This window comes from Canis lupus, chromosome X (genome assembly GCF_011100685.1).
Source record: "Canis lupus familiaris isolate Mischka breed German Shepherd chromosome X, alternate assembly UU_Cfam_GSD_1.0, whole genome shotgun sequence".
Lineage (NCBI taxonomy): Eukaryota > Metazoa > Chordata > Mammalia > Carnivora > Canidae > Canis > Canis lupus.
Window position 1 is genome coordinate 117,355,784 of NC_049260.1, and position 144,179 is coordinate 117,499,962.

General features: G+C 39.1%; 2 protein-coding genes and 1 pseudogene across 16 annotated transcripts; all 3 read left to right on the forward strand.

Moving 5' to 3' along the window:
- Positions 1-3,266: 3,266 nt before the first annotated feature.
- FMR1 (FMRP translational regulator 1) lies at positions 3,267-41,175 on the forward strand. 15 transcript variants are annotated; one of them, XM_038588473.1, is made up of 17 exons: positions 3,267-3,399; positions 12,643-12,695; positions 15,941-16,034; positions 18,627-18,698; positions 19,013-19,161; positions 20,698-20,791; positions 20,875-20,991; positions 23,234-23,404; positions 23,494-23,572; positions 27,301-27,410; positions 28,162-28,296; positions 28,811-28,873; positions 31,208-31,294; positions 33,794-33,989; positions 35,540-35,722; positions 36,194-36,276; positions 38,765-41,175. In XM_038588473.1, the coding sequence occupies exons 1-17, from the start codon at positions 3,349-3,351 to the stop codon at positions 38,924-38,926; spliced, it is 1,899 nt and encodes a 632-aa protein (XP_038444401.1). In that variant the 5' UTR covers positions 3,267-3,348; the 3' UTR covers positions 38,927-41,175. The 15 variants fall into 15 exon arrangements, with proteins under 15 accessions (XP_038444401.1, XP_038444403.1, XP_038444402.1 ...); XM_038588475.1 differs by having other exon boundaries at positions 38,816-41,175; XM_038588474.1 differs by having other exon boundaries at positions 35,576-35,722.
- Positions 41,176-62,701: 21,526 nt separating this feature from the next.
- On the forward strand, positions 62,702-97,001 carry FMR1NB (FMR1 neighbor). Its single transcript, XM_038586628.1, has 6 exons — positions 62,702-63,097; positions 75,352-75,471; positions 79,857-79,997; positions 82,060-82,156; positions 95,243-95,391; positions 96,838-97,001. The coding sequence occupies exons 1-6, from the start codon at positions 62,782-62,784 to the stop codon at positions 96,852-96,854; spliced, it is 840 nt and encodes a 279-aa protein (XP_038442556.1). The 5' UTR covers positions 62,702-62,781; the 3' UTR covers positions 96,855-97,001.
- A 15,701-nt stretch (positions 97,002-112,702) lies between these two features.
- LOC119868652 lies at positions 112,703-112,825 on the forward strand (annotated as a pseudogene).
- Positions 112,826-144,179: the final 31,354 nt, after the last annotated feature.

A 144,179-nucleotide genomic window follows, 5' to 3' on the forward strand; every position in this document is an offset into this window, starting at 1 on the left:
AACGACTCCGTTTTAGGCCTGGGGAACTAACTTAAAGAGTTGCCAGTTACTAAGAGAGAGAACATATGGGAGGAGCAGGCTCACAAAGGGGACTGAGCTTGCATCTGGCTTCAGCTAAGCTTGTGTTGAAAGGGGGCTTTGCAAGAGCTAGAGATCAGAACAAGACTAAGAGCAGATACAGGAAGTGAAGCTAGGCAGGTATTCATTCATCAAACATTTCCTAAAATCAACCACCTTGTGCCAAGGATACAAAGAAAAATAAGACATCTTTCCTGCCTGGAAGCAACTCACAGTCCAATGAGGGAAACAGAAATATAAATAAGTGATTGTAGTACATTAAGCATCATAGGAGAGGTATCCAACATTTACTGACTCCCTGCCATATGCCAAGCAGTGTGGTGACGAAGCAGGACGTGTGTACAAAGTTCTATGAGATCACACACAAAAAAATTCGTAAAGACATTCACAAGGGTTGTCACCACAGTGTGACATCAGGGAGTTGGCAGTAGCCTAGAAGCCCATCACTAGGAAAATGTATCATCAGTAAAGTCTATGGAATACTCAGCAGCAGTGAGAAGCCAAAAACTAGGTGTACACACAGCAACGTGGATATAACTCAAGAACACAGTATTGAGTGAAAACAGTGAGAAACACATTTCCAGTCCAATATCATCTCTTTAAATGTAAAGGCATACACAAAACACTGCAAGTCTTAAATTATCAAGGATCTAGATCAACACATCGCAGTTGGTATCTAGAAGAAGGATGAGAGTAGTATTAAGATAATGAAAAATAATAACAACATAAAATAATAAAAATAAGAAGGGTTGGCAGTGACTGATGATGCTAATGTGCTAAGAATCGAGGAGCAAAGTTATTTTTTTTTGGTTGTTTTTGAGGAGCAAAGTTAACTCAACTCTCTGCACCTGAGGAAAAATAACTAGCTAATGGGAATCCATCCGAGGGGCACCTGAGTGGCTCAGTCAGCATCCAACTCCTGATTTTGGTTCAGGTCATGATCTCAGGGTCCTGGGATCGAGCCCCCAGTCAGGCTCTGCACTCAGTGTGCAGTCGGCTTGGGAGTCTCTCTCTCCCTCTCCCTCTGCCCCTGCCCTGGTCTCTCTCTCTCAAATAAATCTTTTATTCATTCATTCATGAGAGACACACGGGGGGGGGGGGGGGGCGGGGAGACAGAGACACAGGCAGGCTCCATGCAGGAAGCCTGATGTACTGGATTCTGGTCTCTAAGATCAGGCCCTGGGCTGAAGGTGGTGCTAAACTGCTGAGCCACCTAGGCTCCCCTAAAATAAATCTTTTAAAAACGGAATCCATCTGATAACCCTAAGGAGAAGGGTAATCCTGGGGATAATCCCTGTGTGTAGAGACATGGAGGCATGAAGTGACTCATAGATTCACGGAACAGCACCAGGTTTAGCAGGGCTTGTAGAAGTTTTGAAGAGCTGATAATGTCTGAAAGCCCTGGATGAACTGAACAACACCCTACACGTGGATGGTATAACCATTCGAGTCAATCTGTCCCCTTTAACTACATTGGGGTTAAAGAGCAGGCTCCGCTCCCATCCAGCCCGTGGTGAGATTCTCTTTCAGTCACCCTGCAGTCTTCACAGCTTGTGACTACCTCAGAAACCCTATTCCAATGGTTCATTTTTGTGTACTGTGGCCTCAAGGAATGTGGCCTTTGATCCACTGCTTTAAAACTGGAGCCCCACCCGTACTGCTCTGGCTAGGCTAGGCGTAGGGTGGGAAGGAAAGTGGAGGCCCAGGCATACCTCTAATTCTGGGGCACCTGCCTGGGGCGGTTCACCCAACCTCCACCAATTCTCTCTGGTCACATTCCAGCTGGAGTCACTTCCCAGTTCTGACCACCCCTGTCCCACCCCAGACTGGGTCCTGGCCACTATCATAGGTGTATCTAATTCTTCACAGCCCTTATCGCAGTTGCAACTCCACATTTACTTTTCTGATAATTTATGTCCATCTATGCCTCTACGTTCCTAGGTGAAATGCTGGCAACTTTTCTCTTTTTATTTCTCGCTAGCACTTAGCACAGTGCCTGGCATATAGCAGAGGCTCAATAAACGCCTCCTGTATCCTACGGAGTACAGGCCTTCCAAAGGAAACCTAGGTCAACGTGGATGCAAGCTCGGTGCAGAAACAGGAATAAGAAAGAGCTGAGGTTTGTTGTACTGTGGGGGGGTAAAGAGGGAGCGCTGCACCGAAAACAGGCGCACTGGCCCCTGCAGAGAGGTCACCTGACTGCTGTACACATGCGCACACTCCACCCTCCTATTCAGGGTGGGCATACAGTAGGGGCCAAACAGTAGGAAAATAAATTGTAAAGAAATTTAACGAGTGTTTTAAGACATTTTTTTTTTTTAAGTCAAGTATGGAACTGAGCCGAGGGAAGTACACGGGTCAGTGCTGGGTCTGAGGGCGGCCTGACATTTCCAGAGGTCCTGACGCAGTCCGCTGCCCTCAGAGGGCACAGGATGTAGCCACAGGACAGCCCAAAAGCTCTTGCGGAGGGAGCGGCGTTACTCTCACCTGCTGCCTCTAAGGGTCACACAAGGCTGGGTCACCGTGGAGGCCACTGTTACTAGTTCAAAGTCGTCTTCAGTGTGATTCTTCACCTGTAGTCTTGTCCCCTCCTCCACCCCCAGCTCAATGAGCCTCTGCCCCACTTAAACGAACCCTCCAACCCAAGGCAGCCCAGACTCGGATACGTGCATACACGTGACGCTACGCGAGCACCGTTCCCACGCCTCTGCTTGACCTTCTACAGGCAAAGGCGCTCTGGCCCTCGCCGGGCGACGCCAAGCGACGCCAAGCGCCGCCGCCTCGGCCAGCGGCGCAACCTGTCACCGCCCTTCCCGCCTTCCCGCCCTCCACCGAGCCCGCGCACGCCGAGCCCGCGCGCCTTACGTTGGGCCCGGCCCCCAGCCGGTGCCTCAGCTGCACGCATGCGCGCGCTCCTGGGCCCGCGGGGAGAAAGAGGGCGGGACCGTGGGGCCAAGCCCGCGGGGGGAGGGGCGGTGTCGGTCACGTGACGCGGTTTCACTGTTTACACGCGGAGCGGTCGGAGCTTTCGGCCTCAGTCAGGCGCTCGGCACCGTTTCGGTTTCACTTCCGGTGAGGGGCCGCCTCGGAGCGGGCGGTGAGCCGACGGCGAGCGCGGGTGGCGGCGGTGACGGCGGCGCCGCTGCCGGGGGGCGTGCGAGAGCGCGGCGGCGGCGGCGGCGGCGGCGGCGGCGGCGGCGGCTGGGCCTCCTGCGCCCGCAGCCCACCTCTCGGGGGCGGGCTCCCGGCGCGAGCAGGGCTTTCGAGAAGATGGAGGAGCTGGTGGTGGAAGTGCGGGGCTCCAATGGCGCTTTCTACAAGGTACTTGGCTCCAGGGCAGGCCCCATCTTCGCCCTCCTTTCCCTCCCTTTTCTTCTCGGCCTCGGCGGGAGGCAGGCCTGGGGCCCTCTTCCCGAGCGCCGCTCCCGGGGGCCAGGGAGCACTCGTTGGGATGTTGTTTGGGAGAGAAGGACTGGACTTCGGGCCTGTAGGAAGCCCCTCGAGCCCCGCTGCCTCTCCTGCGAGAGGCCCCGGTGCCTGTGGGAATGAGAGCGGGCAAGGAGAGGAAGGTGTCCTCTCGGGAGCCGACGGAGAGCCGGGGATGGCCAAGGGCCGGCAGCAGGTACAGGATCCTGGCGGGAAGGGCCGGTATCCGCGCGAACTGCCGGCGACGGCTGATTTCCCTTTCCTAAATATCCTCTCCCAGTGGGATCCGGGCCTGACGTGTGGGTAGTTGCTGAGTAGCGGGGGGCGCTTCCGTCGAGCCGCCTCCTGCCTTGCAAAGAGGTTTTGAGATCTCCTTTGGCTTCTCTTTTCCGGTCCAGCATTGGGACTTCGGAGAGCTCCACTGTTCAGGGCAAGGGGTGTGGAGAAAGAGTAGTAAGAAGCTGTAGTCCGTACCGACTCACAATGGCAACTGATTTTTGGTGGCCTCTCTTTGTGGATTTCAGAAGAGATTGTAGATCCAAAAGTTTCAGGAAGACCCTGACATAACCGAGTAATGCATTAGAGAAGCTCGTAATCTTAAATATTCGCGTTCCCTCTCCCTTGTTATAAATGCGGCCAAATCCAGGAATTCAGATGCTTCAGCATCTAAAAGCATTATAGCAACTCTGCTGCTTAAGGAAAAAAATTTTTAACCCTCCAAAGGCCTTGAATGTATGCCACGAAACTTCAGGCAATTAACTGAGAGTGCATTATTACTAGAGAATTTTAAATCGTGAGTAGAGATAATTGTGTTGTGCTCCAAGTACTTGACTGTCTTCTCTGAATGTGTAATGTTGCAGTCGACGGTATTCAGGTTTTAAATAGACATGCATAGTATTACTGTGGATTTTTCTTTTTTTACGTTACACCACTGCAGATCAACTAATAGCTTAGATTTTCAAAAGGAGGTTTAGAAATATGTTGATGTATCGGTTGTGCATCTGTTGATACATACTTAGTCTAGATCTCATAATTTATAGACTCTTGTTTTCTCTTGAATGTTTCTCTGTAACTTCTGTAGGTAATATCCCACCTTAGTACAGTATTTTGGCAGTAAAAGGTACATATGGGAAGAAGCATGGAAATTAGCTATTGTTGTCCAACACAATTCTTAAATTTATTATGGCATGACTTACACGTTTCAAACCAGACCTGTTTGCAATGGGAAAATTAACAATTGACTTCATGTTTACCAGTTCTGTGGAGATATTTGGAGATCAGCATATTTCATAAGTGGGTAAACTATGTAAACTGTTCATACTTTGAGCCAAAAGATAAAACCTGTAGCTGTAAAAGGAAGAAACCCAGCGTTTATGTTAACATTCTCACCAATATAAAATTGTCTCAGTTGACTCCACAGTCAAAATTTTGGTTGTATTTATTTCAGTGGTCCATAGTGATTCCTGCTAGTTAGTGTGGAATCATCTGGTTCCTAGATTGGTAGTTTTGCTCACTAGATTTGTGGTACTAGCTATAATAAATATAAGTAGGGGTTAATGATTGAGCAGTATTCTAATAGGCCTGTACTATTTGGTAAGATTGGACACCACTGTTAACGTCTTCCAGTGAAGTTTGCCTGCTACAGGAGGGGCTACTAAGTAGCACATCGTGGTGTTGAAGGACATATTGTTCTCTTCCAGCAGCAACGAATGATTTGCTCTGGTGATTTTTCTTGCAAAGTGATTGGAATATAATAAGAATCCTATATCTTTCCTATTAATCCCCCATTTTAATTGTCTTTAACAAATTTGCTTAATTTGAAGATGAATAACAAAAATGGATAGTCCCTTAGTTCCTTGAGGAGAAATGTGAAACTTGGTCAAATATGTGTAGAGAAATTGCTATTACATTTACTTAAAGTTTATTTTTCAGAAAACTTCGAATGGTCTGTATTGGTAGAAAAAGGTTCAAGTTTTTATAGGACTCATTGTTCTGAGTTACAAAAGTAAAGCAAAAAGTTAACCGAGTTGCTTATCCAGTGGGATGGGCAAAAAATATGGGAAATGAAGACCAATAAAAAATGAACTACTGTGGAGAAATGTTAGATTCATGAAAAAATAGGGACCTGTTCATCAAATTGATAGAAAAGCCTTTAAAAAACTGAACAACTCAGATGACTTCAGTATTAGTGAATTCGACTTTGATTTGCCTAACAGAACCACCATATTGCAAGGAATGATTCCCCATCTTCTGAGCACATGGTCCAAGTTTACAGTATAAACTGGATAAAGTATACTTGGGCATATGTGGATTCTTTCTTTGCAAAATAACTAAAGCTCAGGATTCAGAATTAACAGAACCATAAAACCTAAACCCTAAGATTGGACAGCTCATTTTTATTTTTCCTTCTGTTTATTCTTAAACACTTGAAAGTTAGATTTAGTAGTTGTCAGAGCCACTACTTTTGTGCTTAGGTATTACTTTGACTTAGAAAGTTAGTCTGTACACCTTAACCTCTTCTGTTACTTAAGACATGAAGTCCCTTGGATAAACCTCACAAAATCTTTACGAAGTGTTTCCTAAATGCATAATGTTGAAATAAGGTCTTTATTCTAGGGACATCTACCTAAAATAGTATAGTGTTTTGCCTTTTTTTTTATGTTGGGGGTTTCTTTGGAGGGGGGACTTGACTTTTGGTGTACTGAGAATGAAAATGAATTTAACTCCATTTTATGTATAGAATGTATGTCATTCTGGTATGAATATACTAGTATATCCTGATTCTTAGGTTTTGGGTACCAGTATGAAAATTGCTGAAGATGCATAAATCATGTGTTGGAAACATAAGGTTTAACACCTTTTTGTTTTCTGAAAATATAGTGACTGGTATCTGATTTGTTATTGTAATATGGTGTGAGAAAGCTAAATTGTATTATTTTTAGATTTTCATCTAATATATCTTATGTTTTTAAGTTTGATACCAGGATAGCTTTAACATGGTGAGTAATATTATGGAACTAGCAGCTACCTATGACAAAATGTACAATCAGGAGGAAATATTTTTAAGACATTAGTGGCCTAGCATGTCACGTTAGTTACCTAGCCTGCTAGAAATCAGTGTTTTACCACAAATAAACTTGCGTAAGGCATTATTCGTGTTTTCTCTGAAGTCTCTAGATCTAACTTTGCATACAGATGTTATTATGTACTTCAAGGAAGTGAATTATTCAGGTCAACCACATTTTTTTTTCTTCCCCAAGTCTAACTTTTTAATGTTCCGTGTCTTTGTGGAAGCATTGTTTTTCCCCCATTGAACTGTGCATTTTCCAACTTCATGGTCACACATTCTGAAAAACCTCCAAATTATTAATTAAATGCAAAATTTAGTGATACAATAATTGAGTTTCTGATTCCTGTCCACTGTGGGAAGGTGCACCTGAGATGACTGCAGTCATGATCACAATAACTGAGAGCTTTCTAGGTGCCAGGCACTGTTCTAGACATCTCTAAATAATTTACTTAATCCTCTACCACAATCCCGAGGTCCTGTTGTTATTTCCACTTCATAGATGAAGATGGAAATGTACAGAGAGATTAGGTAAGTGGCTTACTACTAAGCAGCAGAGCTAGTAAGGGTCCTCTGATCTGGAATTTGAGATCAGATAGATTGACTTCCTGAAATGATGAAATTTAGCTTGAGAAAATGAACTGCATTTGATTTCCTGCCTATTTTCTTTTTTTTTCCTGCCTATTTTCTTATTTCATTATAATCCTTGATTATATTTTGTTGCTGTAACACCTCCTTAGCATTCTTTACAGTTGGAAGGTGATGCTGCCACTTTTTAGTATTGATGCAAAGATGTCATGACCTACTCAGCTTACCTATCTGCTTCCTCTTTTATTAACTCTCACAACTTGATGTATTATACTGTATTTCATCATATGAATGCCTACTAAGGAAAGAGAAAGTTGACAATCTCTGACCTTGCTATAAAATCTGCTTTTGTTATGTTGGAAGCACATGAGAACTGAAGTATTGAAAAGTTAGAATACACACACACAGGAAAGTTCATACTATTCTCTCTCTCTCTCCCTCCCTGTGTGTTGTCTTGGGGTCAGGATGAATCAGAAAGAATGCATTTTTCTCAGAATTTGTGTTAAGTGTCCAAGCAAAGTCAAGTATTCCTGGACCTGTGCTGTGTGGTTTGAAAGGTTGTTGATGCTGTTAATTGTGCTTTTCCCTCTCCATTGTTCATTCCTTTATGTTGTTAGTGCCTACAAACAAAGGTGACAAAGTGGTAACTAATTTTATATGTGAAGCCTTGGGTTTGAATTATATATCCCTATCCTCTGGTCCTATGCGTTTTCTTTAAGAGGGACATTTTGCATTGCTCTGCATTTTTTTCTAATGAGAGTTGTCATTACACTATAGGTGTTGTCTTTGGTGATAATGTAGTAGTTGTAGTCAGTGGTGGTCAGGGGCTTATATTGAAATTTTGTCTGTACAAGTGCTCTTGTGACCAGTGACTCATTCATGAGTTTACTAAGCTAAGGGGTATGAGATTGACCGTGAGGGTTAAGAGTTCACCCAAATAAGGATGGACTTTTTAGTTTCATCAATCCTCATAATGTAATGTTTGAATTGGATAACTCTAGTCATTGCACACTTTGGTAAGTATGATTTTGTGATTGCTTCTTTGATCTATTTGCCAATAAGTTGGGGATCACATAATGACTTTTTGATTTCTTTGTTTATTCTCCTCATGAGGAGCCTATATCTTTTTTTTTTTTTTTTTGAGGAGCCTATATCTTTCTGCACTTTAGCACCTTTCTCAAACCCCAAAGATTTTTGTTACGTTTTTGTCTTCTCTGAGTCTGTAAACAACCTTCTAGTATTTCTTTGAGGAAATAGCCTTTTCTTTTTGTATCCCAATTTTTAAGTCTTTTTTTGTGTGTGTGCTTTAAGATGTAGCTTTCTCAACTGCAATAGTATTTATGGTTCTGCATCTTTTATAAAATACGCCCCTCTCTGCTTTACCTCCCATTTATTTAGTGCCAACTATGTGATATGCGGGCATTGTAGTAGACAATAGACATGTTTGATTTCATTACAGCACCCTTAGAAAGCAAGTCCAGTTCCCCTGTATCCTTTTGTACTTGCATTTGAGGAATCTGAGGCAGGGAGACCACTTGGAGAGTCGAGTCTCACAGCTTATCTTGTAGAACCAAAATCTTGAACCCAGGTCTCATTACCAACTCCTATAAGATCCCTAGCTCTCATTCAGAAGGGTGCAGCTCCTTTTGTGCATTCTATTCAAACTCCTTCTGTTTGCCTTCTTTGGTAACCTCTCAGGAATCCCCTGAACCTGTCTTCTCCCCAAATGCCAACTTTGCTTGGGATCAGAACAAAATGTAGTTTTCCTGATGGTGGCAGGTGGGGTGATAGTGCTCTGGCGATACCCAGGGAACAAGGGGAAGAGTATTGGAGTAAGGGAGGGGTGGCTAAAAGAACAGCTGTTGGAGAAAGTGTGATGAGCAGCAGGAGGATGGGACCTTTGTTGGAAGTGGATGACAGTTTAGTAAAAAGGCGTTAGAAGTCTAAAGAGGTGTTTGTCCTTGGTGTGAGTGCAGGAGAGATGTGACCAATAGTTTGTTTTAGTCAGTGTATTACAGTAGCAAGGAGAAGGTATTACTTACCTTCTGTATTTACTTAATATGCAAAGTGACTAAAAATGACTGATTTTGGAACAATTGTGCAAACATCCACATATAGATAAGCCTCATTAACTTGAAGGCCATGGGCTGGTAGGCCGTATGATTATTCAAACTGTTTCTGACACTCTACATCCGGAATTGCTTTCCGAAGCCTTTGGTTGTTAATAGTCACAACAGTTGCAGACTTTCCTCCTTTGAGGGAATGTTTGATATTAGGAACTAGGCAAATGTGATGAATGAGTATGATTAAACTATGCAATAACTTTGTGACAGAAAAATGCAGCTATAAAGTAATAAGACTTTTAGAATGCTTTTAAGGTGGGTTTGAAATCAGTCCCCCATGTTTGGAAATTATTTAATATTATTATTATTTTTTAGAGAGGGAAACAGGGGGGGAGGGAAGGAGAATCCTAAGGAGGCTCTATGCCCAGTGCAGAGCCTAAGGTGGGGCTCGATCCCACAACCTGAGATGAACCGAGCTGAAACCAAGAGTTGGACACTTAACCGACTTGAGCCACCCAGGCGCCCCTGTAAATGTTTTAGATCAGTGCCATACAATGGAATTTTCTGCAGTATTGGAAATGGTCTCTACCTATGCTATTCACTACAGTAGGCACTCTAAGCCCTGTGTGGCAATTGAGCACTTGAAATGTGGCAAGTATAATCGGGAGACTGCTTTTTCATTTTATTTAATTGTAATTAATTTAAATTAATCACATACGGCCAATGGCTGCTATAGTGGAATAGTTAGAATAGTTTTAGACAAGGGCAGTGGTATCGGAAAGATGCCTGATTAAGTGAGAACAGTTCCTCACTTAGCTGTAACAAGGTTCCCTTAACTGACTAAAGGACTTAACATTTTCAGCATAATATACAATAAGGAACTTACGTTAATTACTGCCAAGACATGCAAACATAAAACTTCAGACAAGAATGAAAACAGAAGCAATGGCCCTTCATGGTACAGAAAGGATCACTCCTAATAGGAGTCTTGATTTTAGCCCATGGTGGACTCCCTTCCCCCAAAAGCAGATTGTTAATTCGGTATTAGCTATCAGGTAAAGAGAAGGGAGAAATGGGGCTTGGGGGGGGGTCTGTTATTCCTATTCTTCATAATTTGCGGAGCTTACTTTTTAAAACTAAGAATAACCAAGAACTAACCAGAGCTAGAACTATAAACAAACAAGTGATCCAATGAAAATGTCTTGGTAAACATCTTCAAAGACTTGAAGTTTGAGCAGAGTCTGCTTCTCTTTCTCCCTCTGCAGCTCTCCCTCTGCATGCGCTCTCTCTCTCTCTCTCTCTCTCTCTCATGGTCCCTCAAATAAATAGATTTATTTGAAAATTCAAAAATTTATTTGAAAGTCCCATCTTTTTGGCATCTAAGAAAAACAAAAATGTAACAAAGTGCCCTGGTGGGGACATGCTGATGTCATCTCAAATAATGCCTGAAAAACATGTCTGAGAATGAATTAAGGAAGGGAAAAAATGCCTTCCAGATAATGGAAAACCAGCCTCCTCATAGAATCTAAACACTGATTTTTAAGTTGTCATTATTGTATGTGCCACTAAGAGAGAACATTAAACTATGACCTATAGTAACTATTAAAAAAAAAAAAAAGACTTGAAGTTGATTTTTGTATGTGGTCTGACGTAAGGGTCAAAAATTTATTCTTTTGCACGTGGATATGCAGTTGTCCAGGCACCATTTGTTAAAAACACTGTTCTTTTTCCCCATCGAATTGTGTGGGCTTCCTTGCCCACAAAGGATTTATTTCTACCATACCCTAAGCTGTGTGTCCAGGTCAGAGCTTTTGTTCCTACCCCTCCCCCTTAGGCCTGGCCGACTTCTATCCTCCACTCCCTTTTGTGTGGCTAATTCTTTCTCAGCCTTCAAAGTTTCATAAGGAAACTCACCTTCTTCAGTTTGTCTTCCCTGATGAACATAACACCACGCACAGTATGTGTGTACGGGCACGTCTTCCTCAAAGGGTAGGATAGGAACCCCTTAGGCACTGATCCATTTGATCACTCACGGAGTTCTTAGTAGGCGCTCTGAAGCCCAACTAAATATTAAGACCTTAGAAAACTTACTCTTAATGGGGAAATAATAATAATATGGTGGGGTAAGTTTATGGTAGGGATAAGCATGGGATATGCTACAAGAATGCAAACGACGGAATTTAATCTAATCTGGGTTTTCCCCTAGGTGGTGACATCTGAACTGAAACCTAAAAGACTAATAGGATGTAGCTAGATGAAAAGAGGGGAAGGACAATGAGAAAGAAGGAACAGCATTTAGGGAGAGAGGCCCAGTAGTTTAGCACTTTGCTGGATCATAGCCTCCAGGGATGTGAAAGATGAAGCTTGGAGAGGTGAGGGGTGGGGCCAGGTCTTGAAGGGCCTTTTACAGCCAGAAAAGGAGTTTGGCCATAATCCCACAGGCAGAGAGAAACCAAGGAAGGAGAGAAACGTGTACAGAACATTTTTGAGTAAGAAGCTTAAATCTCTCAAGCCATTTTAAAATGAATTAAGAGATAAAGCCCCTTGGGTTTCTTTATGCTTTACCCTACTCCTCTAATTGTCAAAACAAAAGCAAAACCTCCTTTCCTACACCTATTAAAAACTTAATTTTATAGAATTACAGACAGCATGCTGCTTAAAGAATTCTTGATAATTAGTTAGCTATTACTTTAGTTATGTCATTTTATAGAATTACGGACGGCATGCTGATTAAAGAATTCTTGATAATTAGTTAGCTATTACTTTTGTTATGTCTTTCTGCAGATTACTAGCAATTGCGTCATCAGATTTAAAAGATTTAAACCTCTACTTTGTATTACTGTTTTTTCCTTCAAGTGCCTCTGAGATTGAGAATTTAATTAAACTCTGGTAATTGGACATTTTAGTGGTATTAGCAGCATATTGTTGTTAAGGAAAATTTAGTGTGCTTGTATATACCTAGATTTGAGGTTGTATTTAGTCATTTACTGTGGTATTCTCCTAAAATTTATTAAGGAGAAAAAGATAAGTTACAACAGACCTATACAGGCTGGCATGTGGCTTGTGGAAAAAATTTTTGTTTTCAATAATTCTAGCCTAAAGTGCACCTCCAGGTTTGTACTCACCACCTGCATTGTAATTTTCAATTATTTTGCTCTCTCGCTCTCTCATTAGATGCTGAAATCTGGAGCAGTTTTTTTCATGTTTTGTTTTAATTAATCCGTATTCCTAGGGCCTCACACATAGTAGGTGGCTAAATAAAGATGTGATCCACGAATGGGTCATCCTCACAAACAGACAAACTTTCATTTGAAGCTCCATTTTTTTTTCTTAAACAGAAAATATTTGATATCTCTATAAAATTAAATAAAAACGTGGTCTTAAGCTTAGAAGTTAATTTACCTGGTGTTTTTCTTACAGGCATTTGTAAAGGATGTTCATGAAGATTCAATAACAGTTGCATTTGAAAACAAGTAAGTGTCTTGCTATAATGTTAATGTTCAGGTTCTTAAATATTTTTATAGTAATTATTCTTTTTATTCCTCATTTAAAATATTTCAGGTCTAGTTTGAGTGTTTTTCAGGAGTGGATCTTCATGTTACTGACCAGGAAGTTCCTGAACAACTCCATGTTAAAACCAATGGAATGACTGTTCCGCCTAATGACCTTAGAGATCCCTTTCGTTTAACCTTGATGCCTACATTTCCGTCCCCTTGAATGTGAAAAAGAAACCGATACTTCTGTATTAATAACTGAGAGTTTGGATAGAAATCTTTGTTAAAAGATGAAAATGAATGAATTCATGAGTATTGGTAAAATTAATGCGGGTTTTATAATGTTAAATCTAAAATCGATGGTTTTAGTTGTCTAGTATATTTTATCAGGAATAATCATATTATTTTACATCTGTTTTCATGTATTTATAATCAGTAACAGCGGTAACCAATCTTTTCTGCTACAAGAGTAAATAGAAATACTTATAGGCCTACGAATGTTAGCCATATGAAGACGTATAGATGTTAGCATTTTATCAAGAGAGACAAATTTCTTGACTTAAATTTTTTGAAAAGTAATAAGGGCTATTTTCAGAGTAGCAATTCAAGATTCTAAAGTACATATAAACAGCTTAGCCAGAGTGTTGATGTGATCATGATCTTAGGATCATATTGAACTCTGAATAATGGTCAACAACTACAACATTTTGGATTTTGTGTACTAAGAGAATTGATAGTATCCCAAAAGCAGGTTGCAAATCTATAGAGAAAAGAGATTAGTAGTTGCTTGGGGGTGGGGGTGGGGAGAATCATAACTAAAGGGCATAGGATTTCCTTTGGAGGTGATGAAAATGTTCTTAAATGCGGCTGGTGATGGTTGTACAAATATGTTAATATACTTAAAACCACTGAATTGTACATGCACAAGTGGATGGATTATATGGTATGTGAGTGACATCAGTAAATTTGTTAAAATATCATATCTGACCCAGACATACTATAATTTGACTGTTAGATTCTTTTAGCTACCGAGAGGACAAAGTAGTAGTATTCTTGGATGCCTGTAACACATTTAGGGGACAGAGATAAAAGGATTTAGAATATCCAACCCTATTCTCAGCTCTAGTCTAGTCTCAGTCCAGAATATAAGTATGAATAATCGAATAACTTTTTCTGAATGCATAGAGCCAAAAGTTCCAGAATTTGCCTCTGCTGTTTCTAGTATCCTTGGATTTGTGTGGTTATACACTAGACTGTAATATCACACTTTTAACAGGACAATCTTTGATAACTTGAGAGTAATTTTTTTTTGTAATTATACTTTTATCTGCTTGCTCCCATTATTAGATAAACACTTTCCCATAAAAGAAGAGTTCTCTTTATTTTCCACTTTTAATTTCTCCTATAGTGTTTAAAGTGTTAAGCAAACACTCATTTCCTCCATGCATTTAAGAATGTGTCTGGTTAATATACTAACTCATCAGATCAGTTTCTCTTTTGTTTTCAGATTTCTACTATAAACCTAGAATAATTCTACATTCGGACCTTCTAATTCTCTTCTGTATTATAGCTGCATAAAAGTTTCTCTTCAAGATGTCATCCTGAGAATTTGAAACAAATAAGCTGTTTTCCTTGTGTACATGAAGTATGTTTGAAATTCAACACTGGGTTTGAGCACATCACTAGGGTATGATAGGTCTCTACCAAAGTAGTTTCTGCCCTTTCTTGGGCATTTTCTTTTTGTTTTTCTGTTAAAAAAAACTAATGTTTTATAGAACTTTGGACTGTATTTACCCTTTCTTTCCTTTCAGTCATAAATTCCTATTACTATAGTACCACTTTATTTTAGATGCTGTTTTTACCTTCCATATTTCACATTTTTGAATGAAGAATTTGAATTTTTCTGTGTACATTAAGACTTAAAATAAATCATCCTTTAGAAAATTATGTATTTTTTTGAATCACGTTTAGCAATGAATTTGTAACATGTTAAAAGTCATTTTCGGTAAATATAAAAAGGCTTTTCTGAAGTAAAGACAATGTTTTCTAAAGCTTCATAGTTTTCACATGTGTATAATTCAGAGAAAGGGTTCCATATAATACAGGCCTAATTGGATTTCCACAAATTCTGACTTAATTACCTACCCTTCTTATATATGGCTCTTCTTTAAAAAAAAAATTAGGGATACCTGGATGGCTCAGTTGTGTAAGCATCTGACTCTTGGTTTTGGTTCAGGTCATGATCTCAAAGTCCTGAGAGTGAGCCCCAAGTCGAGCTCTGTGCTCAGCACAGAGTCTGCTTGAAATTCTCTCCCTCTCCTCCTCCATACTTCTCCCTCCTCCACCCCCTACCCCTGCACACTTTCTCTCAAATAAATAAATAAAATCTTTTAAAAAAATTAGCACTTTTTTCAGTCCGATTTTACTAAAGAAAGCTCTTCAGAAAACAAGAAATGACTGCTGCAGCAGTTGAATCCTCCAATGTTTTTGCAGTTGGTCTTTTAATATTTAATATCATTTTGGATATAAAAGAATAATTTGGTGTTTTTCAAAATTGTTCCATATCATTTTAAATTTAAAAACATAGGCAACTTACCAAACTCCTATAGGCTGTCTCCATCGGGTTTCTGTGGTTTAGCAGACCCCACGAGGCCATGCTGATCAGCAGCCAGCTATCCATGGCAAGAATTGACCACCTCGTGGGATCTAAAATTTAAAGGGGGAAAAGTGAGTTGTGAATTGCTGATGTGCTGACTGCCCCATTTTGCTTGGGAATTAGAGGGCATTTAGGACCAGTTTCTGTGGTCCTTAGAATGTGCTTAAAATTCTTTTGCAAGTGGAAGTATGGTGATGATGTTACTAACACTTACTAACATTTAATTTAAGCATCAGACGAAATTGCTGTTGTGGCCTTGCATTTAGCACTCTTAGAGGTTGATATTACTGAAAGAAAGACTTGTTTGGAAAATTGTAATGTTGATCTGTTGTGTTTAGAGGACTATTCCAAACAGAACTACAAGGTTGCTATGCTGCATGCATACTTTGTTGAAATGTCTCTACATTGCCATTATGCCCGACTCAGCAGAACACTGACTGTTTTCAAAGCATTTGCCTCTTTAAACTAGAAAAACAGAGGGTCACACTTAACCAAGAGTTGATGGCAGTGTGGTCATTATTTCCATCAAACCAGAAAGAATGTTAATTATGTATTTGCTTATTTGCAGCTGGCAGCCAGAGAGGCAGATTCCATTCCATGATGTGAGATTCCCACCACCTGTAGGTTATAATAAAGATATAAACGAAAGTGATGAAGTTGAGGTAAGTTTCCCCTGCCCTCACGTTACTAAGCACTGGAGTGGGAGCATTGAATTTGCCTGTGTGTTTTACACCCCTCCTATTTAACACTGCTTAGACTACCTTGAAAATTATAGCTGTGATGGACATGTGCTTTTGACTGAGCCACCTTAATAATGATCTGAAAATACCCCGTGATGTTTATATGTGGCTTCTTAAGCAGCACTGAGGGCACATCATTGAAAGTCAGTACTGATTTCCTTTGCCTGCTAGGAAATTCCTTTTGCCTTTTCCTTGAATCTCTGAATCTTTATTTGAATAATGTATTGTTGGCTTACAACTTTGTCTCCATTTTAAGCAAAATGGATTAGGAAAATTAGTTTCATAAAGGAGAAGAAGTCATGCCTTATAATAGAGCAGCATTCTAGAATTTCTTTAAGTAGCAGTAAATCCTCCTGGTGTATTATGAAAAATTCATCTATGAGTTTTAGTATAAACACATATAGGGAAAACATCTTTTCACTGGACATGCTGTGAACCACCTGCGCATGTGCCATTGATGTCTTTGATCAAAATGTGCTATAGAGATATAACACATTAACAGAAACATTGTGTTTATAATTTCTCTAGCCACTGAAAATTGTTTGAGGACTTAAAGCACTCGGAGTCTGTTTTATATTGTAGTTGATCTGTGTAGTGTCCTCTCCTTCCTCCCTTTTCACACCATTTTAAGCTGCTTCTCTTCTTTTTTCCACAAGGCCTATTAATAGTTGCAAATTCATGAATATTTGTGGTATGAAGGAGGCAGCTAAGTAGACATTTATATACAGGTAAGGTAAAGTGTACTAGGTCCTTGAATTCTTATTTCCTGTGCAAGGGTACAGATGGTATAGTGAAACAGAAGAGTCCCCTGCCTTTGATGAGGTCACATTCTAGTCAGAGTAGCTAATATCATGGCAGATGGAAGGAAAAAAGTAAGAGGATGCAAGGTGATAATAGGGGCAGGAGTAGTATTCTAGGCAATACTCAGGGAAGGCCTCTTGATGTCCAGGCCTGTGTTCTTTTCTCTTTCTAAAGTAGAATAGAATAAAGTACTATTTAGTTACCAAAAATGTACTCAGTATCTATTAGATATAAGCGAGTGGGCTTGGTGTTGTGAGGGATCCTAGTAGGAAACACATTGTCTGTACTTGAGGACCTTCAGTTGTCTGCTTCCCTAGGAGACTACAGGCTTCCTGAAGGCAAGGACATTTGATCTATGTCAGAAATGCTCTGATAATGTTGGGATGGACAGCAGAGACTTTTTCCCAACTGAGTCACATGACAGGTGGAGACCAATGAAATACTTTGCTAGAGTGGCCTTACAGTATTACTTGACAATGACATAACAGATTGTTGCTCTAGCTAGAAAAGAGATGAAAGGGATTGATGGTGGCAAGAGGGAAAGGTAGGTTAAATTGTGTTAGTCACTGTATTTTATAACCATTAACTTAGACTATAAAAGGGACACAAGACACCGGGTCTTTTGGTCTGTCTGTATCAGGAATGCTCATGGTAGCGACTGATTGAGAGAACCCCCCCCCCCAATTTTGTCACATAAAGATGGGGGACCAGTGAGTTGCTGTTGCCAAGATGACCTCCCTGTATTACTTAACAATTAACTGGGTTATTTCTTTGGCTAGAGCAGAACTGAGACGAAGTGATGGGGGCAAGAGAGAAAGGGCAGGTTAAGCTGTATTTAGTCACTGTGTTGTGTGACTGTTAACTTCAATTGTAAAAGGAGTTTTACTCAAGAACTGCCTCATCACCTGTAGGCTCTGACCTCTCTCTCCTTTCCTCTCTTATCCTCCTTGTCTCCCTGCTTCTTTCTGCTTCTGAGTATTTGTTTCTATCTCCATGTATACTGTCCCATTAATTTTGATTTGCTAGTGTCTTTACAAAAGGTTCCATGCTGCACATCGTAAGTGAACTTTGACGTGATCACCAGAGAGATTGGTTAGAAGAACTGATCCAGTATGTGAGAGCAGGAAGGTGGTATCCACAGGATTGCCAGGATGGAGTTGTCCATTTTAGTGGAGAGAGGAAGCGGACAGGAGACCAGAGAGTGACCAGGGATCTGTTCATTTAGGCACCAGGAGACATGAATGCCAGGGTGGTATCCTTAGTGGACTGAGTAGTCAGAGGTCTCACCTATTTAGTGACCAGGCAGTAGGCCAGGGTCAATAACTTCCAATTAGTTATTTGCTTATTAGAGAAAAAGAAAAACAATTATATACATTTTTAGATATGTTTTCAAAGCTCACAAAGTATCCAAGCAAAGTATGCCCAGGTTTATGAACAATCTGCTTTTCTTGAGCATGCATATACAGAGGACTGATTATTACAGACCTGAAACAAAGAAATAGGAAAGTGCTTTGTACAGGGCTCTCCCAGGTAATCAAGCAGTTTCTGATTATGTTTCTCTGCCTAGCTATAGGGTTGCAGTCTACTTTAAGGTATATAACAAATGACTTTAAGAGATACCTGGCTCATTTTAAGAATTTTCTTCAATGTCTGATAATCTATAGATTTCTGAATGTTAATTATGAAATAATCTATGTTGTAATTTTTGTGTAGGTTTATTCCAGAGCAAATGAAAAAGAACCTTGCTGTTGGTGGTTAGCTAAAGTGAGGATGATAAAGGGTGAGGTAGGAAACTGCATATTTAAAATTTTTTATACTATTTGCGTTTTCTAAACCCAGGTATTAAAAAAAAAAAAAAAAAAAAAAAAAAAAACCCAGGTATTACATTTCAGTGTGGATGTCTGTTTTAAAGGAATATCTAACTTGTCATTTTATTAAAATGTTTTCTCTACATGTTCAGTATGTTTCATGTGTTTTACTTAATTGAGCAAATAGTGTTTTTTCTTCCCTTTGGAGAACTTAAAAATAACTGTATAGGTATAGCTTATTGTTCTTACTTTAAAAACTGACCAGGAATGACTTTCATCTATTTCTCTCAGTTTTATGTGATAGAATATGCAGCATGTGATGCTACATACAATGAAATTGTCACAATTGAACGTCTACGATCAGTTAATCCCAACAAACCTGCCACAAAAGATACTTTCCATAAAATCAAACTGGACGTGCCAGAAGACTTACGACAAATGTAAGTTGGTATGCAAGAAGTGCTGAGAACTTACAGGTGATATGCAATTAATTTAAAAGAATACGAATTTTATTTTATTTTATTTTATTTATTTATTTAATTTTTTTTAATAAATTTTTATTTATTTATGATAGTCACACAGAGAGAGAGAGAGAGGCAGAGACACAGGCAGAGGGAGAAGCAGGCTCCATGCACTGGGAGCCCGACGTGGGATTCGATCCCGGGTCTCCAGGATCGCGCCCTGGGCCAAAGGCAGGCGCCAAACCGCTGCGCCACCCAGGGATCCCAAAGAATACGAATTTTAAAATAATAGAAAACACTTTTTAAATTCGATGACCTTTGGCAAAAATGATTTGCAAAAGTAGTGAAAAAAATGCCTTTAGCTTTTCAGCTGTATAATCAAGCCAGTACTGCACTTGTCTAAACTTAGTTGGCTAGATACATAGCTAATATACATTTGTTTCCTAAAATTAACTTTATACATAGAATTTTGAAATTTTAAAACTGAGTAGCACAGATCTGTCATAAGTTACAAATCAAAATCTAGACAATGAAGACTTCCCCAGGTCTTTTTCCTTTAAGTTAGTATTTTCAGGTAAATATGTAACAGGAGTTAACGAAGCTTCCAGAGGTCATCTCCATCTTTTAATTCTTGGTCTGGAGTAATGGTTAAGACTTTTTAGATAAGAGATTCCTTTTTAAAGGTTTCATCAAGGGGGTATACTAGGGACACCTGGGTGGCTCAGCGGTTGAGCGTCTGCCTTTGGCTTAGGGCGTGATCCCAGAGTCCCGGGATTGAGTCCCACATCAGGCCCTCTGCATGGAGCCTGCTTCTCCCTCTGCCTGTGTCTCTGTCTCTCTCTCTCTGTGTCTCTCATGAATAAATAAAATCTTTTTAAAAAGGGGGGGTATACTGAGTTTGATTTGGATGTGTCATACTTCAGATAAAAATTAACCTGCAGTTCACAGTACATAGGAATCCTTTTTTGATTGGAGAGATTGCATATATGTATAAATTTTTGTGCTTTCTGACTCCTATACATTTCCTTCTCCCCCCTAAATTGGTCAGAAGTTTTTCTATAGAAAAGAAGCAGCAAAACAAAATTGAGTACCCTGTAGTTATCCCCAAAGGTTAAGAAAATTGCTAATCATATGTAACTGAAATAAGGAAACTTGCAGAGGAGAGTGACTCTCCTAAATAATGTCACCTTTGGTAATCTAGAACCACAAGCAATCCCTTAAGAGCATAACTGTTTTTTTCCTCTCTGTAATCTCAGATCCTTGAAAGGGCTGAGTATTACAGAGATGAATAGCAAAGGAACCTTTTTTGTAATCTCAAATACTTGAGTAGGCTAAAAGTATTTCAGAGATGCACAGCAAAGGAACTAAACTTTTTAATGGATATAACATTTTGCATGCATCATGTTTAGTATGAATTCACAGTTCTTTACTAAGTACAAATCTCTGCATATACTTAGGCCTGTAGTTGGTAATTATTCATCTTAACTTCACAGTGGATATTATTTTTATTTCTAGGTGTGCCAAAGAATCGGCACATAAGGACTTTAAAAAGGCAGTTGGTGCCTTTTCTGTAACTTATGATCCAGAGAATTATCAGCTTGTCATTTTGGTGAGTGTTTTTGACTTCTCTATTTTGAATACTCATTTGGAGTATTTGCTTTGATAATAATTGTGTTAAATTATGTCCTTTAGTCCATTAATGAAGTCACCTCGAAACGAGCACACATGCTAATTGACATGCACTTTCGGAGTCTGCGCACTAAGCTGTCTCTGATACTGAGAAACGAAGAAGCCAGTAAGCAGCTAGAGGTATGTGGCTTTCCCTAGTGCTGCTTGTGTAAGGCTATCTAGAAATGATAACTGTGGAGTTAAAAACTTGAATATGGGCAGGTTGTCCTTTATTTACTGTTTTTTTTTTAGCAATTCCCTATATTTTATATTTTGAAAAATTAAATTATACAAAGCCTAATCATACTAAACTTTTTTATGCCTAAGGTTTCAGAATTAAGCAGCAGTTGATGTATATTAAGGAACTTCTTGGTCAACTCACTTTTTCTAGAAGTTCATCAAAGCTGCTAATAAAATGAGGCAATGCTTCTTCCATATAACATGTTATCATTTAAGTACTAGAGAGTATTTAAATATCTAATCATATTCCTTTCATTATGTATGTTTATCTCTGTTTAAAAGGGTATAGAACTTCTTCATTCTAATTGGTTGTCACTCTTTAAAACTCCTGTCTTCAGATTCCTGCCAGAGGCTATTTCCCTAACTTACTATTTCGTCTCTTAAGGTGCATTTTATCTACTTTTATTAATCTTCCAATAATTTCCATCACCATACATTTATTTTCATTGATAACTATCTAGTACTTCCATCCATTACCATAGAAACTAAATGGATTTTAATGTCCCAACTCAAGTATATTACTGTCAGGTTCCAGAGTTCCTTGTCATTAATCATTTCATTAGAGGGAAAAGACTTACGCAGTTGAAATAATAAAGAAAAAAAGTTGCAAATTGCATATTAAGAGAAGGTAGTCAAGGCTATATTCTTGTAAAACTTGCCACCTTCCCACTTGATGTCTGATTGCTGAACTCTTAGCAGGAGAGGAGACTCTCATACCTCCTTTTGCTACTTTGTTTTCCTTACGGCCATGGAGGTCTGTTTAATTGGTTTTTACTCTCATTCTTTCTTGATGTCCCTATGTTCACACATTTGTGGTTTCTTTAGTAATTCTCTCATAACTTTTAGGCCAGAAAGAGCGCCCGGATAGCTCAGTCGGTAGAGCATCAAACTTTTAGGCCAGAACAGCCTCCTTATTTTCATTGTATTATGGAAAATATACTCATGCCTCTTCTTAAACATCTAATTCTTCTTAAATGATCTGTTATGATACCTTTGACTTACCATTTATCAGTGAAAAGAATAAACCAGGTGAATGAACCAGGATTCAAAAAACAAGACTTCTTGAAAAGTCCTAGGAACATTTGATACATTTTGTTACTCTGATACACAAAATGGATGATTAGACTTTTAAGAATTGTTTAGTTACACTCATACATTCAAATTAGCAGGTATGTTGAATACTGAGAAACTAGTGTGCATGCCTATCTTTCCTCACTACTAATATTAAAGAGATCCACATATTCAGATAAGAAATTTCCATTTTTCAACATGAGCCACTAATATGTTTGGTTTTCATTAATGGCATGCTAGAACTAAACATTAAATTTTGATGATGCTGTTTAAAGAGCGAGCAATTATCCACAAGTTTGAGGTGTCAAGTATAACATAGTTCAGTCATTACTGAATATTTGAAAGAATTCATCATACTTGTGGATCCAGACCACAAGGTCTTACAGACTCCCATATTAGGTTGCAGGTGTGTATGCAAGATAAGTTGTAAATCTTTGGCATTCTGTAATCATTTGATTTAATGACTGCACCAACAATTTTTTTGATTCTGTTCCTCAGGTTGGGGAGGTAGGGGAAGGAGAGTATTGTTTTAATGTCACCATTTCATCAGAGGGATATCTAGATCACAATATCTAATGATAAGTTACGTAAATGGTGCAGTTTCCAGGAAAAAAACTGAGAAAAATATGTATGTATATGTATCCTTTAAATAAAAACGAATATGATTTTCTGTAAAGATGGTATTTAAATTTTTATTTTACTTAAATAACATTGAGTCTGTCAGATCTGGTGAGCTGGTTTTTATTTGGGAACATTTGATCTGCTTAAGTATTACATTATTGATATCATTGGTTAACTAAGGCAGCCTTGCAAATAGGTTTTCGAAAGTTACCTTGGAAACTTGACAATAAGCCCTTTCCTATTAACAAAAATATATCAAATGGTATAGACCTTCAGGAACCTAAAAAGTACTTATGCCATGGAAGGTATTTTCTAAAACCTGTTAGTTTACAATTGAAACTAATTTATAGGCCCCCAATATATAGGGTCAAGATAATTTATATGGCTGACCTAAATACAGTTGTCTTAATAGGTGATAAAGCATATTAATCAGATGTGCATTTCTCTTTAGAGTTCAAGGCAACTTGCCTCAAGGTTTCATGAACAATTTATCGTACGAGAAGATCTGATGGGTCTAGCTATTGGTACTCATGGTGCTAATATTCAGCAAGCTAGAAAAGTACCTGGGGTCACTGCCATTGATCTAGATGAAGATACCTGCACATTTCATATTTATGGAGAGGTAAATATTTTACAATACAGCTTTTTTTCTAAAATAACAATATTTCACATGGCTCATCTTTTGTCCTATTTTTTCCCCTTTTTTGTTAGGATCAGGATGCAGTGAAAAAGGCTAGAAGCTTTCTTGAATTTGCTGAAGATGTCATTCAAGTTCCAAGGAACTTAGTTGGTGAGTCAGAAATTACTGTTGACATACACTACAAAACACCATTTAGAAACAATTTAGTTAATACTGATAGCATTCCATGTTCATATACTTGGGGGAGTGTCATTTAATTGAAGCTTAAGCTTTGAAATATGGTCTGTTGTTACAGTGTACAGAAAATATATGATAAATACAATACTCAAAAATTAGAAAGTATATAAGATACTGCTGTGCTAGTTCAAACCTATTAGTGCCTGGAAGGATAGATTTTGTACAGCCTCTTGAGCGTGTATTTTCTATATCTTAAAATTAAACATTTTTTTCAAAGGGTGCGTGGGTGGCTCAGTCAGTTAAGCGTCCAACTCTTGATTTTGGGCTCAGGTCATGATCTCGGGGTCCTGAGATCGAGGCCCTGCGTTGGGCTCTGTGCTCAGCAGGGGGTCTGCTTCTCTCCTCTTTCTGCCCCTCCCCTAACTCGCATTCTTGTGCTCACTTTCTCTCTCTGAAATACATAAATCTTTAGGAGCCCTGTGGCGGGGGGGTAGTTGGTTAAGGATCCAACTCTTGGTTTCAGCTCAGGTGGTGATCTCAGGTTTGTGGGATTGAGCCCTGCATCGGACCCTGTGCTCTGTGTAGAGTGCTTGGGACTTTCTCCCTCTTTCAAATAAATACATCTTTTAAATAATCAATCTTAAACGTTTTTTTCAAAATGAATTGATATTTGAGGGCTTTATAATTTGGAGGATATTGGTATTTATTTGATCTAAGGGGTCTATAAAATCATAGCATTTTGAGTTAAAGGTCTGAATGTCAGTTACTTAAATTTAGTAAGTTACAAACCTAAAAGTAACTGTCTCTGGGGCTTTTTGCAACATCAGTAGTAATTCTTCATTTTGACTTTGAATATTGTTTTATTACTATCACCATCACAAGTACCAGCAAATACCAGAAACTCTCTACCAATACTTTCAGGTGCTGCAGACACCGTTAGCAGAACATATCAAAACAAGTTGCAGTTTTTATCAAGAATATTACCTATGTCTTTAATTTATACATAAGATTGTGACATACTGCCTATACATTTTTTTATTTTCTGAACTTGATATCACACAACTGATTATAAAAAGTAGCACACACCCTTTGGAAGATTTGAAGAATGAGAAAATATGGCCTTCCTGTGCATTTTTGTTCCCATAGTTTCTGTCCTGCTTAACCTGCTTTTATTTTTTATCAGCATAGAATTAATCAGCATCTTCCTCTGCCATTAAAAACACTTGGAATAATATTTTTCTCTTGAAGAAAATTAGTTCAAGGATAAAGACTAGTGAAATGAATGCAGGATTATTCATTCAGCTGTGTTTTACAGACAGCTAAAGAATGCAATGTTATTGAGATAACTTGGACACAGTTGTGTGTATAGCACTGTTCTGATTACTTCAGAGTAAGCAGGGTTTTAAATGATAATTATTTTCTTTTTTATTTATAGTTTGTCAAGCAATTGCATACATTTTATAGTTAGAAAAGTTATTTTAAATTTAGAAATTCTTATAAAATATAGTCAGAAGACAGGTTTTTTTTTTTTTCAGTAATTACCAAACAGAAACTTAGGTGTCAGATTCACTAAAGTTCATTTGGGAGAAGGCATGATGCCTCTAGGGGAACGTTCTTGGGTGTTGGAGTTGAAGTTGAATTTAGATTTCGGTCTCTAATTCACTTTTTGGTAGCTATTTGACCTTGTAATTGATTCTGCCCCCTTGAATCTTATTTTTCTTACCTCTAAAAAAATGTGAATAATAGTGTCCACCTTACAGAGTTGCTGTGATAACTAAACAGATTGTAGATAGAAAGGTATAGATAGATAGATGTACATTGCCTAAGCTCTGGATGTAGTAGGGGACCCTGTTAATGTTACTTCTCTTTTCTCCTCCTGATTCAGAACAATTCCAGTTTAGTAGAGCAGAATTGTAGTAAGCTGTCAGTTGAAACTTGAAAATAATCGTGTGGAGTAGAATTACATCATCTGCTATTAAAAATAGGTTCTACCTGTGGTCATACCTGAAGAGAAGAGGGTCCCAGCAGTGATCTTTCACCAGAAAGCCTGCTGAAGTACAATCAGCCTGGGTTTTGTTTTGTTTCTAGTGAGTAAAATAAAACAGTTCTGTTTTAGAGATTGTCTACTATGACACTGGCAGTGTTGAGTTTTTTGAGAAAGCATTTTTATATAATAGATTTGGCAAGGCAAATCTTTAGGGAGAGGTCTAATTAGTATTACATGAGTTTTCTTTGAGTCCCACAATATGATTTGTGTTCTCTTTTATTTTCACAAACTCTCTAGTACTGACACAGATTTGTCATTCTTTTCTAAAAATTTGCTTGTTTTTCATCCACTTTGACAGTGAATTGGTTTAATTATTCAGTTAACTATAGTTAACATGTTATACCTAGGATAGTTGAGATATTAGCAACATGTGCCAAGTTCATTTTTCTTTTTCCTAACTCATTTAGACCTTTATTAAAATCACATTTATTCAAAAAATGTAAGTATCATAGATTAAAAACAAACTGTGGGACAACTCCATGTAACTTCTCTCTTCCCCCACCTCTTTTCCTTTGAAGACAAGAGGAGCAGAAACAATTGACAAAAGGACCTCCCTATATTGGGAGTCCTGATTTAGTATCAGTTCTGTTCCCTGACCGCCAACCAGTCAAAGGAGATTATAGGGGTGAGGCTGCCAGACATGGCAAGAGTGCCGAGGTTATGCTGATTAGAAGAATCACAAGATCTTGTCATGAGGCTTTCCCTGAGTTCTTCTGTAGGATAGACTTGAAGCAAATTTTGGCTTCCAATTTTTTCCCTATCCTTGCCTTAGACGAGATGGTGGAACAAGCACATGATGAGTTTGGCTGGTATAGGGTGCTTTAGGTACCTTGAGAGGGCTCCTGGAAGCCAATGTGATTCACATGTAGATTTCTAGAACCAATAGTTCTTTTTTTGTTTGTAGAGTCTTGGTTTACACTAATGCATGATGATGGCTATGAAAGTGGTCATTTCCCAGTTAAGGATATGATTCAATTTTATAAAATGAGGGAAACAATGCCTGTTGATTAGCAGTATTCAAAGTCTTTGGAGTTAGAACAGATGGTATTGAATAATACTTAATCTTGAACTGGTTATAAGTTTTTTCATTGTGGTTTTGAGTTCTCTTAAAGTGTGATTTCTTAATCTTTTATTCTGTGACTGTGACTAGAGATTAAGAAGTCATACTTGACCTTTTAATATACTGATACAAGCTAAGAGTGATACACAGGAGTAGTATTATATTTAACACATTGGCCTGAAAAATGTGCCTTTCTTTTAGTGTATGTTTAGCTGCTTAATTCCTTTTCAACTTAGAGTATCTTTTATAAATGTGACATATAAGATTCTAAAAATATTTACCATAGGCAAAGAAGCAGATTTAAATCAGATACAGACAGAACTAAAATTGTTGAATGAATAAACGAATGAATATATTTTCTGTTATCTGTCATTTCCCCTCATTCCTTTTACAGAACTTTGCAGAGTGATACAAACCACACAGTGACAACCTAGTAAAACAGAAAGCCAGGTTAACTCTGTCTTTATGAAAAGAGTTTCTGTTTGGGTTTTGAAATCTTACAGTTTTATGTGATAGTTTACAGTGGGGTGTGCTTACTGGTTTGAGATAACATGTTTTTAAAACCAAACATGAATTATTCATTTCTTAACTTAGGCAAGGTAATAGGAAAGAATGGAAAACTGATTCAGGAAATTGTGGACAAGTCAGGAGTTGTGAGGGTGAGAATTGAAGCTGAAAATGAGAAAAGTGTTCCACAAGAAGAGGTATGTTATAGTCATGTGTTTCTGATTTGTCTGATAAAAGTTTCATATTGTTTTATTCAACATGTTAATTTAGAGCCCTCTACTGTGCACATGCTGGGAATGTGAAAATTCTGACCATTAGTCATGCCAAACGTTGTTATAGCTGGAAAGTGACTTGGGACTAGTCACTTGAACACCTTTAAATCTTCTTTCTCAATCTTTAAAATGGATGTACATAAATTAAAAAAAAAGTATAAGGCATTTTTCAAATATTGTTTAATATTGCTGACAGATCAAGTTGGGACACTAGTTAGGTTTTCTGCCTTTTGTTCTCTGTCCTTTTCAGTTTGTGTGTGTATGTGTGTTTATTTTGTGGTTGCTTTCAATTTTTATCTGGGCATAATGTCTCTTCCCAGTCTTTAAATTGTATAATCTCCACTTTTATCTTCATGAATATATGCTTTTTGGTAGCAGCTTGTAAAGTATTTGTGTGGGTTGGGGGAGGTAAGGGTGTGCTCTTCTATACAGCAATACCGTTTAAAAATAAAATCCCCCTAAATTGCCATGTTTTTCACATATTGACTAGTCTTTTGTGCAAGGTTCTTTTAGCTTTTGGGGGTTTTACTGCATAATATTTGCATTCTGTAATTCCATGTGCCAAAAATGTTTATAGTAATTTATATTCTTAAAATATGATCATTGATACAAAAATGGAGCTAAATAAAGTCTTTTAAATTGGTCCTTTTTTCTCTGTTTTGTGTTTTTTACCAAGGAAATTATGCCACCAAATTCCCTACCTTCCAGTAACTCAAGGGTTGGACCTACTCCCTCAGAAGAAAAAAAACATATAGATATAAAGGAAAACAGCACTCATTTTTCTCAACCTAACAGTACAAAAGTCCAGAGGGTAAGAAATATTTGTCACTCTGAATTATACTATAAGTAATTTCTTTGACCCAGATGTCACAGTTGGTGTTTTGGGTGTTTTCTCTGATTAGGCTTATAGGCTACTCATTTTTTTGGTGTTTTTTTTTTTTGAAATCTAATTGCCAGCTTATGAAAGATTACAAACCAAAGTGATACCTACTTCTCAGTTTACTCACAGTGACAAATATGATGCTATAAACCTAAAATATGGGGTTACAATTAATGATCACATTTTTTCTTTTGAGGGTGGTCTTTCATTTTTACATGCTGTATCTTTTAAATTTTGCAGGTTGTGGTAGCTCAAAATGTACCTTCTGTTAGATACATTAGTTACTACTTAGAGCCATATTTTAGAAAGTGGTTTTCAATATTTGAACTAACCTAACTGTTTAGAAATGGGTTTAGAAGTCCTACAGTGAAAGTCCTGCGTTCAGGCTTCTGTGTATCATTTGTTATAGTTAATGACATCACTTGCATTCCTTATACTGCTTTAGGTGTTAGTGGTTTCATCAATTGTAGCAGGGGAATCCCAGAAACCTGAACTCAAGGCTTGGCAGGTAGGAAAACATTCCTTGAAAAATAATTTTAATTTTATATTTTAATGTTTATTCCCCTTGTTAAGAAAGACCATCAGGGTTGGGGGATGGTGGAAGAGTGTTTTGGGGTATGTTCATCCATTGCCCTGGGGAAAAAGCTCAAGTTCCTTCCTGTTGGCTTATCAGGCCTTTCTTTGATGTTCACCTGTCCTATGTCATCTCTTATCACTCCGCCCTCCTTTACCCTCCAGAGCAGCTTGAACCATACTGAAGTCCTTAGAGTTCTCTGAACACTATTATCTCTGTGTACATATGTTTCCTCCATCGGAGTGCCTTTTACCCTCCAACTTGCCATCTTGCTTGGACCTTGCTCCTTGTGCAGCTTTCTTTGTGTACTTGCCACAGGTCCCCTCCCCCTGGCTGGTTCGAGGGCCTTGTCCCCTTCTGTGTTCCAGTGTGCTCATCCCTCTTGGTAGCACTTACTACATACACTTTCACTTGTTAATCTCTTTGGCCACATCATTAGTTATTTGGGGGCAGGACCCACTCTGTGGCCCATGAGAACTATTTATGGGAAAAAATGTTATGGTTCACCAGAGATGAAAAGCAAAACCTACCATTTTATAAAGAGAAATACAACCACAAGTGGATTGGATATTCCTCTCTGCCGGGCAGCTCAGTTCTTATCCTAGTCAAGGAATCCCTTTGTCCTGGTGTCCATATTGAAGGCCCCCCTTTGTGCTCTTGGCCCTTTTTCATTTTACTATTCTGGTCCCCTAGTGCTCAAATTAGAATAGCACTTGGGTACCACAACAGTTTGGATGTGGGGAAAGAGAATATGTTTTAAAATTATTTGCTCCAGAGTGATCAGACTAAATCTGGGACTTAGGGCTTTAAAGTTTATTTTAGACATACATGATCTAGAGGGAAGAGTGTAGCATTTCATCATATGACATTTTGGAAAGTAATAAGGTTTAACTGCTTTGTAACAACATTAGTTGGGGGAAAAATAGTTAAAAAGTGTTTTTGAGAAACGGAGGTCTGATTCATAAGCCTGATTATTTCCACAGTACATATATTATTCGATGCAAAAAAAAATCTGTATGAAGCCCATGGGTTTTCAGTGGTACCTAACTCTTCAGGTGATCATTGCGCTAGGAAGCAGTGCCTTGCCTACCAGATACAGGTCATTTGACAAACATTATTTCTTCATTGTTCAGTTTTGTTCCCCATCAACAGCCATGTTCATGTGGAAAGGTGGGGGGAACCTGTTCAGCCCCATAATGCATTTAAGATGCTGTTTCCTGAATGCAGGCAAGCAAAAGCAGCCCAACAGTAGCCACACCTATCAAATGATTGCTCTTTCTAATTTAAAGGGGTGATACTTTCTAAAGACACAGCTTCTTGGTTTTTCTTTTTTTTTTTTTTTTTTTCTTCTTGGTTTTTCACACTTAAAAACTTTGCCTAGAAAATTTTATCCTCATCAAAGCTGTATGGTTTTCTATAGTCACATGTGAATATAAGTAACCATGTACATTTCTTCGGTCGCAAAATATTGACGTCTTCTCCACTTCAGATGTCATCATTGCTAGCTATCTGCACGATACCTAGGCTTCCCTAGAACTTCTGACAAGAAATTTTTTTTTCTCCTTTGTATTCATGGGCTAGAAGTATAAATTTTTCAGTATATTCCTTTCTGAAAATCTACATTAAAGTAGTGTCATGGGGAAAAGATCAAACTTCCCTTATGATTCAGCCTTCTATAATTTTTAGAGTACATTACTGAAATTTATTGAAATGCTAAATTTTGTGCTCATGGACCTGCCTCTTTACCCCATTCCCCCGCACAGATTAATTAGTGCATTTTAATTTATCCTAATTCTTTTTGTGTTTTGTTTTTACTCTCTTGACTTGGTTAGCAAAATGGATTTAGTTTTTATTTCTGTGCCCTAGTATTTAACTTTGAATTTCTCTTTAAAGAATTTGATCTAGATTCAGCCTGTAGTGTATGAATTAAAGTACTTTAAAGTATTTGTTTTGTTTATGCATCTCATGTCAGAGCTTGTATAATTTTGAATTACATAATTTGTGATTTTGCCAACATTTAATAGTAGCATTTAAAACATAACAATATGGTACACTCATGGGGTTGCTGTATTGATCTGTCGTTATTCACAGTAGATGTGTAAAATCTGCCAACTACTTTTGTTTCCATGTATTGAGTTATATTTTCAACAAACCTTTGTATACCTTCTGTTTGTCAGGCCCTGTGTTAGGGATTTAGTCACTATTTGCATTTTTGTCAAATAATCCATTATTGATGTTATAGGATCGTTGTTGCCATTTATTTTTCAGGGTATGGTACCATTTGTTTTTGTGGGAACAAAGGACAGCATTGCTAATGCCACTGTTCTTCTGGATTATCACCTGAACTATTTAAAGGTGAGAACAAGAAGAACTTTAACTTCTAATCCTTTTGTACTAAAATATAAAAACTCCACAGTCAGGCAGTCTTTCAGCAGTGAAGGTTCATTCTAGCCTGTACGTTACAATGAATGACCTGTAAAAGGTAATAGAGAAAATACTTTGTTTTGCTTATTATATTCCTTCTGAAAACACAAGTCCATTTTCTATCATTACAAATTAAAGGACCAATATCCCAGTTCTTAGTAAATTCCCCTATTTCCCATTATTCTATTGTTAAACCCTTACACTCAATTTAGGCACTCCTGTACATAGCCTTTTCATTCAGTTGATCCTTTCTAGCCTTTGTGAGTTTTTTCCAGGCCAAATTTTGTGTCTGTTAACACTTGCCTTTGTTTGTCCCTTTTATGTCATATATCAAGGAAATCTCAGTGTTTCATGAAGTCGTCTGTTTAAATGTTTACCCTTTGTATTTTTCTCTATACTCTGTTATACAAAATATAAACAACTTATGTCTTTTAGATGCTCGTTTTAGTTAGTGTTTGTACAGTTAGGCCTTCTCTAGATTGCAAACTGGAAATCAGGAACTAGGAAGCTACAAGATATAGTGGAAGGAGCACTGGATTGGCAGTCCAGTGACTTGCTTCTAGTCTGTCTTCTATCATGGACTAGTTTATGTGACTTTAGGCAAGTCACTTCTGCCTATATTGGATGCTTTTCTAAGATTTCCTGTGGCCAAAATGTTCTATAATTCAATGAAATGAGATCTTACCCATGTCACTTTTATAATTTCTTCTTTTTATATCTGTATGCATCAAAATTACAAGTGATTGGTACTAAATAGTATTTAAAAATAATCCAGCTTTCTATTTTATGTATGATCTTATCTTAATAAGAATATTTTTGCTGATTTCTTGAAAGAAATAAACAATTTTGATTTGGATGCAAATAAGGGGAACAAAAGTGCAATAGTTAGGCTTCACTCATCTTATGGTGGTCACGTAATAATTGAAAATGGGAAGGTTTCATCCAGCAAGGTTTGCATGGGTAGGATACCCCATTGGTTTGCTTTTTATTTTTGTTTTAAGGTGTGTTTTATTTGTAATCTGTTGTATGTGGTTTTTTTTATATTCTTAGCTTAAATAATTATGATGACCTGGAGAGTTAGGGTTGCATTATAATCAATCCCTTGTTCTTTTGACTAATGTTCTTTTTAAGATCCCTTTATTTATTCTTCACAATTGAATCTTTTTTGGTTATCAGCAGTTGTCCTGTTGCTATTCTTTCCATCACTAGATCTTCCCTTGATTGGGCCTGGCATCTCTCACCAAAAGGTGACTGCTTTGCCCCATTGGGATAACCTGGACTACCATTCTGTTTTGCAAGATACACCCATTCCATGAGCTATAACTATACTCTAGGAGTAAGCTACTCACTCAGTCTCTCCTTTGCTCAAGTCCTTTGTAAAACAGAAAATTTGGTTCAGAGCACAGATTAAACCTATCTGCCCTTTCTTTGCCAGAAGCATCCACAACCAGGATTTTAAGAACTTAGCTTAACAGGGGCTTATCCAGTGACTGTCCATGTAGGCAGTCCCTATGATGGCCACTGCTTTCCTCAGACACCCAGTACTATTAAGAGTTATGGATCCAGTTCCCTATAGCCAGTAAAGGAGATGTTTTTTGGGTAGATTGCAAGGACAAGGGTTAGAATTGAAGCTTCATCTGAATTTGACAGAACCCAGCATATCAGAAGCACTGTGTGTAAGGGTCTGTCAGTGGAGCCCAGGTGTATATTTTGATCAACATTAATACTGTTTTGTTGTACTTGTTCTAGCACAGTTGTAGTCTTTAAGAGCTTTCAAGGCTTGATGTTAAGTCTAACTTTTTTGGTCAGCTCTTAAATAGTCATATCCCCCTCCCCTACCATATAAGGAATAGGAGCATTTTCAGTTTGCTGAAAATAATTTTTCCTTAACTGTGTGATCATATCCAAAGACCTACCATAATATATGTTCCTTGAAAGCGGAAGATGGCCCAAACGCAGTGCTTCATAAATTAAGATAAGAACTGGCAAATATATTTCAGTTAAGATTATTTACAGTGTGTGATTTTTAAGGTTAGCTGGTTAAACCTTAAATGTCATTTACCTGTATTTTAGAGTTGCTTTATTCAACATCCTATCATCAAGAAGTCCCCAAACTAGCATATCTGTGCCTTAACAGATTCTATTGGATAATAGTACCAAATCAACTTTAAATTCTATACAGTAGAATTCTAATGCTGAGTATTTTTGTTATATCTCTAATTATGGACATCGATAATCTGTTATCTATAGTAATTTTTCTTTTTAAGGAGACCATTCAATTTCCTGATAATTCTGTGTAACAGTGTTTACTATAAATTTAGAACTGAAATTGAAATATTTCCAGTATATTTTTATCTGATGAAAAGGAGAAAGGTATTATTAAGTAAAATGTCAAATTATTTTTACTGTTATCTTGTATATTTTAAATAGGAAGTAGACCAGTTGCGTTTGGAGAGATTACAAATTGATGAGCAGTTGCGACAGATTGGAGCTAGTTCTAGACCACCACCAAATCGTACAGATAAGGAAAAAGGCTATGTGACTGATGATGGTCAAGGAATGGGTCGAGGTAGTAGACCTTACAGAAATAGGGGGCACGGCAGACGCGGTCCTGGATATACTTCAGGTACAAACTAAGCATTTTACTCAGTAACTTTATCTGTTCCTAGACTTAATAGCTGCTAATCTCTAATATTCATTAGAACCCCATTATAACGGTTTCTCACTACATGGTTTCCGATTCACAGTGGGTCAAATTGTGTTGCAAGAGACATATAGAGTTAAAACATGATAATAACACACAGAGTTTACAGGGCAGGTGTGAGTTCTGTCCACGTTCTGACTGGGGATAAATCTGCTTAAGCCCTTGTGTGTTGATGACTTTCTTAAGGCCTTTCCTGATTTTATTACTGTATAGCCAAAATTTTTTTCATTTGTGTACTGTGGCTCATTTTTTTGTCAGGCATGTGCTGGTCATACTTGCTGGATGGACTGTGTAAATCAGGGCTCTGCATCCTATGGCTCATAAGGTGATTTTGAGTGTCATGGCCAAAGTCAGCCCCAGGCACAGTCAAGAAGTAGGCAAAGCTTCTCTTTGCCTTCCCAGCTTTTCTGTCAGTGCTTCTTTCTTCTCTCCCAGTACCTTCCATTGAACACTGTCCCCACCTGCCAGTTCCTACTGTCTTTCTTGCTCAACTGTGTATCTACTATGTAACTTGCTAATGATGGTATAAGGTATAATCCATCTCACAAATATTTGCATTTCAAAAAGGAACTCTTTAAGATGGAAAAGCCTTCAAGATCCACAGGAAAGAAGCTATAATGGTGAAGCTATAATTGGTCATTAGCTCCAACAGAGGAAGAGAGAGAGGTAGTAGAGTTGATATTCTGGAGTGGGGGAGAGAGACACCTACTCCTAAGGCCAACCTTGAACCTAACCCCTAACCCCTCTCCCAACAGTCTGTTCTTTTTGCTGTTGAAGTCCCACCTCACCATAGAGCTCTATTCCCCCACTCCCATCCCCCTATATCATTAACCCACCCCCCTATGCATAATGAGTTTATCTTAATAATTCCTTTATTAATGATAAATTATTTCAGTGGGAGTGGGAGGGAAGGTTGTGGACCAAGCATCAGGCAAGCCTATCCCCTTTCAGCTAAATTCAATCCCTCATCCCACGAAAGACCCTTCGCTGACACAGTTGCCATGGTGGCCTTTGCCACCCTCTCAGAGGTGACCAAAATGTATGCATTCCCCTCTGTCCCTGGGCCAAACCTTGTTAAAAGGAACTCTCTTTATAGAGGTTTTGTTTATCAAGGTATTGCATTTAACTGTTGTAGACAACTTTTCCTCCAGAGAGCGCAGATGTTTAAAGGAGCACAGCTGTTTAATGATGTGGCATACTCAGGTTTGAACTTAGATGGCTAATAAAATACCTTTTATTTTTTTTTAACGAGAACCAAAAACATTTAAAATCAAAATTACCTCAAATATTGTGAAACCCTTCATTTTGAATTTAAGATAATTTGTTTTACAAAATGGAAGGTGATAATACTCTTTGGGCTTGTAAAATTGGGAAGAATATTGGATTGCCCCTGAAACGTCTCTGGAAGCTTCTGTTAACCTAACTTTTTTTTTTAAGTCGGACAACGGTATATAACTTTTAACTCTTGATAGGAACTAATTCTGAAGCATCAAATGCTTCTGAAACAGAATCTGACCACAGAGACGAACTCAGTGATTGGTCATTAGCTCCAACAGAGGAAGAGAGGGAGAACTTTCTGCGCAGAGGAGACGGACGGCGACGTGGTGGTGGAGGAAGAGGACAGGGAGGAAGAGGACGTGGAGGCGGCTTCAAAGGTACAGAGGTGTTCTTTTCTAATAATAAAAGGTGAATTTTAACAACTGTCTGAAGTCCTGTGAAAGATCGTGGTGATTCAAGGACGTATTACTAAAACCCTCTTTTCCTGTTATATACTGGTCACCAGAGGAAAGGCTCAGCAGTAATCAACAGAACATTAGCCTTTCCATGGTATGTGTAGAATACACAAATAAACACTGATGACTAGTTCAGCTTCTTTGGGGATTCTATGCATAACCTGTGATCATTAGCTCAGGCTGACTGTAACATAATTGATGCAGAATTGTAATGCCTATTTTCTCCTGCTTGGTACCATGCTAGATTTCTGAGCATTATGTACCTGGAATCACTAGATTGTTGATTATATTTTAGATTCTGTGCTCTAAATAAGTTGAGAATGTGGGAATAAAGAACTTCCAGTAAGCACGTCAGAATCAGTAACTGTTGAATGTCTTAAAAATGACCTATAGGAAATGACGATCACTCCCGAACAGATAATCGCCCGCGTAATCCAAGAGAGGCTAAAGGAAGAACAGCTGATGGATCCCTCCAGGTAAACCTGTGTGCCACTTTTCATCTAAATTATTTGAATTACTGTAGTTTGAGACTTACAAGTTTATTTTAATTTTTAAACATATTCAAAAGTTGTAAAATTGGTATATGTGAAAGATTTTCAACATTACATTGTGGGCAATCCTAGTTTTTCATGACAAGTATACAAAGATTTCCCTAGAGAATATGCGGTCTTAAGCATTTGTGAAGACTTTGACAGCTCATCAGGACTTAGTTCCAAGTTGGTGGTTCTCCCCGAATTCCCTGAAGAAAAGGGACATCCTGGAATATACTGAGAGAGAGAGACCTCAGTAAACCCTGTTGATCCCTCTTCCCCTTAGTTGCAGAGATAGGGTGATCTCTTTGAGTGGAAAGTAAGGAAAAGAAGGTGTCTATCTCATAGGTAATATGAGAGGGCTGATGATGCTCTCAGCTAGTACATGCTGAATCAGCCAGCTGTTTGTTTATAACCAGTCTCTATTCTGGGAATCCCATTTCAGTTGGTTATGACCTATGCTGACCCCATTGTTAAATAATTTTAAAATTACCCCTGGGGGATGTCGGACACCGTTGCTAAGTGGTTTGTGTGTGTTGTGTTATCTCATTTAATCTTTCAGCAGCCCCTGAGGTAAGTAGTTTTATTTTTCTATTCTTTAGGTGAGTAAACTGAAGCTTTTAGAAAGATTCAGTCCTTTGTCTGTGGTCACATAGTGAGCATACATATAGTAGAGTGATATTTGAGCCCTGGTGTCTGATTCCCAGAACCCATAGTCTCCTCTGCTCCTTTAACTCTCAGTTCTTAGTCTAAGTAGTTAGGGTTCCTTACTGACTACAGATTGGTTTGGGACCAACACCAACATTAGTGGGATGCTTTTTAAGAGCAGAAACTTCATGACAGAATATTCCTTAGGAGTCATAGCAATTGTAAGTAAGTGTTAACTATTGGCAAGTTCCCAAGGAATAGAAAAGACCTTAGATTGAGATAAAGAGATGATGAAATGATGTACATATGTGTGCTTTACAAAGATGTAAGGCATTTATCTGTTGGCCTTGTAATTCCCCACTTAAAGTGTGTCCCATGAATTTGGCAATCTGGTCATATTGGTTAAAAGGATGCGTGTTCATAATTATATTTATAATTAAAACAGGACATCAAATAAAAAGGTTGTATTTTCTGTGTAGGAGAATAGATCCAAGTTAGAGCACTAAATCCTTGACAGCCAAACATTTAAAACATACACTGACCTCTCTCTCTCTCTCTCTCTCTCTCTCTCTCTCTCTTTGTGTCTCTCATGAATAAATAAATAAAATCTTTTAAAAAAAAACATACACTGAGGGATGCCTGGGTGGCTCAGTGGTTGAGCCTCTGCCTTTGGCTCAGGGCGTGATCCTGGGATCTAGTCCCACATTGGGTTCCCTGCAGGGAGCCTCCTTCTCCCTCTGCCTATGCCTCTGCCTCTGCGTCTCGTGTATAAGTAAATAAAAATCCTTAAAATAAATAAACACACTGAGACACCCAACATGTGAACACACTTTGAAATTACAGCAAACCATTTTGAGATATATGTAGCATTTGTACTGGAAGCAGATCAATATTTGTAGTTGTTTTAAGCCCACTGGTCAATATTATCTTCCTTTTATACAGCATCTGGAATTGTTAGCAGTGTTTTAAGTGTTCCATGTTGGCACTTATAAGTGTTCCATGTTGGCACTTATATTCCAAGATTTATAGGATACTTTTATTTTCTGAATTGCATTCATCTTTACACATGTCTTGGGATTCTACTCCTTCCACATATTAGTATTGTCAAATTTCCCTATACCATCATATTCTTCAGACAGAGCTCAAGTTGTATTATCATCTGACTTCCCTTGCCCAAAATACAAGCTATAAGAAAGCAATGCTCAAATTTTTCTCGTGTAAGACAGTGGGAGCCTCAGTATAGAGAAAGTTAATCATACCTATGGTAGACAATTCAGGTGTTAACTAAAGGCTAGTTACATAACAAGTTAGTTGACTTCTTATTCTGGTAAAGGTGGAATAGGAAGGCAATGATTTGGGCCCTGCCCCCTTGGGTTTCATAGTCTTTAAAGAATAATCCATTCTTTTGAACTCTGGTATTACATAGGTATATATTATCTCATAATTAGTAATAGTAATTCATTAACTATTTCTCATTATTTTATTCTGCTTAGAAGAAGACACGGTAGGATTGTGAGTTTTTAATCTAACTTTGGACGCAATGAGATGACCAGTGTGTTCCGGTTAAAGAAGAGAAGAGTGTTTTAAAATCATAAACTAAATAAAAAATCCTACCTGACCTTAATTTCTTGTACCTGACCTTAATTTCTTATACTACTTCTATCCTCACTCCCATTTCCCCTTTTAACATGTGGAACTTACACTTCAGGCTTAAATTTCTTATCAGGCCAATTACAGATTACAATAGGATATGGTCTGTGTATATAACAACTATAACTTGTTTTAGATCAGAGTTGACTGCAATAATGAAAGGAGTGTCCACACTAAAACATTACAGAATACCTCCAGTGAAGGTAATCGGCTGCGCACGGGTAAAGATCGTAACCAGAAGAAGGAGAAGCCAGACAACGTGGATGGTCAGCAACCACTTGTGAACGGAGTACCCTAAACTGCATAATTCTGAAGTTATATTTCCTAAACCATTTCCATAACTCTTATTCCATATTAGAAAACTTTGTTAGGCCAAAGACAAATAGTAGGCAAGATGGCACAGGGCATGAAATGAACACAAATTCTGTTTAGGAAATTTATTTTTTTGGTATTGGCCATAAGCAACAATTTTCAAATTTGCACAAAAAGACGTTGAAATTTTGAAACATTGCTTTTAAGTAATACTTTAGCATTTCAGGGCAGGATTTTAGTTTGGTTTATTTTTTAAAGTACTGAGCAGTGATTTTTTGTTGTTGTTGTTGATTTGGACCATTTTCCTGCATCGGGTGATAACTCGCCGGTACATTTCAGTTTTTCTGAATAAATAGCATTTTTGGTAATCATATTACACTTCCGTTTTCAATCTCCTATAGAAGTCCATGAAAATACTATGTCATTTCATGTCCTGTGTCAGTTTATGTTTGGTCCACTTTTCCAGTATTTTAGTGGACCCTGAGATGTGTGTGATGTGACGTTTGTCATTTTCATTAGCAAAAAAAAAAAAAGTTGTATGATCTGTGCCTTTTTTATATCTTGGCAGGTAGGAATATTATATTTGGATGCAGAGTTCAGGGAAGATAAGTTGGAAACACTAAATGTTAAAGATGTAGCAAACCCTGTCAAACATTAGTACTTTATAGAAGAATGCATGCTTTCCATATTTTTTTCCTTACAGAAACATCAGGTTAGGCAGTATAAAGAATAGAACTTGTTTTTGTTTTCGTTTTGTTGCACTGAAGTTTGACAAATAGTGTTATTGAGAGGGATGTGTAATTTTTTTGTATAGACAGGAGAAGAAATAACTATCTTTTCATTTGAGAGAGGCTAAAATGTTTTCAGCTAGGAACAAATCTTCCTGGTCGAAAGTTAGTAGGATATGCCTGCTCTTTGGCCTGATGACCAATTTTAACTTAGAGCCTTTTTTATTTTGTCCTCCCCAAGTTTTGTGAAGTTTTTCATATTTTAATTTCAAGGTTATTTGGGGGAGATAGGAAGGTCATTTTCATGTGTGCATAATAATCCTGTGAAGTACAGGTACTTTGTCTAAGAAACATTGGAAGCAGGTTAAATGTTTTGTAAGCTTTGAAATGTTAGGTCTAATGTATAAGTGGGATTGGAAAGCAGACTAGAATTGGTTAACAAATACTTCTTTCCTTTAGTTTTTTTTTTTCTTTTGTTTTTTGATGTGTTGGGTTTTGGTTCTGTTTTTGAGTCTTTTTTATGAATGAAATTTACTGAGGAAAAATATGTGAAGGACCTTCACTCTTAAGATGTTATATTTTTCTTAAAAAATAACTCCAAGTAGGGGTACCACTGAATCTGTACAGAGCCGTGCAAACCGAAGTTCTGCCTCTGATGTATTTTGTGAGTTTGTTTCTTTGAATTTTCATTTTACAGTTACTTTTCCTTGCATACAAATAAGCATATAAAAATGGCAACAAACTGCACATGATTTCAAGAATATTAAAAAGTCTTTTAAAAGTATTGCCAAACATTAATGTTGATTTTTAGTTATTTATTCTGGGAATGTATAGTATTTGAAAACAGAAATTGGTACCTTGCACACATCATCTGTAAGCTGTTTGGTTTAAAATACTGTAGATAATTAACCAAGGTAGAATGACCTTGTAATGTAACTGCTCTTGGGCAATATTCTCTGTACATATTAGCGACAACAGATTGGATTTTATGTTGACATTTGTTTGGTTATAGTGCAATATATTTTGTATGCAAGCAGTTTCAATAAAGTTTGATCTTCCTCTGCTAAATTGATGTTGATGCAATCCTTACAAATGATTGCTTTTAAAATTTTAAGATAGGCAAAGAAATCTATAGGAAGTGTTCTGTTACAAAATGTAACTGTTACCACTGGAAGTTTCACATGTCATAGGAAGTTAGCTGTTATCTACCAACTTTCAAGAACTTGATCTTGTTTAATAAGGTGGAAAAAAATCAACAAAATGGTACAAAAGCACATTGTGCCATTACAATATGCACTAAGTCTCTTTTTTTACAAAGGCTGAATTCAGCAAGGCGCTAACTTGCTTAAATGTGAATTACTAACTTCTAAAACTGTAATTTGATTCACATGTTTTCAAATGGAGTTGGAGTTGATTCGTATTACAATATTTGTGTGCTAAACGTGTATGTTTTTCAGTTCTAAGTCATGATGTTTTTAAAATCTTATTAAAGTTTCAAAAATCTGAAGATTGTTTATCTAGATGTAAATTTTTATTAAAAAGTTGCACTTATGAAAAAGCAAAAAATTAGTCTGAAAGATGTTTGCTCCTGGTCTTAAATTTCTAAATATAGCAAATAGTAGCAGTATCTGGGGGGAGGGGGAATTATGTATCATGCAAAGCATATATGCCTTGCAAATAATGTTTTATGTGCCCTTAAAGGGCAAAAACATAACTATTGGAAAGTGATTCTCCATATTCCCAGTTATAAGATTTCAACACACTAATTACATAGGGTGCCACCATCCGTATTAAACACATACTCCTGTCTGTGTACACATAAATATACCCTGCCATTTGGAAAATACTAAATGTGTCTATGTAGTTTAAAAAAGAAAACAAAACTTTTGATATCGGTTTCTCCATAATAAAATAAATGATGGGTTTGTAGGTAGAAGGTGCCTGAAATGGCTGTTGTGGTCACTTCAAGAAACTTGGGCATACCCTAGAAGAAAGGGTAGAAATGGAGATGTGATCAAGACAAAGTTCTCCTCTGTGTTAGAATCCAAAATAACTTCCTGATGCAGGACAGTCTCTTCTACATTGATGGACTGCCTCTCCCTTCCCCCGACGCCTCCCTTGGAAAAATCCATCTTCATTTTCTGCCTTTCTGGTTTTTCATTCTCCTGCTGGTTCTCTGCTATCTCTTCTGCCTGGTTCTGGGCTCTTCCAGGGCCAAAAGAACTGAGCACAGTCCATTAAATATGGTAGGTAAAACCAATCTATGAAGAATTTGTGCCTGGTTTCACAGTGGGCTCCAATGCTGCATGTGAATAGCCTGTTGACATCAGCCTTGAGACTCCACTTGGCTTACTCAGGCATTTCTCCCATCTGATCGCGATCTTAGAGCTCCTGCCTTTTAGAATCAATATACTGATTTGATCCCTGTTGAGTCCATTTGTCTCGTGGCCAAAAGTAGCATCTTTCCCTCATGACCTTCTGATGCCTCTGTAACCAGTTATTCTGAAACAGCCTTTAGCAGATGAAAATCTTGATTGCTTAGAAGGCTTAACAGGTACTAATATTTAAATCTTCAGCATCTTTATCACTGTATGTTTATTTAAGGCTGTTTAAAAATTTTATTTGGGGGCTATTTAGAAGTCGTCTTTACAGCGCTCCTGGGTGGTACAGTGGGTTAAGTGACTGACTCTTGGTTTCAGCTTGGGTTGTGAGATCGAGCCACATGTCAGGCTCAGCACTCAGCAGCGTGGAGTCCTGTTTTCCGCTCCCTCTGCACCTCCCGCTCATTCTCTCAATAAATATTTCTATTTAAAATTTTTTTCTTTCTATTTCTGAGTACTTGCCAGAAAGAAACACGGAAATCCTTTTTTTTTTTTAATATTGAGTTTTATGTTAGTGGGAGAGGCCTTAAAACTCTTTGCAAACTGCACTTGCTAAATGATTAAAGACTAAGCTTCAAAATGGAGTGCTTGAAGGCTTTCCCACCAATTTGTGTATACCATAGACTTGATTACAGGGGTAGGTTGAAAATTGGAAAGGAAGATTGTCAATAAGAGATGGTTACACAGAATCCTGGAAATTGGGGTATATGATGATGATTCAGCATCATTCAAAACTTCGATGGCTCATGTGGGGAGGAATAAAAAATCCAATGTTATTTCTTCGGGTATCCAGTTTCTTTGCTAAATACTAAAGCATCTTTGTAGATTTCCCTGGAAATCAAAACCTATAAAATACGGCATCAAAGAACAGAATGCTAGTGCTCAAGGAATATATATCATTAAAAGTTGCAAATGCAGTGTAGCTACTACATGACAAAAAGGGACATCGGGAGTTATGCTGTGGAAAAGGGAATTGTGGAGTAGATTCCACCCTTGACCAGGGCACAGACTAGCTCAGTGGTAACTGAGTAAGTCCTTTCATTTCCATGTGTAGGCTTTTCCATGGGTTAAAGAAATGGTTGCTAATAAGTGTTTGTGTTTTATATGGAGAAAGCTACAGAGTCAGTGGCCATGAACCTCACCCCTGGTTTCATCTGGCTCTCCGTGAATAGTCCCTGAATATTTACTAAATAGGCACTTCACAAGCTTCTTGGGGAAATGGGCAGTATCTGAGACGTTCCAGAAGTTCAGTGTCAAGTGGGAGAGCTTGAATCAATGGGCAGCTGCAGCATCTGGTACAGAAGATACTAAAATGCACAGGGTGAGGTGGGAGCATGTAGAGGGACCTGCCCAAATCAGGGTGGTGTAGAGCCAGTAAAGGGCTTCTCAGGTGAAGTGAATCTTACTTAAAACAGATTGGAGGTGTTAGCCAGGTATAAGGGTACTGTGGGCATTAATCTAGGCATGAGAAACTATTTGGGAAGTTTCCAAGAGTTCCTCATGGTTAAAGCACAGAATTTGAGGAAGAGAGAGAGGAGATGTGCTGTCAGAGGCCTACGGTGCCACGTTACAGGTTGGACTTCAGAGAGTCTTGGAAGGATCTTAAATGATCAGATTTCCACTTGGGGTGTGGTGGGACAGACAGGATTTCCCCATGGCTTTGGGAGCCCCTGTCAAGTTACCTTGTAACCAGCTAGCAGGAGGGACTGGGCCCAAATCCAACTTCCAGGACGCTCCTCTGCCCCCCAGTCCAAATCCAGCTTCCCACAAGGTCACAGGTGCCAGTGGTCTGTGTTTCCAGACAGCTCCCCTGACAGCCGGCAGTTTTAAGTCCTGACTTGATCCTCCGAGTACAAGGCTGCTCCCAGGCTTACCGTGTGGAAGGATAGGCTGCCAGAGAAGAAATAGCCGCCTCCCAGAGTACAAACCCCAAGGTGCAGCCAGCAATGCTGTGACCTTCGCATCTCTGCGAGAGAAAATGGGCATCCACGTACCTCTCCTTGCCGGTAATTTTGCCTTATGAAAACCTCTTGCTTTTGTCTGGTGGAGTGCTGTTTGCCTTCACCCACTGTTTCACAGATGGTGCCCAGCATGAGGCAAATGCCACTTACTCCTGCTCCGACCTCTTGGAAACTGCAAAAGGGATCAACTAAGCCATTCCAGGATGGACAGCAGCCCTCCAAGAGCTAGTGGGAATCCAAGGGTAGTGGGAAAGCTGGCTGAGCTGAAATCACAGGTGAACATGTTATTCCAGTGCTTATGGCCATTCCACGTGCCACAAAGGCCATGGAAAGCTCTCTGTGTAAGGCAGATTGAAACAGTTTGATCCCTCAGCACTCTCAAGTCAGCCATCCCTGTGAGCCCTAAGAAGGAAGAAATTGGGAGAAAAGAACTTTTGGGCCCAAGTGCCATTAGAAGAGTCGATTGAGTCTAACCTTTTGGATCTGAAATCTATCATCGTGCCATGTAGCACCCAGGGGTTGTCAGGGGTGGGATGGAGGTGCATTAACAGTCACAGGGATCCATTGAGGTTTGAAGTGCTTGCAGGGTGAAGAAGCTGCATCCACGAGGCAAGTGACACAGTGGCCAGCATTTGGGGTTTACCACGGGATTCCCTTTTGCGGAATGAATTCGCTAGTATAACCAATGAGGAGGGAGCAAATGTGCCTGCCCTGTGCTTGAACTGGATGCTCATGGAAATCAGATTCACACAGCTGCAAGGAGGAGACCTTCCTGAGGCACTGAATGCAAAGTGAGACATCCCTGCTGAGGTCCCAGCAGCTTTGAGGCACCCAGGCACTATTTACATGGTTGTAGGAAAACTCTGGGCATTGAGGATAACTTGTGACCAAGTGACTTTAATTCAGAGAGTGCTGGCAAACCTGATGGCATCTTACATGAGGAAAAGATCCCTAATTTTGCCTCCGCTGGGGAGTGAGGGGTGGGATAGTCTGTGGGCTGACTTAAGCCCCATCCAAAGCCGGAAGATGAGATAAGGGGCCCTGTAAGGTGCACCAGGTCTCGACAAAAGTGGAAAGGCGGAAGAGCACCACTCCAGACCTCTTCTGAGGCTCTCTCAGGCAGCATGTTCTGGCTCTGGGTCTTGAATGAAGGGGTCCCTAAGTCAGGAGATAGATGGGGAAGGTAGAGAGGCAAGTGGGGTAAGTAACTTGAATCACTGTGAGATTGCAGAGAGAACACAGGGAGGTATGCAGGACAATAACTTACTCTTTTTAAATACATTATTTTAGAGAGAAAGTGAGTCAGCGGGGAGGGAGCGAGGGCAGTGGGGGAAGGAAGAGAGAATCCCAAGGAGACTCCTCATCGAGCACAACCGGAGTCCGACTCAGGGCTCCATCCCACCACCCTGAGATTATGACCTGAGCCAAAATCAAGAGTCAGACACGCAACCGACTGCACCACCCAAGCACCCCATTCATAACTGATTTTACACCAAGGAGACCCCTATAGAGAGCTGATGCAAGGAGGTCCTGGGTGGGGGGATTCCCCTTGGAGATGGAGGCCAGTTGTTTTCCCTACTGCCTGGCCAGCAAATCAGCAAAGCCTCTCATGTCCTTGGCGAAGGCTCCAGAAGAGGAAGTTCAGTGGTTAGCCACATCGTAATGCTGCTGAAAGAAACTCAAAGACCCCGTCTCCAACAGACCTCCGTGCCACTCAGGAGACTGATTTTCTAATCCAACTGCTGGAGGGCCTTCCAATTCAGATTTGAGTTCATTCCAAGCAAACTTGGCCTAGGGCCCAATCCTCTGCCCTCTTCAGGGGGTTGCTTTCTGTCCTGGTCCATGTAGCCTAGAGCAGGTGTGGGGAGGATCCAGCAGACCTGGACCTACCAGACACTAGCGCCCGAGGAGCCGTTGTTCTGGGACCAGTAAGTGCATGGTCAATGAATTTCCCTGGGAGGCTTTGGGATTGGTTTTATTACAGCCAAGAGACTCGGCACAGTTACTGCATATGCTGTTGGTCCCCCCGTCGGACTGCATGACAGGTACGGACATGCCGGGCTCCCTCGACCCAGCGCAGCGCACTGACCCGCGGAGTGGGTGCGGGTATTGCCATCTTTCCCTGTGAATGCAGAGCCTCTTGTATTTCCGAAGCCTGCCGGGACCATGCAGTAGGTGAGCAAGAACACATTGGAGGCCTATTCCGTTGCCAGGAGGCAGTGGTAGCCCCCAGTACCCTCCAGTTCCCAGCCCTCTTCAGCCAGTGAGTAAGTCCAGCATCTGTGGTCCCTGATTGCAGATCATCGTGTTTTTAATAGTGGCCACCGGGACACCCAAAGCATCTGATTCACCAACAGGCCTTACTGGCACTTGGTACGTGGCCGTAGAGTTGCACTGTCCAGTTCTTCAGCCACTAGACACATGTGGAGGCTGCTCAGAGCTTCTAACGTGGCTGGTGTGAACTGAGATATCCCGCCCTGAGCCGAAGGCCGACTCTCAACCACTGAGCCACCCAGGTGCCCCAACAATTCAGTACTTGAATATAAAGAAAAATTAGGAAGTCTTCAAAATCCATCGTATATTCTCTCAGGAATAAATAAAATCTTAAAAAGAATAAATACTGAATTGTTAATATTTTGGACCTGTTCAGTCAATTAAACTATGTCATTAACATTAGTTATACCTGTCTCTTACTGTTTTTCTTTCAAATAGGTCTACTAGAAAATTTTAAATTCCATGTGTGCCTCACATTATATTATTCTTGGACAGAATTGCCCTACATTTTGCTAATGTCGTCTTCTCCAGATTTCTCTAGGAAGAAAAAAAGTACTTTGTTTTCATCTGGCAAAGTGTTAATTTTACCTTTATCGTCGTGCCTCGGGCATTTTGAACTTCCCCAGCAATAATTAATAACTGGAATATATCAGTAATGAGTAGGGTAATCCATTATATTATGTTGATGATATTTTAGGGGTTTTATTGTTTTTATTATTTTTATTTTTTTAAATATTTTATTTATTTATTCATGAGAGACACACAGAGAGAGAGGCAGAGACACAGGCAGAGGGAGAGGCAGGCTCACTGTGGGGAGCCCCATGTGGGACTCAATCCTAGGACTTCAGGATCATGGCCTGAGCCAAAGGCAGGCGCTCAACTGTTGAGCCACCCAAGCGTCCCTATTTTAGGGTTTTAAAAAAAGATTTTTATTTATTAGAGAGAAATCATGAGGTGGAGGGGCAGAGGGAGCGGGAGAAGCAGACTCCCTGCTGAGCAGGGAGCCTGATGTGGGGCTCCATCCCACTGAGATCATGACCTGAGCTGAAGGCAGACGCTTCACCAGCTGAGCCACCCATGCACCCCAGTATCATCTTTTTATATAGGCTCCATGCCAAGCCTGGTGCCCAACACAGGCTTAAACTCAAGACCCTGAGATCAAGACCTGAGCGGAAATCGAGTTGGACCCTTAACCGACTGAGCCACCCAGACACCCCTGTTTTTCTGGTGGCCCTCACAGCTCTCTATGCATGCTCTCTAAGCACAGCTGTGCACAGGTGGCTACACCTTGAATTAGGATGGAGACCAGGACCAGGCCACTTGAGTGCCCAGCTTGGGGGCTACATGAGCAGCTGTCCAAAGAGCTATTCCACAACCTAATAAGAAAAATTGTTGGCCTTGCAAACACTAGCTACACAAAACAGCCCTTCTCACCTGTTTGGCCTCCGGGTATTAGAGGCAGCACATCCTGCACCCAAGAATGTTACTTAAGAACCCACTAAAGTCATCGGACAGGTAGACAAATGTGATTGGAGCCCTCTGCAGTAAAGCCATGGAAGGAACACAGGTAGCAGTAAAATAATACCTGCTCCACCCCCAGAACTCCCATGGAGTTTTAAGTACCGGGAACCTGTCTCATTTCTGATGCCTCTGGCAGTAATACTCTGCCAGTATATGGATGGGTCATATCTTTGCCATGGAATGGTACATGCCTTTTGGGACAATTACTGGTTCTGGTGGGGACAAATTGTCTCACTACAGAAGAAAGTGTGATCCTCAGTTCCAACATTCCCATCTTGCCATGGGGTGTGGTCACTAAACCAATATCGATCACGGTCCAATCAGGAAACCAGAAATCACACCAGTGTTTTTAATGGGAAATTTAATATAGAGCTTGGTTAGACAGACATTAGAGGATTGAAAATTCAAAACAGGAACATTAAGGTAACAGCAGAAGTGGAGTCTGCAGGAAGCATCTGCCATCTTGAGGCCTGGGGGAATGAAGGGATAAGGCTCAAAGGAAAGGCCCACAGATTTAAAACTCTGAGCTCTAGGAAAGGGATGCTGTTGGTTGATACTGGTACCTTGGTAACTCACGGGAAGGCCTCCATGGAGCTGGGACTTAGACCATTGAGGAGGGAGTGGCAGCCAACTGGTTGATGCTGGTGTCCCTGAGGAGATGTGCTGATGCTGGTTCTGATGGGGGGGGGGTGCAGGGGGGGATCTGGAAATTGAATTCAGCTGCTGTTACTGGAGCAAACCATTCCTGCCACGGTCTTCCAGCCTCCCTCTAGAGCCTCTTATCGGCAGAACCTAATAGGCAGCACTGGCAACGGAAAAATATGGTGTGCGGAGTCCTAGCCCCAGCCTCAGAGAGCAGAGCAGAGGATGGAAAGATGGTTTGGGACTGAGAGACAATAGTTTAATCATTGACAAAGTGCAACAAGCTGAAAAAATGTTAAATGGAAGCACAGCCAATTGGGGGTTAGGCCACTTGCAAAAATAGGTTGGCTACCCTCTCAATAGGAACTGAGATGCCCCCATTGGCTGCTTTGCTTGAGTTACTGGCTTAATAGGGGCCTCAATTTTGAGACTTGGTACCATACAAGGAAACATGTCTCACTGATGGGTGAATAAGTTCAGTAGAATGCTAAGCCATCTGTTATAATGATGGTTAGTGCTGACAACCCGTGGCATTAGTTGCTCTGCACAATGGGTGGAACTGCAAAGTGCTGCTTTCAGCAATAAAGCATTCTGCTCCTCAACGAATGAAATACACCTTTTCATAGACTCATGGGCTGCTGCTAATGGCCTCACTCCAGTCAGGCCATTGAGCGACCCAGGATGAGACCAGTAAAATCATGCCCTATGAAAACAAATACAACTCACCCACAGGCTCAATAAGTCACATAGGTGTTTGTCTCCTAGAAAGGGCCACATCCTGAGAAAAGCAAGGCATCTGCAAGAAGTAAGTCAATTGAGGTCATGAGACATCAGTCATATCCATATCCATGATGACCTACTAGATCTATGTACAGACCCACAACACTAACAAAACCACCACGAAGGGCTGCCATTTGACATACAAAGAAGCTACCAATGCCACCCCCACCCCCACCCCCACCAGAGCCTGCACTCACTGACAGCTTCCTAACCCTGTAATTCAGGGTGAACTTGGTCACACTACAAAAGACCAGACTGGCTGGCTCATGCTGACAGACAGACTTCACAGGCCCCCTGCCCTCATTCCATTTGAAAATGCTCTCTGGGTGTAGGGTTGCTGTCCCCTCCTCCAATCAGATAGCCCATAGAGATTTAAGGCTCTGATGGACCACCTTGCCACATGGCAGAGGAGGTCAAGAGAGACTTTCAGACCATGATGCAGATCTGACATTTAAGAGGGAAAAGGAAGGAAGGAAGATTGAGTAGGAAGGATCTTAGAGTATAACACGGTTCCAGGCATGTTTCTACCAGGCTGATGGAGGTTCTTGAGCCAAAGTCACCTGTTACAGGGGTTCTTCTCCTCATAAGAATGGATCCGCATTCGTCCCCCGCCACTGTGCTCAATTATTGGCTTGAGGTGGTCTATAGGAAACATGACCTTGGCACAAACAGCCATGAATGCAGAAGGGTAGCAAGTGGGGCTGTCAGACAATCACGCTTGCCACAACAGATTGAAGTGGCACACTTGCCACTTGAAGTGGGCACCACACTACATAATAATAATTCCCCCTTTCTTTGGACCTGCATTGACTACAGTGAGTAGCTGGAAAGTTTTTACTACATAGATGAAGGAAATGTGGATGAACACAAATTTAAAATGGCATCTGGTGTCCTTTCCCACCAGGCAGACAACTCTGACACTGGGTATGTCATAGACCTCCTCTGCAAGTCGAGGACACTCCTGGGGCTCTTACGCTCATGCAGTAAGTCACTTTTACACCGTAGCCATCTTCCTTGATTTCAAGAGACTGCCTTTGGTAATTGAATTGTTAGCCCTGGGTCTCTGTGGAGCTTTTCACTCCAGCCTCTAAAATAAGGGGCCTGGTTCATTCCTGAGGGGAGCTTATGGAACCCAACTGGTTGGGCATGGACAGATCCAACTCTAGGAAGCAAGTAGAGGATTAAGGGGCAAATAACCTCTCTTTTGTGAAATAAGTCAATCGGAGAAGGACAAACATTATACGGTCTCATTCATTTGGGGAATATAAATAATAGTGAAAGGGAATAAAGGGGAAAGGAGGAAAAATAAGTGGGAAATATCAGAAAGGGAGACAGAACATGGAAGACTCCTAACTCTGGGAAATGAACTAGGGGTGGTGGAAGGGGAGGTGGGCGGGGGGTGGGGGTGACTGGGTGGCGGGCACTGAGGGGGGCACTTGATGGGATGAGCACTGGGTATTATTCTGTACGTTGGCAAATTGAATACCAATAAAAAATAAATTTATTATTTAAAATAAATAAATAAATAAATAAATAAATAAATAAATAAATAAATAATTACTTGAAAAAAAAATAACCTCTCTTTTCCTAGGCCAGATATGGACAGATTGTTCCCATCTGGGGCAGTGACCATACTGCCAACTATCACAAAGCTTGATATGTCACCCCCAATTTGATTTGACTGTGGGGGATCTTATGACCACCCCACTATCAAACAGCAGCTCCAGTATTGCTTCTACCAGGCAGAGGGCTGAGCCACTCTTTGCCTGGATTTTCTACACTCATGTACCATTGCCCGTGATGTCCATGCTAAATGGGTACAGACGTTCACCTTGGACAGAACTCAAAGCAGGCTTTGTGTTCTTTTCACTCACTTCCAGGGACAGCCTGCATTGCCTCCCCTGCCTCCTGCTTGGACACAGAGCTTCCTGAGAATAGCCATACAACTCTTTGGTAACCAAAGACCCAGTGGGCACAGGCTATATATCCGAGATTCCGGTGCCTTTAGCAGGATCTATCTGGGGGCCTTAGGGACACAGTTTATCATCATTTTATATGGGCTTTCCTCCCACCAGGAGGTGTTTCTAAGGCAAACTTGAGATTCCCAATGAGATAGCTGGGGTCTTAATATCAAAGATATTCTTGATCCCTCGTCTCTGCTTGTGTTGGATACCTGCATAGCTTTGCATTATTTACTGACTAGACAGCTTGCACTCTGGACAACAGCTCCTGCTGTTTCTGACTGAATACCTCACTGCAAGTGAAGCTAATGTCAACTATAGGCACTAGCCACATGGCTCTAAACTGCCTCCCACCTAAGTCCTACAGTTTTCACGATGAACTTTGTGTTCTTATTTAGGATCGTCTTCATTTTGCAGTGTCTTGTTTGCCATTGTCACCATTTCCAGAAACCCCATTGGCAAATCCAATTAATGTCTTAGTCCAATGGGAAGGCAGGTTTCACTGTGGGATAATGACAGAACATGAGACCATGTGCCTCATCTCACTAATACTTAGGCTTATGAGGTACCCCAATCAAACCTATTCTTGTGCCCACTGTACAGGACTGGCATCTTCTTTCACTCACCTTCCAAAGATAGATTAAATGGAGCAAAACTAGAGGCAGGGAGGCCACGTTGTTGGAGTAATGAGCCAACGCAATGACACAGAATGAAGATGGTGGGATCACTATGATATTTAAGAGCTAGAAACAGTGAGACTTGGTGATTATTATGTATGGGGAAAGAGAAAGGGAAGAAACTAGGGTTATGATTCACATGGTTTGGGCTTGATTAATAGTTTTCTTTCAGAGGAATGTAGATTTATTCATACAACTAATGTTTATTAAACATATACCATGAGTCAGGCAGTATATTTGATGTGGAGATGCAGAAGAAAATGACACTCGGAAACAGAAAAATCAGCATAAAATAATAGATAATTACAGGGACAAAGAGATAATCGTGCCTCTTCATATGATGCAATGAGAAGGGCACAACTCACTCAGCAGTGTTCCTGTTAAAAAAAAAAAAAGCTTAACCTAATAATTCGGAAACATCAGACAAGTTCAAATTGATGGACATTTTACAAAATAAAAGGCTGGTACTTGTCATAATTATTGAGGTCATAAAAGACAAGGAAACACTGAAGAACTGTTTCCAATCAAAGCAAACTGAAAAGACATGACAGTTAAATGCAACATGTGGTCCTGCATTGGATCTTCAACCAGAAAATACTGTCATCTTCTGTTACAGAGGACATTATCGAGAAATGTGGCTTATAAATCAGGTCTGCAGATCACGTGCTAGGACAATGCAAATTTCCCATTTTTGATAATTGCACTGTGATTATATAAGAGGATGTTCCTGTTTTTAGGAACTACATGAGGTATTTAGGAGCTCCGATATGAACTGAAAGAAGTTTCGAGCAGTAGCATAGCGGCTAAGCATGCTTAGGCTTCGGGGTTAGACTGCAGGAGTTCCAATCCCAGCATAGTTATTTACTACCTATGAGGCTTTGGGCAAGTTATTAAAACATTCTATAGTTTAAGATTCCTCCCTGGTAAAATGGAAGATGTTAATAATAGCACCTAACTCATAGAGATGGCATGAGAGTGAGATTGCCATATGTAAAGCACTTAGCCCCGTGTCTGGCATGTATGCATAACCAATGCTGGCTGGATTTCTGCTCTTTTGCCTCTACCCTGGAAATACAGAGAGAAATGGGATATGGCTCCCTTGTTCAAAGAGCCACAGTCTCGTGGGAAAAATAAGGTTAATAGATAATAACAAAACCACGTGATAAGTGTTCTGCTAGGGATTTGAGCTGAGTGCAACTGAACCTAGGACAATGAGTTCTGCCAGAGGAAGTCAGGAGAAGTTTCACAGAGGGCTTCTGGTTTGAAATGGATCACCAGGGGTGAACAGGAGTTTGCCAAGAATGCACTTTTTCCCATTTTTGTCAGGCCCAGGGCATCATTGGTGCAAAAGCACAGAGCTCTGGAAAGGGCATTAAGTAGTAAGTAGAGTACAGCTTCGGCCATGCAGTAGTGGTTGGCAGAAGGGCCAATATTGACTACTAGTCAGTTGACACAGGTTGAGATCCCAGCTTAAATATCACCTACAAACAAACAATCTCCCTAAACCTTGATTTCCCTGAAATATGGAAATATTAACACTTCCCTCATGCCTGTTAGGAGGAATAAAATAATATGCTTAGCCCAGCGCCCAGGACATGGCTCATCCCCAATAAAGGATCATGGTTAGTACCAATGCTAGTGTTAGATATTTCTAGGGTTTGCCACATTTCCTGATTCTTCTTTCCTAGGCACAGGCCTCCTTTGAGTGAGGCTTGGCCCTGTAACTTCCTCAGGCCCACGAGGTGAAAGCAGAAAGGATGCATGTCCTTTTTGGGTCGAGGCCAGGATGCTGTGACTCTCCACACTCTCTTCCCCTGACATAGCGATGTGGAAGCTCAAGATGAGAGGGTGCCATCAGAAGACAGTGGCACATCTGTCAATCCAGTTAACGGTGACAACAATGAGCAGAGTGCCGCCTGCCAACCTGTGTTGGGCATGTAGCATGAGCAAGCAATAAACCCTTGCTGTTTTAAGGTACCAAGACTTTGGCATTTTATTATCTTTAGCCACCCTTATAAGCCCTGAGGAATCAGTGACTTTTCTAGATCCTTTGGTGTCCCATGCCGATTCCAGCTAAGGGAAAATAGGCATTCATCACTCTCCCACTTTGTTGATGGGGTGATAAAAACGGATGGAAGATTTAGAAGCATGTGTGGTTAACAGAGGAATTCAAAATCATTGTAAACAAAGAAAAGTCATCCTGTCTTGCAAAGACTCAAACAGTGAGTGGAGGAGGTGATAAACATGGAACAGATCTTTCTTTCTCTGAATTAACTATGAATTTGGTTTTTCACATTCAAGCACCATAAGATTAGTGATGTTATAACCTAACCTTCTAGGGAAGTATCAGGAGGGACTATAATCTTGTCTGGGGCTCAGGAAAAGTCTCACGAAGAAGTGATATTTGGGGCGCCTGGGTGGCTCAGTTGTTGAGTGTCTGTCTACCTTGGGCTCAGGTCGTGATTCTGGGGTCCTGGGATCGAGTCCCACATCAGGCTCCCCACAGGAAGGACTATGTCTCTGCCTCTCTCTGCCTATGTGTCTGCCTCTGTGTGTGTGTGTGTCTCTCATGGATAAATAAATAAAACCTTTTAAAAAAGTGATATTTAAACTGAGGCCTGAAGGAGGAAGAGGACAGGAAGAGAAAGTGTGTGAAAAGGTAGCAGAGAGCATCATGAGTCTGGGCGAGCTGGGTGTGGCCATAAGAGGAGGAGCTGAGGCTGGGGTGGTCAGCAAGGCGCAGAGCAGGTGAGCTCTCAGGAACCAGGATCCAAGGAAAGGAATTCGGGTTGTCAGGGCAATAATAACTGGCTGTCGAAAGGTTTCCAGAACGGGAGAGGGATGTGATCCGATTTATGTCTCTGCAAGTATACGGGGGTCACAGTGCGGTGAATGGACGGGAGTGGGCAAGGCTACAGGTAGAGATGAGCTGAGACTATCTCAGGAGTCCAGAGACAACGAGGGGGAGGCAGTGGAAACAAGAACAGCGGAAGGAATAGAGACCTTGTGTATCAGTCAGGGATCTCCAGGGAAATAAAACCCATAAAATATGTAAAATCAATATAGATTTAGTTTGAAGAATTGGTCTATGTGATTATAGGAGCTGACAAGTTCAAAATTCCTAGGGCAGGCGGGTAGGCTGAGAACTCAGACCGGAATTGATACTGCTATCTTGAGACAGGATTTCTTCATCAGGGACATTCCAATTTTGCCCTCAGGGTCTTTCAACTAATTAGATAAGGTCCGCCCAGATTATTGAGGCTAATGTCCTTTACTTAAAGTCAGCTGATTGTAGATGCTAACACACAGCTATAAAATACTTTCACAGTGACACCTAGGCTAGTGTGATGGACTGACTAGGTTCTACAGCCTGGCCAAGTTGACACCGAAAATGAATCGTCACACGTAGTTTCAGAGTTAGAATAGAGAGCTGTTGGTGACTGAATGAATGGGGATTGGAAAATATGGAGGACTCAGGGGCACCTGGGGGACTCAATGGTTGAGCATCTGCCTTCCGCTCAGGGCGTGATCCTGGGGTCCTGGGATCGAGTCCTGCATCAGGCTCCCCGCAAGAAGCCTGCTTCTCCCTCTGCCCTATGTCTCTGCCTCTTTCTCTCTGTGTCTCTCATGAAAAAATAAAATCTTTAAAAGAAAATAAAATAAAAGCAAAATATAGAGGACTCAGAGAAGACTCCCAGATTTCCCACTTGAGAAACTGGACAGAAGGTAGTACTGCTGATTAAGATAGTGAACAGTGCAGAAAGTGCGGGTTCGTGGCGGAGAATCATTCAATTTTGGATGTGAGCCGTTTCAAGTGCTGTGAGTCAGCCAAGCAGAGATGCTTAAGTGAGGTTAGGGAGAGAGATCTAAACTGAAGTTTTGTAAATAATCAAGATGTAAGGGCAAGTCAGCTGCTGGAGCGTAGTGATCCTTTGAGGGGACAGTGTAGAGTGAGGGAGGAAAAGAGAAGAAGGCCTAGCAGAGGGCCCAGCGGGGGGGCCTAGAGGAGGAGCATCCAACAGAGTAAATAAAAAACACATAGGAAAGGAAAATGAGGAGGCAGCAATCTGAAAGTGCCAAGGACTTCCTGAAGGAGGGAACAGATTTATTGTCATCATTTAGACTGTAGCCTTTAGGGAGCCAGCAGAGGTTATTTCAGTAGGAAGAATCATTTGACTGCAGTGAGTATGGTGGGTTAGAATTGTGAGACCCTATTGGTGGAGAGATCCTTTAGGAAACTTTTGCTGGTCGAGGGAAGAAGTAACTATGCAGGTCTAAGCTAGGACTGTTTAAGTAGAAATAGAAGAGAGGAATGGGACTGAGGAGTATTTTGAAGCAAGATCAACCGGCATCTAATTGGACATAAGGGATTAAGAATCCCAAAAAGCTCAGAGGTAGTAAATCAAAGGGATCCAAAGGATGAGAACATCTACAGGAAAAAGCAAGTCAGGAAAAGGTACTGGTTTGGGAGAAAAAGATCGGAAGGCCAGGTTTGTACATGCTTCGAGGTGTAGCAGAGTATTTACACCTGCCTCCCAAACACACCATGTCTATCATGTCCTTCCATTCCTCTGGGTCTCTGTTCGGCCTCTCCTCCATGAAAAAAATCTCCCCCATCTTGTTTGGCTGGACATTTTCTATTCAATCTTCAAAACTTAAATTAAATGTCACTTTTCAGTAGCTTTCACTGACAGCCTCAGGCTGAATTATTTGCCCTCTTCTCTCTGTTCCTATGGCACTCTGATCACACCTTTGTTTCCAAGAGCATTCATCACATTGTGTTATAATTGTATTTTACATGCCTGCTTCCCACCCTAGAGCGGAGCTCCCAGAGCCCAGGGCCTCTGACTTATTCCATCTGGTTCTCCTAGAAGCAACAACATTGAACTTGCTTTGTTGATCTCGAGTTTAGAGCTCAGGACAGGGGTGAGGCGAGTTATATAAAGATGAAAGCACCACTGACACAGAGTGATCAGCGAAGAAATGAAAATAAATATATCACTCAGGAAAAATCCAGCACAAATAAGTAGCAGTGGGCTAAATCTCAGGGAATGCCTACATTTAGCCAATGGGCTAGGGATTAGAAGGACATGAGATTTGTGCTTTGTCATAGCAATTATCCATTAAAATCTATTTATTTAGTGGATTCTGTGTGCCACTCACTGTGTAGGCATTAAAACTACATCAGTAAATAAGAAGCAAGATCCCTGCTCCTACAGAGCTCACAGTACTGTGGGGACACATGGCTTCCTCAGGGAAGGAAGAAAATTAACAGTTTCAAATGCTGCAAAGTGTTTGAAGGAGGATAAATACTTCAGTGGCTTTCGGGTTTGAAAATTGGAAGGTGGAGGAGCCATCTAGCCAGCTTCATTGCAAGGATAACGGCCAAGAGTTGTGATGGAAAGGAAGTCAGAGAAGTAGAGAATACAATTTTCTGGAATGTAGTAGGCCCTTGAGATGCAGAAAACGAAACAGGTGGTAAAATCAGATAATGTGAGTCCCAAACAGAGGAGATTGACCACAAGCATTGAAACCATGGTTTCAGAGAGCAAAGGGATCTAAGGTCTTTTACTGACCCTTTCTCTTTACCTGGAAGTAGGAGGAGCAGCATCCATCACAGAGGGTTTTCAGGACAGTGATGAACCCAGGAAGGGTTTGACAGTAGGAAGCTAAACTTCAGCTAATTCAAGGGGAAGGAGAACAGGAAAAAGGAAAAGTGTGAGGATTTAGAATAATTTCTCTTCATTAGGATGGAGAGGTAGGATTCTCTATACCATAGGAGGCGCAGTGGAAGGAGCTGATAGAGCAAGTCAGATGTGGAACGTGCCTGGGTGGTAGTAGCCCTGAACTGGCTGGGTGTGAGGCTATTGAAGGCGATAGAGGCTCACTCAATCTTTGGGGGTTTGCCTCCCTATACTACAGAAACTAGAAAGCTAAACACTACATTTCCCATATTTCCTTGCAGACATGGTTTTGGATGTGACTTAGGTATGACCAATTAGACAAAATTATATTATGCTTGAATTCCAAACTGAACCAAATGTGGAGCAAAGCATCACATGCAGGACATTCATTTTGCTGGTGAGAGTCTGGAGTCAACAGTTCTGGCAGCAAGTTCCCAATCCCCAGGTCCCAGCTAACGTAGCATTTTCCTAGAACCACCAGTTCTAGAGCTCCAGTCTCTCAACTAGAGCAAAGGTAGTAGTTCCTTTTATTGGATGACAAGGATATCTCACACGAGATACACTGGGGTGGATTGTTTTTTAACTTGGCTCTCTTTTATAGGACACAATTACTTTCAGTAATAATCATTACATGAAATGAATAAATATAAATGGCCAGAAAAGAAATGCAGCCAGTGTGAAAATTTTCTTTTATTGAACTTCATATGTATATATATATGCATATACATAATCACACCATAGATATTAATAAGTAATAAAGGAAATATTAGAATCCAAGTGCAAAAAAGAGAAGAAAAACAATGGGTTAATACTTCTTAATTACACTGATAATTTTTGGGGGGAAAAAGGGAGAACAAACTTACATCTATATATTGGTCTGTTGCAGTAATGAATAATAGCATTCTAGTTTAATAAAAATCAAATAACAAGAACAGCACTGTACAAAGAAGGATCCATCTCAATTTTAAAGATTTTCAAATTTGGTAAAATCGTTCATGAATAAACTGTCATTTCACATTTACACTTACTAAACAAGCACAAATATTAGAGACATGAACTATACCTGAAGTGAGCTTGCAAACTGTGATGAACTAATTCTCAAAAACGAGCGTATGTTGTTGAGTCCAACAGGTGTTAGGGATTGACCAGTTGGAAGTTCTCTAAAACTGGAAGTTCTCCAACTTAACTTCCATGTAAATACAATGTTGATTAAAGGATATGTCATTAAGATGTGCTGAATTGAAGCTTACATATCTATTATTATGACTCAACAGCAGTCACAGCAATTTGTTTAGAACATAGTCCAATAAATGATTTTTTTTTTCAGAAAGTAAGCCAGACAGGAGAGCAAATGCTTTGTGGTCTCATTTATATGCAGAATCTAATTTTTTTAAAAAAAGTCAAACTCGGGCAGCCTGGGTGGCTCAGCAGTTTAGGGCCGCCTTCAGCCCAGGCCGTGATCCTGGAGACCAGGGATCAGGTCCCACATCGGGCTCCCTGAATGGAGCCTGCTTCTCCCTCTGCCTGTGTCTCTGCCTCTCTCTCTCTCTCTCTCTCTGTCTCTCATGAATAAATAAATAAAATCTTAAAAAAAGTCAAACTCATAGAAAAAGAAATGGAGATTAGAAAAGAGATTGCCAGGAGCAGGGAGATGGGGAAAATAGGGAGAGGTTGGTAAAAAGGGTATAAACTTTCAGCTATAAGATGAATAAAGTCTGAGGATCTAACATGAAACAAGGCGACCACAGTTGGTAACACTGTATTATACCACTGAAATTTGCTAGGAGGATAGAACTTAAATGTTCTTGCCAAAAACAACAACAACAACAACAACAAAAACAAACAAAAAAACCCCCCACAAAAACAAAACAAATGAGAAAGAAAAGAAAAAAGAAACAAAACAAAAGATGAATATGTACGGTAATGGATGTCTTAATTAACTAGATGGAATCCTTTCACAGTGTACGTGTATATCAAATCACTATGTGCACATTTTAAATTTCTTACAATTTTTTTTAGCAGTTATACCTTAATAAAGTTGGAAAAAGAAGAGGTTGGCTTAATAGAACAGTGAAGTCACCTCTTGAAAACCTAGTATGACACCACCTAGGAGAAGGCAACCTGTGAGTTGTACACTCTGAACTAGAGCCAATAATCAACATACAGTGTAGTTTCTTCCATAACCGGAGACGTGAGGCTAAGAACTAAGGGTGGTGGTGAGAGATACCTGATGACCCACTTGCAAAAATCTTGTGCTTTGCTTATCATCCCCACAACTCTGGTTCCTGCCATTTTAGAAGCTTATTATCTAAGAGAGGACTTTTTCTTTCAGGGAACACAACAATGGTTTGCACTGAACTAGAAGCAGGGACTGCCACTTCATGCCACCAGGCAAAGTAGTAAAAAAAAGAGAATGACTATGTTGGCTAGGGTGATCGATCCTGATCACCATTAAGTACTATATGCTTAGGGGAAGGAACTACACTGTGTTTCCATTTCCCTACTGAGGCATCCTTTATATTGCTTTCATTAAACCAATGACCATCTTTGTACATGTCTCCTTTTACACATGGATGACAGGATAGATACCCAAAAGTGGAATTTCTGCATCACAGACTATGTGGATATTTAACTTTACAAAGTGTCGTCAAATTGCATTCCAACGTGGTTGTACCCACTTATATCGCCACCAGCAATGACTGAATTTCTATTTCTGCATATTCTTATGAATATTTATTAATTTTTGCCAATCTGATGAGCATAAAATGATATCTCATTGTTGATTAATTTGCATTCCCCTGATTACCTGAGGTTGAGCATCTTTTCATGTCTGTCTATAGCAATATTTAAAAAATAGTGTCAATTCTCAATTTCCCACAAGAACAGTAGTCACATTCTGAGCAGTGGTATGTACCACCTCATGAAGCAGTTCTTGTATTCATGCCCATATGACAGATTTTCCTCCCTAATTAGGTCTGGGTTGACTAGTATCAAATTTAGCTCCCTCAAGAATATAGAATGAAAGAGGAAAGCCAGTGCAGAATTTTAAATCACCATCTGATAATCTTCAAAATGGCCACTTCGTATGGCTTTTTGTGTCCCCAATCTTGAATTAGTGTTATGTAATCCAGGGATTGCTCAGGCATAATCTTAGGGATTTTGTCCCTCTGAGTTCCAGTTAGTAATTTGGGTTTCTTTTTTTTCTAAGATTTGATTTATTTATTCATGAGAGACAGAGAGAGAGAGGCAGAGACACAGGCAGAGACAGATGCAGGCTCCGTGCAGGGAGCCCGATGTGGGACTCGATCCTGGGACTCCAGGATCACACCTTGGGCTGAAGGCAGGTGACAAACCGCTGAGCCACCCAGGGATCCCCGTAATTTGGGTTTCTAATGGCTTAGAAGTACTGGCATTGTTGTAGAACTGCTATGTCTTGCCTCTTTGCAGCAACTGCAAATGCTACCATCCAGGACAAGTCACAGCAAGCTAGAGCGAGAAGGAATCTTCGTAATCAGTCTGCCCATAGCCCATGCTTTGCAGAAGGGGAAACAGTCTCAGAGAGCATAACCTGTGAAGCGGTCAAGAGCTGAGTGCCCAACCTGCGTGCTCTAGCTTAATCTCCTGAGCCCTCAGGGTGGTTGTGTGGTGCTTGGTCACACGCTCATTCTCCACATGTGCTATGACATGAACAAGGTTGCTGTTGGGAGGCAACTGTTCATGGATTTCTCAAGTTTCTGCATGTCTCAGGGGAGCTTTTGTCTTTTGTCTCTGACCCACTTGTCTTGCCTCTTCTGCCAGCAACTAGGAAACTGCAGCAGGCCACCCTGTTACTCACAAGTAGGCTAAAATCTCCAACACTTCAGCTTCTTAGAGTTGCAAGCAGTAGTTTCAGAAGCTGTTAATAGCGTTTTGTGGGGCAGGTGTCCTCTGGTTAAATTAGTTTGGGAAAAGCTGAGCCCAAAAAAATCATAAAAAAAAAATACAAGGAAGGAAAAGCAGGTTCTTTTCTTGTCAGATCCTTTAAGAAACTAAAGAGCCCTGTGAATTGCTCCTGGATGTGGGGATGGGGTTGAGCGGGCTAATTTCAAGAATTATTTGCATAGAAACTTCCCTCCCTCCTTCCCCCTAAGGAATGCCTATTAACAGTGGAAAGAACAACAGGAACAATAGCATAAAATCAGCAGAAAACCATTTGGAAAGCCAAAGTAAGATATTGTAGGAATAGGGATGGAAACGCAGTGGAGAGGGCCAGTTTTCACATCCCTTGAAAAATTGAAATGAGGCAGGCTACAGTTAAGCCAGCATCAAGCACTCGCTCCTCTTGCAGGCCTGTCCAAACCGTGCAAGCTGCTGGGATTTTGCCTGAGAGTCCGATTCGAGAGTCAAAAGGGGGCTTAGAGACGATGCTGAGTCTCTCTTTAGACATTGCTGTGCTAAGGCCCCAGGAGGGAGGCACTTAGGCCCCCCCCTCCGATTCTTTAGTGGCAAACGATGGGAATAAAATCTAAGTGCTCTTAGAGATACTCTTTAGTGTTCCTCGCATGTTCTTTGTTGTCACGTTGTCCTGTTTCATCTATTTGTACCCAAACCTTCAAATCTCTGCAGGCAGGTATCATTTCGGTCCGCTTAGAAGCTCCGAGGACTGTATTGGCTACAGTCACTGCGCACGTCCAGCGCCGCCCGCTCCAGCTGCCTGCCGGGCCGGAGTCGGCCCAAACCCGCACGGTCCCGCACGGCGATCGAGCGCTGCGTACGTGGCTAGCGTGACTGCCAAAACGGCTTCTTGATTCCGTTTCATTTTAGTGACCTAGAGTTAACATCTAAGCAGCCCCAGGGGGTAGCGGCCACCGCAGGGACTAACGGTAGTGACCGCAGAGCGCAGTGCGGGACACGGGGGCCGAATGCGAGCGGGGACGAGGCGCCAAGGCCGGAGTCGGAATTCTCGCGAGGCACTGGGTTGCTCGGGGACCAGCAGTCCCGCCACAGCGGGCAGGCCTCAGGCCGCGTACGTTCGCCAAGAGCATGTTTCACAAGCAGCAGAAGCGCCAGGGCGCGGCTGGGGGAGTGGCGCGCAAACGCAGACAGTCGTTAAAAAGGGGCGGGGCCTGGGGACGACGGCTGGCACGTGCCACGTGCAAAGTGGGCCACGTCAGCGTCACTGTCCCGGGGGATTGTGGGGCGTGAGTCGGCGACATTTGAGGTCTCACCTCAGCGAGGCGGCCACCTCTAGCCATGCCTTCCGAGGGGAAGTCGATGCGGGGGAGGACCCGGTCCAAGTCCAGGGTGCTGCGGGGAGCCCGCTCCAGGCTCAGCTCTGAGGCGGGGTGCGTTGCGGAGGATCCGGCGACTGGGTCGCATCCCGGAGGTAGCCTCCCGGGCCGCCAGGCCGTCATGGCTGCCACGCCTCAGCCTGGCTGGCAGGCGTCTCTGTGTGGCCTCCAGGCCGAGACTCGCCACTCTCTGGGAAGGATGTGGGCCCACAAGCGCTTCGCGCTCCTGTTGCTCGGCATCTGGGTCTTGGTGCTGTTCTGTTACTACCTGAACACCGGTGAGTGAGGGCGGCGGGCCTCTGCCAGCCACGCGTTCGCGCCGGCTCTCCTGCCCTTTGACTTCTACCTGCCTGGTTGCCCCTGAGAGCCCCTCAGAAAGCCCTTCCCTCCCCGACTTCCCCGCATAAGATTCTAACCCCCCTTCACCCCCCTGCTTTTTGTTCGAAAAATGGCGGTGACCTTCACCTCACGTGAAATGGACTTTGCGGCGAGCAAGTGAGGCAGTTTAGTATATTTCAGCGTTGCAGAGCCACCACCGCTGCCCAGTTCCAGAATGTGCTCGTCGCCCCGACTTAAAGCCCGCGTTCATTCGTAAAGCGGTTACTCCTCATCTCCCGGCCCCTGGCAACCACCAGTTTGCTTTCGGTCTCTGGGGATTTACCTTCCCCGGACATTTCGTATAGAGTTAACATAGAATATTTTTTCTTTTGTGTCCAGCTTAGTTTACTTAGCATAATTGCTTTCGGGATTTATGCCTCTGCTACTTCGCTTCATCGTAATGGTCGAATATTATTCTGTGGCATGAATATACCGCGTTTTGTTTATCCATTTATCATCTGATGGGCATTTGGGTTATTTCCAGGTGTTGGCTATTATGAATAATATTGCTGTGAATATTCATGTACAAGTTTTTGTGTCAATGTGATGTGAATTCGCTTAGGCGTATACCTAGGAGTCGGACTGCTGGATCATAGGGGAATCCCATGTTGAATTTTTTGACGAAGCCCCAAATTGTTTCACAAAGTAATCGAACCATTTTACATTCCCACTAACAATGTGGGAGGGTCCTAATTTCCCAGCATTTGTTACCACTCCCTTTTTGATCATCACCATCCTAATGGATAGAAGTGGTACCTTATAGTGGATTTCATTAGTTTCTATAAAGACTACTGATACTGAGTATCTTTTCATGTGCTTTTTGGGCGTTTGTATGCTTCTTTAGAGAAATGGCTGTTCAAGTTCTTTGACCATTTTTTAACTGGATTGTATGTGGTTTTGTTATTGAGTTGTAACAGTTATTTATGTATTTTGGATGTATGATTTTTACATATTGTCTCCCATTCTGTAGGTTGTCTTTTTTACTTTCTTGATAATCTTTTTTTTTCATGCACAAAAGTTTTTAATTTGAGGCAGCCCAGGTGGCTCAGCGGTTTAGGGCCGCCTTCAGCCCAGAGCCTGATACTGGAGACCTGGGATCGAGTCCCACATCGGGCTCCCTGCACGGGGCCTGCTTCTCCCTCTGCCTGCATCTCTGCCTCTCTCTCTCTCTGTGTCTCTCATGAATAAATAAAATAGAGTCTTTTAAAAAAGAGTTTTTAATTTGAGGAAATGCAATTTATCTGGTTTTTGAATTTTTTTATTTTGTCACTTGTGCTTTTGGTGTCCTATCTAAGAATCCATTGCCAAATCCAAAGCCAGAAAGATTTATTCCTATGATTTCTCTAAAGTAGTTTTTGGTTTTATTTTATTTTTTAAAATTTTAAATTTTTAAAAAAATGTTTTGGTTTTAGCTTTTCTATTTAGGTTGTTGATGCATTTTTTTTGTTTGTTTTAAAGATTTTTATTTACTTATTCATGGGAGAGACACAGACAGAGAGAAAGGCAGAGACACAGGCAGAGGGAGAAGCAGGCTCCAGGCAGAGAGCCCGACGTGGGACTCCATCCTGGGTCTCCAGGATCACGCCCTGCGCTGAAAGCGGTGCTAACCTGCTGAGCCACCCGGGCTGCGCAGCTGTTGATGCATTCTGAATTGATTTTTTAAAAATTTTTATTTATTTATGATAGTCACACACAGAGAGAGAGAGAGGTAGAGACACAGGCAGAGGGAGAAGCAGGCTCCTTGCACTGGGAGCCCGACGTGGGACTCGATCCCGGGTCTCCAGGATCGCACCCTGGGCCAAAGGCAGGCGCTAAACTGCTGCGCCACCCAGGGATCCCCTGAATTGATTTTTTTTAATAATAAATTTATTTTTTATTGGTGTTCAATTTGCCAACATACAGAATAACACCCAGTGCTCATCCCGTTGAATGGATTTTTGTATATGGTGTGTGTTAGGGATCCTACTTCATTCTACATGTGGATATCCAGTTGTCTCAGCACCATTTGATGAAGAGACCATTTGTTCCCCATTGAAAGGTCTTGGCATCCTTGTTGAAAATTAGTTGGCCATAGATGTATGGGTTTATTTCTGGACTCCTAAGTTCTGTTCTGCTGATCTGTGTATCTATCCCTGTGCCAGTACCATCCTTTTTTTGATTACTGTAACTTTATAGCAAGTTGAATAATTGGGACATGTGAGTTATCCGGTTTTGTTCTTTATTCATTAGGTTTTGAGCATTCAAGACCCTTTGTAATTCCATATACATTTGAGAATCAGCTTTTCCATTTATGCAAAAAAGCCACTAAAGTTTTGATAGAAATTGCAATGAATCTGTAGATCAGTTTGGGCATCTTGCCATCTTAACAGTATTAAGTCTTTCAGTCCATGGATATGAGATGTCTTTCCATCTATTTATGTCTCTCTTAATTTATTTTAGCAGTGCTTTGTAGTTTTCAGGGTACAAGTCTTTAACCTCCTTGGTTAAATTTTATTCCTAGATATTTTGTTCTTTTGAATGCTATTGTAAATGGAACTATTTTGTTGATTTCCTTTTTCGATTGTTCATTGCTGGCGTATAGAAAAACAATTGATATTTGCATGTTGATCTTGCAGATTCTGCAGAGTTGCAGGGTACAAGGTCAACATGCAAAAATCAAAGTACTAGCCTCCATTTCCCCTCTCTTAAAGTTCTTCTACCTCTAACCTCATTTTACTAAACCCCCTTACCTCACCTCTCAAATTCCTTTCTCCATCACCTCCCTTCACAGAGACCTTTCCTTGCTCACTTCGCCCACACCAAGGCCTTTCCTTCTTTTATGGTTTGCCTTCCCTGCCTCCTCTACTTTCACAATTGACTTTCCTCTTTCACCTCCTGCCTCAAAGGCCTCGTTCCCTCAAGCCCTCTCACAAAGTGGGAACTTCCCTCTCCTCACATAATACTGAACTTTCACCTCCTTTCTTAAAGAAGTGCTCTTCTGTGCTTACAGAGGCCTTCTCTCTGTCACCTCCCTTCACAGATGTATTCCCTCCCTCATCATTGCTCAAAAGTTCTTAACTTTTAGTCAAGGTCCTTTCACTTTTCACCTCCCCACAATGACTTTCCTTTGCTCACCTTATCGGCATCCTCTTCCCTCACTCAAAAGCCTTTCTTCTTTATCTCACAAAGCCCTGAACTCCCTTCACTCCATCTTCCTTTGAAAATGCCTTCATTCATCCTCACGCTGTCTTCTCTCTAACTTACTTTCACAAAGCCCTTCCTTGCCTCAGTCAAAATCCTTGTCTTAGCTCCTTATTTACCCTTCTCCAGGCCTTCTTCACTCACTGTCCTCTTAGATGCCTCTTTCAGCCCTCCAAAGGCCCTCCTTCCCACTCACAGCTTTCCCCTCCTTCACCACTCAAAGGCACACTCTTCTTCCCCATAGTCGACTTTTCCTCCTTCTACTCAGTGGTCTTGCTGCCTCACTTTCCTCAGTCTTCCCAACTTTCTTCTCCAAATATGTCTTGCCCCCTCACTCAAGTACTTTTCTTTTCCCCACAGCCTTCACTTTTTAGCTCCAAGTTGGCCTTTTTAGAAGCACCTTCTCTACCTTACCTCCCATGGCCCACCCTCCCTTCCAACTCCCTCTCAATGGTATCCTATCTCCTCATCTGTATAAAGGCCTTGGCTTTCCCATAGTCTTTCTCCCTCCCTCAAACTCTAGCCTCAAGCTCAGCCCTTCCACCATCCACCTCTAATCTCAATGACTTCTCTTTCCCTGCCTGCTCCAGGGCCTTCTATGCCCTCAACCAAGGTTCTCCCACAGCCAAAGAAGGGGGCAAAACGTGGGGAGATGCATTGTGAGTAAATGGAATATAGACCTGTATATACTATGTCGTAACTTTGTGGGATTATGACTTTTGGTGAGGGATGAAATTTAAAACTGAATAAAGTACATGCTATGCATTCTTTTCCAGCTATTTTATATAAGCTGGGAAAATAGGATTTTTGTTCTTTCACAAATATCTCAAGATACTTTTAAAATGATTGCTTGCAAATCATATTACTTCAAATTATTCGTATTTATTTTTCTTACTATTCATCTAAAATACCAGAGTATTTCTGAATTACTTTTACTGTATTTGTAAATGTTAGTTACAAATACATTTGAAAGCCTTACAAACTGAGAGCTTTTTCATTCTTTGAAAAAGTAAGTTAAAAACAAAACTATAAATTGTACATCATTTTTTCTTAGTCCATGATTTCTTCATTTTCTATTTCTATTTTGGGTAGAACTCTTTACAAAAAAAGAATACTGTTATTCAGTGTGATTTCTTTATTTCCATGGGGACTTTTTCCAATATAGGCTTAACATGTTTTCTCCTAAAATAATCCATGATTCATTCTTTATATTGTCAGATTTCCCAGATTCCCAGGAGGTGATATGACACTGGATGGATTAAGTACCATTTTGCATTTTAAATGGTTTAACTTAATTAATTTAAATGCACTGTGTTATGGGTTAAATTGTATCCCTTCCACAGAAAAAGTTGGAATTTTAAACCAAAGGACCTCAGAATGTGACCTATTTGGAGTAAAGGTCTTTATAGAAGTAATTAAGTTAAAATGAAGTGAACCCTAATTCAGTATGATTGGTCTCCTTATAAAAAGGGGAAATTGGGACACAGAATTAGACATTCATAAAGGAAAGACAAAATTAATAGAACAGGGAGAAGACAGCTGTCTACAAGCCAAGGAAGGAGGCTTTTTTTTCTCAGCCCTCAGAAGGAACCAATCCTGTTGACATCTTGATTTTGGACTTCTAGCCTCCAGAACTGTGAGACAATAAGTTTCTGTTGTTTAAGTCACCCAATTTATGGTGCTTTGTTTCAATAACCCTAGGAAACTAATACACACTGAAGATTTAAATAATTTGGCCATGGCCTGGAGTATTATGGTGAAAGCAAGGCACGTGGTCTTAGAGCTAAATTCCCCTTCTGCTTACTAGACAGACCCTTCTGAGTTCTCTTTTTTTTTTCTCTGAGTTCTCTTAGATTTAATGCCACTAATAGAATTTGAGGTTGAGGGACTTGAGGTAGATCTGGGATATCTCTAGTTTTGTATTTTCATTTGGGCTCCCAAGACACTTTGCTTTTCAGGTTCTGTTTATGTAGAAGATATGTAGACTAGTGGCATACAGAATGAGGAGACTAGCCGATTGAGGACTGGGAGTTTGATCCCACCTATTCCACCGATTCTCTGTAACCTATTGAATCAGTCCTCATTGCACATTTTTTCAGGGAGATTTAAAAAATAAAATAAGAAATAAAGATTGAATAATAGGTAATATTTTCGGAATGCTTTAAAAGCTCTATGGACAAAACCATGAGACTAGTTTCTCTATTATTATATTAGAATACTTCACTTATCTCCTATCCTTGGGAAATGAATGAGACGGTGCATATGGTCTGGCTACCTGCTGTGTACCTCATTAAGTATCAAGCTTGCTCTTGCCTTAACCATTTGTGTGTGTGGTATGGTTAGAGAAGCTCTGAATTAGGAGTTAGGAGACCCAAGTTATTTCGATTCTGCCACTGACTTGCTGTGTGACCTTTGATGAGTCACTTTACCTCTTTAGGTTGCAGTTACCTTGTCTAAAAATTGAGATTTCACTAGATGAGTGTTTCTCCTGACTCAGTCATTTGTATAACACCTGCCTGGCTCTTGGTTATCTTACTGTTACCAGTTTTTCATATTTTGTTAAACTGCCTATTTTTTTACATAAATATATTTATTTATTTATTTATTTACTTATTTATTTATTTTTATAAATATATTTATTTTAAAAGAAAACTGTAGCACAATTGTAGATGGAAAACTGATCATATTTGCTATCAAGAGAATTATTTCTAAAAATAAATATCCTGAAAACAAAGTAATGTTATTACATTTACAATTCTAAGCAATAAAAATAAACAGTGAAAGACATATGACAAAATATTTACTCATTCTACATTGTACTTCATTTAATCCTTACAATCCTTCAAAATAAATATTATCCCCATTTTGCAGATGAATAAAGTGAGGCAAAGAGAAGTTTACTGCCCGACTAGTCTGTGGCAGAGCCAGAATGCAAATTCAGGTCTATTTGAGGCCAAAGCCCAGAAAGACTGCAGCATAGATAGACCCTCAACTTATGAAAGCCCCAGCAGAATCTTCTCCAACGTGATAACATGAGCCACTGTTCCCATTCTGTCCTCACTCTTTAATTCAGTTCCTCGAATCTGAGAGACCTCCCTGCAGAGTAGGGCTGACAGCATAATTCATATAAAGAAAATGCAGGGTGCCTTGTTCAAAATTTATTATACATTTCAAGATGATAACAGAATCATGAGTAGGGTCCTTCTAAGAGCCAGACTCTGTAGACTGTGCAGGTCTTATACCCGTGGAGCCTGCAGCTTTGAGTCTGTTTTTTTTTTTTTTTCTGAAATGTAGTTAGATTTTCAGTCTTTTTTTATAACAGAGAAATTAAAAAATAAAATTCTTTGTGATGGGGAAACATAATTGGTCCTTTACCATTTCTTGCTGCCATTTAAGGAAGCTGGCTCCTAATCTTTTGTTTGCTGAGCATGTTAATGAGTGTACAGATGCAAATTAGAGGTAGAGAGGATGGAATTATTCTGCCTATGAAAAGCAGTGCAGGAGGGGAAAGAGTCTGGAGTCTACCAGAGTGAAGAGGAAGATCTGAGAAGACTTGGGTGAGGGCTGATGGGAGATTTTGGAGAGAGGAAAGTACAGTTGAATTGCTCCCAGGGATGAAAGAACAGAGATGTTAAGGAGAGTTTTATAAAGGTTTGCCATATGGTGAGTTATGTCAACCTTGTTGGGTGTCATGGTAGTTTTGATAATGCTAGATTGATTGATCTATCTACCCACACACACACGTATATATATATAAGTGAAAAAGAGGAAGAGAGAAACAATCATATATTTCTTTCTATGCTTTTAAAGTAAATACATAAATAGCAAAAAATAAATACATACATAGATATTCAACTGTGTTCCTCCTAAAATTAACTCATGTAATACTTTTGGTACTCATGCCACACTTTGGGAAGTACTGCTCAAGATAATTTGTAAATAATTATCTTTAAATATAGGGAAGAAAGAAACCAGTGGTAGAGTGCAGGTTAAAACATGCTGGAGAATTTTGTTTCAGGCTGTCACCAATGGTGCCTATCTGAGTAAAATGTTTAATTGCCTCCTCTATTTCAAATGTCCATTGAAATGACCAAAAGATCTATAATGATTGAAAACCAAAAGAACGAAGAAGGGTGCCATATGCCATCAATATGCCAGAATTTTGGAGGGTTTTCTGAAAGATAGACAGGAGGCCAGGCCAGACACTACTAAGGAAAGTTGCAGCAACCTGTGTTTGACCTCAGGCTTAGGCCAAGCCTATCTGGTAGGGCCTGGAGACTAGGGTACTTTGAGTTGGGGATCAATCTCTGTCCTAGAGGGACACCAGAAAGTACAACCTCCTATAGAAATTAACCTAGAGTGGAAACTTAAGCCACGTTGTGCTATACTGCCAGCCAATGCTTCCTTCATATGATGCACCAACAAGGACAGTCAGTTGGGGAAGAGGAGGAGCACCAAGTGAACAAATGGCAGTTTCTGGTCCTGTCAAAGCCACTTATAATTGATTTCTTTTCTGTATGGTGTACAACAGTGAGCCCTCTACTCTATTGAAGTGTGCCTGGCAATATTAATCTCATTTTTTTGTACCCAGTGCTGGAAGCACTCTTCTAAGCCCTTGGTGTGCCCAGCTGCTTCTAATCCTTTTTTGAAACTTAAATATCATCTCAGGCCATCCTCTAGTTAAAGTAGGTCCCTTACCTTATACTGTATTGGTATCCCCTTTCTTCACAGAGCTCATTACAATTGGTAATTATTTAACTTCTTAGTTTACTTATTTTTTGTCTGTTTGCTCCACAATACTGTAAGCCCCAGGAAGGCAGGGTTCTTATTTGATTTGTTGTATTCCCAGAACCTAGAATATAGTAGTCATTAAATACATATATGAGTAGGAGTTAGGAAAAACAAATAGAACAAAATGGGTTATTTTAAATATTGTCAAGATGTGTAATATACAGTGAAGATAAAACTTTAATGAATGAATGTTTATGCATAATGTTAAAATAAAACAAATGGTCTTAGAAATTCAAGTAGAAATGGACAAAAACCACAGTCACGGTGGGAGACTCTAATACATATCTGTTAGTCCTTGACAGAAAAAATAAAGATATTGAGCATTTGAATAACACCCTGTAGCTTGATTTAGCATGTATAATAAAGTTCATATTCATGTAATACATTTCATATCATAAGAAAGTACTCTACAGGTTGAAAATACACACTCAAGTGTATGTGTATGGAAATTGGTCTCATTAAAATGAGAAGGGTTATTTTCATTGATATAAAGGAGATTTAAAAATTATAAGTGGATATTATTATGATTCCATTGTAATAATTATTTTGTAAGTGGCTGATTTCCTAGGAAAACATGAAGAAGTGAAATGCTGTTCAGGAACTATTCTCTCTACAAAATACAGTCAGACTATTTATGGATGACTTTTCCCAAACCTTTAATGGATCATGTATTTCTTGTTCTGTTTAAATTGTTTCAGTATAGAAAAAAAGGATGGGAAGCTTCCCAGATTATTTTATGAAGCAAATATAAACCCCACACCAAAACATACAGAGAGATAGCACAAAAGGAATTGCAGGCACACTTAGAAATGTTGATCCACAAATCCTACGTACAGTGTTAGCACTATGGGCTTTATTTCAAGAATGTAAGAATATTTTAATATTGGGAAATATATTAATATTCAACAGTTAATAGGCAGAGGGAAGTATGATTGTGGCAGTAAATATTAAGAGCATTTGATAAAATCCCAGTTCCATTCTTGATTTAAAAGTAACACAAAATAACAACAGAAACTCTGTAGTAAATCAGGACTAGAGGAATGCATCCTTAGTTTAATAAAAAATGTCTGCCCTAAGCCAGAAGTCAAAGTTATACTTAATGCTGAAACACTGGTGCATTCCCATTAAAGTCAGGATTGACTGTAGCATGCCCATTATCATAGCTGTTTTTCACCATAGTTTCAGAAGTTCTAGCAATACAGTGAGACAAAAAAGAAATGAACTGTTAGTATTGGAAAGAAAGGAGACAACACCATCTATATTTAGTGATTATATGATTGTATAGATCTGGAATGAAAGTGAAGAACAGTGGAGAGCTAATGAGTCAAATAAGGTAGTAAATCAGAATATACATGAACCAGGGCCACCTGGGTAGCTCAGTGGTTGAGTGTCTGCCTTTGGCTCAGGTCATGATCCTGGGGTCCTGGGATGGAAGCCTGCTTCTCTCTCTGCCTTGCTCTCTGTGTCTCTCAAGAATAAATAAAAATTTAAAAATATATATACATACACCAAAATCAATAGCTTTCTTACATACCAATAGTAAATCAGTAAGAAAATGTGACAATACAGATCATATTTGCATAGCAAAGTATATATGATATAAGGGAGTAAACATAGTAAGAAAGGTATGGGACCTATATGAATGTAACTATAAACCTTACTCAGAGAGAAAAAAGAGTTGAATGAGTGGAGAAAGCAAACTTATTATTGGGTGAGAAGATTTTGTACAGTTATCACTTCTCTCCAAATGAGTTGACATATAACTGAATTTATGCTTAGCACATGAGACACATAATAAATACTTTTTAATGAATATTAAGTAAGTGAACATAATTACAATAAAAATATTGCTAGATTTTTTGACTTGACAAAATGATTCTAAGCTTCATCTAAAAATGTTCTTCAGAGTTAAGAATAAAAGTTTGATAATGAAGACTAATGAAAGGATTGCCAGATCAGTTATTAAAACATATAACAGTGTAAGATAAATTATAACATTTATTGGTGGTATTGGTGCGTGAACAGATAGATTCATGGAACAGAGTAGAAAGTCAAGAATCAGATTTATAATTGTTTCATGACTTAGAATATGATGGTGAGATCATAATTAGGAAAGGGTGGGTGTAATGTATTTGGACAACTGAAAAAAAAAAAGCATCCCTACTTCAAAATATATTCCAAGTGGATGAATGACTTAAATTTCCAAAGTGAAGCTATAAAAGTGTTAGAAGGAAATATTGGAATTTATAATGTCTTTCTAAACATGACCCAAAAGGCAGAAATAGTAACAGAAGAGATTGATATATTTGATTACATAAAACACCTAAAATTTTGAACTTCCCAAAACATCATAAAAAATATAAAGGTAGCTGACTACCTTGAAAAATATTTGTAACACATGTGGTAGACTAAAGCTTAAGTTCTCTATTATACAACAAATGTATGAAAGATATAAGCTCCCTGATGACTAAAGGTGCAAAGTAAAACAAAAGAAATACCATTATTTTGGCTATCAAGCTGGCAAACAACAACAAAAAAGTCTGGGGTGCAAAGTAACTTGTATTTGCCTGCACTACTGGTAGAAGTGTACCTTTGAGCAGCCTTGCTAGAGGGTAGTGTGACCAAAATCAAGAGCCATCCCTTAATTATTTATCTTAAGGAATTTTTCATAGCTATTTGCAAATACAGAGTTCCAGTAGTAATCATTACAATGTTGTTTATTTCTTCTTTTTTTATTGAGGTATAATTGATATATAACATTGTTAGTTTCAGGTATACAACATAATGATTAGATATTTGTATATATTTCAAAAAGATCACAATAACTCTAGTTAACATCTGTCATACATAGTTACAGAATTTTTTTTCTTGTGATGAAAACTTTTTTAAAAAAGATTTTATTTATTTATTCATGAGAAGCAGAGAGAGAGGCAGAGGCACAGGCAGAGGGAGCAGCAGGCTCCATGCAGGGAGCCCGATGTGGGACTCAATCCTGGGACTCCAAGATCGCGCCCTGAGCTGAAGGTGGCGCTAAACCGCTGAGCTACCCAGGCTGCCCTGATGAAAACTTTTAAGATCTACTCACTTAGCAACTTTAAATATGCAATATGGTGTTCTTAACTATATTCACCATAGTATACATTACATCCCCAGGACTTATTTATTTTGTAGCTAGAAGTTTGTATGTTTTGATGTTTTTAACCCATTTCACCTACCTCCACCGCCTCCCTCTGGCAACCACCAGTCTCTTCTATGAGTTGTCGTCGTTGTTTTGTATCTATGAGTTCTATGCAGTGTTTTTCATAATATCAGCATCTTGTGAATAACTGAAATGTCTTTCTATGTGGGAATGGTTAACTCAGTTGTATTAGAGCCATATAATGGAATACTGTGGGATTTTTAAAAAAGATTTTATTTATTTATTCATGAGAGACAGAGGGGCAGACACATAGCAGAGGGAGAAGGAGGCTCCTTGCGAGGAGCTTGATGTGGGACTCAATCCCAGGACCCCGGGATCATGACCTGAGTCAAAAGCAGATGCTCAACTGTTGAGCCACCCAGGTGCCCTAAGTACTGTGAAATTATTAAGGATAGTGTTGAAAAATATTGAATGATATAGACAAATCCATGCTACAGAGACAAAAATGGATATACTTTCCTCTGATATAAAAGGAAATGATGCAAATAAAACTAAAAGCAGTTTGTTGGAAATATTAAGGAAGAAGGATAAGGAGAGTTTTACAATGTCTAAGGCCTTGATTTTTGTCTGTAAATAAAGATACCATCAATATATGCCAAGAGTTTCTGTGATGGAATCTAATTTAGTTCGGATACATACTGTTTCCAAGTAGTTAATTGATTGGGCCTCAGTGTTAATGCTGTTTGTGAGGGGCAAGTTCAGTATTATAATTCAGTTTACAGCACGAGATGTGTTAGCCTATGGCTTATGCATTTTAAAATTATTTTTTTAATCACAAAGTTTTAAAAAATTAATAGTTTTACAGTTTCACAACAGAATCACATTCTGATTATTAATAGTACCTAAGCTATTATGAGATTTAAGTATAATATCTGTTAGCTCTTAGACTTTTCATAATTAAGCAAAGGGTAATTACTATTAAAAGGTCATAGAAAGTGATCAATGCTTTGTATGTTGGGATTAATAATTTCACTTTTTCTTAAGGGTTCTTGAGTTTTGTGTCTCCAAGTGAATATATTCTGTGGAGCAATGAAGATGCTGATGGACAGTCTCTGGAAAAAAATTCTGCATGGGAAACTCTGTTGAATTTTTTCCTTCCAACAAGTAAGTTCTTTGATTTTTTTTTTTCCTCTCAATGTCCTCGTTTTGAAATGAGTAGTTAAATGTTTAGGAGGCAGTGTGGTCCATTGGCACGGGGGTGAGACAGACCTGAGTTTCAAAAGATTTTATTTATTTATTCATGAGAGCCACAGAAAGAGAGGCAGAGATATATAGGCAGAGGGAGAAGCAGGGTCCATGCAGGGAGCCTGATGCGGAACTCAATCCCAGGACCCTGGGATCAGGCCCTGAGCTGAAGGCAGACATGCTCAACCACTGAGCCACCCAGGCATCCCCAGACCTGAGTTTTAATCCTAACTCTGCCCTTTGCCTTAGGCAGGATAACATCTCTGAACTTCAGTGTCCTCATCTTTAAAATGAAAATATTTACCACAAAGAATTGTGAGGATGACTTAAGACAATCCATAAATGTTTGTTATTCTTTATAGAAATACTCTTCCTTCACAAATATCTAAACCTTTCACAATTTACCTTAGTGGCATTGTTTGAAATTTAGTCACTCACCCAGTACTGTGAAATCAATGTCTTCTTTAGCATTAACCAGAGAATTTTGTGGCTCTAATATTACGGAATATACCAGATGTTTTGCCATCTGTTTTAATGATAAAAAGTTCAGGTTTCAAGTCACATCATCTTTTTGTGATTCTGGATATAATGTTTTTATCAAGCACATGATGACCCCTGAGAATTATTAACCACAAATAAACATGTTTCATTTTCTACAGCATGTGGTGCCCTTTCAAGGAGAAGCTTCAAATAAATTGACATGTGAATTACAAAGATGAAACTTTTATTAAAAATCATTAAAATTTATTCTAACAAAATTTGATGTACATATATAAGCACAGAATTATATTCACTGTTTAGTTTCAGACTCTACCACTTAATTCTTCTATGATCTTGCATAAATCTCTTCATATTTCTCTATACTCGTTTCGTCAAGTACAAAACAGGCATAATACCCACTCTAAATGAGAATAGCAAAACAAATGAGGCCCTTAAATAAATTTTAAAAACTGCCATGGTCAAGTTGAGTGAAGAAAGAGAAATTTGAAGGGTTTCCTGGCTGACTCAGTTGGTAGAACATGTGACTCTTGATTTTGGAGTTGTAAATTTGAGCCTCATGTTAGACGATAGAATTTACTGTAAAAAAAAAATAGAGGTGCTAGGTGGCTCAGTGGGGTAAGTGTCTGCCTCTTGATTTCAGCTCAGGTCAAGATCTCAGGGTCTTGAGATCAAGCCTCTTGTGGGGCTCCACACTCAGCAAGGAGTCTGCTTCTCTCCCTCCCCCCCACCCCTGCTCATGCACACACTCTCTCTCTCTAAAACAAATAAATGTTTTTGAAAAATAATAAAATCTTTTAAAAACAAGAAATTTGAGGGGGTAGTATGTTGTGAAACTAAAAAAAATGGTTTAGTGATTGCCAAAATTGGTCATAAATGACAACAAATGATGATTTAAGCTTTAGAGCTTATGAAGATAACAAACTGTTCCATAATTGTCTCTGATAACATTATATAAACACTGCAGCCGCCTTTAAAAATAGTCTAAATAAGAATATCTGCATTTCCAAAATATTCCTTCATCCTGCTGCAGTAAGTTGAGTCAAAATCAATTGTATGAGATGCCCAACAAAATCAGACTGTTCCATTTTAAGAGAAACATTGGACCCAGGTTGATTCAAATCTTTCAGAAACAGTGAAATACAAATCAAAACTACAATGAGATACCACCTCACACCAGTGAGAATGGGGAAAATTAACAAGGCAGGAAACAACAAATGTTGGAGAGGATGCGGAGAAAAGGGAACCCTCTTACACTGTTGGTGGGAATGTGAACTGGTGCAGCCACTCTGGAAAACTGTGTGGAGGTTCCTCAAACAGTTAAAAATATACCTGCCCTACGACCCAGCAATTGCACTGTTGGGGATTTACCCCAAAGATACAAATGCAATGAAACGCCGGGACACCTGCACCCCGATGTTTCTAGCAGCAATGGCCACTATAGCCAAACTGTGGAAGGAGCCTCGGTGTCCAACGAAAGATGAATGGATAAAGAAGATGTGGTTTATGTATACAATGGAATATTACTCAGCTATTAGAAATGACAAATACCCACCATTTGCTTCAACGTGGATGGAACTGGAGGGTATTATGCTGAGTGAAGTAAGTCAGTCAGAGAAGGACAAACATTATATGTTCTCATTCTTTTGGGGAATATAAATAATAGTGAAAGGGAAAATAAGGGAAGGGAGAAGAAATGTGTGGGAAATATCAGAAAGGGAGACAGAACGTAAAGACTGCTAACTCTGGGAAACGAACTAGGGGTGGTAGAAGGGGAGGAGGGCGGGGGGTGGAAGTGAATGGGTGACGGGCACTGGGTATTCTGTATGTTAGTAAATTGAACACCAATAAAAAAAAATAGAAAAAAAAAAAAAAAAAAGAAAAAAAAATATTTATAAAATGTACATGCTATCTCTTTGAAAAGAATAGCTATAAGTTCATAAAATGTGAAGTATTTTTAACCAATTTTTTCCTCCCCTGTATAATTGAAAAGGAACATTCTTCCCACTTAAAGCACGTGCACACACACACACACACACACACACACACACAAGCCTGCCGTTTTGTCATCAGGCTGTTCATGAAAGATTTATCTCTTGTGCATTAAAGTGATAACCTTGAGACAGACTGGCAGGGAATCTTGAGAGGTTACACAATCCTCCTCTCTTTGGACAAAATTATATACTTAAACCTGATACAAAGTATTCTACCCTTTTTATTCTTCAGAATGCAGGTGTCTCAGTAATTTAAGTCTGAAAGTTAATTTTGGTATCTGGCATAAAGTCCAACAGAAGCTCAGCATTAGGTGAGATCTTAGAGATCACTCAGTCCAGTCTCTTCTGTGATTTAAAATCTCTTCTATGATTTCCATTCCTGGAAAGTGGTCTTTGAGCAATGCCAATAGTGAAGAATTCAACACGCAGTAAGTCCATACCGTTTCTGACTAGGCCTGACTATAGTCACCCTTTTCTGAGTGTGTGGTGCCTAGAACTGAAAATGGTATTCCAGATGAGTATCCAACTTGGGGAGGAAAGTCACTGTGGGCCTGGCAGAATTGAAGAATAGATTGCCCAAGTGTATATAACAACAAAGTAGACCAAAGTGTCACATGTCTAAAATGTTTGGGAAATGAATATCCAGGCCAACTGGTAATGCATTAAATTTGTGGCCTTGCACAGGTTACTTTGATCTTCATTTCTTTATTTCTAGAATGGGGATTGTACGACTTAGAGAGTTTTTTTGTGAAAATTAGAAATAATACGTGTAAAGTGAGGAACCTGGACCAAATATGTACCTAGTGAATAGTAGCTATTATTTTACCTTAGTTTCAGGAATTGCCAATCTTTAAAAAAGAGGATATAATAAAATATACCAAGAGAGAAAAATGTGCCTGTAACCATGATACTGTTCTTTGCTGATGTTAAAATTCTTTGGGGTGATCATAAAACATCAGTTATTAACTTTTCTAAGTCTGTAGTTGTTGATGGTATTGGAGATTGAATTAAATCTATGCTGGCTTTAAGCCATAATGTGGAAGTTTTCTTTTTGAATAAAAATTTGGTATCTTTTTGGTTGTCATTTGTTTCTCTTATAAAGCAGGATTTTTTTTAAGCAACAGCTATTTGAGCTTGCAAGTCTCTATGAGCTTGCAAGTCTTATAGATTCAGATATATATGAATTTATTACAGTTGCATGAACTTTGGTATTCATGCCATAAGTTTTTGCCTACTGAAAATTAGATAGTCATAACTTAAGGCCAAAAGGGAGAGACTTAAAAAATACTATAGTGCCAATATGGTAAGTGTTCACAGGAAGTAGATCAATAACCGATAGTATCCACTTAACCTTACACTCTAGCAGTAACCTGTGAATTTTACTTACATTCCTTTTCGTTGACATATTCAGTGAGTTTCTGTAGCTTAGTAAAATTGAGTGAGAGGATATATATGATATTTTAACAAGGTGTTAGTTTTAAGGACGTTTGGTATTGTTATTTAGCTCCTTCTGTGTTAGATTTGTATCACTACTACTCAGCTTATGATCCATAGTCCTTTTAAAACTACCTTGCCAATGACCTCTTAACAATTTATATTTTCTGCAGTTCATCTAGAATTGAAAGTGTGATGTTAAATAACTTTGTGGTAGTTTTTAGCTTAACTCTTATTTTTTCAGCATTCATCACTATTTGTATATATCATCTAGTCTGTACCAGTTTGATTGTTTATCTGTTTTGCAGTCATTATTTAATTAAGGAAAGTGTTTATTAACCATACTGAATTCTTTTTCTTGGATTTTGTTTCTAAAAGCTTGCATTCCAAAGGAGAATGAGGTGCTGAAGGCTTGCAATGAGCAGCGAGATTATAACAAGAGTGAATGTTTGGAATACAAATGCTGTTATTCATCCTCCGAGACTAGTAACTTCAGCTGCTTCGTCCCATTAAAGGATAGTAAGTTCATCCTCTTACGTTTATTATATTTCTATTTTTAAAAATCAAATAAATAGGTCACAATGGCATAAATTTAAATTTGGATCTCCCAGGGACTCCTGGGTGGCTCAGTGGTTGAGTGTTTGACTCAGGTCGTGATCCTGGGGTCCCAGGATCAAGACCTATATCAGGCTCCCAGCAGAGAGCCTGCTTCCCCCTCTGCCTATGTCTCTACCTCTCTCTCTCTCTGTGCCTCTCATGAATAAATAAGTAAAATCTTTTAAAAAAATATTTTTGGATCTCCCAGCTTAACACTTAAAAGTGTGCTCCCAGCCCTAGAGCAAAACTGTCTGTAAAAGTCCAGAGGTGGTCAGGCCTCTATCCATGAATAGTTTCTGCTTAGTCCTTAGATGTGACTTTGGCAGTTCAAAATTAGTTTCATCTTTTGCTTTAGTCACTCTCTTTCTTATTCCAAAGATTCCAGACTCGAGATGTAACCCTCAGTGTCTGGAGAAGATACCAGTCAGGCATGCCTTAACTTATTTTTCTCTTCTTACCTTTTCTTCCTACTTGAGGAGAATTCTTCCCATTTTTTAAAAAAGTTTTTTTTAAGATTTTATTTTTTTATTCATTCATGAGACACACACAGACACACAGAGAGAGAGAGAGAGACAGAGACACAGGCAGAGGGAGAAGCAGGCTCCATGCAGGAAGCCTGACGTGGGAGGGAGAGAGAGAGAGAGAGGGAGAGGCAGAGACACAGGCGGAGGGAGAAGCAGGCTCCATGCAGGAAGCCTGACGTGGGACTCGATCCCAGGTCCCCAGGATCAGGCCCTGGGCTGAAGGCGGCGCTAAACCGCTGAGCTACCTGGGCTGCCCAAATTCTTCCCATTTATCTTGTCTTCAACCTCTCAATATGTAACAGTAGACTCGAATGTTCCTTGTTAAGGTTTGTTTATTAGCTTCTCTTTGTTCTATTGGTTTTGAATCAGGTTCTTAAGATTTTTTTTCTCTACAAAGTTTTAAGAACTAGGCCATCTGTTTTTGTGCCTGCATTTGGATAGTGGGGACGTATTACCAATTGGTCCCATCATGGACATATTAGATATGATTAAACACCAACAAATTCTATAAAAAGGATGCATACAGAACAGTGTTTTAGGTTAATGTAGTCCTTATTCAAATTATAGCTCTTTATTGAACATCTAGCAATAATAATGGAAACTGAAATCCAATCATGAATATAGTATTATAATTTCAACACTGTCACATGGTGTTTATAATTCATTCATCAGTTTAGCCTTTATATTATATGTGAAGAGACATTTGGTCTTTGTAGAGGAAAAAATTAAAGTGTGATTATAATTCCCCAATCATATAAAATGCATTTCCAAATGAATATGAGAATAAAATATGCTTGAGGCACCTAGGTGGCTCAGTTGGTTGAACATCCACCTCTGGGTTTCGCCTCAGGTCATGACCTCAGGGTCATGAGATCAAGCCCCATAGTGGGCTCTGCAGTCAGCATGGAGTCTGCTTGTCCCTCTCCTGCTCCCCTTGCCACTAAAATAAATTAATTAAAATCTTAAACAAACAAAAATGTTAAAAAGAATAAAATATGCATATTCACCTGCGGATTCTTGATTTCTGATTTAATGTTTTGTAATTTGGAAGTAAACATTTAAGAAGCCATTCCTTTAACAAGTTAACTATTCATAGATTAATTCACTCTTTGAGTGCTCGAGGATGTATAACATACGGCCAAGGAAAAAAACACACTTAGGCCATAGGAAGAAATATATAGTATGAGTCATAATAGTCTCTTAACAAAAACAGTAGCATCATTTTGTTAAGGCTTCCTTTGGGAGGCGTGTATTTCAAGTGTAGTATTTAGTTGTATTTCAAGAACATTTCATAAACTCTTACTACTGATAGAGTAGCAAAAATATTTACCTGTCATATAAGACTACCTCCTTATTTTGCTTTATTCACTGATAGTTTTTTATAAGGACTTTATGAAAGAGCTCAGATTTGCTTCTCTTGCTTAAGTCATAAAAGTAACAGGATATAATTAAACCAACAGAGCCCACACAGATGTTCCGGATGTTTGGGTTTGGTATGATCAGCATGATCATGCTGGGATGTCTGCCCATTTATTGCTGTACTCTTTGCCGGAGGAGGTAGGCAAACATAAACTTTTATTTGCTGATTGCTGAGTGTATTTGGATATTTCTGTGTAGACACATTTATTCATATGCACTAGAAACACAGGGATTATGTTTGGGTCCCTATTGTTTAAAAGAAGGTAGCTTAGGAAAAGCCTCAAATAGAATTACCATAATATTCTTAAATACATGTTATTTTATTTTTCCATAAATTTAGACATTCTCTTGCATAGTCTGTAATTCCCTCATCAAACAATTGGAAGGAAAAATACATCAGTGTACTGGGAGTGTGTGAGTGGAAGTGGTTATTAACTGCAAGTCAGAAGAGTTCCCAGAAGTGTCATCTCCATCTAGTAGACGGTCATCTACAATTGGGTCTTAAAAGCCTTGGTCTGTCTTCAAGCCAATTTGTATCAGATTTCTTCTTAGCATCTTATAAAAAATCCCGTGGCCTATTGGCATGGTGCTTCTAAGGTTTTTAAAAAATAGCTCCCTACATTCTGTAACAGTGGATATAGAGATAGAGAGCAGGACCAGGATTAGGGTGGGGTGAGTGAGGCAGTTGGAGCACAAAATTTAAGGAGGCACTCACTCTCAGGTTTGTGCAAGTGCAGGGTCGGCACTAGCATGACCCTGAGAGTAATTATTTCCCTCAATTCTCCAGTAAAGAAAAGGTACTGGGGCACATGGGTGGCTCAGCTGGTTGTCCAACTCTTCACTTTGGCTCAGGTCGTGATCTCAGGGTCATGAGATGGAGCCCTAAGCCCCATCTGATGCTCTATGCTCCGTCAGGAATCCGCTTTTCTCCATTTGTCCCTCACTGCCCTCCACCCCACCCTTGCTCATGCATGCATATGTGCATTCTCTCTCTCTCTCTCTCTCTCTGTCTCTCTCTCTCTCAAATGAATGGATAAAACTTAAAAAGAAAAGAAAAGGTACCTGTTGAAGATTAAGTATCTTTTATGTTTTTATTTGAGTTAATGAGAAAGTGGTATTGGAGATACCAAAAATTGTTTAGATTTCACTGGAAGATTGACACTACACACAAGTTACCATTTTTCCATAAAGATCATTAAGTCTTTTTTCTTTTTTCCACCTTTTCCTGGAGTTTGGTGAATGTGTCATATTCATCACTGTATTTTCAGTCCATAGTAGGTTACCTCATATATTAAGGTGCTTATATATTTTTGTTGAATAAATGAATGGTTGAATGAATAAAGTATAGTAGATGGCATTGGCTAGCCTGGAAGTCAGTCTTACAATAACTTAAACTTTCTCATAATTTAAATCATTTTCTTAGACCATTTTATTGCAAAGGGATTGTCCTCTACTTACCCTTTCTTTCTTTCCTTTTTTTTAAAGAGTTTTATTTATTTATTTGACACAGAGATAGAGCCAGAGAGTATAGTCAGGGGGGGATAGCAGAGGGAGAAGAAGCAGCAGCCTCCATGCTAAGCAGGGAGCTCAACGTGGGGCTTGATCTCTGGACCCTGGAATTATGACCTGAGCCAAAGGTGGACACTTAAGCTACTAAGCCATTTTGAAGACACAGTGGAGTCACAGCCTTTCAACTCCTCCAGTTTGCTATCTGACAAGTCAGTTCTCTCACTTTTCACTTAGTTTCCTATATTGAATGTGTAATCCCTAGGCCTCTCTCATTTTCTTTCTACAGATGATTGAAAATAGAAGTAGAGTTTTTGACCCTTCCTCTGTAAAGTTTGATTTCAGATAAAAGATAACCCATGAATAAAAATTAAATAATATTTGCTAGAAAATAGTAGTTAGGATTATACCATGAGATTTACAGTGTCTTGTATAATAGGCCTGGTATAATAATTTTATTATGGCCCCTCTATTGTGTCTCTGTCCAGGAGTTTAATGGGAAAATTCAGGGACACTGGATTTTTCTTTAAAATGAAATTCAAAGAATTATTCCTTGATAAGAATGTATTTTCTTCTTTCTACATAGTATAAACTACTTGAGAGAGTTGAACAATGTGAATAGTATATTTATTGAACACTAAAAATTTTGGTTTACTATCATTTATTCATTTGTTTGTTTTTTAAATTTATTTTACAATTTTGGGTAAGAGTGGTATGTTTCTTCAGACATCCTGGGTTGTTTGTTGCAACCACAGAGTATGTGCTTATTAGCAGTTTTCTGCTTAGCTTAATATCCAGGAACAATGAATGTTTGAGCGTGGATGGGGCATTGTCAAGCTTTTCCTGGTAAGCTGATTTTAGAGGCAATGGGAAAAATTGTGTTAGATAAAGATCCTATCCTTGATGCCAAACAAGGAGCTTAAATGAAAACCAAAGCCTGCTAACCAGCACCCCCTGCCTTTTTGGCTTAAGATATCCCTTCAGAAGTATCTCCTTAACTCACTTGCTAGTCTTCATTTCAAACAATAAAGAGATAGATAAAATATTACAGTAGGTAAAATAAATAACCACATAAAAGGGAAATAGATGCAGCAGTAAAATCAATATGTAGTGGTTTTAAAGAGAAAAGAAAGTAGCCAAACACAGTTGTTTGTCTAAATCAGAAGGGCTAAAAGCCAAAAGCAGATCTGCAGTAACATGATCTGGGCCTATTTGTTGGAAGAACTCTTGAGGCATTGGAAGGTACTCTTAAGCTCCTCCTCTGGTTGGATCCTGTCCTATGCATTAAATATACATACCTTCAGATGTTGTACCTCTCCCATCTCGGCCTTTAGTTGGAAGCCAAAATAAGTGATGTTTTGACATTCCTCAACTCCTGAAATTTGGAGAGTAAGTTTTATTTACAGATTGCTTTAGGACCTAACAACTAGCAAGAGTTGGAGGGAGTAAAAACGAGAAGTAATATGAGCAGGTGGGAGAAATGAAAGCAGTTTAGGGGAAGAGGATAAGCACTTTCCAGAACCAACTGTATTTTATTCTTTTGGTGCCTAATTCGTGCTTTCCACAGTTGACATATTCAGTCACTGCTTGTGCTAGGGAAGGATACAGAAATGTCTAAGACATAGGCCCCTCTTTTAAGGAGCTTAAATCTACCTTAAAATAAGTCCCAAGCATGACATGTTAAATAACAATATAAGATGGAATATAATTAAGGACTAAAAGAGTAATGGCAGTACCTTGTCAAAGTTCTGAAGCAGTGGGGATCAAGATGAGTGGGAAAAGACAGAGTGGGCTCCATGGTAGAGGTGCTATTTGAGCTAAGTTTTGAAGGGAGGTCAAGATTTAGGTTGGAGGAGGCTCCCACAGAATTCGTTAAGTCCAGATGGAGCCTCCTCATTATAAACCCCTTAACTGCTTGTCATTTGTAAGCAGTGGTGACTGAACTTTGCCCCTGGAGTAATCTATAATGGAATCTCTAGCTCACTTCTACTTAACTTGAGTTCAAGAGTGGTACAAACCAGGTACACTGAGAACTCAAGCCAGCTTGAGCTGGTTGCGCATCTGCAAAAGGGAGCAGAGAGCATTAGTGAAAAGCTTTCTAAGAATTTGCTACTAATAGCCTTATTAAACTTGCATATAAGATGAGTTTTGAAATTCATTACATCTTCAAGGTTATGTAAGATCTATTTTTATTCTCATTAATAGATATCAGAAGCCTCATTAGGTTTAAGTGTCACTGGCAGGCTTAAGACTTATATAGAGATGAAGGAAGGAAAAGATCAGGTGGATGAGGACAAAAGGAAGCAGAGGAGGGGGGCTCTAGTGGGAGAGAGGAGAAGAGGGTTGGCTGAATTGTTCCCATTACAGTAATAAAGTACCAATAATAGAAGTCTCAAGTGCCAAATTCATTTTCTAATTTTTATCTGTTTTTAGATAAAGTTTAATCTCTATGCATAGGCTAGTTAAACATCTGTGTATTATATAGTCATATGATGCTTGAGTATGTACATAGCTTTGGTAAGGTGGAAAATTCAAACAATACCATGCCTATTAAACTCAGATGGAGTGCATTTTCTTGTTTTTTTTTTCTTCCTATCAGATTGAATTTGCAACTTTGAATTAAGAAAAAATTCAGAACTCAGTCTGCAAATGACAAAACTATGTTTTCTTTCAACTAATAAAAAGCCCTGTTTTTTTTTAAGATTGTAGATCATCTGATACACAGATGATGTAAATAGCACATCCCCCATACACTTTCAATATTGCTACTTGCCAGATGGCTGTTACTGAAAATTTCTACATTTAGACAAATCCTGCTGCGTGATTCTCTGTATTATAATGTGGTTTTCATTATGCAGATAGTCTTAATACCACTTAGTTTCTTAGAATAGGAGGTAAAGAATTGGGAATAAATGTGTCAAAAATTGCCTAAAAATCATCACCCATTGAATTTTAAAAATAGGCATTTACATTTTCAAATCCCCATGTTTGTGTGTTTCATTATACTGTACAATATAATTAGTAATGTTATTTTGAAAAGCTTTATGCAGTAATTAGCCAACTGCTGAAAGGTTTGAAGTTCTTAGGATTATATACATATGAATTCAGAGAAAGGAAATAAAGTCTATAAATTTTAAAAGTATGGCTAGTCTCTGAGAACTTTGATAAAATATGATCAGATGAGAATGTGAGCAAACTGGAGCCCTGCTCTAACATGAGTCACTATAGATTTGAAACTCACATAAAGCCTGTTCTTCTTGGACCATGTTCAAGGTAATTTAGTTACTGAAATAATAAGAGAATCTCATTATATGGGGATTATATGTCTGAGGTGTTCCCATTGCAAGGACTCCAAGGGCAACATTTTAGAGAATTCTGGAATAGTAGGTACTATTAAAAAGAACATTTTGTTGCCAAGTAACTAATAACCTCATTGCAAAATGCAGTGGCCTTTTCTCAGTTCCCATCCAACTTGACCTTTTTGTCGCACAGTACACTGCTGACTGCTTCCTTCTTGAAACTTTCCTTCCTTGGATTTCATTGTTCCCCTTACCATTCTGATCCATCTCAGTTTGCTTTTCTTTGTTTCCTCAACTGGGGTTGTTGAGTCAACTGCCTTTGACTCAGGTCCTAATCCCAGGTTCCTAGGATCAAGCCTGGTATTGGGCTCCCTGCTCAGCAGGGAGTTTGCTCCCCCACCCCCTACTCTCAAATAAATAAATAAATCTTTAAAAAAATGAATCCTGAAATCCTTACCTCTACCTCTTCCATATTTCCAATTGCCCTTGTGAATTATTTGTTCTGTTAGCATCTTAAATGCATCATGCAGAAAACTGAATTTATCTTTTTTTCTCTCAAATCATCTCTCCTTGATACCTGTCCATTTTTGTCAGTGATTTCTTTAGTCTCCCAGGCCAGAAACCTTGGAGTCATCTGTGACTATTTACTTTCCTTTATTTTCAATGTGTAATCTACTCTCTTAGTCCACTTGTCACTTTTTGGTTTCCTTTGGAATGAGTCTGAAATTTGCCTCTTCTCAAGTTTATTGTTACAACTTGGTCCATGTCTTGTATGCTGTCAACTTCTGTCCTTGGTAAGTGGTTTCAGGAAAGGAGCAAAAAGGAACCAAGGTGTATTAGTCTTCTAGGGCTGCCATAGCAAAATACCAGAGACAAGGGGACTTCAACAATAGACATTTAGTTTCTCACAGTTCTGCAAGCTAGAAGTCCATGATCATGATGCCAGCTGATTTGGTTTCTGGTGAGAGCTCTCTTCCTGCAGATGGACATCTTCTCACTGTGTACTCACATGGCCTTTCCTTAATGCATGGGAGAAGAGGGAGAAGAAGAAAGCAGATTTTCTAGTTCTTAGTTTAAAAAACTGAAAAATTGGGGCACCTGGGTGGCTCAGTCAGTTAAGCATCTGACTTTGGCTCAGATCATGACCTCAGGATACTGGGTCCAGCTCCCTGCTCAGCAGGGAGTCTGCTTTTCCTTCACATTCTGCCCTGTCCCCCTGCTCAAGCTCTTTCTCTTTCTCTCTCAAATAAATAAAATATTTTAAAAATAAACAACTGAAAAGTTAGGTTTTTTTATAGTAGCATTCATTTTACTGATTGAGGCTCCACCCTTATTACCTCATTTATACTTAATTATTTCCTTAGAGCCCCCAATCTGCAAATATAACTGCATTGGAAGCTAGGGCTTAAATATATGAGTTTCAGGGATATAATCATTCAGTCCCATAACACAAGGCTAGCTAGCATCTAAAGGCAAAGAAAGGATTGAGAACTGCAGAGGGCATTGGAATGAGGTATTTAATCCTTAGAGTTTATACAAGAGAGACTATAATAACTAGGATGGGACTACAAGTGAGATTTGGAAGATGGCTAGGAGTTGAGTACTGGGGAAGGTTCTTGGCACTTTAATAGGAATATATGGCTTAAGAAGGGGAGAGTTGGTTAGAATGCTTGCCATGTAAGTTTGGGCATATACCTGGATTCCTAATCTATGTTCCTTCCAATACATCCTATAATATCCTGCCAGATTAATCTTCCAAAGATAGTATTATTTCATTTCATTATATTTTTCAAGAACTTCTAATGTATCCAAGAATATCTGGATTCCAGATCTTGTGTTAGGTAATGTGAAGGACAAAAAGGTGATTCAGAGCATGCTCTGTTCTCAAGGGACACATAGTCTAATAAGGGATATATACAAATACCCAAGGTAAAAAGTCACACTCCATTAAAAAGGTACAGGTAAAAACAATTAGCTTATTCGACCTTTTCCAGTTTATGTAAAGTTTTCACATACTTTGTCTTATATGACCTTCAAAACAGAGATGCAGGAAGGTTTGGTCTCTTGCTCAAAGTTACATAATGATAGAGCAAGGATTACAAACTATATTCTGAGTTTCTTTTTCTACTATAGAAAATAGGAAGAAAAGAAATGTAGATAAAAATACAATGGCATCTTGTTGCTTCAAGTCCACTCAAAAGGCTGTGGCTTTCAAAGTTATCTATATTAGATTCATTTTGTAACTCCAATGACATTTCTTAGAACTCTCCATGTACCTTGTGTTCCGTCTAGGGAAGTATCTTTACTTTTCTTGGCATACCCCCGGCTTTATTCTTGCCTCTATTGTTTTGCCCATGTGGCTCCCAAATTTTGTGATTGTTCTTCATCCTCTTCACTAATTTGAATTCTCTCTTACCTTAATATTACAACTGCCCCGATTCGTCCATGAAGTGTTCTGCAACTGCTCCAGATCCCAATGTTTTCTCTTTTCTTGGAGCCTCTCTCTACATTTGTGTTTTTAGCCACATAGTATAACTCATAATTATCCTTTGTCTTATGTTACTAGTTTTCTTTCTCTGGCTGAATTGTAATTTCTGTGAGGACAAGTTGCCAAGCTTTGTACTTCTTTGAGTGTTGATCTGTGATTTCCCAAATGGGGTCCCTGCACTAGTATCATCATCATCTCCTGGGAGCACGTCAGAAATACATGTTCTCTAGCCCTACCCCAGACCTACTGAATCAGGGGCCTGAGGGTTAAAGCCCAACAATTTGTGTTTTAACAAGCCCAGCAAGTCATTTTCTCTTTTTTTAAAAATAAATTTATTTTTTTATTGGTGTTCAATTTGTCAACATATAGAATAACACCCAGTGCTCATCCTGTCAAGTGCCCCCCTCAGTGCCAGTCACCCAGTCATCCCCACCCCCCGCCCACCTCCCCTTCCACCACCCTTAGTTTGTTTCCTAGAGTTAGGAGTCTTTCATGTTCTGTCTCCCTTTCTGATATTTCCCACTTATTTTTTCTCCTTTCCCCTTTATTCCCTTTCACTATTTTTTATATTCCCCAAATGAGTGAGACCATATAATGTTTGTCCTTCTCTGATTGACTTATTTCACTCAGCATAATACCCTCCAGTTCCATCTACATCGAAGCAAATGCTGGGTATTTGTCGTTTCTAATGGCTGAGGAATATTCCATTGTATACATAAACCACATCGTTTTATCCATTCATCTTTCGATGGACACCGAGGCTCCTTTCACAGTTTGGCTATGGTGGACATTGCTGCTATAAACATCAGGGTGCAGGTGTCCCAGCGTTTCATTGCATCTGTATCTTAGGGGTAAATCCCCAGCAGTGCAATTGCTGGGTGATAGGGCAGATCTATTTTTAACTCTTTGAGGAACCTCCACACAGTTTTCCAGAGTGCACATTCCCACCAACAGTGCAGGAGGGTTCCCTTTTCTCCACATCCTCTCCGACATTTGTGGTTTCCTGCCTTGTTAATTTTCCCCATTCTCACTGGTGTGAGGTGGTATCTCATTGTGGTTTTGATTTGTATTTCCCTGATGGCAAGTGATGCGGAGCATTTTCTCATGTGCTTGTTGGCCATGTCTATGTCTTCCTTTGTGATATTTCTGTTCACATCTTTTGCCCATTTCATGATTGGATTGTTTCTTTGCTGTTGAGTTTAATAAGTTCTTTATAGATCTTGGAAACTAGCCCTTTATCTGATACGTCATTTGCAAATATCTCCCATTCTGTGGGTTGTCTTTTAGTTTTGTTGACTGTATCCTTTCCAGCAAGTCATTCTCATGTACACTCACATTTGAGAACCACAGGTCTCTAGAACATGTGGTAGGGAACTCAGTAAATAATGATTGAAATAATCTAGTCAGCCATTTTAGTGGATTTTCTATCTTTTCTATGTTGCAAATGATAAATTACATTGAAAAGTTTTTTATCTATAAGATTGATGTTATGTTCTTTAACTGTCTTAAAGAATTTATATTAATTACAGTTTTTTAAGAAATATGGAAAAATCAACCTACTAGACCAGTGTCTATGATGCTCTAGTCTGGGAATATATAATATATATATATATATTATATATAAAATATATAATAATACAGATTCCCAGGATACACTCGAGAGATTCTGGTTTAGTAAGCCTGGGATTTGGACCTGAAATGTGTATTTTCTGAAGCACCCAAAATGAATCTGGTACCTAGCCATGTGGAACTACACTAGACTCTCTAGTTCAATCATTTATACATTATACATTATACATTCATTCTTTCTGCAAATATTTATCGAGTTCTTACTTTGGTCTGGGCACTTGCTAGGTATTACATTCTTCATCTGATCATCAACCTGGGCAGCCTCACTTTCAATGTTAGAAGCCACCTAGGCCCATAGCTTCAGGGTTCCCTGATTTACTAATTCTGAGGAATCTCTCTTGTATTCTGTATTGGCCACCCACTTTCATGCCCATATCCTGAATCTTGTAATTCATAAAAAATTAAACCTCTGAGTCTCTGAAATCTTAAACTTTCAAATCTGAAACTACTCTTTGACCATAGGTGCTTTATCCTCTAGGTTTTTTCTTTCTTTTAGTCTTGCTACGCCTGTTCTTATTGGGACCTCTAGGCTCTTTAACTCTGTTTTCCTCTATCTTTTGTCTTTTAATATTATATGGTTTTTCTATCCAGCCTCTGGATCCTGTTGTCTGATACGTAAATCCATTTTTTTCTAGCTCCTTTGTTTCATTGAAATTGAATCCACATCACTTGTCTGCTCCTAGATCTATAAGTTCCTGGGAATTCTTAGAGAAAAAAAAAAAATCTCAAAACTGTATAGATCTGTATCACAAGAAATTACCAGTGAGCCAATTACTGTTTTCAACCCCACACTCTACTTGATGTTTACAAACAATATACTTCTTTGCCACTCTGGTCTTTTCATACAGTGTACCACCCACTGATTGAAATGCTTTTATACATCTTCCTATCTCTACCCTTCTTTATCTGGCTCACTCCATTCTGGATGCAGATCTCAGCTTAGACATGACCTCCTCTAGGAAGCTTACCCCAAACCTCTGGCCTAGACTGCTTCAGCCAGACTTCTTCCTATTTGTCTCCTACCAATCTCTGCTTACCTCTGTTTGATTATCTCAATGTATATAATTATCAGCTTATAAATATCTGTCTTCCCTTCTAAATCTTAAGCTTCTTGGGGGCAGGATCCATATATCGTTCATCTTCATGTCTCTAGTGTTTAGAATGGTGTTTATTTCATAAATGAGCAAATGTGTTAGTGAATGAATATGATATAAGTTGACCTATATATTTCTTTTTTTTTAAAGATTTTATTTATTTATTAATGAGAGACACACAGAGAGAGAGAGGCACAGGCAGAGGAAGAAGCAGGCTTCATGCAGGGAACCCGACTTGGGACTTGATCCCAGGTCTCCAGGATCACACCCCAGGCTGAAGGCGGCGCTAAACCGCTGAGCCACCAGGGCTGCCCCTGACCTATATATTTCAAGTGTGAATATGCTGGTCACAATATGACATTTTACATAAAAAGAAGAAAATAACCTCTAGGACTCTGGACAAATCATTTCACCCCTACTTTCTCCCTAATGAGAATGAGCATTCTCATTAGATAATGGATAGAATATCTAACATTGGATCTCAATAATAAATAAGTCTGAACCTAAGTCCTAGTTCTCTGCAATCTAAACTAGTGCAGTGCGTTTCAAAATAATAAGGCCATGTTGCATTTTCTTTGTCAATTAAGATGAAATGTATTCCATTAAATTAAAAATAAAATCTATGTATAAAGAAAACATTTTAATTACATGAAATAAAATATAGTGAAGTCACATTAGAAAAAAGCAAAAGTTCCCAATTTCTTATCTAAAATTCTGAAGTTCAAAAAGCTCTATAAACCTAAAGCTTTTTTCCTAACTCATTTGGTAGCAAAACCTGAGCTGACCTGACCTGAGACATTTTCTAGTCATTATTTAATCTTAGAGTGAATCTTTATATATTTTGTTGTAGAAAATTAATGTGTTTGATCATGAGATGTTTCCCCAGACCTTATGGGAGTATCATGTAATATTCAGTATATCATATATATTACCTTTCTAAAACCCAAAATATTGGACATTCTGAAACACATTTGGCCCCAAGAGACTGAGAACTATGTAGTTGTTTCAGTTATTCTTTTGAGACTGAAGTTAATAGCACTACAACATAAAGAGGCCATAGGTAAATCATAAATATATTTTTGGCCTTCACCAACTATTTCATTTATGCCTGGAGACATTTTTATGATTAATCGAAGAAAAAGTATTTATTTGCTCCATATTTGTCTTACCTAGTAGAGCTCAGTGACAACTCCGTAATGCAGTTTGAGGGGAGAAAAGTGAGTATTATCTTCAAAGTCATCTTTTCAAAGGCAGGCTTTTAAGTCTCTGGGCCCTACATGCTAAGAACCTGGTTGCTCTGTATAGCTAAGTAACACTGTCAGGATCCAGGTGTCCTCTTCTGTATACTATCTAGTTTTGAGCTGAGGATAAGACTATGTATTTGTCATTACCTCTTCATAATATCATATGGAAATCTTTCTTTCTCTTTTGGGTTTCTTTGAGCATTAGCTTTGAGCATCTCTAGTTTTGCTTCTTGGCTTGTGCTTAAATCTTTGGAAAGTGAAAGATCTTGGAGCACCTGGCTAGCTTATTCGATAGAGCATGCAACTCTTGATCTTGGGGTTATAAGTTCGAGCCCCACAGTGGGTATAGAGATTATTTTAAAAAGATTTTGGGATCCCTGGGTGGCGCAGTGGTTTAGCGCCTGCCTTTGGCCCAGGGCGCGATCCTGGAGACCCGGGATCGAATCCCACATCAGGCTCCCGGTGCATGGAGCCTGCTTCTCCCTCTGCCTATGTCTCTGCCTCTCTCTCTCTCTCTGTGTGACTATCATAAATAAATGAAAAATAAAAATAAAAAAATAAAAAGATTTTAACAAAATCTTTTTAAAAAGAAAGTGAAAGCTCCTATAAACATAAATATCAATTAACATTTCCTTAACCCTCATTGGGTACCAGGTTCTGTGAGATATATAAAGTTACAAGGTAAGGCTCTAGCCTGAAGATTTTTTCCAAACTCTGAGGGGGGAAAGGGACAGGTTTGCATAGTTAGTGAGAGATTGCTCTTTAGATTTAGGCAGGTGTGTATTTAAAACCTGGCACCACTACTGAATAGTCTGGTGACCTTAGGCAACTTACTTTCTCCTCCCTGGTGCCTCAGTTTTCCCATCTGAAAAATGGACATGATAGAACCTGCCACATCAAGTCATCATGAAGTTTAAGTAAGATCATGGCTTATATACAGGCCTTGGCGTGTGGAAAGTCTGTCATACTTGTTATTAGTCATCATTCACTAATACTGCAGTGTGGTCTAATGGAAAGAGGCTGTGTTTTAGAGCCAAACAGACCTTGGTTCAAATGCTAGCATCTCCGTTTACTACTTCTGTGTGACCTTGTGTGAGTTATCTTTCTTCTCCAAGCCCCAGCTTAATAATTTGCTGAACAGGAAATACAATATCCATCTTATAGGATTGTTATGAGGATTAAGTGAGATAAGGTATGTAAAGTATGTAAAGCACCTGGCCAAGTTATTAGCCTGTGATAGGCTCTCAGGCACCCACAACCCTGACTATTCATGCAAGTACAAGGAAGTACAATATTGAATACTAGATGATAGCAATAGTCAAAGTGCAAGCTTCTAAAATAGTAGATGATAATCTAATAATGTGAACTATTACCATTTAGTTTTGAAATTAATAGGATGGAAGAATCCCTATAGGCTAGGAGTAAAGGGAAGGTTTTCTTTTTTTTTTAAGATTTTATTTATTTATTCATGAGAGACACAGAAAGAGAGAAGCAGAGACATAGGGCAAAGGGAGAAGCAGGCTCCATGGAGGGAGCCTGATGTGGGACCCAATCCCAGTACTCCAGAATCACACCCTCAGTTGAAGGCAGACGCGTGTAACTGCTGAGCCACCCAGGCGTCCCAAGGGAAGGTTTTCTAGGCAAATATCTTGAAGGGTGAGTAACATTGATATCAGCAAAGGGGAGTTAGGACAGCATTCCTATTGTGGAGGATCAAGTGATCAGAATGACACTATGTAAATTGATAGTGATGGTTATAATGATAAATATGAATGAGCCAAATGCAATATTTTCTATCAGATTTGCTAAATATGGTAAGTTAAACAATCAGGTGGGACTGTGTAATGAGTTATATGAGTAAATAGCCTTTTCTTTATGACCCATCACTTTTTTATAACCCATAATTGTTATTGTTCTATCACTGTTGAAAAGTAAGGCTTCACTTTGAACTTGGAATATTACAGCAAATGGGCCAATCCTTTACGAAGGAGAGTCAGCAGAATTTTAAAGGATATGAAGAAACAAAAAATGAAAATGAAGAGGGATGCTGAAATGTCAGGGACAGCAGAAGAGGAGGAAGGTGCAGGTGATGATAAAGAGCAAGAGACCAAAGGTAATTAACAGTAGGATATAAGATTTAAGTATTTAATATTTGATTCTTGTTACCACCATCTTAGTTCAGTTATATATATATTTTTTTTACCACATAAATGCTTGGACCACAGAAGTATTAGTTTCTAAAACTAATTGTTTTATCACTAATTGAGATATTTGGATGCTAGGAAGGTGTACAAGAAATGTGTCAAGTTGTTTGGGTACCACATTATTTGGTATATATGGTTTAACCCTTCAGAAGAAATAGTGGAATGCCAGCTCTGACTTTTAGGCTCCATGAAAGATACCCTTGCTAAATAATAATGGCTGTAGTTCCCCCATACGCGTTGACCATGACAAATATCCAGGGGAAGGAGGGTAGCTTCGGGAATCTGACAGACTACAGTCAAATCCTGGATCCTAGCTGTTAATGTCAGCTACCAGTTCGCTAAACTTAAATAATTCGAGAGAGGGGATCCCAGAATCATACACCAGGGACTACCTGACCCTCAGGCTTACAGATTCCCTAGGCTTGGCCTGGGTTTCCTCCTTCCATAATCAGTATGAAGAGCCAACTAAGAATAAAATGGCTGGTGAGAAAAGAGGTACATTTTCGGGAACAGAGTATAGGATTTGGTGAGGGGATGGTCAGGAGACTCAGGCCATTAATTAGTGGACAAGTTAACCTTTCAACAACTTGATACCATCAGCAGAAATTTTTGTGTAGCTTAAACAATATAACAAATATGAAAATGCTTTGAAAATTGTAATGCATTACTCAAATTTAAGTTGTTAATTTCTAGCCTCAGTTACAGAGATGCAGAGGAATAGAATAACAGACAATTGACCTTAGTGTCAGGAGACTCTGGTTTTAGTCTCAGTTTTGCCATTACATACAGTGAGAGCTTGAGCAATTACCTTAACTTTCCTGAGCTTCAGTTCACCAAGCTGTAAAATAAGTTTGGATTAGGTGAACAGGAAATGTGATTAATCTAAGAAAAAACAAAATCCTTATACAAGGTATATATAAAATATATATATAAATACATATATATATATGTAAGGTTATATGTAAGTATATATAATAATCCTACATGTCTATATATTACTGATTTGTATAAATTTAATACATACATGTGCATATGTATGCAAACATAGACACACATATATGACATTATAAATAGAATAACAAAACAATTTCTGTGGGCCATTTACTGGGGCATGGAAGTTCACACCAACGACAATTCAGAAATTGTCATTGTATTTGCCACAGTGTGTTTTATTTTTATGCCTCACAGTAATATGAGATGGTACACTGACAAACTGAAAATACGTGAGTTAAACATAGCATTGAATATATAGAGTTTGAGAACTTTGTTGCAATCATTTCCTTTTCTAACAAAGCGTGATGTATGTATATTAGTCCTATCAAGTTGTTTAACTCTACTTTGCTTTTCTCCAATAGCATTATTTTCCCACTAAGAAGAATGTGAACCATTCAGAGCAGAGGAGACTGTCCCAGTCATCTAAACCTGATGGAGCATTTTAGTACAAAAATTAATTGTTATTTTTGTCATATTTACTTCCAAATATAAAATAAAGTTGATAGTTCTGTTTCTATGCATCAAACCAGGCTCTGAATTCTTCTTATTAAAAATAGTTTCAGAATTTAAAAAATATATAAAAAGCATTGGTAGCATTTCAGGTTCTAGATAGTGACAGGATTTTTGCAAATTGGGTTATGTTATAAACATATACTTCTGTTAGGGTTAAATAACACAGAGATTTCATGTTCATATTCACCTTCTAGCAAAATGTGTGTGTGGGGAAACTTAGTGATAATTTTTCACTTTATATGATAATGTGTTTATTTTGAAAAAAAGAGGTAACAGTATTTTGTAGTAGGGTTCTTATTTTGTAATTTATAACATTATTTTTTCCACTATGAAAGATACACTCATAGAAAATTTGATAAATACTCTAGAAGAAAGAAAAAAAATCATCCCATAATCCTACTACCAAAGACCTGAACACTGTTATTAGCTTATTTTTTTTAACAACTGTGTTCTGTGACATACTTGAATTGGTTTTTAAAAAGTTATCTTTTCTTTATGATTCACTTTCCTCTTTTGAAATGTGTGGGGCTCAAGTTTACCTGGGCTTGTTGCTCACTCATTCAATAAGAATTGATTAAGCTTCTGCTATGGACACTGCACTTTCTATGTGCTAGGGATATAGTCATGAGGAAGGTAAAGTTGGCCTTTCCTTCATGGAGCTCACAGTCCAGCTGGAGAGGAAGTCAGATAAAGAAGTAATGACAAGGTTCTGATAGGAGTACCAAGTTCTATGAGAGTATTTAGCAGGGGCACTTAGCCCAGACTTCAGGAAGAGGCATAAAATGAAAGGTAAGAAGGACCAATAGGTGTTTCCCATGCAATCGCAGTGTGGTGGGAGGAGTGTTTCAGATATGAAGGCCCAAGGACATGGAGTATTTGGAATACTGCAAATAGTTCAGGGTGGCAGCAACTTCAACTTAGATGTTAGATTAGAAGAACTTTATTTTTGATTGATTTATTTATTTGAAAGAGAGAGCACAAGTTGGGGGAAGAAAGAGGGAGAGGGACAAGCAAAGTCCATGCTGAGTCAGATGTGGGACTTGATCCCAGGACCCTGAGATCATGACCTAAGCCAAAATCAAGAGTCTGATACTTAACTGACTGAACCACCAGGCACCACTGATGAGAACTTTATAACCCAAATTTTAAAAATGGATTTAATCTTGTAGACAGAAGGGAACCAATGAAGGGTTTTAAGCACAAGAGTGGTAAAGGTTAATCTATGTCCTTAGAGGTCACTCTATTGTGTGGAGAATTGGAAGTAAGTAGCACTGGAGTCAAGAGAATCAGTTATGAGGCTATTGTATTAATATAGATGAGAAAATATGGTGTCCTGGGCAAGGGTTAGTGGCACTGTAGATAAAAGTAAATACATCTAAGAGCTATATATATGGCATGTAGCATTACTAGGACTTGGTTATTAGTTTGTGTGGGGAAGAAATGAGGGGGTTGAAATGAGAGTATGAATTTCAGGTTTCTAAATGATGAACCAACTGGAAAGATAGTGGTCTTATTCCTATTCAGTGAGATGAGACAATGGGGAGAAGGACAGGTATGGCAGGGGAAGATGAGTCATTTTTGGATAGGCTGTTTGAAGTGCCTTTGGAACATCCAGGTAGAGATGACTAGCAGGCAGTCAGATTTATGGGTCTGGAGCTCAGGGGAAAAGTCTGGCTGTGTATAAAAGTTTAGGAATCATCAATATAGGGATGATAATTGAAGTCCCAGTTAATGATTGATATCAACCAACAAGAATAAGAAAAAAAGAGAACACAAGCTTTTAAAGCATAGTCAGAAATGGTGTAGTTGTTAGTGGTGACTGAAAAGTATGAGGATAAGCAGGAGAGAGTTGTTGGGGAGGAAATATTTTTATATACCTTTCAAACTCATTTTGGCTGATCTAAGAATAAAATTGAAAGAAAAATTAACAGGAGAAAATAAAATTTAATTATGTAGACACAGAGGCTCTATAAAGAATTTGAGGCCTATAGGCAGTCAGGCAATTGAAGCTTATATGCCATTCAGAGCTAAGGAGGAAGAGGATAGGGGTCTGGGACTTCAAAAGGAAGACAATTCACAGGTAGATAAAAAAGAGTGAATGTTTAATAAATGTTTGCTGGGCCATACAGAAGCAATGGGATACACAGAGAAATTTTAACAAACTTTGCTAGATTCCTCGTCTGCCACACCTAGTCCATATTATACTGTAGTTATCTATGCTTAGTAGATCCCTTCCTGGAGTAGATCCTCTATCTAAATCTTTTAGGCAGTTAGCAGGAAGGCAAAAAAAGAAAGAAAAGAAAACCTTCTTGAGTTTTCTTGAGTTTTCTTTTACTTAAAAAAATCAGCCTAAAATAATCCACATGCCAAAGAGACATATTTTGGGGTGGCAAGTTTTGCTCCCCTGCAGAGTAGTTTAATGAAATCCAAGAGGTGGCACATTTCAAAGAGGAGGGAATGATCAACAGTATCAGAATTCTGATTGATTTCCACTGGATTTGGCAACATGGAAGTCATTGGTGACTTTGGCAATAGCAGTTTCAGTGATGAGGTGGGAGCAGAAACTAGGTAACTTGAGTTGCAGAGTGACTTGGAAGTGAGAAAGTGAAAGCAGTGTGGACAGCTTGTTGAAGTTTGGCTGTGAAGTGAATCAGAGAAACAGTGGTATAGTAATTGGTAGTTTAGGTTGGGGAGAATTTTTTCAAGATAGGGAGTAGAAGGAGCAGAGTGTAAAGGCTGGCAATGTGGGGAAGTTTCAACTGATCCCCAACTTATCCTGTTCTGTTTATTCCATGGCATTTATCACCTGTGAACATACCATATAGTTATTTGTTATGCTTATTGTTTATTTTTTTGCCTTCTACCAGAATATAAGCTCTTCTAGGACAGAGGTAGTTTTAGGTATACAGTTCAGGGATATATCCCAAGTGCCTAGGACAGTGTCTGGCACACAGTAGGTGCTCAACAAATAAAATACCCATTGGATGATTGGATTGGAAATGAAGATATTTTTGTAGTATTCTTCACTTTTGCTATGATTAGTGGGCACTTCCAAGGCAAACTGAAGTCTTAGGAAAAAAGCCAAACTGTACAATAAATTATCACCAGAGTTTAGTAAACAAGTGGTTGCTTTCAAAGCTATTCTCCAAGAATCTGATACTGTTGCTCTAAATTTTAAGAGCTGCATTCAGGGGAAAATTAAATTAAGAACAACCAAAAAAGTTCTCTGGGTAGAAATAAGTAATAAAACAACTATATAAGGAAATGAATACTTTATAAAATTGAAATTTTAGCAAAAGCAGTGGCAATCTATGGATATAAGCATAGTGTGATGCAGTACTCTGAAAGCAATAGGAACATCTGCAGCGGTTCTCTAACAGATTAGAAACTAGGTTGCAGGGGACACTGATAGAGATTACCATTAAGTGATAATGTGAGGGGAAAAATGAGTTTAGAGTGGCAAACAACTATAGATGCAGAATAAATGCTGGGCCAGAAATGAAAAGTTGAAGCAATTTAGGGTTGTTATTATTAAAGATTAAAAGTCAAAGGGAGCCTCGTGAGAGTGGGAAGGAAATAAGTTTTTTGGAGAGCTGTCTCCAACACCAGTGCCTAGTGCACTACTAAATCATGTCTGACGTGGCTGACCAAGTCCTGCAAGAGATAGATTGGTAGATAAGTGTGTCACTAGCATGCAAACTTTAACAGTCACAGAATCATTTCCCTCAATCTATTACTGTATCTGTGCCAAATAAAAAGACACTAGCTAAACAAGAAGTACTTTTGATGCAGAGCCTGATTACTTAAACTGATTAGGGTGACTGCTTTACAAGCAGAGGTGATGAACATTCTCCCCAACTACAGAGACATTGAAACTTTATTATTTTTTTTATTTTTTTTGACACTGAAACTTTAAATCAAGAATGACCAGGCAGCCCGGGTGGCTCAGCGGTTTAGCGCCACCTTCAGCCCAGGGCCTGATCCTGGAGACCCGGGATCAAGTCCCACGTCGGGCTCCCTGAATGGAGCCTGCTTCTCCCTCTGCCTGTGTCTCTGCCTCTCTCTCTTTCTCTCTCATAAATAAAATCTTAAAAAAAAAAGAATGACCAAGTGTTCAAAACCAAATCTCTTCCACCTTACCCCATGGCCAACCAGATATTGGTAGAGAATCTGGATAGATGTAAAGTTTAGTTGTTAGGAAATGAGGATAAGATCTCTCTTAGATATCAGCATCATGGACAATAGAAGTGCTCCATAAAATAAAGGCTTGTCTTTAGTATAAGAAGACACATTTTATTCATTATGGCATTTTGTAAATATTTCTCATCTATTTATGGTCTAAATGATGTACAACTTCCTTTGGGAGGACTAGGAAAACTGATAATACCTATTATAGGATTGGCAGACTGAATTCAAAGCCTCAGATCAAGCTGTAATATGTGGGTTAGCTGTTGTCTGTCCCAGATATCAGGCAGAGGACTTGCCAAAAAAATGGAGCTGTATGTGGGCTTAGCTTCAGAGTAAAATGAGCAGAAGGAGGTGAAACTCAAATGGAAAATTATTTAGGAATAGCAAGACTAGCCATATAATATGTGGGGCCTAGCACAAAATGAAAATACAGGGCTGCATGTTCCCAGTTACTAAGAGTTTCAAGATAGTGACAACAGAATTATTAAACCAAGCACAGGGCCCTTCTAAGAGCTAGACCTGTGCACAATTGCATAAGTTGCATACCCACAAAACCAGCCTTGAGGGATAGTTGTCATACATGACAAATTTAGTTATCATATATGGATCCCTTCCCACCTTCACCCCTGCCAATGCCAAAAAATGATAAAGAGTTAATGGAACTCAGTGTTAAACTTAGCAACTAAAACTCTATCGAAAGCCTTAGAGTATGGTTAATGTATGAAGGGGAATGCAGGCGTTGGCCAGGGCCTACGGATGGCAAAGTGGTTAGGGTAAGGGTTTCTAGTTGCACTCTTTACTTTCTCTTCATTGTGCCCAGAGTCAGATTCCATTTTTAAAAGGTGAATATTACCGAAATTTCAAGAACAGATAATCCCAATCTTACACAAATTGTTCCAGAAAGTAGAATAACAAGAAAAGCTGCCCATCACTTTTATGAAGCTGGTATGCTATAGATACCACAACCAGAAGAAGATAGTGCAAGAATATTAGAGAATATTAGAGGCCAATTTAACTTAAGGACACAGATCCAAAAATCCTACGTGTGTGTGTGTGTGTGTGTGTGTGTGTGTACTGAAGCCAACAATGTGAATGCATAGGGATATAATTACATTAATGAACTGAAGGAGAAAAATTACATCATTTTCTGAAAAGGTACAGAAGAAAGCAATTGATAAATATCAACATCCGTTTATGATTTAGATATCTTAGCAAACTAGAAATAGAAGGAAAAACTCCCTTAACCTTTTAAAAGAAAATAAACAGTATTAATGAAGACAAGTTAGAGGTATTCCCTTTAAGGTCAGGAACAGGCAATGAAGGCTGGTATCACAGCTACTATTTTTGTTTTGTTTTGTTTAAGTAAATTCTACCCTCAATGTGGAACTCAAACTCAAGACCACAAGATCAAGAGTTGCATGCTCCACCACCTGAGCCAGCCAGGCACTCCCACAACTGCTGTTTAACATAATACTAGACAATCTAGCCAAAGTCCTTTAAGAAAAACAAATATATCCTTTAAAGACTAAAAGAGGAAAACTCTGTGATTTGCATACAATATTGTCATTTACATAGAAAATACAAGAGAATCAACAAGCAATTGGGACTAATCAAACAGTTAAAGATTGCTGTATTCAGCACCTAGAGTCCATAAGAAGTCTTATTTTATATCAGCTTCCGTGCACTTACTGCGCTGGGAAAGGATAACCACTGTCCTGGTTGCCCAGAAGAGAGGGGTTTTCTTGGACTTAGCAGGACTTTCCATGCTAAAACCAAGACAATTACCCTAGCTCTGCCTCTGATTTCTTTCTTCCCTTATAACCCCCAGAAATTTACTTTCCTTTCAAGCTAGTCTGTGTATTAAAATTTGTTTGGGTATTGTATTTTATTCAACATTCCTAGATATTTTTAGCATAAGGTATGGGTCTACATCAGCTCAATCTGCTCTTTTTTCAGAATTCTTCATAATAATCCTTTAAGAATAATGAAATGTTCAGTTACATGGGAAAATGTTCATGTGTAGAGTGAAAAAGATGATAGAGCTATAATGAATAGCTGAGTACCATTTTTGTTATAAAAATATATCATGTATTCATATCTTTGAAATTTTTGAGATTTTCTTTAGAGAATTTCTGCAGGTAAAATTGACTTTAGTGTCTTTTGGGGTGGTTTATTGTGGGTAGAGGAAAAAAGAAATCTGATAGGTTGTTGAGCAGTTGAAAAAGGGGAAGGATGACGGTAGAAGAAAACTGGTGAAGATTGGGAGAAGTAACACAGAGACAATGTTACCATTGTAGTGAGAGGGTTTATATTATAAACATTTTTGACCCACAGCTCTTTCTCTTTTTTCACATTACATGACTCTTCTCTCATATTGGAGAGAGAGAGTGATCAAATGTTATTCCTCAGAGCCCAGGATCCAGATGGCATTGTCTTATTGAGCATGTAACTAGGTCATTGGAGCAGGCATTTTGAACAATCACTTACTAAAGGGATTTTGTAAAATCCATGCTTCAACCAGAACAAAAATATAAGTTAACTAAGATATATTTGAATGTCAAGTATTCCTAGAAAGGCTCTGACACATCTTGGGGTTTTTTTATGGCAATAAAGCAAATTGGTAGCTGTGAACCCAGGTTCAAAACAGTTTTGATGAGTTGTCAGGTATTTCTTGGTTAGGAAAATGGTAGAGATATGTTCTTGGAATTTTTAGGTATATGTGTGTCACAGGGAAATCCCGTCTGAGGCAGTTTCTTCTTTTCTTTTAGATCTTATTTATTTGAGAGAGAGAGAAAGAGAGAGAGAGAGAGAGAGAGAGAGAGCACAGAGAGGAGGAGCATAGGGAGAGAGAGAAGCACACTCCCCACTAAGCAGGGAGTGTGACTCAGTGCTCTATCCCAGGACCCCGGGATCAAGACCTGAGCTGAAGGCAGATACTCAACCAACTGGGCCACCCAGTTTCCCCGGAGGCAGTTTATTCTGTAAAGAGTTAAACACAGGTAATGTAGAGAAGAGTGGGAAGGGGGTATAACGATAAAGGAGTAGCACTAGGAGATCTTTGGGGTGATGGAGTAGTTTGTATGTATCTGGACTGCAGTAATGGTAACAGTGAACCTACATGTGATAAAATGACAAAACTGTGCACACACATTGTACTGATGTTAATTTCCTGGTTTTGATATTGTACTATAGCTATGTGAAATGTAACCATTGAGGAAAACTAGGTGGTGGATATGTGGGACCCCTCTGTTCTATCCTTGTAGCTTCCTGTGAATCTCTAATTATTTCAAAATAAAAGTTAGAAAAACACCAAAAATTAGGTCATGTAGACTAGCATCACCCAGGAAAAGCCAATGTAACTCCCAAATATTCTGTCTACTTTGTCCTAGTTGAGCACCAAGGCTGGGAGAAGAGTTTTGGGCTGACTGATATGTGTGTGCCTTGCCAAGTAGTGTGTTAGGCAATGGAAAGGTAAATATAACCTGAAAATCCTTGTTCATTTTCACTTTTATAGGCCACAGTGTCTTGCTGCAGTTAGAGAAATGACCTTCCAAAACATTCCACAATTGGTTTATTTAGACTGTTTAGTCAAATAACCAATTAATTCACTAGAGGGTGAAAAAATCACCTAATGAATTGAATGATCAGTTAGAATGTTAGGTTCTTCACTCAAGTATAGACAGACATGGGATGCATGTTCATGATAAAATGGCTTACAGAACAGCTTTTATACAATTTGACTTACAATTTTTTTAAGTAGAGGGTCATACTTGGAATAAGCATTAACAACAACTAGTACATTGGAGAATGGACCTTAACCATCTAAGCTAAGTTTAAATGTAATAAAAATATTTAGAATTAGAAAAGACCAAAATTCTCTAATTGAATCACCTCATTTTATATGTAGTAGAAGTTTATATCTGAGTAAAAACTAAGATTTAGACATATCTAGGCATCCATTTTCATAGGTTCATTACATCAGGCATGGGACCTGGTTAGCTTTGTGCTAGCCACCAGCTAGCAGAATCTTAGTGATGGATGGGTGAGTAGAGTGTATTCCCCTGATTGGCTCCATAGACTAGGCCCGAGCCCTATGGAGAGAAGAGCATTCTTTCCATTTCTCCTTGGAACATAATATGTATTAAGGGTAAAGCAGAGAAGAAACAATAGGCATAATAAATTATGTGATATGTTAGAATGTCATTAATACTATGGGAAAAAGTAGAAAGTACAGCAGAAGGAGAGGGGCTCAGGGAGGCACAGATTGCACTACTGAATAATCAGGATAGAATTCACAAAGCAGGGACTATTTGAGGAAAGATTTGAAAACATTAGCTGAGCTGATATCTATCTATGGGAGGTGCATTCCAGCAGAGAGGATAGCTACAGCAAAGGCCACAGGCAGGAATGTGCCTGGCATGTTTGTGGAACAGCAAAGAGGCCTGTGTGGCTGATTAAGAGAGCAAAGGGAAGGGTATGAGGTGAGGAGGTAAGAGTGGTGGTCAGGGCCAGAGGATAGATAGGGTCTTATAGGCCATGGTGAGGATGTGGGCTTTCTCTGTATGAGATGGGAAACTGGTGTGGGGTGTTAAGAAGAAAAGAAATGGGACATGGCTTGTGTTTTAATAGAATCACTTAGGTTGTTGTGTTGAGAATAGACTTTAGAATGGCAAGAGGAGAAAGAAGCAGGGACACCAGTGATGAGCGTGTTGCAGCAATGTAGGTAGGTTAAACCAGAGTGGAATCAGGTGAAAAGTGATGTGACGAAGGTCTGATGCTGGGGAAATTTTGAAGAAAGGGTTGATAGGATTTCCTAACAGATTGGATGTGAGGTATAAGAAAAAGAGTAATCAGGGAAGAATTGGAAGGATGGAGTTGCTATCAGTACTGATCTAGGGAAGGCTGCAGGAGGAGTAGATTTGAGGAGATGATCAGGAAATATCCATGTTGAATTTGAGATGATTATTAGATATTCCAGTGGAGATGTTGACTAGGTCATTGGGTATAGGAGTCGGGAATTCAAGATTGCAAGAATTGTCAGCCTGTAGATGGTATTTAAAGTCACGGGATAGAATGAGTAAGATAAAGAAGAGGACCAAGGAGTAATCTTTGGGGCATGCCAAAATTGATGTAAGGAAAAAGAGGAGAACTAGCAAAGGAGACAGGGAGTGTCAAGTGAAGGAGGAGGGAAACCCAAAGTGTATGGTGTTCAAGGGAGGAAAAGAGGAAGATGTGATCCATGGCCAAATGCTGCCAATAGGTCAATAAGATGATAGCTTGCACTTGGAGGCTTATCAATACTGAGGTCATTGTAGACCTTGATGAGAGTGGTGTGGTGGAGTGGGTGGAATGAAAACCTACTTCAAAGGAGTTTATGAAAGACTAAGAGGAATTAGAGACACCAGATATAGGCAACTCTTTTGAGAGATCTTGTTTCAGAGAGGAACAGAGAAATCAAGCGATAGTTGATAGGTGGTGGAGACTGAGATAAAGAAAAATGTGGTTTTCTTAAGGCAATGTATATCATAATTGGAAAAAAAGATCATTTCCCCATTTGAAATTTATTGATAAATGCACAATTAATGCAGATTGTGTTGAATTAAGACAAATGGAAAAAGGGGGAGTAAAGCAGCAGTTTTCAAAGTGAGATTCCTGGAACAGCATGATCAGTATCGTTTGGGGGATGTGTTAGAAATGCAAATCTTGGCACCTATGCACCTCCCACCAAGACCTACAGAATCAGAAATCTGTACTTTAACAAGCCCTTCAGGTGATTCTGCTGTACACTGAAATTTGAGAGCCACTGGTGAAAGCACCATTATCAGGTGAGTGTACTTCAAAATCATTAACAGAATATCTCCATTTCTTCATTAAGAGCAGGAAGGAATGTTTTTTTCCCTCTCCCTTCCCATCTCTAGGTTGCTCAAGTGTCTTCATCCTAAAAGAAGTCTCTGTCTCTCTCATGGGAAAAATAACAGCATATTTGTTTGCTGATGGGAATGATCTAGTCCAGACTAAAACACTGATGATATAGGAGAGAGAGTTGTAAACTTTGTTGGAATCATGTGCTTCAACAGGCGAGAACAGAGGGATCTGATGCTTAGGTGGCATTAGGAGCAAAGAAAACATCTATGGTAATAGGCAGGAAGGCAGAGAGCATGGGCACAAGCAAAGGCTGTGGAAGTTCTTATTGTTCCAATTTTCTCAGTTAACTAGGAAGCAACATCATTAGTTGAGAGTGAGGATGGAGGAGTTTTGGCAAGCTTGGCATCACATTCTGTGAGCAATACTCTGTAAAAACAGTCACTCTCAAACATTGCTAGTGGGAGTATGGAATCATTATAAAAGGACTCCTATGGAGAAAGATTTAGCAAGATTTTTATCCTTTGACACAGCAGTCTCACTTCTAGTAATTTAGCCTGAAGATATCCCTCCACAAATATGAAACAACATATGCACAAGGTTATTTATTGCAGCATTGTTTGTAATAGCAATATATTGGAAATAACCTGACCATCCACAGAGGACTGGTTGATGGACTACCATGCATCTGTAGAAAGAATAAGGAAGATAACTATAAGCTGACATACAGTGATTTCCTGGCTATATTATTAAATGAAAAATGCAAGGTACAAGAGAGTTTATAGTATGCTACCTTTTGTGTAAGAAAGAAAAGGGAATGAGAATATATATTTATTTTTTTTACAAAAAGAAATGGATAAACCAGAAACTGAAGAAAATTATTACATAGAAGTGGTGGGTAGAAATAGGGTAAAGGGAAACAGAGATGGGGATAAGACTTCTCTCAAGTGTCTCTTATCATAGTATTCATAGTCTTATTTAGATGTAATTCAATATGTAAAGTTCACCCTTTCAAAGTGTACAGTTCAATGGTTTTTAGTATTCACAAAGTTTTTCATCAATAACAACCATCTAATTCCAGAATATTTTCATCAGTCCCAGAAAAACCCCACACTTGTTAGCACTTAGCCCCTTGCCTTACCTCCCCCAGCACCTGGCAACCACCAATACACTTTCTATCTCTATGCATTTGCCTGTTCTGCATACTTTCTACAAATGCAGTCACGTGATATGTGATCTTTAGTGTCTGATCTCTTTCACTTAGCATGATGTTGTCAGGGTTCATCCAGGTTATAGCATGTGTCAGTATTTCTTGACTTTTAATGACTCAATAATATTCCACTGCATGGATATACCACTTTTTGTTTATCCATTCATTAGTTCATGGACATTTGGGTTGCTTCCTTCCAATTTTTGGTTATTATGAATAATGAGATTATGCACACTCATGTACAACTTTTTGTGTGTTTTCATATGTCTTGAGTATATATCTAGTATATACCTAGAATTGTTTGGTCATATGGTACTACCGTATTTAATATATTGAAGAACTGCCAAACTAGCAATGTATTAGGGTTCCACTTGCTCCAAATCCTCACCAACATTTTTTATTTTCTGTCTTTTTGACTGTAGCCATTCTAGTGGGTGTGAAGTGGTATTACACTGTGGTTTTGATTTGCATTTCTCTAATGGTTGTTGAGGTTGAGCATCTTATATGTTTATTCTATGTTTATTCTTATGTTTATGTGTCAATTCCATGTCATCTTTAGAGAAAAGCTTATTCTAATCCTGTGCCCAGTTTTTTTTAAATAATTTATTTGTTTGAGAGAGAGAGAGAGCGTGCACAAGTGGGAGAGCCAGAGGGAGAGGAAGAGAGCCTCAAGCAGATGCCACAGTGAATGTAGAGACCAAGGCAGGGCTTGATCTTACAACCTTGGGATCATTGACCTGAGCCAAAACCTAGAGTCAGATGCTTAACTGATTGTGCCACCCAGGTGCCCCTGTCCAGTTTTTAATTGGGTTGTCTTTTCACTGATGACTTGTAAGTCTTCATGTATTTTGGATAAATTCAGATATAGGATTTGCAAATATTTTTCCTCTTCCATGGGTTGTTTTTTTTATCTATCTATCTATCTATCTATCTATCTATCTATCTATCATCTATCTATCATCTATCAAGAGAGAGAGCACAAGAAGGAGGGGCAGAAGGAGAGGGCAAGAAGCAGACATGCTGAATGGGGAGCCAGATGTAGGGCTTGATCCCAGGACCCTGATATCATGATCTGATTCAAAGTCAGATGCTTAACCAAGTGAGCCACCCAGGCACCTCAGTCTTTTCACTATCTTGATAGTATCCTTTGAGGCATAAAAGTTTTTCATTTTGATGAAGTCAATTTGTTGATTTTTATTTGGTTGCTTGTAGCTTTGGTGTCATATTTAAGAATGTATCACCTAACCCAATGTCAAGAAATGTACTTGTAAGTTTTCTTCTAATGTTTTTATACTTTTACACCTTATATTTAGATATATGACCCATTTTTACTTTATTATTCTATATGGTATGAGGCAGGGGTTCAAATTCATTGTTTTGCTTATGGGTATGCAGTTGTCCCAGCACCATTTGTTGAAAATATTATTCTTTTTCAATCTGATTGTCTTATAACTCTTATTGAAAATCAATTAACTGTAAATGTAAGGCTTTATTTCTAGACTCTCAATTCTATTACATTAATCTTTATTTCTATCCTTATGTCTATACCACACTGTCTTGATTACTCTTGCTTTGTAGTGAGTTTTGGTTAGGAAGTGTGATTCTTCCAATATTGTTCTCTTTTTCAGATTGCTTTGGCTTTCCCAGACCTCTTGTATTTCCATTTGAGTTATAATGTCTGCTTATTAACTTTTTTCAAAAATGGCAGCTGGATTTTGGGTGAGGATTTCACTGAATCTGAAGATTGTTTTGGGGAGTACCAATATTAAGTCTTCTAACCCCAATCATGTCTTCTCATTTGCTTAGGTCTTTAATATCTCTCACCAATGTTGTCTTTTTTCTTTCTTTTTTTTTAACCGATGTTTTCATTCCAGTTTTTAGTGAACAAGTCCTGTACCTCCTTGGTTAGGAATAAAGTTCCTTAGCATTTTATTTTTTGATGCTTTCGTAAATGAAATTGTTTTCTTAATTTCATTTTCTGATTTTTTTATTGTGGTGCATAGAGATACTGTTGATGTTTGTGCCTATATTCATAATGGGTATTGGTCTATAGCTTTTTTTTATTGTGATGTCTATGTCTTTTTTAAAGGATTTTATTTATTTATTTGAGAGAGAGCATGAGTTGGGGGAGGAGCATAGAGAGAGAGAGAGAGAGAGAGAGAGAGAGAAAGAGAGAGATGGGAACAAGTAGACTCCCCACCGAGTGCAAAGCCTGACATGGGGCTTGCTCTCACAACCCTGAGATCATGTCCTGAGCTAAAGTCAGATGCCTAACTGTCTGAGCCACCTAGGCACCCCCATATCTTTTTCTTTATTGTGGAAAAATTTAGATTTAGCCAGCTGGACTCAGTTTAAATGATCCCAATTTTGTTGGCAACATCCAGAGCATCATAGTCAGGAGCCATTCAAACATATACCTTTTTCTCTCAATCAGGCCTGATCAGAGTGTTGACTATGATATATCTATGTCATAGAGCTTCTTCACAGTCTATTTGATACGGTGCTTGTTGGCCTTGACATCTGCAATGAACACAAATGTGTTGTCATCTTCTATCTTCTTCGTGGCTGACTCAGTAGTCAGGGGGAACTTGATAATGGCATAATGGTCAAGCTTGTTTCTCCTGGGGTTTCTCTATTGAGGACATTTGGGCTGCCTTCAGAGATGCAGTGTCTGGAGCCATTGGAAGGTAGGTGACATTCAGATCTTTATTCTGTGACTGTGGACACCTTTCAGCACTGCTTTCTTGGCCTTCAAGGTATTTGCTTTGGCTTCATCTTTGGGAGGGGCAAGGGCTTCCTTCTTTGCAAACTTTGGCACCATCTTAATGAAAGGGCTATGTCTGGTTTTGACATCAGAGTTATAATCGCCTCATATAATGAGTTGCGAAGTGTTTCCTTTTCTTCAGATAATAATCTGAAAGGGATTGTGGGACTTGGGCTTCTGTTTGGGGATAGTTTTTAAATTACTAATTGAATTTCTGCTTTTTAAAAGTCTATTTGGATTTTTTTTATTTCTTTGTATTATTGAGTTTCAGTAATTTTTACCCTTCTAGGAATTTATCCCTTTCCCCTAAGTTGTCTAAGTTATTGGCATATAATTGTTCATAGTATTCTTTTTACCTCTGTATCCTTTTTTGTTTTTGTTTTTTTAAAGATTTTATTTATTTATTCATGAGAGACACGGAGAGAGAGAGGCAGAGACACAGGCAGAGGGAGATGCAGGCCCCATGCAGGAAGCACAATGTGAGACTCGATCCCAGGACCCTGGGATCATGCCCTGAGCTGAAGGCAGATGCTCAACCACTGAGCCACCCAGGGGTCCCCCTTTTTTATTTTTGTAAGGTTGATAGTAATGTTTCCTCTTTCATTTCTGATTTTAATAATTTGAATCTTCTCTCTCTTTTGCTTGGTATTGATATAGTTAAAAATTTGTTAATTCTATTGACCTGTTCAAAGAACCAAACTTTGGTGTCATTGATCTCTATTTTTCAACTTTCTATTTTATTCATTTCTGCTCTGATCATTTCTGCTCTCTTCTACTTGCTTTAGGTTTAGTTTGCTCTTCCTTTTCTTGTTTCTTAAGGTGGAAGATCAGGATATTGATTTGAGATTTTTTTCTTTTAATATAGGTCTTCAGAGCCATAAATTTTCATCTGAATTTGTACCTTATAAGTTTGCTATGTTGTGTTTACATTTTCATTCATCTCAAAGTATTTTACAATTTTCTTTGTGATTTCTTCTTTGACTTTATGGTTATGAAGCAGTGTGTTGTTTAATTTCTACTCTTTTGGGGTACCTAGGTGGATCAGTCAGTTAAGTGTCCAACTCTTGATTTCAGCTCAGGTCATGATCTTGGGGTCCTGGGATCAAGTTCCATGTCAGGCTCTGCTCTCAGCATGGAGTCTGCGTGAAATTCTCTCTCTCCCTTTCCCTCTGCCCTTCTCACTCATGCTCTCTCTCTGTAAATAAAGTCTTAAAAAATAATAATTTCTACTCTTTTCATATAGTTTTAGCTTTTGAACCATGTAAATATTTGACATATCCAAAAGAGAATTAAGAAAAGCAAATTAAGTTGAATACATACAAAAACAAATGATCCCAACTGTCTATCAGATTGGTAACTAAATCACAGAAGAAAGAATTCAAGTAAATTTTGACTCTAAACAATCTCAGTAGGATATATCCTAAAGATATAAAAATCAGGTGATTATATAATTGTGGTTTATTCCTATACTTTTAATTTTGTTTCATTGATCTATTTATCTATGCTGTCCCCAATAGCACACTGTCAAGACCACACTGTGGGACTTGATATCTGGTTGTGTAATTCCTTCAGCTTTATTCTTTAAGGTTGTTTTGGCTATTCTTGACCTTTTGCATTTCCATATAAATTTCAGTATCAGCTTGTCAGTTTTCCTAACAAAGGTGCTGCAGTTTTATTTGGATTTCATTGACTGCATAAATCAAGGAAGAATTGACATATTAACAGTGTTCCCCGGGGGCCCAGTGTGCAATGGCTGCAAACAGTATCCTCCTTGGTAATGTGTGGGTTGGCCTAAGAAACCTTAGAGACAGCCCTTTCCGGTGGACATTGATGTCTGACCTCATACTATCTCCAATCTAGGCTCCATACAGGTATGCAGGGTACCTTTGGAAAGCCCAGGGCATGGTGGCCAGGGTCTACATTGGCCAAGTCATCATGTCCACCTGTACCAAACTGAAGACAAGGAGCATGTGATTGAGGCCCTATGCAGGGCCAAGTTCAAGTTCCCTGGCCACCAGAAGATCCAGACTTCCAAGAAGTGGGGCTCTACTAAGTTTAATGTGGATGAATTTGAAGACATGGGTGGCTGAAAAGTGGCTTATCCAAAATGGCTATGGGGTCAAATTGTAGCCCTTTGGACAAATGATGGGGTCTGCACTCATGAGAACTATGGCACTGTCCCCTCCCTATTCATGCTCACCAATAAATCCTACTTCCTGTCAAAAAACCCCTAGTATTAACAACACTGAGACTTTAACCTATGAACATGATATATCCCTACATTTATTTAGGTTTTCTTAAATTTCTCTCAATAATATTTTCTAGTTTTCAGTGTAAAGATCTTACAGATCTTTGTTAAATTTATTCTTAGGTATTTAGGTATTTGATAGCTTTTCTGTACTATTGTAAATTAAAATTTTTTTCTACTTGTCCTGATCTATAAAATTAAATTGATTTTTACATTTTAACTTTATATCAACATTGTTAAATACACTTATTAGTTCACATTGCTTGCAGATTCTTTTGGATTTCTTATATATATAATCATGCCTTGTGTTAAATGATAGCTTTTATTTCTTCGTTTCTATTTCTTTTACCTTTTATATGTTTTCCTTGCTTAATTACACTATCTAGGATCTTCAGGACAGTATTAAATAGAACTGTTGCTAGCAGATATCCTTGTCTTATTCCTAATCTCAGGGGAAATTAAAAAATAATGATTTAAAAAAAATAAATGATTTTTTTTGGTAGCTATTATTTATTCAGACTAGTAAAGTTGCCTCTCCCACCTGCATGGCTCAGTTGGTTAAGTGTCTGCCTTTGGCTCAGGTCATGATCCCAGGGTCCTGGGATTGAGCCCTGCATCAGGTTCCCTGCTCAGCCAGGAGTCTGCTTCTCCCTCTCCCTCTGCCCATCCCCCCCCACTCATACTCTCTATCTCAAATAAACGAATAAAATCTTAAAAGAAAATTGCCTTTTCTTCCAAGTTTGCTACAAGTTTTTTTTTGCTATGAGTTTTTTTTAACATCAAGTGGGAGTAGAGTTTATTACATGCCTTTTCTGCATCTGTAATTTTCTAGCTTTTTCCTATATGCTAAATTACACAAATTGATTTTCCCACAAACCCCATTTCATTGAGATATATTATCATTGTTAAATATCACTGGATTAGATTTACACATATAAATCAATGTTTTTAATTTTCATTTTTATACCACTTATTAAGTTATAGCTTCCATGTTAAAAGCTGTACCTATATAATATATTGATGAGTATAGGTACAATATATTGTACCTATTTAATAACTTGATGAGTTTGGAGATAAGTAAAAACCATCAAGACCATAGACATATCCATCACCTTCCAAAGTTCCTTCCTGCTCCCTTTATTATTATTATGTGATTTTCATTCCTTGCAATTTTTTTCAAGTTTTGATCATGCTGGCTTCATAAAATATGATGGCAAATATCACCTTTTTTCTGATCTCTGAAAGTGTTTGTATAAGATCAATGTTATTTCTTCTGTAAGTGTTTGAAAGAATTTACTAGTAAAGCCATTTAGGTCTGAGGTTTAACTTAGTTGCAAGGTTTTTTTTTCAGGAGGAAGGTTTTTAATAACAAGATCATTTCTTACACACATATAGGACTCTTTTCGTCTTGTGTCAGTTTTATTGAATTGTGTTTCTCAAGGAATTTAATTTGCTTCTTCAAGGGCTGCTTCTGATCTATTCTCTCACTTTTCTGAGTCTCCCAAGTACACTCTCTACCTTATCTCTTATGTTTCTCATATGTCTAATTTCCATCCTTTTTGCTCCCCATTCTTCTTTTTAGATATTATCTATTGACCTATCTTTTAATGCACTAATCATGTTTTCAACTTTGCCCAATCTGCTGTTAAATCCATGTGTTAAAGTCTTAGTTTTAGTTATTTTATTTTCTGTTGCAGAATTTCCATTTGGCTTTTTCTTATAGTTTCCAGTTCTCTAATGAAAATTTCTCTTTTGCTATCTATTTTGTTGAACCTATTTATCACAATTATTTCAGAGTCTGTGTCTGATAACTCCAGTATCACCTATGTTTCTGTTTCTATCTTCTCTCTATTGCTCTTTGTCTTGTTTATTTGTATGTCAATAAATTTTGATTGAATGCCCAACATTATGTATGAAAAATTATAAAGGCTTCAGATCATGTTATCTTCCTCCAGAGAGGATTACTCCTCTCCTCTGGCAGATAGCAGAGATTCAGATCACTTTATTTCAACTACAGACTTTTCTGACTCAAGGCTAGTTTGCCATCTTTATATGTCCAGGTTTGCTTCTGGTTCACCCCTATTTCTAGGGGTAGCCCTCTGGGAGTTTCAAATAAGAATCAGGGTTGTTTGCTAGGGCTCCTTCTACTTGGCATATTATAACCTCTTTTTCTCTCTCCAGCACTGTGAGCCTGTCACAAACTTGCTCTGCTTTGCTGATGCTTTCTGCCTGACTTCTTGTCCTCATTCTCTGCACAACTTAAACTGTAAATAACTTTAGAAGAAAACTGGTTCCACATGTTAGGTTCTATTTTGTGTCCTCCTATCTCTCTAGGATCTTGGTCCCTCAATAGTCAGCTAACTTGGCAACTCCAAACTTGACTTTTATAGTTTTCTGAGCCCCTTAAGGCAACCTAAAGCTGATCTGCTGGCTTCTTTGTCTCGTGCTCTATGCCAAAATGATCCTGAGGGAAAAATAGTGTGCAGAAAGTAAGGATTACCTTAATGAGCTTCTCTTCTTTTTGGATCTGATCTCTCAAATCTTGGCTGTCTCAGTAGTCCCCTGATTCCTTCATAAAAGATATTTTTTTAAACCGGACTTTTGTAGTTTTTCTTGTTAGAATATTGGTCTGCTAGAAGGCTAGTCTATCACAGAAGTCTTCTGAACTCACGATTAAAATGTGTGTGTATGTGTATGCATGTATTTCCCCTTATCTCTGTACATTGATCAAAAAGATATAAGAACAAAAACTCTCCAGTAACAGTGAACACAGCTAGCAATCAGATCTTTGTTTCTGTACATCATTTCCCACTAAGATGAATTAAGTTTCCTTGAAGAAATAGCTGATTTCAAGGAAAGCACAAGATGAGTCTGAGTAGCTTGCTGGACCAGAAATTAAGAAAAAGATCAGAGAATGATGGGAACATGTCATAAGGACACAGAAGCCAAACTGAAGAATTCCACCCACTGGCTAAGCCTGGAATAATTTGAACACCAAAAATAGTAATGATGAGGAAACAAAAGCAAAAATGAACTATTGGAACTTCATCAAGATAAAAAGCTTCTGCACAGCAAAAGAAACAATCCACAATACTAAAAGGCACCCTACAAAATGGGGGGAAATATTTGCAAATTATATATCTGATAAAGGGTTAGTATCCAAAATTTATAAAGAACTTATCAAACTCAACACCCAAAAACCAAGTAATCCAGTGAAGAAATGGACAGAAGACATGAATAGAAACTTTTCCAAAGAAGACACCCAGATGGCCAACAGACACATGAAAAGATGCTCAACATCACTCATGATCAGAGAAATACAAATGAAAATCTGTCAGGATAGCTAAAATTAACAATACAAGAATCAGCAGGTGTTGGCAAAGATGCAGAGACAGGAAACCCTCTTACACTGTTGGTGGGAATGCAAACTAGTGCAGGCACTCTGGAAGACAGTATGGAGGTTCCTCAAATAGTTAAAATACAAATTCAGCAATTGCAGTACTATGTATTTACACAAAAAATACACAAATACAGATTCGAAGGGGCACATGTACCCTGATATTTATAGCAGCATTATCAACAATAGCCAAACTATGGAGAGAGCCCAAATGTCCATCGACTGAGGAATGATAAAAAAAGATGTTGCGTGTACACACACACGGGGAGAGAGAGAGAGAGAGAGAGAGAGAGAGAGAGAGAGAAATATTACTCAGCCATCAAAAAGAATGAAACCTTGCCATTTGCAACAATGTGGATAGAGCCAGAGTGTATCATGCTAAGTGAAGTAAGTCAACCAGATAAAGACAAATACCATATGATTTCACTCATATGTGAAATTTAAAAACAAAAAGATGAACATATAGGAAGGGGGGAAAGAAAGAGAGAGGGAAACAAACCATAAGAGACTCTTAAACATAGAAAACAAACTGAGGGTTTATGGAGGGAGGTGGGTGAGGGATGGACTAGACAGGTGATTGGGATTAAGGAGAGTACTTGTGATGAACACTGGGTATTATATGTAAGTGATGAGCCACTGAATTCTACTCTAGAAATCAATATTACACTATATGTTAACTAACTAGAATTTACATGAAAATTTGAAGAAAAAAATGAAGACAATTTAAGAAAATAATCATGGTAAGGGTTCCTGACTGGCTCAGTTGGTAGAGCATGTGACTCTTGATCTTGGGATCACGTGTTTGAGCCCCACGTTGGGGGTAGAGATTACTTAAATAAATAAGCTTTAAAAATAATGGTGGTCATAGTGTGTAATACATTGAGTTATGTAAAATCCATGAATCCATGGTGATATTTAAAATTAAAGGAGAAGAGAATAAAAGAGGAAAGCTCTGTTTTTGTTTTTATGTTTACAGAAGAATGCCAGCTATGAAATGTAAAAGGAATGGTTTAATTAGAAAATTGCTGTTTTGTAATCCTCAAAGGAATAATTGGTTTAGGTAAGGATCATCAGCTGATGCAAAATGTTCTTGGGAACAAGTCTCATATCGTTACTCCACAGATTACTTTTAATAAAGGGGAAAATGTGCTCTTATAATGGGAAAGTTCAGTGGTTACCACCTTAACCAAGTGATCAAGCCTGGCAATGCCAGTAGTGGTTTGACGGAGTACCTCCAGTATGATCCAGTGGGAGGTAGAGAATGTCATTTATGTGACACTTATGTGACAAGAACAATGTGATGTTCTTGCTAGAAATATTTTACCTGAATTTTATCATGAGGACACAGGCAGTTCTATAATGTGGGGAGTTATGAAGGACAACTGATGTGGACTCTTCAAAGGATTTGATATCATGAAGGACAGAAGGAGTCATGGGGATTGTTCAGGATTTCAGTACACTAAAGAAATACAAGCCAAATGCTCTGAGTCTTGAGTGGATCCTGGATTGGAAAAACAGAAGCCACAAAGGACATTTTGGGGACAAAAGTAGAAATTGTAGTATAGACTTGATGTTGGATATTGAATTTATGGTGATTTTTTTTTTTTTTTTTTTTTTTTTTGTAGAGTGTGCTAATGTAGTTAAATAAGGGGATCCTATTCTTGGGAAATGGGAACAAATATTTCATGGTGAAGTTTCATGATAAAAGTAGGCTATCTTTCTATGATTTGAAAAAGGAAATGTGGGTATGTGAGTGTGTAGCTGGATGGATTGAGTGTAGCAAAATGTTAACAGTTGATGAACATAGGTGAGGGGTGAGAAGAAAAAACCCCTTGCAGCTTTTTACTATTTTTTTTCCAACAAAAATCCACAAGATGGCAGTAGAGGAATGTTCTTAGAATATATTTCTGCGCAGCTTCTATAAGGTGACCATATTCCTGATTTGAAAAGCAGGATGTGAAATCCAACAAAAGATTGTTTTTGCCTTGTGAATACATTTATATGAAAGTTATACAAAAACGTGAACACAAAATGCTATTTAGCTGTCTCATTCTGTGGAATGCTTTTATTGAAAGGCCATTTTGTTAAATTTGGTCCAACCCCCCCCCCCCCCAAACTGTATCTAAAATGTTGTGTGTATGGCACTTTTTCTGGCGAGAATATCCACAGCTTTCACCATGTCTCAAAGTAGTCAGTTATCACTCCCCAAAATGAGAAGGTTGAAGGGTTCAAGAGAGCAACACTAGGTCAATGCCTTAATGACATCAGGGTTGGTACTGTTTGAGTTTAGTGTAGTGCCCTGGCAATGAGTATTTGTTAAGTGGATTGATGTAGGAATGGATGGATGTAGATGGATGGGAAACCAAAGACCTCGGTGTGAATGTGACATTATGTGTCCCTCTTTCTTACACTACCCCCCCAACCCACACACCATGACCAAATGTATTTAGCAAAATATTTGTGGCCACATAAAGCAATTTCCTACCAAACAGAATCATTTGTTTGCATCTGTTTATTGTTTTACTTCCCAAAGAAAAATAGTTTATTGGTCAATGGAGATGCTAGCCACATACAGCTTTCTTTTTATAAACATTTATCAAAAACGTTCATTTTTTTTTGTAGTAACATGAGCCAAGCTTCTTGTGATTACAGAAAGCTTCTACTGTCTTGTGAGTGTCACCTGTGCCTGGTTGGTTTCCTCCAAGAGTTCCTGGTTTGGATCACAACTAGATCTCTACAAATTGCAATATGGGCAGCTTGCAATGTGAGAGCCAAACCACCTAACACTCTTCTCTTTTTCATTCACTAACTAAAGAGCAGGCTTTGTTTTCTTTTTTTTTAATATATAAATTTATTTTTTGTTGGTGTTCAATTTGCCAACATATAGAATAACACCTAGTGCTCATCCCATCAAGTGCCCCCCTCAGTGCCTGTCACCCAGTCACCCCTACCCCCCGCCCACCTCCCCTTCCACCACCCCTAGTTCGTTTCCCAGAGTTAGGAGTCTCTCATGCTCTGTCTCCCTTTCTGATATTTCCCACTCATTTTTCTCCTTTCCCCTTTATTCTCTTTCACTATTTTTTATATTCCCCAAATGAATGAGACCATATAATGTTTGTCCTTCTCTGATTGACTTATTTCACTCAGCATAATACCCTCTAGTTCCATCCACGTAGAATTCTATGGAATTGAAAACAACCTGGTAGATAGCTTCTTAAAAACTTGTATATTGACTTGATTGTAAAAGAAAGTCCCTGCTAAGTGCCTTGATCTGGGTATCTGGGTGGTATGGATTTTTTTTTAAAGACTTATGTATTAGAATCAACCAAGGGAAAATAGAATGGCCGTTTAAGATGTGTTGGCAGTTTGTAGTTGCTTTAAAGTGTCATTTACTGAATTCTTATCATTTTTTTGCTCTCTCAACTTCATTAATGTCAGAGAATTCCTTATTGAGGATTATGAGCTACCAGTAGTTAGCAATGTGACTGCAAATGAGAGACTAAACAGTAAAATAGGCATTTCTTTAGAAAGGAACTTTTAACTCCTCTCCCCCTGCATTTTCAAGGATTTTTTTTAATGAAAATTTGGTCTAAATAAATAATGATATAAGGGGAGCATATGTTGCCACAATCCTCTGAGACCTTCATATGCTGAATGTAATTGTTGCTCAGTATAATCAGTTCTGTCATTCATCTTGAACAGACCCAAACCAAAGAATGCCAATTAATTAACTTATAAATTATATCCTTGCTACATTCAAAGCTGTTTACATTATTAAAAGGTCTGAAATGGAACAATAAAAATAAATGTATAAATTTAAAAAGACAAATTGTTTAGAAGAAATGAGATAACCATTTAGAAGGAAGGAGATAACTGTACCAGGAATCTGGAATGACTTCTCTACTGAAGAGTTTAGCTCTGAGCTTTCTGGTTCCCAAGTAAAAAAGACAAGTAGGTCGGCTCTGTTGTTTGTATTTGTGTTTTGTATTTATGCTGAAGAAGGAATAAGAAATTTATTGTATGATATTGACTATAAACAACAGTGAGTGACATATTGGACAATGTTTTTTTTTTTTCTATGTTTATAAAACACACAGAAACCTTTGAGTGAATATTTTCTCCATCTACCCTTTATAGAAACACAGACAAAATATCAAATCACAACTTAATCACTGAAAAAAAATTTTTGGGAAACTGAGGGAATGTATTCTAGGAGCATATTTTCCTGATGATCTAAACAAATCGTTTTCAAATCTGGCTGCACATCAGAATCAACTAAGAATCGTTTAGAAATTCAGATTCTGTGGTCTACCATGCATCTTCAGAGGTTCTCATTCTGAAGGTCTGATGTTGGACCCAAGAGCCTATAGTTATTGATTCTCTGTGCATACACTGATGCAAATCCTGCTTTGGGAACCATTGGTCTATGATACACAATAAGCATAGCGTGTTTTCCTCTAGCATACATTTTCTTCAAACGTAAAAAATTTAAAAACATTTTTTTATTAAAACAAACATGAATTATAAATCAGAATTCAAATTTTGCATTCATTTCTGAAATAAAACATGAGCCTTACACATTTCATGCATGTAAGGGTTCATTTGGGGCTGCATTCCCAGACCCTGAGGAGATAGAGTTCGTGCCTCACTACTATTAAAGTATTTTGATAGAAAGGCTTTTAAAGCCTATAGGGAATTGTATCAGTCAGGGTTCAGTGCTTATAAAATCCTTGGAAGGACTAGAAGATTGGGGATCAGGAGGTACCACTGTAACTGGAACCCAGAGGCTAGGAAGCTGCTGCTCCAGTCCCTGCCAACGGTGCTGCTGCCTACACTACCTCCCAATGACACTCAACCAGCAGTGATAACAGCACAGGAAGATGACCTTTGTCTCACTTCCACCTCCCAAGATTTGGGACTGCAAGTGCATCTCATTGGCTATAGAATTCACATCCAGAATTGTAGCTGTAAGAGAGCCTGGGAAATTGACTTTTCAGTTTTTCCATCCCTGTGGTTTATAAAAAGGTATATAGAAGAGGTAGGAATGGGTACTGTCTAGGGATGCTGTCAAACATGATCACGAGTCAAAAGTGCTAATGAGCTGGATCTAACTGGCTAGGGAAGGCCTTGAGGTTCACAAAAATGGAGATATTGCCATCCACTTGCAAAGCTGAGATAGTCTTTCTAAACACAGGCTAAAATGGAAATTAAGTTTTTCCCTTTTATGGAAGACATTCTATAGATGACTCTGTCCTCCAAATGGCATTTGGTGTTGGCACTGGCATTTGAGCCAAATATCTTCAACTGAGGATTTATGAATCACATTTTCCCCAAATAATAAGTTGCTCATGAAAACCTTTTTCTTTAAGCACGTATGTGATTGAATCTGAGTTATATGTGAACTGGTATCCCATTTTTTTGTTTGGCATATGTGTGTGTGTGTGTGTGTGTGTGTGTGTGTGTGTATACGTGTATGCACATGTGGTTTCTGGAAGGCTTTACTGAGCTGGGAGATAGGCTGGCAAGTCCTCTGATTGTCCAGACATGGGTTATCCAAGGCTGACTTTAGCCTGCCTGTATTTGGGTTGGCTTGGTATCAGAAGGGACACTTCTCTGAGTGGATCACTGTAATAATAAATATTTATTGAGCACTTGTTTTTTGGTTAACATTCTGCTAAGTGCTTGACATATATTATTTCTCTAATCCTTATAACTCCTTGAGGTATATGTTACTACCCTCATTTTACAGATTAGGAAACAGGCACAAAGAGATTAAATAACTTTCCAAGGTGACAGAGCTAGTAAATGGTAGAGCCAAAATTTGAACACAGGTGTCTGATGCTAAAGCATCACTGTGTTACATGACATTGAAGAGAACTGCTGATATCTCTTTTCTATTTTATGCTTATTATCCTTTTAGTCCCTCGATTTTGGTCCAATGAATGACCAGGTTCAGAGCTGCAATATTGAGAGTAATAATGTGTTTAGGAGGGGAAGGGAATGTTTTTACTATGAGCTAAGATATGCACCCAAAGATTCAGGCAGACCAAAATTCTGTGATTTTTATTCTGCTTATGAAATAATCAGCTGTTCCAGAGCAGACACAAGATGAAAATCCTCTTGTTTTCCCTCCTTTCATGCTATTTGCAATTTACAATTATGGGGGCTATAGTACCTTCTGTGTATTCCTGTAATGCTTGGCATTTAGATAGCAGAATATATTGGAAAAAAATAATAACAAGGTAGAGAAATAACATGCATTTGTCCATTGTTTGAACAAATTCTGAGTAAAAGAGAAAGTTTCTCTCAAAAAACCATGAATATTAAATAATGGGAATTTGTTGCTTGTCATTGGAGTGATGGCAACAGAATTGGAGTGATTTCCGCTCCTTCTTTGCCTTGTTATCCCATAATTCCACTTTTGTGTGTGGCACAGGTCCATACATAGTCAAAGGGAGGATGCAGACAACAATTTCTATCCAGTGTAACATGCCTAGCCTAAGAGTAAAATAAATACAGCTGCCCTTATCTCACAGGCATCTGTTGTAGTGCTTCTCAAATAAGGAATAAGGTACCATTTATACTTTGGGAGGGACGGTTCTATTGGCAAGGGCTGTAAGTAGGTTGTTTAGGGTCTCTGACTTCAGTGCACTAAGTGTCAAGTAGCCCTGACCCCATCCTGGAGGAGCAGAAGGGGCCAGGGCTCTGCATAATCCACGTGAGAATAGGGAATGCTGATTTTCTGAGGGACGTCTCTGGAGAAAACCAAATCACAGAGAATGAGTTTGCTCAAAGCAGAATCCCCAGATACAATACAGGGTGCCCAGTTAAACGTTAATTTTAGATAAACCATGAATTTTTTTATATTATAAATTTAATATAGAATTTAACTGAGTGCCCTGGATTTTTATTTGCTGAATCTGGCAAGTAATCTGGCAAACCAAACCCAAGGTCAGTTGCAGATCTGTGACTCAATAAATGATAGATCTTTGCCTTGAAGGCAGGCCTGTTTATTTTATCTTTATTTTTTTCAGTGTAATCTCTACACCTAATGTGGGACTTAAGTTCACTACCCCAAGATCGAGAGTCACATGGGCTCTACCGACCAAGCCAGTCAGACATCCCAAAGGTAAGCCTGTTTAGTGTGACTTCAGCTTGTATGTTTTCCACCTTTGTTGACCAGCTCTCCTGTGCAAAAACCGTGCCCCGAAGGATGTAAAGATAGGGTTATGATTCCTGCCTTTTAATTATTTGGCTTCTCCATAATGAGAGAAGGGAGTTGGAAAGAACTATGTATTGGGGCTATCTTCTTGAGGACCTACTATGTGATAAAGCTGCATCAGTTTACATTCTAGAAGAATTTAGAAAGTTTAAACAAGGAACTTATTTTATGCCTTCCTCTGAGGAGTCTTTGTAGAAACATTCAGATTATTTTATGGAGTGAAATATCTATAGAAGCAGCACCAAGGGTGGCCCTTCCTGAAAGTGACTTCCTATTTTTCTTTTTTGGTTCAAGGGGTAGCTGATTAGGAGGCTCAACCAAGGTCAGAGGCTTACGTTCATTACTGGATTTCACATGTTGGGCAGGATAGTGCTACAGATATGAATACAACCCACCTAAGTAGCTTTCTCAAGTTAAGACTTTACTAAAAACTCTGGATTCCAAAAGCTGAAGAAGCACTTTTTAACATGTACACCTTTATCTTCCCATTGCCTTTATTAATGAGGCTGTGTATATGAAAGTGCTCTGCAAACTGGAGAAGAATTTGAATGACATAACTGTGAAACACTATCTTGAGATGTGTGTTTTAAATGTGAAGGAATAAACATCAGAAAAATTAAAGTTACAGATGAGTTAAACTGCACATATGTTTCTGAAACTTGCTTTATTCACTCAACATTGTTTTTGAGATTTATCTGTGTTAATATATATAGGTGTACACCGTTAATTTTAACTGTAATATAGTATTCCACGGTGTGCGTAAAACACAGTTTTACTTATCTGTTCCCCTACCGATGAAAAATTGGGTTACATTGACTTTCTGTCTCGCTATTGTAAACAGTACTACAATAAATATACTCTAAGGTACATGTCTCCTTAGGCACATGCATTAAAGTTTTCCTAGGACTGAAACCTAGAAGGGGTCGGTTTGATGCTAGAAAATTAAAAGTCACCCAGAACAATAGTATATATTGCATATGAATGCGTACATATAGAGACCAGAATAAGAATATTTATGGGTATACTTACCATCTGACCTATTACTTCAATAAACCAAAGACAAGTAATTTTATATAGGTTAATAAAAGACATGAACTCGGGCAGCCCCGGTGGCTCAGCGGTTTAGCACTGCCTTCAGCCTGGGGTGTGATCCTGGAGACCCGGGATGGAGTCGCACATCAGGCTCCCTGCATGGAGCCTGCTTCTCCCTCTGCCTGTGTCTCTGTCTCTCTCTGTGTCTCTCATGAATAAATAAGTAAAATCTTCAAAAAAAAAAAAAAAGACATGAACTAAAAAAAAAAAAGGAAAAGGAGGGAAGATACGGGAGGGGTTTGGAGCTTAAGCTATAACATTTTAGATCTTAAACAGAAAATTCAGAAGCATATATGGCGAAATGTTAGCTTCTGTTAAATCTGGGTGGTAAATACAAGAGTGATGTTACTTTTTGCATAATATAAATATTTCATAAATGGTAAAATGAAAAATATTAAGTTATAAAACTAAAAATGATTAGGTTGAAGGAATTCAGTACATCATCCTCTGCATCTGACCACTAGCTCACACTCTGATAAAAATTGAAGAGTATAGAATTCTCCTTCCCTTTACCCCAGCAGAGTCACTTCCTGACGTGCCACACTTCCAGAAACAGGGGCATGCTTGTTCAAACCCAAGCAAAATATACCAAAATAAAAAAAGGTGTGCAGGGAATTTCTAAACAAATCCCTGTTCAGTCATATTTCATGTCCTCTGATGGAGATGAGGATCCAGTCAAATTTCTTCTGAGATGAGTGCTTTAAGATGGAGGCATGGCATTTCTAAACCTGAAAGAACTGGATTTTTCCATTGGCAGTTTCTTAACAATTGTAGTGACAAATCACATGGGGGAGCTCTGGGCAAAGGGAACTAGAAAAGGGTGCTGCGGGAGGAAGGAGATTTTTGCCCTAGAAACAGATTCAGACAGTGTCTGAGAGCCCTAACTACCTTTCTTAGGCCACTTGTTTTTTGAGCAAGGGTGAATGCTGTCTTGCAATTGCACAGATGATCTGAAAATAAAAGAACAATAGGAATATTTTACCAATTCCTCAATCCCAAATCCAAACCAATGCAAAACAGCAGGTAACTAGGGCCCAAATGCTAAATTTTAAGACAAGACATTTTCCTCCTTAATTAAATACAAGTCTATGTCACTATTTGACGTTACGGACCAGGAGTTGTAGGGTGAATTACTGAATTCTGACACATATTTATTCAATTAACAAACATAATAATGTTAAGAGACAAGAATAGAAATCCAAAGACTCTATAAAGCAGGGAACAAAAAAATCACATTGGTGCCTAATCAGAAGGTTATTTAATGTTAATCAGCAATCATTCATTAATTAATGTAATCCAGCAAACCAGGGTGTACTTTATTATGGTTTGCTGACCAGAGCCTAATCAATGTAGAAGCCATTTTACTTTAGATAAAACTACATTCATGTGAAAATTTTCTGCTTTATATTTTACTGCCACATAAATCCATCCCCCATTGCGTTTCACAGATCAGATTAATCTACCAATATTAATAGCAGAAGTGAAATTAAAAATGAGATCCCAGCCACTCATCCAAACTACTTAACCAGCACAGAATTAAGAAGGAGCTCTGTGTTTTCCTTTCCCCAGAACCCACGCACAGCAGAGGGCTTTGTCCTGGTTGCAAATCTGACCACATAGGAGAAATTTGCTAAAGTGGCTTTTGTGCATGCAGTGGCATCATCAGGGCTGGCCACTGCTGTGCTTCTTTGCCAACAACTGCTACTGAACATTTGCCACCTTCCCTGCTGCTGCTGAGGCTCAGGATTAGATGCAAGGAAGCCAGCAGCCCTCACAACTTCATCTGTTGGCGCTGCAGGCAGGCAGGAGCCAAGCAGCATGGCAGAGGGAGAAACCTTAGAAATCATCAATTTGAAGATCCTGCCTCGAATTGGCAAGTCATAATGAGATGGAAGTAAACAGGACTTGAAGGCAAAGGGCCCCTGAAGGCTCCTCAGAAGGAGAGAGAGAAAGAGAGAGAGAGAGAGAGAGCCCTTTGGGAGCTGATTGAGTAGAGAGGGACAGTCTTCTGATGGGGAAAGTGTGAGAGGCAGACAAGGTTTTGTTACCGTGGCAGAGGGGTCTCAACTTGGCACTATGCGCCAGATATTTCTTTGTTGTAGGGGGCTGTCCTGTACTCCTATACTCTGTAGGATGTTCAGCAACATCTCTGGCCCTTCCCCATTAGATGCCAGGAGCACCTTCCCTCTCACTCCATCAGATCAGACAACAAAAATGTCTGCAGACATTGCCAAGTGCAAGGGTCCTCCGGGCGGGCAGGCTTGAGAACCACCAGTGTAGCATGTGATGGCCTCTTCAGCAGTCCACATTGTGGATTTTTTAAAAAAGATTTTATTTATTTATTCATGAGAGAGAGACACAGAGGCAGAGACACAGGCAGAGGGAGAAGCAGGCTCCCTGCAGGGAGCCCAATGCAGGACTCAATCCCAGGACCCCAGGATCATACTCTGAGCCAAAGGTGCCCCCCCAGGTGCCTCCGACATTGTGGATTTTGGTACAGCAAATGTGTGATTCACCTCTATTATGAGTTGAATTGTGTCTCCCCCCAAAAGACATGTTGAAATCCTAACTCTTAGTGCCTCAGTATGTGATGTGACCTTATTTGGAAATAGGCTTCTGCATCTGCAAATAGTTAAGATGAGGTCATATTGGTATAGGGTAGGTCCTGACCCATGGCTGATGTCCTTATAAGAAGACAGAGATGCACACAGGGAGAAGGGCATGTGACGATGGGGCAGAGGCTGGGGTGAACACGAGGCCTGCCAGCAACATCAGAAGTTAAGAGAAAGGCATGCTAAGAGAAAGTGCCCTGCTGACACCTTGAGTTTGGATTTCTAGCCTCCAGAACCATGAGACAATAAATTTCTCTTGTTTAAGCCACCTGGTTTGTGGTACCTTTTTTATGGCAGGTCTAGCAAACAAATACAACATCCCTGCTAACGTGGGTCTGTTAATGAAGTTGCCTTGTAGGGAGGATGTTTTCAGGCCGGGATGTCAGAGACCTGCTAGTTCTCTCCAGGCCTACATCTGTTTCCTTGCGGTATATACGTCTGATCCTATCCTTTATCCCTCTCCTGCATCTTCCTCTCCAATTATTTCACTCATGCTAAATGCAGTAAGTCAGTCAGAGAAAGACAGATACCATATGATTTCACTCATATCTGGAATTTAAGAAACAAAACAAATGAACATAGGGGTGGAAAAGGACACAAACCAAGAAACAGACTCTTAAGGATAGAGAACAAACTCAGGATTGATGGAGGGAGGTGGGTGGGGGATGGGTTAGTCAGGTGATGGGTATTGAGGAGGGCACTTGTAGTGATGAGCATTGGGTGTTGCATGTAACTGATGAATAACTAAATTCTACACCTGAAACTAATATGGTACTGTATTTAGCTGGAATTTAAATAAAAACTTGGGGGGGCGGACCTCACAAACCATAGAGTAAGCATTTTTCTTCTTTCCCTGACAACTGGCATTAGTCTATGAGAAACTCAAATCCAACCAACCTTTCATGCTTGTGGTCAAACAGTGGCAAAATTAATTAGGATCTCGAGCTCCTGGTACCTCTTCCGTAAGCTCTCCTTCATGAAAACTGTGGCTCAGTGCAAAAACTGACTACAAGTGAGGTTGTGCTTAAGAGATACAAGGAGATGACTCAACGGGAATTGGTGAGGGCTGTTGATAGTTTAGAGTTTCCTTCTTTTAAGATTTTAAGACTAGGGTCTTTGGCATGTTCAGAACTACCCTAGTCCTTGGCTTCAGGCTCTTCCCTGGGGTTGAAGTCCCTTATAGTTTTCAGTCCCAAGTCCAGGGAAGGTGGATGGGCAAAAGGGAGAAGTCAGGATGAGAGGCAGTGAGCCCCTGGAGTGGTCCCTGCCCCCACTTGGCCTGTGGCCTCTTAATTTAGCTCTTACTCTGCCTTGGCAGAGCCAGCTGGTCACACAGAAAAATTTGCTGTTTCAAAGTGGAATAGAAGTGTCAATGAGAGTAATTATGTCGAACAAAGTTTTCCTATTTTTCTCAGAAATTGGGGTGTGGGGACACATGATAACAGCTCCCATTTCATGTGTGCTTTTGATGTGCCAGGTGCTTTACAGACCTGCCTCATGGAACTATGACATCTACCCTTGGGAACTGGAGATTATTAGACCTGTTTTCAGATGATATAACTGAGCCTCAGAGAGGTAAAAGGGTTTGCTCTAACTTTGTGCAACTGCAAGGAGTAGAGACCAATTTGAATCCAGTTTGGCAAGGGAAGAACTCTTTTCATGTCACCACATTGGTCCCTGCTATGAGCCTGCAGGGCTTTACAGTGTGGATAAGCAAAGCTGTCTGGAGAATCTGGACACCGTGGGCATAACAATGACCCCCCAGATGTCCATGTCCCCCCAGGACCTGTGAATATTGTACCTTACATAGCTTTAAGGATCAAATTGTGTCCTCACCCAGAAGATATGTTGATGTCCTCATCCCAGATACCTCGGAATGGGGCCTTATTTGGGAATGGAGTGATTGCAGATGTACTTAAGATGAAGTTATATTGGAGCAGGAAAGGCCCTTAACCCAATATGACTGGTATCCTTACATAAAGAAGGAAATTTGGACACGGGAGCATACAGAACAGAGGATGCCATATGATGATGGAGGCATGGATTTAAGTGCTCAGCTGTCAGGAACATCTGTGACTACCGGAAGTGGGAAGAGGCAAGGAAGGATCTTTCTTTGGAACCTTTGGAGGGAGCATGCCTGGTGGTACCTTGATTTCAGTCTTCCAGCCTCCAGACTGTGAGAGAATACATTTCTATTGTTTGAAGCCACCCAGTTTGTGGTACTTTGTTATGGCAGCCCCAGAAAATTAGTAACACATGGAAAAGCGATTTTGCCAATGTGATCAAGAGTACAAACCTTGAGATGAGGAGCTTTTCCTGATTTATTGGGGTAGGCCCAATATAATCATAAGGGTCCATGTAGGAGGGCAGCAGGAAGGTCAGGAGAAGAGAGATTTAATGATATTCTGCTGCTGGCTTTGAAGACGGAGGAAAGAGTCATAAGCCAAGGAAAATGGGTGGCTTCTAAAAGCTGGAAAAGGCAAGGAAATGGGGCCTCTTTTGTAGCTTCAAGAAGGGCTTTTGTCATAGCCCTGACAACAATTTGATTTGAGCCCACTGAGACCTATTTTGGACTTCTGACCTCCAGAACTAGGAGATAATACATTTGTATGGCTTTAAACCACTAAGTTTGTGGTAATTTGTTGCAGCAGCCATAAGTGATGAATACAGTGGAAAAGCTGGCAGCCTTGCCTCTGGCCAGCATCCAGCCCCCAGCACCCAGCTGCTGTCTTGGACACCAGGGTTAGAATGAGGACCTGCACAGTTTCACTCACATATCTCTGGGTATATTCTATGAAAAGGAACAAAACATATTTACAAAGCAGATGTTTCTCCAGACACTGACAATAATATCTAAAAATATGAAAAGAGAAAGGATAGTACAAGATGAATGAAAAGAAATGTGTAATTGTTAGTAACACCTACTAGGTGTAGAGAACTTTACATTTTGAAAAATGCTTTCTCCTGTATGACTTCACTTCCTTTTCGTGATACCACTAAGATGAAGATAGGTTAGGGATCCCAACATATGGATGAGAAAACTGAGTTTCTGAGAGGTTAAATGACTTGCTCAAGATCACAAAGCTAGTAAATGGTAGGACTGCCACTTGGTGATAGTTTCTAAGTAGAAGCCTTTTCTCCTACATCATGCCTTCTTTAGCCAATGTAGTAATGTTTGGTTTAAAAATGATTATACAGTAGATACAAATTTCATAGTCCACACAACTCAGTTGCACAAGTTAGCTCACTATTTCTTTTTTTTTAATTTTTTTTTATTTATTTATGATAGTCACACACAGAGAGAGAGAGAGAGAGAGTGAGGCAGAGACACAGGCAGAGGGAGAAGCAGGCTCCATGCACCGGGAGCCCGACGTGGGATTTGATCCCGGGTCTCCAGGATCGCGCCCTGGGCCAAAGGCAGGCGCCGAACCACTGCGCCACCCAGGGATCCCTAGCTCACTATTTCTGTAAGTGAATTTAGCTTCTTTCTTAAGTCCCGAATCTGCCAGATAGCACAAAGCGTAATCTCAGCCACTTTTAGGTCTTGGCTTATATCAGCATCCTCCTCCTTATTCTCTTCCCTGACTGTCTTCTAAGTTATAGGAGGTTCATAAAACTTTGAGTCATGGGGAAAGGGAGGGCATACCTGCTGCTGCTGTGATGTATGCCATCCCCTATAGTTCTTGTCCACTGTCAAGAACCTCTGGTTCTTGCTCCACCTCCATGGAGCAATCTCTGAGACAGTTGCATCCCCTTCTGGCCCCCCGCCATATGGCCCATGCCACTTAGCTAGCATTGTCCCCTCCTCACAATCACATGACTCTTTTGGGTCCACCAGCTCATCATTTCTCCTAGGAGTATGGGGACACCACCATGCTCTCTCTCTCTTTCACACACCATTTGGGGCTGTTTCAGAGTCTAGTTCTGCCCTTAGCATTTCTAGACGTTATCTGTGCTGCTCCCATGCTGTGGTGGTGTAAGGAACTCCTACCAGGCTGTCACCTTACATTCACTGTTTCTACCATGGGCTTCAAAAGCTGATACTCAAAAAGGGAACATTCACATGTTTTTCTTTTCTACATCTCTGCAGTGACAGTCCTAACATGAAGGCAATGCATGTGGAATTCTCTAGCTGTTTGGGCTTGACTGGTGCAAGGGCATATTGGTGTGGGAAAACATCAATGAATATTTCAGAATATTCTGAGTCATCTTAACTCAGTTATCAACTATCTGGAAATGCATTAGAATTTGGGAAGTTTTGGCAGCCCCGGTGGCTTAGTGGTTTAGTGCCACCTTCCGCCCAGGGCGTTATCCTGGAGACCCGGGATCGAGACCCACGTCAGGCTCCCTGCATGGAGCCTGCTTCTCCCTCTGCCCCTTTCTCTCTCTCTCTCTCAAATACCGACTTCAGAATAATTAAGTAGGTCATGTTGGATGCGCATAATTTAATGGCCATTAAATCTCAGAGAAGTTGCTTAATTTCACTTAGCTTCAGTTGCTGTCTGTAAAATGGGGGTTATCAGGATCAGATCCAGGTTTTGTGGGGCTCAAAGCTTAAACTGTTTAGGGGCCCCTTTTTAAAAAAAGTAATAAAAAATTACAGAACCAAAATTAGGTATAAGAGGGGATATTTGGCTTATTATTTTCCAGCTTATCCATTTGGGGGATAATAACAACCTCTGCACATGTGCCTCAGAGTTGGTGAGAAGTCCAAAGATAATAGATGTGAGAATGTTTTGTAACCTATGAAATGTGGTATGGCTACAAGATTGGAATGAACTTTAGAATCATAAGTTTGATTTGTTACATGGAAATTCTTGGTCTAAGTAATTACATGTAGGGAATTTTAACTGATCTATTTTCTGAGGTACATTCCATGTTATCTTGGAAAAGATAATTTAGATGTAAAAAGGAAATCAGTTAAAAGGGGGCTTTTGAACTCAGGGCTTAAAAGAGTTTGAGCTTACACTAAGAGAAACCAGACTATTCTAAAATAGGTATAGAGAAAAGAAAAGAAAAAAGCACAGGTTTGGAGGTGACAGTAACTTTTCTCTGTGTTAGTAAACCTGAGTACTATTTCAGAATTGGAGTGTGGTAAGTGAACCTAGAATTGGGGTTCAGAAGAGTTGGATTCAAGTTTGGCTTTGACCTAATTCATTGTGTGACCTTGAAATGGTGTCTTATATCTGATTGAAGTCTCATTTTCTTACACATAAAATGAAATGATTATACTAGATAGACCTCAAATTTACTTCTTCATTCATTTTTAAAAAATTTTAAAACAAATGGAATTGTTTTGGTGTAAATGACAAATTTGAATTACAAATAATTTAAGGAAAAAAATTTAAGGAATAAAAAAAGTACAAAAGAAAGTTAGAAAGTCACCTTTAAATAATTAAAATCTGAAATTCAATGACTATATTAGAAGAGTAGACACAGCTGGAAAACAAATTCATGAGTTGGAAGACAGATCAGAAGAAATCCTCCAGAATATAGTTCAGCAAGACAGAGAGATGGGAAATGTGAAGGTAACACCAAAAACATGGAAGACTGAGAGATTTGATGTAATTGGTGTTTTGTTGGAGATAATAGAAGAAAAGGCAATATTAAAGAATTAACTTTTCAATTTTTCAATATTGCTGAAAGAAACCAATCCTCAGGTCCAGGAAACCAAAATGAATCCAAAGCAGAAAAAATTCCCCATTTAGAGGTATTGAAGTGAACCCATAGCACATCTAAGAAAAAGAGCATATCTTAGAAGCAGGCAGAGAGAAAAGATAGATCACCAGAACAGGAATACCAAGGATGAATGCCATCTCAACAGCAGCAATCAAAGTGAGAAGGCAGTAGAATCATATCTTCAGTAGGCTAAGAGGAAATAATCATCAATCAAGGTTGTACACACAACAAAAATATTTTTCAAAAATGAGACAATTAAAGATATTTTCAGAAAAACAAAAATTGGGATCTTCAAAAAAAAAAAAAAAAAACTTGCTAGTTTAGCACTGTGTTCAGTCCAGGGCATGATCCTGGAGACCCAGGATCGAGTCCTACATCGGGCTCCCTGCATGGAGCCTGCTTCTCCCTCTGCCTGTGTCTCTGCCTCTCTCTCTCTCTCTCTCTCTGTGTCTCTCATGAATAAATAAATAAAATCTTAAGAAAAAACCTTGCTAATGGAAAAATTTAAGGCTATATTTCAAAGAGGAAGAAAATGATCCCAGATAGAAAGCCTGAAAGATAATAAGAGACATAAGTACAGATGTTGGTTAATATCTGTGTAAATCTAAAGGAACACTGATGGTATTAATTAACAAAGTGTCTAATTTGTGAAGTAAAAAATAGTTCAGAAGTAAAACATTGGACAATGATAGCATATAGCATTATGAACTAGTCTGAACACCTGATCCCTGAGGTAGATATAAACTTTAGATCTGGATCAATATCTGCTGCCATTTGTTGAAACCATAGGAAATGGGAGACACATGCAACTGGCTGCCCTTTGAACATTGGGCATGGCTCCAAGCTAGTCAGCTGTGCTTATATTTTAGCTGTTTAGCACTTCATCCTGGTGGTTCTATAACTAAGGATAAATGGAAGAATGGATATTGGGTTAGACACCTAGAAGTCACTGCCACAGCTACGTAGCTATACCTGATTACCTCGAGTTGTGGCTGGGGAAGAGGAGGCTCAGAAGAGTCACAAAGCTGATGATGATGGCTGGCAGAGAAGAGGCAATAGTCTGGTTCCTCTGACTCTGAGTTTAGTGTTCTTTTTCCAGCCCCAGCCAAATTCCAAGAGAAGTTATTTTTCATCTACAACTCCTTGACACAAGTGTGTTTTGTTAGAGGCTAACATTTAGATCTGATGTCAGACACCTGTCTGGATTAGCATGTCAGCTGAACCTAATCTATTAACTATCTCAAGGGGGATGAACACAGGCTATTTGAGCAGACTATTGTTCATAACTTTCAGCCCACTCTGAGGGGATCCTCCAGTGAACTGGGAAATAGCTTTCTTCCTCCCAGGAATACTTTAAACACCAGCTCTCAGAGGTCTCAGACCCTTGACTATCTGGGGGTGTCATCTGAATTTGGAGTAATCCAAGACTGTGGTTTGCCTAATTGACAAGAGGGGATCATTTTAAGTTTGTGGGAATCTGTGGGTGCAGATCAATTACCTGGTGTAATATTAGAACAGACATGAATTTCTAGGCAGCCTCGGTACTTTTAATAAGAGAGTTGACATTTGATGGAGAGGTTAGTGAGAATCTACAGTTAGTGAGAATCTACTTGGGGTCTTAGGTGGTCAAAATAGCAATGAGAATATGGTGGTTCTAGCAGTAGTTTATGCTGGCTTAAGTCAGAAAAGTTGACTGCAAAATTTAGAAATAGACCACACGTGAGTTAATCTTCAGAGACTTCAGGAAAGGGACTCTCTGAGGTGCTAGGAATATGGCTGACATACTTTAGAGATAATTGAATTGGCTAGTATCTTTGTGTTAACAATAGTTGCTGGGAGGAAGAAAAGGCTCCCTGAAGAGACCTTGACATTCTGGCATTTGCTTACACCACTCAACTCTATACTTTTATGTCATGTATGAATTTTTACTTAAAATAGTTCTTTTTATTTTTTTACTTAAAATAGTTCTTGATGGAGGTGCCTGGGCACCTCAGTTGGCTAGGCATCTGCCTTCAGCTCAGGTCATGATTGCAGGATCCTGAAATCAAGCCCTGCATTGGGCTCCCTGCTCATTAGGGAGTTTCCTTTTTCTCCCTCTCCATCTGCCCCTCCACCCTGCTCATGCTCTCTCTCTTTCAATAAGTAAGTAAATAAATAAATCAAATATTAAAAAATAAAATAGTTCTTGATAGTATGTTGCTTATTCTTTTTAAAAATTCTCCTTGCTGATTATCTCTACTCACCTATTTTTATACCTAGCTCAGATGACATTTCCTGTAACAAGTGTTGTCAAGCCTCCATATCTGGGAGAGGTCTCCCTTTCCTGTGCTCTCACAGTTACCTGCATGGATTACTGTGGTATAATTTCCTGTCTACTTGTCTATCTCTATCCCCAGTGCCCTGTGCCTGCACATAGCCAACTTCAATGAATATTCGTTGGACAGAGGGAGGGATGCCTGGCTGGCTTACTCTGGAGAGCATGCAACTCTTGATCTTGGGGTTGTAAGTTCAAGCTTCATGTTGGGTGTAGAGATTACTTAAAAGTAAAATCTTTAAAAACTACATTGGTTGAACAGAAAAATGAATGAATGAATTGCAGTTAAATATTTGTGAAGATTTATAGGAGAATGGATTTTCATCTCATTAGGTAGGATATAGTATACTCTATAAAGGATATATCATTAGAAATATTTTTCAAGGGGCACCTGGGTGGCTCAGTCAGTTAAGTGTCTGCCTTCAGCTCAGGTCATGATCCTGGGTCCTGCATGGAACCCTGCATTGGGCTGCCTGCTCAGGGGGGAGTCTACTTCTCCCTCTCCTTCTACCCCTCCCCCTGCTTGTGCTTTCTCTCTCAAATAAGTAAATAAATAAATAAATAAAATATTTTTAAAAAGTAAATAAAAAATAAAAAAGAAATACTTTTCAAGAATATGTAGGATAGGGCCATGTGGGTGGCTCAGCTGGTTAAGTGTCTGCTTTTGGCTCAGGTCATGATCCTAAGGTCCTGGGATCAGGTCCTGAACTTGGCTCCCTGCTCAGCAGAGAGTCTGCTTCTCTCTTTGCCCCTCACCCCCCTCATGCTTGTGCTCTTTGCCTCTCTCTCTCTGAAATAAATAAATAAAAACTTTAAAATATTTTAAACTTTTTGGGGGCACCTGGGTGGCTCAGTAGGTTAAGCAAATGATTCTTGGTCCCAGCTCAGGTCATAATCTCAGGGTCCTGGGGTCAAGCCTTGTGTAGGGCTCCACTCTGAGCATGGAGTCTGCTTGGGATTCTTTCTCTCCCTCTGCCCCTCCTTTCTTTCTCTCTCTAAAATAAAATAAATAAATATTTAAAAATTATTTTAAAAAGAATATTGTAGGATTTTATAAGGGTGAAAAGGCAAGAAGAATTCCAGACAAAGGAAACATCATAAGTAAGCCACAGAGGTAGGAGGGGTAAAGTATAATTATGTAATGGCCAGTTCATATTGGCTAGATTCGTGGTTCTCAAACTTGAGGTACATTAGGATCACCTGGAAGACTTACTAAAACTCAGATTTGGGGTGCCTGGGTGGCTCAGGTGGTTAAGCATCTTCCTCTTGATTTTGGCTTGGGTCATGGTCTCAGGGTTAAAGATTGAGCCCTGTGCTGGGCTCTGTGCTGAATGTGGAGCCTGCTTAGGATTCTCTCTCCCTCAGCACTTTCCCACCTCTATCTTAAAAAATAAGTAAATAAAATATTTTTTAAATACCCAGATTGCTGGGCCCCACTCCTAGAGTTCTTGATTCAGTAGTTGTGTAGTAGGTTCCAATAATATGCCTTTCTAACAAGTTCCCAGGTAATGCTACTGCTGGTGCTCCAGAAACCATACTGTTAGAACCACTAGCTTGGAGAACAGTATATTTAGAAGGAATGGTGGTAGATAAAGCTGGAAAGGTAGATAAGACAGGTTAGGGCTGTAGTGTGGTTGGTCTTTAAATGATAAGTTGCCTATTTTATTTTATTGGTTTTATTGGTGTAGGGGAACCATTAGAGATACCTAAATGTGTAATTTTATCAAAGCTATTGCTTTTAGGAAAATTAATCTTGTGGTAACCTAAAGGATGACTCAATGGAGGTGGGTAGTTGGGGGTTGAATGGAGAGATTGGAGGCAGAAAACCAGGTAGGAGGGGATTTCAATAATCCAGGTTTCAGTAAACCATTCTATATTGCTGAACCTTACCTTTTAAAATGTTAATCATTTTGGATGGAAATCTTCCTAAAATATATTACACACTTTCTGCTCTCCTACAGAGAGAATCCTGTACATAATGCATCCTCTTGATGACTCCAAGTTATCGTTATAAACATCGATGATTGCACTGGGTTGTAACACAGTGTGCTCTCATGGGTATGGAGGTGTAAAGAGCTTTTTGCCCAATTTTAAATGCCCTAGAACTGCTGTGAATTTTTAGTTTTGTGTCTTCTATTGATAACATTTATAAGTCTCCCTTGGCAGCTCCTCTCTTCATTCTAATTGGCTGATTCTAATCTGCAATGGGCTGGAAAACCAGATATAATTGTGTGTAATGTAAGAGTAAATAGAGTGTGGGTTAAGTACTATTCTATGAATAAAGTCTATAAGCTTTGGGGTGTGAACTCTGCAACATTTATTTGGGCTGCTTATAGGTCTTTCAGGGTTCTTCCTTGAAAATAAAATATGGCTCCATTCCAGGTAAGTGAGATTGCCAGAAAGATGAGAAAGTAAATGTGTTGTCAATGGGAGTATCATGTATTTTCTTTCCAAATAAGAATACTTGAAAGAATTTATAAAAGTCATAATTCTGAGTAAATTTACTTCAAAAATGGGGAGGTGATGGATAGCATTTAAAAAACAAATTGTTTTCAGATCAATCCTCCTTACCCCTAATATCCTTTACCCTGGTAGAAGATAGAAATTATACTCTAGACCACAAGTCATTTGTGATATTCCTCTTGAGAAGCCACCACAAAAGATGCAGAAAACTTTCTAATGTTTGAGATGATGAAGAGTGTTTATTGAAGTTATAAGATACACCATATCTTTGGTAGACTCAGGAGGCAGGAGAGTAGGGAAGATTCCCATTTGATAGCATATTGAGTCTCCAAATAGCCTGCCTTTCCAAAGGAAGCGGAGTCCTGCAAAAAGTCTTCAGGCAACTGCATATGGGCCCTGTGAAGTTTATTAACTTGTTTTTCACCAAAGTGTAAATGTTGTAGATCCAAATACCAGCAGTTGGGGGAGGGAAAGGGAAGAGAGAATGCTAGATCAAAATATTTATTACCACAATGACATTGTAAAGAACTTAGGGAACATTTATTTATAAGTTCACACACACACACACACACACACACACACACACATTATTGACAGAAGAAATTGCTTATGAAGTCATCAAATTTTTATCCTTAAAAGAAGAAGCCAGAAAACAAGACCACAAATGACAAAACATCCTAGTTAGAGCCCAGATGGCTGCATAAAATAAATAGCCATTTCCTTGATGGAAGCATAGGCAATTTGGCTGTGTGAAGCTGCAATTCCAGCAGAGATCCTTGAAACAGATGTTGATATTGCTTGTGCATCAAAACTTTCTGAAAGAGCAAGATGTTCAGGTAGGATGAGAAACAAATAACTGGTACCTTCAAACTCTTATGTCAGTGTCACAGGGAGACAGTGCTCTCCCAAAGGGAGATTGCATTGAGATACCCAGAGTAGAACACATAGGAACAAAAATTAGGGAAGTTGGAATTTTTCTATTTCTATTATAGACTGGGAACATCTCCCAAATCTCCATTTTCCTTGTGTTCATTTTGATCCTCCCATTCTGCCTCCCTGTGTAGCTCTGCCTTCCTGAAATCATGTCAGAGAGACTACTACATCGGCTGTTCCTTTGGGGGATGATAAAGAATCATGGGAAGGAGAATGAAATTCTCTCGTGTTAGGAGGAATAGTTGCTTATGTGAGAATGGTTGGGACTCTAACAGATGGAGATAGGTGAGGAAAAGCTGTGCAGATAGAGGAAATAGTAGAAGCAAAGACTAGAGGTGAGGGAATGTGATGTGTTTGTGGGACGGTACCAGAGAAATAGAGCTAGGATGTAGGGTTTGTAAGAGAGGAATGGAAGGTTAGAAAGAAGACTGAGAAAATTTCATGAAAAATAATTATTGACACATAATGAATTCAAAAACATTCCAGGAAATCTTATAAAAACAGTGACAGTTTAGTTAAAAGTTTCCATCTGATATCTTATTTGAGAAGAAGCACTGAGTTCCAGTAACTCCAGAAATATTTACCTTTAGAATAGGAACAAATATTAAGAATTTTATTTTATTTTTTATTTTATTTTTTTTAATATCTATTCTATTTTTTTATTTTTTTATTTATTTATGATAGTCACAGAGAGAGAGAGAGAGAGAGAGAGAGGCAGAGACACAGGCAGAGGGAGAAGCAGGCTCCATGCACCGGGAGCCCGACGTGGGATTCGATCCCGGGTCTCCAGGATCGCGCCCTGGGCCAAAGGCAGGCGCCAAACCGCTGCGCCACCCAGGGATCCCAATATTAGAAATTTTAAAAGTTAGTTATATTTATTTAAAAAATTCAGTTATCAGAATAAAATTTTTTTTACAAATAGAAATCGTGTATTTTTTATACATGGCCAGTAAGATATCCTTTATTAGAAATGAAAAAGATGTCACTAAAGATGCCTCAGATATTAAAGAAATAATAGTTATGAAGAACTGTATGCCAATGAACTAAAAAATTTAGATAAAGTGGATGAATTCCTAGAAAATATAAACGTACCAAAACTCATTTGACAAGAGTTAGAAACCAAGAAATTGAATCACTAATCAGGAGCCTTCCCACAAAGAAAACTCCAGGCCCAGATGGCTTCACTGGCAAGTTCTACCAAATATTCAAGAGAGAAAAAAATTCCAGCTTTGCACAAAACCTTCCAGAGAACAGAAAATGAGTGAACATTCTCTGACTTGTTTCGTGAGACTAGCGTAGTCCTGGTACTGATGGATAAAACATTTAGAGAAAAGAAAAATGGAGGACAATCTCCTTCATTTTAACAGATGCAAAAACCCTAAGCAAATATGAGGAAATACGATTCAGCAATAAAAAATAGAATAAATCATCATGACAAAATAGGATGTATGCCAGGAATACAAGACCATTAGAAAGCCAAACAATGTAATTTACTACATCAACAAATTAAAGGAGAAAAATCATATGATTCTCTCAATAGATGTAGATAAATTATGATAAAATTCAACATCCTTCATGATTAGAATTTTCAGCAAACTAGGAATACAAAGAAAAAGCTCTAATCTGAAAAAAGGTATTTATTAAAGTCCTACAGTAGAAGTGGAGATGCCCAGAATGACAGAGTAAGGACCTCCATAAATCCTGCCTTCCCATAAAAACAATGGAAATTCTGGCAAAAAAAAAAAAAAATCAAAATCAACTTTTTTAGAGCTCTGAAAATTAACCAAAGATTACAACAATTTTAGGAATAGTTTTTCAAGAAAAACTGCTGAATCTCAATAAGGACAGCAGGATTTGTGGCTTTTAAACTTCTATTCCCACCTAACTCTCCACAGTTCCATGATACCCTTGAAAACTATTGGATGCTGTGAAAACCAGCAGCCTTGCAGCCATTGGAGATGAACACTAGTTTTGTAGCTCCTCAAAAAATCCCATCTCCTGAGAATTATCACTATTTGACCTGTCTGGAAGGTCCCTAGAAAAAACCTATTCACAGGTTTGTCATTATTTGACCAGACTCAGTTTACTCTTCAAGAAAAGCCTTAACCCCAGGACATTTGTTGAAAACAATCAGTAGTTAGTGATTGTTTCACCTCACAGCTACATGAAGCTGTGATACCAGTTGGAGTAAATAAGAAAATGATAAAAAAATATTAACAGAAGATCTGGAACTACATGTCAATAGGAGCTTTGAGGCTCTTAATATATTTCTGGAGATCTTAGAAGTCCAGGCACATGTGCTAGGCTGAGAAATCCTGAATTCAAACCAAATAAAATCAGATTCACTTTTAGTGAAAGTGAAAACTGATACTCGTACTTTGGAAAATAATTTGACATTTTCTAATAAAGTAGAAAACGAAAAAAAAAAAATGAAGTACAGCAGGGACTCAGAACAACTACTCCTATGTATATTCCCTAAATCGGTGCATGCTTATAGTCATGATAATATTATTCTAAGTTGTCAAAAGCTGGAAACAAACCAAATGACCATCAGTAGAATTTGTAAGTAATATAAAACAATAAAAATGAATTAACTGCAGCCAAGCACAACATAGCTTAATCTTACAGCTATTATGCTGAGTGAAAAAAAGCAAGACCACAAAGAAACATACAGGGATTTCATGTATAGAAATTTCAAAACCATGGAAAAGTATACTGAAAGGTTTGGAACTCCATACATACAGTTAAACCATAAAGAAACGCAAGGAAAGTTATATACAATTTAGGACAATGACATCTTTCAAGGGGTTATGGTAATATGGAGGGGGCACATATGGGTTTCTGTGCAACAGCAGTAATCTTTTTTAAATTTGGTTGATGTGATACTGTGATTTATAAGAAATACATATTTGATCATTCAGATGAACAAAATATATATCTCACGTGTATTTAGATCGTGTCCATGATTCCTGGCTCACAGCTCCTAAAACCCTTGAAATTCCCTATGGTAAGAACCATGAAGGTATCTTGTGCTATGTTAATGAGGTGACTTTTGGAAAGCTTGTAGGTAACCTAACTGTGGGTGTTGGGTGCCAGGAGAACAGAACCTCGTGATTAGAGGGCTGGAACTTTCAGCCTCACCCCCTGACCTCCAGGGAGGGGCAAGGGGCTGGAGATTGAGTTTAGTCAACAATGGCCAATGACTTAATCAGTCTTGAAGCTTCCCTAAAAACTGAAAAGGACAGCTCGGAGAGCTTCCCAGTTGGTGAACATGTAGAGTTGCTGGGAGAGTAGCACCCTGGAGAGAGCATGATAGCTCCATACCCCTTCCCTATACGTTGCCTTATGCATCTTTTCTGTCTCCCCATTCCTGAGTTATATCCTTACTAGATCAACCAGTGGTCTAGTAAGTAAAATGTTTGAGTTCTGTGAGCCACATTAGCAAATTAATCCAAACTGAGGAGGGGGTCCTGGGAATCTTCAATCTGTAGCTGGCTGGTCAGAAGCATGGGCAATTACTTGGGCTGGTGACTGGTGTCTGAAGTGGTGGGAGAGGCAGTCTTGTGGGACAGAGGCCTTAACCTATAGAATCTGGGTAGGTAGTGTTAGAATTGAGTTGAATTGTAGGATACCCAGTTGGTGTTTGGAGAACTGCTTGGTAGTGGTTAGGGAGCCCCTCCTTTCCATGAATTGTACTTGGCATCTGGATGCTTTTAATTTGTGTCAGAAATGGGATTTGCTAGAATGGCTCTGGCTCACAAACCATGTGGTTTGGGAAGAGAGAGGATGCAAGGGTGGGAGATGAAGAACCTTGGATTCCTGGGTGGCCCTGTGGTCACCCATAGTATGGAGCAGCAGCTGGGCTGCCAGCAGTTACTAAAGGTAAAAGTTACTGATGGACCTCAGAAATAGATCCAATTCCTGGTAATTAGTTCATTTGATGCATAAGGAAATGCAAACTAATAAGAGAAAAACAAACTATCCAATCCCTTGGTTATTTTTATCTGTAGTAGCTAAGCTGAGAATAAAAGAAAGGGATGGGTCCAGCCTTGCTGCTAAACCAAGATCAGATTTGGGTAGTCTGAGTTTGACCACTAGTCTCAAATCTCCCCAGAAAGGGGAAAAATATGCAGGAACAACAGAAGATACCTCTAAATAAAGGACAAAACCAAGAAACTATTGAAACCAGGGGGTACAGTTGGAAGGAGTTGTTTCATTTTATGGATTGTTATCATCAGCTTCCTGAGGAACTCCTACTAACTTGGATTATGAGAGTAACGAATTTGGAAGCTGCATCTTTGGTTTTAGATGTTGCAGAGTAGAAGAACATGTTTGGATTGATACAGGACCCACAGCTGACTATGGAACAATCACAGATGGACCATTGTAGAACCAAACTAGAATGGAGTCACTTATGTCAAGGACAAAATGGAGATGGTCAATACAGGTGCATAAAGGAAATGTAACCTTACGGGAATTTACAACTCTTCTCAGAAATCAGCAGAGGACACCAGCTAATCCTCAAATGTCAAGTCTGTTCACACCATCTTTAGACTGCCTTGTTCCCCTGATTCAGCTACCCTGAGCCAAATAGGGAAGAAGACCACTAATTAACCAATCAGCTGAAAAAGCCAAAAAACTTTTGCATTTAATTCATAAAAATCCCTTAGTTTGTGAGCAGCTTGAAGCTTGTTGTTCCCATAGCCTTGGGTGGGTCTCTGGCAGTGTCAACTTTACCTGAATGTTTTATGGGAGTGGATATTTTTTTTTGTTTGTTTTTGGGAGTGGATATTATGTCTGGCTGTGGAACACTTCCCCCACCTAGTATTTTAAAACCCAAGCCTGTTAAAGAAGTCCTAGTGGGTGCTACAGTTAAGGAATGCAAGGGTTGATGGAATTAAGGTAAATGTTTGAAGGAGAATTGAAATGTTTGAACAGACTTTATGTGTAGTGTGTGTGTCTCTTTTACCTGACGGTATTATGGGGCTGGACATTGTATCTGGCTGGGGAACACCTTCCCTATGTAATATTGTGAAATAGAAGGCATGTAAATCCACCCTTCGAGCAATATTAATTGGACATGCTAAATGGGAAACAGATTGCCTGAGCCCACACAGGATAGAATAGAATCTGGAGTGTTGGTAGAAACAGATTCTTTGTGTGATAGCCTTATGTGGGGTATAGAAGGGCTTATGGCAAAAACCTGT

What these genes read in the sequence shown, in the direction of transcription:
- FMR1 (XM_038588473.1), top strand. Translation starts at nt 3,349, where the DNA reads ATGGAGGAGCTGGTGGTGGAAGTGCGGGGCTCCAATGGCGCTTTCTAC. An exon ending in AAAGTGTTCCACAAGAAGAG is followed by an intron (nt 27,411 to 28,161) that starts GTATGTTATAGT and finishes TTTTTTACCAAG; the next exon opens with GAAATTATGCCACCAAATTC. An exon ending in CGGTCCTGGATATACTTCAG is followed by an intron (nt 33,990 to 35,539) that starts GTACAAACTAAG and finishes AACTCTTGATAG; the next exon opens with GAACTAATTCTGAAGCATCA.
- FMR1NB (XM_038586628.1), top strand. Translation starts at nt 62,782, where the DNA reads ATGCCTTCCGAGGGGAAGTCGATGCGGGGGAGGACCCGGTCCAAGTCC. An exon ending in CTGTTACTACCTGAACACCG is followed by an intron (nt 63,098 to 75,351) that starts GTGAGTGAGGGC and finishes CTTTTTCTTAAG; the next exon opens with GGTTCTTGAGTTTTGTGTCT. An exon ending in GAATTTTTTCCTTCCAACAA is followed by an intron (nt 75,472 to 79,856) that starts GTAAGTTCTTTG and finishes TGTTTCTAAAAG; the next exon opens with CTTGCATTCCAAAGGAGAAT.